Source organism: Lycorma delicatula, chromosome 1 (genome assembly GCF_047948215.1).
Source record: "Lycorma delicatula isolate Av1 chromosome 1, ASM4794821v1, whole genome shotgun sequence".
Taxonomy (NCBI): domain Eukaryota; kingdom Metazoa; phylum Arthropoda; class Insecta; order Hemiptera; family Fulgoridae; genus Lycorma; species Lycorma delicatula.
The window spans coordinates 249157752-249301930 of NC_134455.1; the positions used below are offsets into that span (position 1 = coordinate 249157752).

The window sequence follows — 144179 nt, forward strand, 5'->3', positions numbered from 1 at the left end:
GTATCTAAACTTTTCAGCATTTTCTTTGATATACAGAACTGATCAATACAATTCAACTCTCATAATCTTCATTCTTTTAAAATACTGTTTTGGCTGTTCAAAACCAAGCTTCCCTGAGTAAAAATTATGAAAAAAATATGACCTACTTTTTTGCAGGAAAATGATTTAAAGTACTTACTTTTTATGTAAGTCTATCTGGTCAATTTTTCCCCAAAATGAGGTTGGTGTAGTAATGGGTCAAAAATAAGTTTTTTGCAAGTTGAAGAATATCGGTTTAAAAAAAATTAACAAACTTTTTAAAATTTATTAAATTACCTTTCACCCTGCTTTTTATCTCTCTGTGATAAAACCTGACAAACAATTTTTCAGCTTTGGTAATTATCACACTTTCATAATGGCTTACTTTTACAACTTGTTAGAAAACAATAAATTTGTAAAGGAATACCTTTTATATAGTGTATTCTTTCCCTTTAAATTTATCAAAATAATTTTCAGATTTCCCTAAATTTTTATACTTTTTAGAATGAGCTATTATTATGCAAGTTTTCAGTGATATAAACTTGGTCAAAAAGATTTTTTCCTACGTAAAAAATTGTTAATTATATTGAAGTAAAGGAAAGGTACATTAAACAACTTTTTTTTTGACTGAAATAGCACAATAATAAAAAAAAGAATACCAAAGAGTTTACTGTAACAAAGTGCATGAAAAAATATCAACAATTTAACAAAAACCAGAAAAGATAAATAATTTTTAATAACAAATTTCTTTGCAAATGAATGTTAGTTTAATTATAATTCTGATATTTTATTAAAAAATTAAAATACAAACATTTTATTCATTCTATTAACACAATTGCTGATGCTTTACTATGTTTCTTTGTGTCGCCTTAAGAATCAGTGAGTACGTTAATCGTAATGTCAACTTCATCTTCACATTGTCAGTTATAGGTTCCTTTTTTATTTAGTCTAAATTCCACCAAGTCTGAAATACTATACTTTATTTCATGACAATTTTACAAATAATACTGCATTTTAAGCTGGGTTTATAAAAATTACACTTTGAATACAGTCACCAATGCAATTATATTTTAGGTTGACTGTCGGGCTGCTTGCAAGAGTACAGATTGTAAAATTCAACAGATATGCCAACTTCATACATCAACAGTTTTATAATTCCCAAGGCATTTTTGAAATTGAAAATAAATTCAATAAGAGAGTTTTACTGCTGATGTCAGTATAATAATTCCTGCTGAATAGGACTAATAATTTTATTTTGTTTTTTAAAGATTTTTCTTTCCCAGTCATGAAGTTATTTTGTACAGTTGTACAGTGAACTACATACGGGAAAGTATACAAACTGGATCAAATTTTACAGATCTTGACAATTTAGAATCCCCTCTAACTAAAAATACACAATTTAGCACTGAAGGATTTCAGAAGCGTGGTATTATATTGGCTTGTGTTTTTTATTAATATTTCTAGGCTGGATAAACTGATTTGCATGAAATGTGGCAAAGTTTTTTCTGTAAAAGGGATATTGATACCACTTAATTTTGACCACAATTGATCTGAGAACAGGAAGACCTTGTGAGTCCCATATGTACAATATTTAATATACTTCAAATAATTTAAATCCTCTTTAGGTAGCTGTAATACTTTCTGATTGCATTTGACCTTATTCAAACCCCCATAAAGGGATAGAGGCAAAAAACTTTTTTTTGTCACTTCTGTACTCAGTCAGATTCTTGTATTAATTAGATGATTCCATTACTTTAGTATGTCATAGTGTTGTAAAATAAATTAAATTTGAGATCACAGTGAATATGTCAATCACTTACGTCTGATGGTTTGTAAGAAATTAATTGAAAGAGTCGGACTTTGAATAACTGCTGCCCTAACTCTTTCAACACTCTGGAGTACTGTATGGCACTGAACTCAAACTATATCATTAGGTAATCTATCAATTAACACCCCCTGCAATCTTCAGGGAGTGTTCCTGCTGTTAGTTGAAAATTGTCACATTCCATTGCCATACCCATTAATAAACATTTCAGTAGGTTTTTCTTTCTAACACATTCCAACCATTTCAAACATTACTGAATTTCCTTTATGAAAGGTGGTGATTGTATAATAATGTTGTGTTGCATTTTCACATACTGCCTATAAATCAAATAAATATATAAATTCATTTAGACTAAATATTTTTTTATCTGAAGTTAACGTAACAAATTTTACATTCAAATCTAAAAATGGTGGATGTATGTACACATTTAATGAAATATTACTATTTTTAAAAATACTGTTGTCTTTTGAAAATAATGTCTAATAAAAATGCTGCTGTCAACAAAAACTGGAAACATGAGTTAAGTTGAATGAATGTTCAATAAAAATGATTACTACAAAACATAATTTTGTTATATATGCACCACTGTTATTGGGAAATGATATATTTATTATGTTTTTAAATTTTATTATTATTATTATTTTTTGTTTGTACATTTTCTATTGTAAAACTACCACGCACAGGTTACTTGTTAACATGGTGGATTACATATAATAATATTTACATTTACAAACACAAATTTGGTTGAATGAATAAATAACAAAGTTAATAAAAAAAAAAGTTTATAAAGAAATTATTAACATAATATCATATTTTTTTTTACCATGATCAATTTGTGAGTCAGTATTAAAAAGAAAATCGAATTTGAAGAATAATATCATTAAAACTTTTGTTTTGTGTACATAACGGTTTTTTAAATTAATTGTGAAAAAAAATCGGTCTTAGGATTAAAAAAAATTCAAAACTTAAAAACTTCATAACTCAACTATCTATCACACTGAGTAAAAATTCAAAAATTTCAGAAAACATTGAAGTGTTTTAAAAGTCTTACAGCTTTTTTCCTGAAATCAACAGCTGTTGAAACTTTTACAAGAAGAAATTTTTCTCCCTTCTACTAACAGAATCTTAACAAGAGAGTAAAACTTTGCAAGATAAATAAAAAAGTAAATGGATCTTATTTTCTTATCAATGTCTACTTTTACTTTAGCCTTTAATATTAAAGAAATTGTTGCATAACTACACACTCTTGCAACCCAACCAACCAAAAGTCATGATATGCCCTGAATTGCAGGTCCTAACTGCTTTTAGAGGGTTAAGGAACTATTGTATTTGGCAAATATAGACTGTCGATAGTAGAAAAACATAGCAATTCCACAATATCATTTATATTTTATATTTAATTAAAATTCTTGTTTTTATACTAACATATTTTATAAATATGAATAAATATTACAAAAAAAACTTTCTTTTACTAAAATAACTAACTTAAATGCACTTAACTGCTTAATTCTTGTCAATGTTTATTTTTTCATTCAAATTAACTCAGATAATCACGTGAATTCTGCATGCTGCAATGGACCCACTCTAATCCCTAGAATGATTATTACATTAATCCCTAGTAATGTACCATTATTCTTAATGTCTCAGTACAAACTATTTCTGATATAAAGTTTAAAAAATTTCTTTAAACTGATATATTCATCAGAACAGTTAAAAAATTATCAATATAGTTGAAATCAATTTCAGTTTAAACCACCCTTTAACAATTACATAACTAAACAATGAAATAGGCAGCACTTTAATCTACTTATGAGCTCAAATATAAAGGCAAATACTAACACAAAAATATTCATATTTACAAATAACAATTTTATTTTAATAGTGTTATAAAAGTGAAGATCTTTAAACAATGATAATGAATGATTATTTCAATAAAGTGACCTTCACTTTAATATATTTTCTTGTAACAGAATATCTATTTGCAAATAAATTTAAAACAATTGTACTTTTAGAAATTTACTTCGAAGGATACATCACAAAATTTAAGTCTATTCTCTTCAAATTAACCTACAAATATCACTAGTTAACAACATTGCAATAATATTTGAACATTCTTCTTATATTGTGTGTCAGCTGCAGTTTTTACCTGAAAAGAAAAAAATTGGATCAAATCAAGTAAACGATAAATTTGATTAAATATTAAGCAGAATGTTTATGACAAAAACTGCAGTCAAGATTTATAATGTTTCTCATTTAAAAACATGCAAATAACTGTTGAGTAGTGCAAGACTTGAATGAGTACATTAACTTAATTAAAAAGCAGTAACAAAATAATTTGTTGTTTTTAGCTAACATACTATAACATGAAATTAAATAACATGAAAGTTATAAGATTAGGTTTGCAAAATTAATAAAAGAATTAGGATTTATTTTAAGAACACAGTCTTTGTTCTCAAAGGCTATAATTATAAAACATGAGGTTATGATTATATTAAATGCTGTTTGTAAAAGTGTTTGTCCCAGCTTGGAATACGTTACACTTGATTAGATGCTTATTTCCAAAGATGAATTCATGAAAATGTACAAAACAAATGTTTATTTTGTAAATGCAAAGTCTGGGTGTTCTTGCCCATATATTTTGTAACTTATGAATTGAAGCAATTGTCTGGAGTCCTGTCCTTGAAGATTTATTGATCCTGCTAATAACTTCTAATAAATGAACAGATCATTTAAATCCATTGTTGAACCTGCTAATTTACTCTTATATATGAAGAGGTCATTCGTGTTTCTATATATAAGACTTTTTATCTCCTTCTATTGCCCCAGTTGAGAATCACACACCTTCTCAATGTTTACTCTTGGGATATTTATTTTTTTGGCCATTCAATGAATTATCTTAAATCTAAGTTTTTACCTTCTGGACAGTTAGTGATGTGGCTTTGGAGCATGGACTTAAGGTTTTAAACATATGACTTATTTTACTTTTAAATATTAATTTATTAAATTAATTACTTTACATTAATATATAGGTAACATCATATTTCTTCAACTGGCACAGCTCAACTAGAATTAAACATTTAATATATTTAAAGCAATTCTTATTGATTGCTTTAAATATTTTTTAGGTTTAAGACTTCAATAAGTTGTTAACTTTGCTAAAGAGAGTGCAATATGAATGTTTAAGTGTGTTGCCTAAACATCTTTCATTAAGTTTCTTTGAGTGAGAATTGCTGTAAAATATAAATGGTTGAACATATGTCATAGATTTCATGTTTACTTTATGAAACCCATTTGGAGCCAATTCTTTTTGACAACTTAAAAATAACATCAGTTTGATAGATGATTTCATCTAAACTACATGCTCTTGATGCTTGACCTCTTCAAGTAATAATATTGCCTAACTGAATCCTACAATAATATAAAGTTTAAAAAGAATGGGGTATATTATAAATATGCAAAAAAAAATAATCTAAATTTACAATACAATTAGACCCAAAAAAAAAAAAATTTAAGATAGATCCAAAGAACAGTATGAACAACTTATTCTACCAACAAAGGAATGCAATATAAGGAATTTTTTTAAATACATCATTCGTCATAGATTATAACTGAGGTAATATGTTACTAGCACTTTCTATGGATATAAAACTCCTAATCATAATCAGCAGAATGCAGGTAATACATTTATATTTTTATTATCTACAGGTGTTTCATATTCTCATTTTAAAAACGCTTAACATGATTTGAAAGATATGCTTCACTAATAACAAACTAAATCCTAGTGTCAAGAATATATTTTTAAAAACTTATATAAAACAACCTAAAATGAATGAACCAACAAAAAAAAGATTAACAAAAAACAAATTTAATTTAAATGACTAATCAGTGTAAAACATATAAAACAAACTTAAAGGGCTGATTTGTTTTAAACTGTTTAGAAATCAGAGATATTAAATCTTGTTAGAAGTATATCCCAGGCTTTTGTTTAGTAAATCTTATTAATAATATCCAATTAGATACATGCAATATTGTAGATTTTATTTTCATTGTGTTCTAGTACATGCAATGTATTATTTTATAATTATTTCTAATAAACTGGATAAAGAAAACCTTGGTGAAAATGTTTGTTATAGATAAGTTATTAGTTCACAAATATAGTTTTTCTCACAAAGTATAAGATTCTTTATTTTTCTCTGAATAATTTTATGTAAAATATGTGAGGTATTTAAAAATTTTGTTATCATTTTTATATAGTTTTTGAATTAGAACTATGTAATTAACATTCTAGCCAGTTAAATTAAAAATAGAATTAATTATAAATTATCAAGTATATCAAAATACTTTCTGAATAACACAATTAAACTAAGAATAATGCTTGTAAATATATACATAAAATCCAACATAATTGTCAGTATATTTACACAATAGTGTTTTTTAATTCTGTAATTATTTATAAAATTGCCACATGTTCCTTCATTATTTAGAACACAATACTCAACAGCAGCTTAATCATCCAAATTCCCTGAAAAATAAGAGAAGCCATTTTAGGAACAGCTGAAATGATACTTTAATTGAAGTAATAAAACCTTATGATATAGAATATCAAAATCTTTAAAAAATAATTTGTTTATATTATGTTACAACTGTCTGGCACACAAACATTCACGGAAAGTGTGTATAAATATTTTTAAGTTTTTTTTTACATGATTTATAATGAATTTTTTCATGAAATTGTAGAGTACCAGATATGCAAATTAAGATAACCACATGTCAAATTTATTTCTTGAAAATTACATTTCGCAGGCAAGCACCATTTCTGAGGAGGTATTCCTAGAACTTCTTAATGACACTTAGTGTGACATAACATTTAGACAAGAATTTTTGTGATTTCTTCTCAGCTCTTGGCTTTCAATTCTCCTTTTGTAATAGAATGACTGCAACACACCTTACTTTTAAGGCGACTACAAAAGAAATTACATGTGACAGCTCAAAGAAACAGTTCCCACATGATTAGTGTACTGCAGGCTATATAATGATACATGATTGTATATCCATACTTTTGTTTTTTGCACTTATCTGCCTTGTTGAAACTAGCCATTTTCAATTGTCTGTTGAAATGTCTGTAGTTTTTGGGCAACAAATGTTTCCAACATGGTGTTGTACTGAGTTGTGAAGTAGTCACAAGATCATTCTCATTCTTAAAAAAATTGTGGACCTATGCCATACAATGACACAGGTCACCACACTGTATAATCTTGTTACTGTATAATAAATGAAGATGTAGTTAAACAGAAATTTGCTGGGCCCAATAATGAAAGTTTTGTTTTATTGACAATCCATTTAGATGTAAATGGGGTTCAACTGACAGCCAAAGGTTATTAATGAACTCATTGTCCTCAATTATGTTTGGAAGCATTTATTCTCAGAATAGTCATTGAATTAAGTGATCGTTATGTTTGAGTTCCAGGATAATCTATAATTTGCATGGATGATAATGAACATCTTGGAACAATATTCTTTTTCAACTCAAGCAATGCAACTGTGGACACACTGCACAATGTCAAATTAAACAGTATGGATTTCTTATGACAGCAACTTTAACAATTTCAATATTTTCTGGTGTACAAACCTTTTCATTTAAGAATATTCAAAGAGATTCAAATGATGAATATATATATATATATATATAGTATTAGTATATATATACTTTTTTCTAAATAAATAACAGTTTTTATGATACCTGACAAGAAGGCAAGGAAGAGGAGTTAAGTGGTTTTAACAAATTTGTAGGTGACCAAATGTTTATTAGATGAAGCCAAACTAAATCTCTAGATACAGTTGTTACAGTTCTGAATAACTCAATACATGCACTCTGAAACAATAAGTAAACACAAAAGACTTCATAAAACAAAAACAATACATAATAAACACCAAGCATATATCTAAATGAATGAAATAGTCTAAATGACTTCTCACTAAAAAAAAACAACAAAACTAGATGGCAGAGAATATTAAGAATTGAACCTCTATGAGATCAATCTCTTCACTGATAATAGCGCTACAAATGTCCAATTTTATAAATGCATTTAAAAAAATATTTTGAATTAAATTGTCTCACAACAGACTCTAAGCCTAATTACAGTTTCAAAGTTGGAATTGTCCAGTACTGAGTAGGCTATTCCCTTGTCAAATTGAACTTCAATAACCTTCCTAGAAAGGTTATCACCTTATAGATAAAAATCAGTAGTAGTCCTTCTGAGTATATTGATCATCTCCTTTCTCTTCCCTCCTTCATTACTCAAACATTTTTGATTTCTTGGACATTTACCAAGAATTAGATCAGCCTACCATCCTTCTTTTAAGTATGGTACAATGCTGGCACCTTTAAGTAGCTGGCATGACAACAGATTCCTCATGTGTGTTCAGTGGAGAGGTAGCTCCATTTCTAGGACTGTCCAGGGATTGAGTTTCCTAAGCTGCATAAAAAATAAAAATAGTAGCTGATGTAAATTGGAAAACAATTGAGATATTGTGTTTTTTTTATAAAGTAGTTTAGGAGCTATCTGGTAAAATTAAGCCCCATACTTCTACAAATCTAATACAACAAAAAGGGGTTGTGTTCAGTTCTAGTTAATAGTGATAATCTTAAACAAGACTTGAATCAGTTCTTTTCAGCATCACAGAATAATTAATGATGCTAATCATACATCCAACCAATACATAAGTGATAAGTTTAATTTTCTTGTAATCCAAGTTATTAAACAATGTTTTATCTATAAAATTTAACAAGTAATCATGAACTGTACAGAAGTACTTGCATAAAATTAATATAACTGATAATACTGGTTTCAAAATATTTAATATATGTGGGTTATTTTATATTTTTAGTTATTTTCAATAAATAAATATTGTTTCATTCTGCAAGATCCAAAAACGTTATGAATACAGTTTTGCAAACATTGAGGAAATTGGGCCCTACCTTGAGCAGACCTTAAATTTACAAAGCTTGGCTGCATGATTAGGTTTATTCATATGCAAACGGTGACCATTGTTTCTAATGATTAATAGTCCTCAATGACATAGCAATAATGTAAAAGCATTCATAGACTGATTTAATGCCTAAATTTAAGGGGATAGAAGCAGCTCTTATTTCGCCGGGATAAGATCTCCTATGCCTCCTTTGACTCATATCTCAATTTAACTTGTAAAAGGAGGCCTTCACAATTGAGACCTGTGACTCTCATGCTTCCAGCAAGTAGTCCCAGCTTTGGACAGGTCTCTATGTTCAGTTGGCAGTCATTAAAGCCTTTGCCACATATGGTGAGTCAGTAAAAGATGGGTGTTGTGCCTAGGTAGGACTGACTATGGTTGAAAAGCTGTGGTGGATTATTAGGATCAGCTTTTTTCCTAAAAAAATATGTTGTACTCAGCAAGGTCCATAGATTGAGGTAAAAGGTTTATTTACAAATTCCTTGTCAGGCCAGCTAAGTACATGATTGACCTTAATTTAAGAGTGGAAAGTCAACAAGTGAACAACACTTAACCTTCTTCAGAAACTCACAGCTATATGAGAATAACCTGTTATCTAACTTGATGACAATTGATAATGCAATATAAAAAATTCAGAACTGCTGGAACATGTCAGTGATAATCAACAATATGCTGGTGACTTGGACTGTAACAATCAGGATTTTGTTTGCTAATTCAGTGCTTACATAGCATATAACCTGAAGGATAGGTATGGGCTGGTTGCTTATCACTCACATGCTACACTGTCACTTTGCTAGGAAATTCATTAATAGATGAGTCTAATGAATTTATCAATAACCATTTTGTATAGATACATTTATGAGGATGCAGGTAAATGAGGATAAGCAAATGGGGTTTATTTTGTATTCTAAGCTCATACTGAAGCAATCTGAAATACACCTTATGCCTTAACTATGAATATTAAAATAAATTTTGAAGATGGCTATTATTTTAAGGAGGTGACTCATGTCTCAATTCTGGTTGTCTATAATAATCATTTTGTTATGTAACCTAACAGATAATATTTCAAAACTGTCTTATCATTATTATGAAGATCATTCAATAATAATTAAAGAAATAAATGACAACTGGAAAAACTATTTAGAATAATTGAAACTGTCTGTCATTCAAGTTGGCATTTGTAGATAGAAAATATTAGCTTTTTGAAAAGAATTTCTATTTACCTCTTTTGTTCATTTGAAAATGGGCTGCTCTGCTTAAAATATGTAGGTGGAGGAAATTATACTGTGCTAAGATATTGTTCTCTGAAGATGTGAAACCTTCTGAGATTAAGTAGCAGATGTTAAAACAGTATGACCAAAAATTATATTAACCTCGCATATTTTTATAAGTGGATTGAACAATTTAAATTGAGTAAAAAAGTGTCCCCATTTTTTGTTTTAGTGGAAGACTATTCAAGGTTTCAACTGATGCTTTGAAAAATAATATTATCTTATTTGCAAGGGTAGTGTGGTGTGTTGATTGTTGAAATTAATATAAAGTGGACTGTAGAACAAAAACACTTGAATTAAACATACTATGATACTAATAACTTTACTAATAAAAGAATATTGATACATTAGTTGGCGACTCGGCCGTATAGTATGGTTGCAAGTAGCACACTAACTTATTACTATATGATACAAGAATAGTTCACTCTTCTGCCGCAAGGAAGCGACGCAACAGGTAGAAGCATACAAATTTAGGAAATTTCTGAAATCTTTAGTGCGAGTATTGGTACTGTCCATTCAATTATTCATGATAAGCTCCATTACTACAAAATTTATTCAAAGTGGGCTCTCAAGACAGTTGAATCACAAATCACAGACACTTGAATTTACGTTTGTACAAACTTAAATAACAGTTTTTAGATTGCATAGTAACTTGTGATGAAACTTGGAGTCATCATTTTGAGCCAGAATCCAAACATAAGAGTATGGATTCACTTGCCAGTAAAAAATTCAACAACCTATATGTTAGCCAGTAAAGTGATGCTAATGTTTTGGGATATTAAAGGCCCACTTTATTAAGATTATGTGAAAGAACAATATATAATCAATTAGTACTATTATGACATGTTATAAAATAAAGAGAGATCTGCAATACGGAGGAAACATCCTGGTTTTCACTGCAAAGGTGTATCTTCAGCATGATAATGCACATCACCACTCTGTTCAAAAGGTACAACAAGCTATTCAAGCTATTTTTGAGTGGGTCGAGAGATAACGCCACATCCAGTTTACAAGTTCCGATCCTGCACCACCAGATTGGGATCCAGCAGGTGGCACAATTGCTGATGGCAACAATGAACAGATCAAGAATGTGGTACAAAAATGGCTAGTCACCAAGTGAACAATTCTTTACTACTGGAATAAGAAAACTTGCAGAAAGATGGGACAAGTGCCTAAATGAGCCAGGTATAATCTTAAAAAGTAGCATTGTTTCATTGTCATTGAATAAATAATAATTTTTTTTACAGTCATTTGTCTCTTTAATTATTGAACAACCCTCATATTATTCACTCTTAAAGTTGTATCAAGAAAAGCATTATGAACCATTGTGTACCTGACGATTGACAAAACCAACAGGTTTTACATACCCTTTAACTGGGAAATGACATAGAATACAAACAAAGATAAAAAAAGTACTTCAATTTAAGGCCTATAATATTCTGGATAGTTTTTACTGATGTAGACGTAATTTACAATATAGATTTTAAATTTAATACAGATTTTTTATTTACTAATGAACCCTCCTTTGTCATGACTCAAGAACTACCACTATTTGCATCAACAATGCTTAATTCATTAAAAATTGATTTTCACACTTTTCTTTAAATATTACCCGTCTTATAAACTCACTTCCTTAACAATGAAAAAAAAAGGCTATTGTGAAATCCCCAATCAACAAGCAATCCTAACAATTCACACATTTAAATTAAATGATACGGTTACACTTTAGTACAATCCTTTTCACAGCATGAATTGCATAATCCTCTGACTAGTTTCTTCTGATCATTCGATATCAAGCACTGCATTATAATAGAATAAAAAATGGATAATAAAAAATCAGTAAATTTTATTTACCTGAAGTGGCTGAGGCTGTAATGAATTAAGATATGGTGTTGCTGCATCCATTATTTCATTTATATTATATTCTGTAAGTTCTATGTCAACAGCAAGCTGACCAAGACCTTCCAACAAACACTTCTGCAATTTATATTGCTGAGTTAATCGATAAGCTGATTTAGTATCTTTAAGTATACTTTCAGCAGCTTTATTCTTCAGAACATTACAAACAGGGGGCAGCACTTCCCTTATTAAAAAAAAAATAAAGAAAACAAACACAGTTACATCACTCAAAACTACATACATTATTTCAGAATATATAAAAAAGTAAAAAGTCAAGAAAAAGCTTATAACTTTCACAATTTACCTACCTATATTTTTCAATACAGGTAGTAAAAACAGCAACTAAAAATTAAAAAAAAAAAAACCCTAAAAGTTCAATATCACCTTAAGCATAAATAGAGAATAAGTTAGATACAACTTTTCACGAGAAAAGCATTTGCTATCAGATTATTTTGAAATCAAGTACTGCAAATATTTAATAAAAAAAAGGAAGTTGAATTGTATTCACACAAAGAAAACTATCATGATGAAATTTCTATTACAAATCATTTGGATTGATCTACAGACTAACATAAATCTCAGAGAAATCAATCAATCTCTGGTAATTACTAATTTTAATAAAAAATAAAATAAGATGTAACAAATTAAATAAGTATATGAATTCAAAACATATAAATAATATAAAATTGCTTTCAATTACAAAAATCTTGTTTATTAAATTACATTATTAAAGCTTGTTTATTAACTTTAGGATAAAAATTTTAAGAACTTTATTAATCCATAAAAATAATTTTAAAATGAAAAATTCATAAAAATAATTTAAAAATGAAAAACTCATAAAAACAGTAAAAATTTAATAATTTATCACGTCTGGGACTCAATATATATAAGAACCAAAACTAATAAATGATCAATAATGTACAACTAATTCTATTTCATTACAATTGTTTTGTTAAGTAGCATGAATGTTTGGCATTAAACTGTTATCGTAATACATACTGATACTGAGAGAATTATACGTTTGCACCTTTACATATTGTAGTGCTAATGAAACACAATTCTATAGTCCGGAGGTAAAGAGCACCATCTCCATCTTTACAATTTTTGCAGTATAGCAGTTTGAAGTTTAGAAATTTGCTTTTTCTAATTTCTTTTGCTCATCACCATCCTTCCATCATGATGGATAGATAGTCTACCTTGGCGAAAGCCTCATTGTTCAAGGGAAATTAGGGCATTTCTATCAATGTACCGCATGAGAAGCCAGTTTACCATTCATTGTACTACCTTGCAAAGGACACTGTTCAAGAATACAGGTCAATAACTTGAAGGGCACAATTTATCATTATCAGGTTTCAGTAAGGGAATTACCAATGTTTCTGACCAAGTATCTGGAAAAATCTGATCAGAGAATATTTTATTATAAATAGACAAAAGATGTCGTAATGCAGTTTCAGAAGGTGATATAACATACTGAGCCTGATATTATCATTTCCAGGGAAAGTGTCACAGGAATTACTCAAAGCATATATTAGCTCATTAAATGAAATGGAAATGTTTGATTCATTTTGTGAATCTCTGATAATTGTGTTTCAGTCCAATTGGGCCATGGAGATTGTCCTGATCCACACAACTGATGATGGAGTTGTTTGAGAAATGGTATAACATAATTAAGCAAAGATTTGCATTTAGCATACCAAAACACTCGACAAAAAACAGCCCTTGCACTGTGGAAGGCGCAGAGCAATTCATAAGTAGGCCTTTGATTGAAATTATGTAAAGACTGCAACAATCCCTTAGTGTAAACCTGCAGTCCTCATCCCACCAAGGAACAGCAGGCAGCCCATATGTTAAAAGAATAAATTTATTTACACAATCGAGTATCAGGTGTGTAAACTTGCCAAGCTGGTGGATCACGCTACCACTCTTGTCATATTGGGCAAATGAATCCTTGTATCCCATCCAATCTGCTTCCAAACCATCCATCTGCATGGCTGACTCTGAGGCAAATCACTATCATTGACTGAGCTAACTACCAGTCTGTCATTTTAAAAGGCGCCAATATCTTCTATGAGAATGCAAGGATGTTTTTCACTAGTGAAATGTGCACAGCTAATATGATTTCCTTCATGAAAACAGTCACACCTTCTGCCCTCAGTTCGATGGTCACATCTTTCACAGATGTAACCGCAAAAGGACACATCTTCCTAGGGGCAAAGATAAGTCTCCTGCAGACAAAGTATTAAATAGTTTTCTTCCTTTAGTAGGATTTCAATATCATCACAGTGAGAACAGACACTGCAAACATTCCATTGAATAATATTTGTACCTGTAAAAATATTCTTTTTCTGTTATATACAAATTCTGTGTGTAGATTATTTTTCAAATGTTATCTGGTTGTTCTTTTTGATTTTGATTACTTTTAAGAAGTGCTCTGCTTCTTTGGCCTCCATATGCTTGAAGAGACCTTGAGATTGTGGTGGGGAAACCTGCGAGGCTGGAAATACCTTACCTGATTTTTTTTAATAGATCCCTTCATATGATAGTTTGCTGCATTGTTGGTGCAGTGGGAATTTTATATGGGGGTGTATTAACTGAAGTAGTTTTCAGTAAATTACTGTCAGTAGTTCCAGGAAAAATAGCTTTCTTCTTGTCTGAACTCTTAGTGAGCTTGGAAATAGTGGCTAAGAGTGAAACAACCTAATCAGAACACATCTGAACAAGCTGTTTTAACTCACTGCAGGATCTGTAATGTTGATCCAAGTTTGCAAGGCCTTGCCTTGATGTAGTGGCAGCAAAAGTGACGTCTGGTTTAACCAGGTTCCAGGAGTTCAGTCTTTTTATATTCTCTTCGTACAGCCAGAAAGGATAGCTTCTGCATGGTAAATTTTGAGAATTAACTTCTCTTCTTTAAATGTTGGGCAATCTCAAGAGCGAGCTGAATGTGATCCACCACACTTAGCAAATTTTTCTTTCTCCTGACAGTCAGTATCGCTGTGACCCTCTTTACTAAATGAAGCGCATACTGTATTTTTTGTAACGTGGTCATACCCTTGACATTGGGAACACTGCCGTGAGTTGGGGATGAATGATCCTATTGAACCGACACTAACAGTCTTCAGTGGTACGAGAAGGTTGAACATTAGTATGAGAGTGGAAGTAGGTTCTTCCATTCTACTCTGAGGTTTTATTATACGTTTCACTTTTACAACATCTTGTGGATGAAGCTCATTGGCAATCTCAGTAACACTGATCTTCAAATGGTCCGGACAAAAGCTTACTCCTCGGCTAGTATTCAAGGATTTGTGGCATACTGCCTTTATGTTGATACCACCCATACTGATGAGACGCAAAAGTGATCAACTCTCTTCATCACTAAACATCTTGATCACTATCGATCCGTCTCTTAACTTACTGACATTTTTGATGAAGCACTTGAACCTGCTGTATCACTTTATTTATCAGAAAACTGAGATCTTTTGAAGGAAGCCTCCTTCCTGATTGTTTTAGAGAACTAAAAATCGTATATATTTAAAATGTGGATTATTGATGGTTCTAGTGTGTGTTCCACTGGATGATGTTCGTAAAGAAGACTACAAATATATTTGCCATGAGTGCATTTGTACGAAAACTATTTTAACAATGGGAAAATTAGTTGCAGGTAATTCGGTTTTTCTTAGAATTTTTCATTTTAATAAAATCAGACACACTGGGGTCAGGTGGTTCCTCAACCATATCCTTAAGCATATAAGGTGATGAAGGGGGTATTTGTGTGGGCTCCCTAACAGGAAGCTTTATTAGATGGCATACTACCAGCTGTATTTACACCTACCATAAAGGCAAAATTTGTGAATTGCCTTCTCTTCTTTAAAAGTTGGGCAATCTTGTAAGCAAGCTGAATATCCACCACAGTCAATACATTTTTCTTTCTCGTAGCAGCTTGTGTCATTGTAACCTTCTCAACATTGGAAACATCGCCATGGGTTGGGAATGAATGGTCATATTGAACTGACAGGTAACAGATGTTTATTTTCTCCAGTAGTACAGAAGGGTTGAATGTTAATATGCGGGAAGAAGTAGGTTTCTCTATCCCGCTCTGATGTTTCATTATTCGCTTCACCTCTACAACACCTTGGAGATGAAAGTCACAGGCAATTTCAGTAATGTCAATCTCCAGAAGAACCCAAAAAATTACTCCTCAGCTGGTGCTTAAGATTTTGTGGCATACTGCAATTAAGTTTATACTGCCCATATTAGTGAGATGTAAGAGAGATCTATTCTGCTTATCACTAAACATGTCTTTCAGTATCAATCTGACTCTTAATTTCCTGACGTTCTTTGGGGAACCACTTGAACCTACTTTTTATTGATCAGGAAAGGTGAGACCTTATGAAAGGAGCCACCTTCCTGATTATTTTGAAACTACAAATCTAATGTTTTTTATGCTGTAGATGGGATGTGTCACTATTTAAATTATTTTCTTCGGAATTGTTATCCTTGTCAGATAATGCTGAGCAAGGCATTTTCACAAGACAAGTGGCAGTTTTTTCATATGAACCACCAACCATCATGAATATTGTTTCAGGATGGTAGTTCTAGTTCCACAAGTACTGTGAAAAGAAAGGACAAACCCTGTAGAGCCCACAGACACAGGGGATTAGAGCTAAATACAACTGAGTTCACCCAGGTCCAAAGGATATCTCACTATGTAGAGCCATCGGCATGATAATTTCCATCCTGGGTTACGGTAGCAGTTTGTAATATGTCGCAATGGCCATGACAGGAGAGCAATAAGAAGGGATAAGAAGAAGAAATAGGATAAGGATAGGAGGGAAGGAAGACGGTGAAGGAAAGAAAGGAAAAAAGTAAGGTCAAGGTCAACAGACAGTTGGCCTTCAGTTGCCTTTTACGACTGCCAGTATACACTGTAGGCCAAGATTCTTTCCACCAATCATTTGAGTGGACTTCTGAACTCACAGGAGGTAATAGAGTAGAACTATTACACACATTATTTCAGTGATCTGCAAATTCAGATTTTATTTTTAAAAATCTATTAAAAAAGTATTACAAACTACTGTGATTGCATTTTAGTTATAATAATAAAATAGGATCAACATTCAGATGGTAAACTCCAGCTCTCATAACTTGATAATTCTACAACCACCTGGAGAATTTTATAGAGTACATAAATAATAAAAATGTCAAAAAATAAAGGATGTGAATTACAGATTAATACTAATGCTCCCAGTTCAAGACACATTTAACAAACCGATTTCCTTACATGCAAAGCTTAAAAATACAGGCTGTAATTTTACTGTATGCTGTTTTCATTTTTAGCTGTTAATGAAAAAGCACTAATGTCACTTATAAATAAACAGATAACCAAAAGAACCCACCGGGTTGGTCTAGTGGTGAACTCGTCATTGCAAATCAGCTTATTTTGAAGTTGAAAGTTTTAAGGTTCAAATCCTAGTAAAGGCAGTTACTTTTATATGGATTTGAATTCTAGACTGTACTGTTCTGTGGTGTTCTTTGGTGGTTGGGTTTCAATTAACTACACATTTCAGGAATGGTCGAACTGAGACTGTGCAAGACTACACTGCATTTACATTCATACATATCATCATCTGAAATAATACCGTATAGTAGTTCTGGAGGTTAAACAAAAAAAAAAGATAACCCGAAGAGCTACAATTCAACTAACCTTAAAACTCGGAACCTTATAAAATCTTTTGAGGTCGAAGCAAGAGTCTGTAGAAGTTTGAAAGCTCTATTCATGACTAGAGGCTCATTTGATTCCAACTGAAATCTGTTAACAAGTGGACTCCAGACCGCATGAACTACAGGGAGAAGCTGATTTGGATACATACTCAGAAGCAAGACACCTTCATCTAACACCTAATAATAAGTACAAAAATTTAATTAAGCAAGTGCATTACAGTTTTTGAAAAAAATCTATATACTAAGATTAACTTCAAGCAGAGAATTGCAATATCAGAAGTACACAAACTTGTTAATTTACTTGATTGCGAACATGTACTTTATTAAAATATTACTTTACTTACCTTAACCTCTAACTCTGACATATCTGAATTATTTTTCAAAGCATATGTGTTCTTAGTTATAAGAACACATAATTATCAACAAAAATTATATTTATTTTGTCATTAGATAAACAAAGATCAGAAATAAGATATTAGCATTATAATTTTAAATAAGATGCTTTACTACTTTACTATATCACAGAATGGTATAAATAAGAGGTAGTAGGTATGATGGAAAAGACACTCTTTTCAAGTAACTGTTAACAGTTCTTCATAACAGATCAGGAATAATAAACTTGCTAATGAGTAATGCAATAATGGATTATTGAAAAAATACATTGTACAATCTGTATATACAGTACAGATTGAAAAAAAATCATTTACTCTCTAAATTTCCTTAAGGTCTATAGACTTTTTCAAGCCATAGAAGAAAAATTCCCTCTCAATGCAATTAGTGTTGGAAATAATTTATTCACCGTTAATTTGGTTTCCTTAATGCTAAAAACCTTCCTCCCCCTGAGATTTTTGGGTTAGAAAAGATGTAGCAGTCCAAAGGACCTCCATTCAAGTGAACGAGACAGATGCTCCAGAAGCTTAAAGTCTGGAAATTTCTGCTATATAATGTTCAATTTGTAGAGAGCTCAGAAAAAATCCACTGAATTTTGAAAATGAGTTACTGCTTCAGTGTATAGAGAAAAGCATATCAGCAGTACGCTGCTGAATGGTGGCAACAGGTAACCTTGAAGAAAACTTTCAACTTTATTCACAATACAGTTGACAAAAGCTTGCTGCTGAAGGTATCTATATTTCATACTCTGAGCATAGGAAACCAATTTGTCACCATTCTTTTTTTTTCTGATTGGACCTTAAATATAAAATGGTTCTAAGTAATAGTTATTAATAACATTGAAAGTAAAATATTATGACCCAATCAACATTTATATTTAAATTGCTTTATGATTTAAAAATGAAGTAATAGGTACTCATAAACACAATTATACAAAATATTCATGCTGCTTCTTACTTCCTTGTACAAAATAAAGGAAGTATTGTGATTGCGAAAAATTTTGGTTCTTAGATTTCAACAGAAATACCTGTTTTGACCATCCTTGAGACCATTTTGACTAGTTTGGGCGTGTTGTCTGTATGTACGTATCTTGCATAACTCAAAAACGATTAGCCATAGGATGTCGAAATTTTGGATTTAGGACTGTTGTAAGATCGAGTTAGTTGTGCACCTCCCCTTTTGATTGCATTCGACTGAACCAAAAGTATCCAAAAAAGCCCAAAAAATTTGGATTTTGGACTTTTTCTTAACTGCAGTAATAAGCCCTCATTGAGAGCTTTTCAGCAATATATCATAAGTGGTACTTATTTTCGTTGATTCCAGAGTTATAGCCAAATAAAATTTTAATTAATAAAATATTTGGATCATACAAGGGAAGGCACATTGGTTCAAATCAGACTTCATCTCCTTGTTTTTTTAACTTTCTTTTTTAATTTATTTTTTTAACTTTTATTTTAATTTAAATATATTGATTTATTAATAATTATTAACTCGTGATTGTAAAAAATTGTTTACAATAAATGATAATTCAATAATAACAATAAAAAAAATAATATGAAAAAATTACAAGTAATTAGTGAAATAAAATTTTATGTACTTTTAAAAATGTGTATATGTAATTTAATAGGCATTATTACATATGCGTATAAGTAATAGATTTGGTGAAACATCTGATTATTTAATATTAATTGAAAATTATAATTTAGAATTGTATTATTTTTGGATTTTCTAGTTTAATTTTATTTAATTATTCAGGAATTTCTGTTTAATTTTATCTACATTAAAGTTAACTACAGAGTAACTGAAAAATAGTGCCTCACAAGAACAACATAAACACTGAGGCATACATGTCTGATCTTTAATAAACTGCAAAAGATTCTTATATTTTAGTTCATTACTTCTCCGATACTGTCGGACAATACTCTCCCTAAGTCTGAGTTGATCATCATTTTGTTTATTTGATTTATGTTGCTAATTATTTAACCGCTCTTTGGTTTGATATAATTCTTCTGATCTTAATTTGTGTACATGTTCTTTAGTTTTCAAATTTTCTCTCTCTTTATAATAATCATCATCCTTTCTTAATCTTTTATTCTTTCCTTGGTCTTAACGCTTTCTTCCTCTTTATATTTATCATCTTCTCTTAATCTTTTTATTATTTTTTTGGTTTTAACATTTTCTTCCTCTTTATATTTATCATCTTCTCTTAATCTTTTTATTCTTTCTTTGGTTTTAACATTTTCTTCCTCTTTATAATTATCATCTTCTCTCAATTTTTTTATTCTTCCCTTGTTCTTAACATCTTCTTCCTCTTCATATTCATCATCTTGTCATTTTTGAGATCTATTTCTTCATGTTATCTTTCTTTTTTCTGTAAGATTGTTTCTTTTTCATTTTAGATTATTCACCAGATAATCAAATAATAAAAACTGAATATTTTACACCGTCAGGTTGAAATTAACATTTATAACCAATATACAGGAATTCACTAAACAGAATAGTTTAATTATTATTAACTTTTATACGATACATCAGAAATTTGAAACTTTTGTTAATCAGCAACTCACGAAGATACAAATAATACTGATCTATACTAGATTAGATCAGTAGAGTAGATCTAGATTAGGTCAGTATTATCAGTATTATTAAATGGACTTTTAGTCTATCCTAATATTTCATGTAAGATTGTTGAATTAGTAATTGTTTAAATATTTGATATTAATAAAAACTAATATTTCAGCATTAATAAAAACTAATATTTCAGCAATTGTGTAACTGTCCACTATATTAAAGAATTGGAGGATAATATTTCACTTTCATATGAAATAAGTTTAAATGAAATGCAGGAAAAAATGTATACTGTAATTTAATAGGTGTAAAAGGAAGTTATGAGGTGTCCACATCAGATTTTTTCAGTTACTGAAATAATTGGTATTATTTACTCTACATACCTGAAGCACCAAAATTCTTAACATAGGATCCTTAGATGGCAAAAAATGCAGACTCCGCTGTACTATGTCAATAACCAACTGCATACATATAGGAATGTCATCTTTCTTTTCATTTTCTATTATTTCTTCCTCATTTTTCTCAGAACTTCCATCAAGATTATTCTTTATTCTTTCCTCAATGAATGGATAAAAATGTTTAAAACAAATATATAGTAGAAAATATACAAATACTTACTAATGAATAATTAATTTATTATAATACATATATATTTTCTTCTAGAGAAGAAAGTAATCATCACTATCTGACACAGTAAATTTGTTGCATTTTTTATTCACAGCAACCAAACAGAAATATTCTATATATAAAAAAAAAATCTATTTAAGGGTCAAATAGAATTTGGCAGCTGACCTACTGATGATTGGTTGGCATCTATTTTATGCGTTGATACATCCATCTCTCTTTTGTTACAATTTTAAATAAATGATCAAGTTAAAAATGTGTGTGTATATTCTTGATTTAACCCAATATATCTATTACACTGGCTTTTGTTTTCTGACAGGTAACCATCCGTTTGGATGTTTGTTGTCAATGGCAGACAAAGAGTTGGTAATTTTTCTTGGGTTCAATAAATGGAATAAAACTGCATGTGTAAATGCAGTAATGGATGCTATTTACCCACAAAGAATAATTCTCTAATAAATCCCCTCAACAACCATGAAAACTAACAACTTTAGACCAGACAAATCCTCATTCTATCTAGTGTCCTTTATCTGGTAATGGTTTAATAGTTCAAAATCCATATCTCAGTATGGAAGAAAAGTTGCAAGACTTCAGTGTTTCTGGGAACCACAAAGAGTGTACAAGAATGAGTCTTCAAGATATCAAGATAACTTTATCTTCCAGTACCCAGATGTTTTCTAACTTGACTAGAAAACTTTGTCCCCCCTTATCTGTACACAGGAATTTTAGAGTGGATGAATTCTAACTTCAGAGCAATGCAGCTGAGACTGTTTGTGCAGTATTGATGTTGGGACAGAGAAGCTGGTTGATAGTATGGTAAGGATGACCATTCAGAAGGCCACTCCTACTCCATGTGTCTTTCAACCCCCGGCAAACGATGAGCTACAACAAACTGCATATGCTATGGTATACAGCCAGCAATGGCAGAATGAATTTCTGAGTACTGTGATCTGATTGCTAACCACAATTAACACTACACATAACAGAGCAAAAATACAAAGTGAAGCTGTTTCTTAAAGTGTACTGGAGATAGTATGCAGCACTGTTAGGTGTTTACTAGTTAACTTGCCACACCAAGTAGTCCAGTCAGGCTGAACAATAACCATCTTCGCAGTCTGCCTTGTTCAAGAATAAAATGTAATATTTTAAGGTTTTTAAGAAGTTTTTTGGTATTTCCATATTACCTTAATCAATCACTTTTTTGATTAAATTATACATATGTTTAATGTAACTGACTATGGTGCCATTGCTTGGCAACAATGGCACCATAGTCTTGAATGTTAAAGAAACCATTTTAGAAAGGTTTGAGCAATATATCTGATCTGTATTATGTTTGTTCATCAATTATACTGCTTAATTAAATATTGTGTGTTTATAATTTCATTCTGCTTCACTTTACTAAAATCATGGCTAGTACTTGCAATGTAAAATATTTTTATAGCGTGATTAATGTCTGAACAAATATCCTGTTTCCAAGAGTTACGTTGCAAAGATTTATTTTAGATGTATATATATGTTCTATGTATGAAAGTATAACAGGACTGACCAATATTACATCTAGTGGAGTTATGGCTGTTTCATTTATATACTCCCGGGTTATTTTGCTCACTGGGTAAGTTTTTGACTTTGTTTAAATTTATTTAATGTTCTGAGTGTAAATGTATTTGGGTAGATGTTAATCAGTGTTGAATATTTTAATGCAATTCTTGAGTAATTTTTGGATGATAGGGGTGAATATTATGTGATGCAACATGCATGAAAAAACTGCAATTTATTCTGTGTGGAGTGATTATATATGTTGGGAATTAGTTTATCAGTTGCTGTGGGTTTTCTATAGTTATTACAAGTGTGGTAATCGTCTGTTTATTTTAGATATGGTGTAGCCAAGAAAGAAAGTTAATTGATCTATTGAGTCCGCATTCTGAAGTTAACAATACATCAAGTTAAAATTTTGCTGATGAGAGTAATAAATATATGATACTCTCATATATTGCCTAAATACAGGAGTAAGGTATCATGACAATGTCTTTTATTATGTTCCCTTTGATAATGATTAAAGCAGTGTAATTTTGTATTTATTCCAGTTAATGTGAAATTTCACATCAGTTAATTTGAAATCTTTTGGCAGTCTGAACACAAACTGAAACCACATTTTATCAAAATTTGTGCAATTCTCTTAAATTAATTTGCAAAATCATAAATTTGTTTTTTATCAAAGCAAGTTGTTTAACTGAATACTGCTTGAAAATTAAAAATAAATTCTTAAAATTATAACAGGACACAGTTTTAATGAAACATTCAACTGAATTCTGTACATACCATCCATTCATAGCACTTTGGTGAAACAAAGTTACATCTTTGACTTTCATCTAGAAGGTTCCAGATTTTAATCTAGGTCAGGCATGGCATTTTTCAAATTCAATTCGTAATATATTTTTACACAAGTGTTTTGACAAGTTTGTAATGAAATCATTAAAAACAAAGATAGCATGGCAGGTATATTGTACATACCCCACTTTTGAATTCATCTATTGTGATAGAAACTAATGTAGTACATATATTTAATGCTATGAAGTTAATTACATTTTTAATGTTATTAATCTGAAGATGATTGTCAATTTAGACCTCTATTTCACTATTGTTTAAAATTCCTGTTAGTCAGTGTGGTATAAATTATTTAATATTACTTTACATCTAGCAACATTTAGATAATAAACTATACTGGCAACACCTAAATATGTATAGTTGAAAAGCTATACAGCTTGAATAGGCTATAAACAAATTTTTCATTTAACACCAGTAAATTAAACAATTTTCATGAAATTATTTATTAGCAGAGAGACGCAAGCAGAAAACAATTGCAGGTAAATAAAAATTAATATAAAAAGCATATTATAAATAATGAAAAATTATCAGTAAAAAAAGTTAAACAAATTTACCGAGATGATTTATAGTGCTGAGAAAATTTTTCTTCTAAATTTCTTTCATCATCACTATCCGAATCACTACTTAAATTTTCAACAATGGCTTTTGATTTTTTATAATCCAGGAACTGTTCAAAAGGAGTCTTCTTTTGTAACACTTCACCTGAATTTTTAAATAATTTTCTATTATCCTCCACTTGCCATCTTCTTACACTTGCAATAAAAGTAAGAAATGTTCGAATATATGCATACATGTTGTTCATTTGAAATCTGTCATAACTCTGTTGTAGTACCTAGAAATAGATAACTGCATCATTTGATCATTTAATATTGAAGTTAATAATCAATATAATAAAAACATTCAAGAGAAGAAATTTCTAAATTAATTTTTTCAGCTTTGTCTCTTACTTCTAATTTAATTCAATATACACTAAATATTTGGTTATACAAGAAAAACAAAAGAAGAAAACTGTTTACAAACTTACATAAGTACAAATGGATAATTTTTAGAGCCTTTATTATATAATTAAACATATTTTTTAGTGTTGAGTAAACAGAGCTCATAGTTATCATATTTAACAATACAAAAATTTCACACTAAGTATCTTTACGGTGTCAAACAGACTTCTACTGTCTGATAGCAAATTTTCTTCACAGTAAAAACAAATCTAATACAACCTTTATTCTTTGTATTTATTCACATTACTGAGATTTATCTACAAATTAAAAAAAAGTGTTTCTACATTCATTATATAATGCAAAATTATATCTCATGTACAAAAAAAGTTAATACTTTTTAATAGTACATTTTTTGTAAATTCTCGTCTTTTTGCAATTTTTAAATTGAATAAAATAGTGGTTTTCTAAAAGGTTTAATCTTTTCTTCATAAAAATGTAAAATTAAACAATATGACAATTATAAACCGAAGACAAGAATCTAGCTATCAAAACTTTTAACTTTTTGAAACTATAATGTATATTATCTAATATATTCTTTTAAATTAGATAGAAAAAAAAAGTAAATTTCCATTTAATATTTACCACAAAAATATGCTCAAATAAACATTACATACATATACATAAATTTATTATTTTTAATAATAATTTTTAGTAAATCTAGATTAAAAGAATAAGATTCAGTTTATAACTACAAATTTAAAATTTTATTTCAATTAATTACATTATCATCCTACAAAAAAAAAACTTTAACAACTAGATGTCTCTAAATTTATAGTAAGGAACACCTGAACTGATAAGTTGAGGTAAATAGTACATTCTAATCAGTAGTTTTGTTTTAAGAAAATGCCAAAAACTACAAAAAAATTTTTTATCAGTAACGTTGCAGAAGTTTGTAAATTAAAAATAAAATAAAATCATAACTAAATATTACATAGAAAATGTAAGAAAACATTTGCTTATGCTATACTTCTAAATTTTTTCAAAGACCCACTAGCAAAATGGGTAGTAGAAGGTAAAAATGTATAATATGAGTTACCAGGAAGACATAACTACTAACACAAATCTATACAATAGGAATAAATAATTTATTTATAGCAGTATAACACAAACCACAAAATGATTCTGACTTTAACTTTTGAGAAATCGGAATAAATTTATCAGATGTTTAAAAACATGCCATTTTTTAATTACTTTTTAATGCCTAATGTATATTTTTCATTTATTAGTTCCTGAGGAAGTTTTTCATAAAGCTTTCAATAAATTTGGTCGAGATTTTCTAAAATGTTGATGTATAATAATTCACAGAACCATTAACTCTTGTAAACAAATCAAATATTCTATGTATATTATTGTCTCTTGCCTCATGTATCTTGTTATATGAGGGGGTTGGTTGGTTGTTAGGTTTTTACTACAGGTAAATGTGATAAATCATAAATATTCATTGAAAGAATGTTTTTTTTTTATATAAGTATTGACAACAGGATTCGAAGGATATATAGTATTCCTCTTTTTACAAGTACAAAGTGCTCTTTTTTGTAATTTAAACATCTGTGTGACTTTTGGACTAAGGACGGGGCTCCAAAACACGCTTAACAAATTAATAGAATGTATTAAATCATATTAACGTGAGACTGATACTGTTTTAATTTGAGGCAAAAACTATCTAAAGAATTAAAGATTTTCTGGCAGTTAGCTGCCAAATTTTCTGTGTGGTAGTTCCAATTAAAATTCCTATCAATTGGAACAAGGAATTTAGTATGGTCTATGCATTTCAGTTTCTAAGTGGATAAACAACTGATTAATATCTATCAGTATAGTACCATCAGAACATCATACAAGTTTCTCCTCTGATATATCTGTAATGACATAATTAGTTTAAATCACATAAAGGAAAGATTCAATGTTAAACCCCAAAACTGAATAAAACACTGATTAACACTGGCTTAATTATTTGAGAAAATAACTTTCTTCAATAACAGAGTTTGTATCACTTTAGTGTAGGTAACCAGGACATATTCATGACCTGTCAATTAGATGTAACAGACAGTATCTTCAAACTCGTAGTTATTAAGATTGAATAAAGGTTAATCGGTTGAAAGTAGACAACAGAATAAACGATTATATTGCATTTTGATACAATTAAGGCCTTTTATATAGGTCAGAACAAGCATGCAATTGTGTTTACGAAGACGTAAATTAGTTGGGATCAACTAATTTAATTAGTTGGGATATTATGGTAAATGTAACTGGGATGAGTTCTCATCCCAGTTACATCTTCCATAATATAAATTGTTGTGTGCATTAGTTATTGATATAAGAGTCTGATTTGATAACATATTTATAAATGATTATTTGAGAGAAATATGAATAAAATAAATAAGTAAAATTTAATTCTTAAAAGCCAGTGTTAGTTGTTTTATAAATACATTTCAGTGAAATCTTAAGTAGCAGTCTTAACTAAAACAGTTTATTCTTCAACTTTTAATTTTCAATTAAATTGATATTGGATGAGAACTGACTTGATCCAGAAAAGAGGGAAAGATTATACATATTTTATTTTAGTACTAAGTTAATGATAGTGCTTTACTTCAAATATTTTAAATTATACTTTAATTATAAATTGAACATTTTATTTTAAGTTTATTTACCACAAACCTTTTTAAAAAGAGATTATGTACTCATGTACATTGAACTCAACACATTAATATAACTATGCATAAAATTAAGTAGTTTTTATTTTTAGATAATTTAATAATGCCCTTGAGAATAATAAAACTTAAAAAAATTATTAATGAAAAAAATAATAACACACTTCAGAAATGATTTCATGTAGTGAAGGAAGAACTTGCACAGAACTATATTGCATTATCACAGAAAGAACAGCTAACAAGCCAGGATGCCGGTGATAGTGACGCAATCTTTTAGTAATATGATGCGTTAAATAATCTGTATTATTACAGATCAGAGCTGTTAAATCACCATCTGCACATGCATTAGCTATGCTATGAACTGCATCAAGGCCTGCATAAAATATAGAAAATAAAAATCAAAACAGTGACATAAATAAAAAAACTATGTAAAACAGAGTATAATATTAAACAATAATTTATATAAAGCCGACATAAGGAAAATTATTTGTATGAAAATATTTTTCATACTTGAGAACCGTGTATTATAGGAAAATTGGTGCATAATGTAAGGTCTCATGCAATCTGAAATAACATCTTGTTTAGGTAATGCTCAATCTCATACATTGAATAGAGTTTCACATGCAGGGAATTTACCTTCTATTACTTCCAACAAACTTAAACCAAGTGATTATATTATCTACTTTATATCTTGAACAACTGCTCCTATTACAGGATTTTGTGTAGGGTAAACTCTTCTTAAACTTTGTTTAGACGATACTCTTAAATTATCCCTATTTAAAAAAAAAAGTAATACGAGGGCTGTACAGAAAGTAACTTACGTTTTGAAATACACCAACCAAATAAAAAAAAATAAATTTTATTATATACATTTGAAAGGGTCAATCTTTAACTATTTTTCTACATAGTCGTCATTTAAACTGAGGCACTTACCAACACGATGCACAAGCGTTTCAATTCCTTCTCTGCAGAAATCTGCCGCCTTAGATTTTTGGCACCCATCTTGTACACAGCTTGTGACAACCAACCTTCCCTGATACAATTTCATACTTAGAGAAATTTTGGGAAAATGAAGAAAGAGTTCCGTAATTGTAATGTGGCGATTTTCACGAATTTTATCATTTATTTTCATCGTCAGTTCATCAGTCATCCTAGGCACAAATGTAAGTTACTTTCTGAACCGCCCTCGTATTTAAAATCAAATTAAAATTACAACTAATAACGTAACTACATCAATAAAGTGGCTTTCAAAATTTATATTTTCATAACAAAGAATACTATCGATTAATACAGTTACTTGTGAGTGAGCAAAGTTAAAGATTGTAGTATTAAAGAATGAACTATTTCTAAATACGCACAAAAAATAAAAATCATTAAGGATGAAAAAAATCAGTTTAAAAATTGGAAATAAAATAGAATATTTATTTCTATCACTCAAAACTAAAAAAATGATTCAGACATTAAAAATCTGAGTAAAATAATAAATACACAACTACTTAATGTAATTAATGCAAGAAATCCTATTAATTTGGTTATTTAGTAACCGTGATTAGAATTTCTTTATTATGAATGGTTCAAAAATAAGACTATAAATAATGCATGTACCTACATAAGTGGTTTGACAAAAAATATGTGAATTTTTGTATTTTCTGTGCTGTAAAAGTCCAATTGTCCCAATTTATTTTTTCTGTATTTGTACACTTGTCTCAACATAACATATATTTTCACTTGCAGCCATACTGGATGCTTTTCAATATTGTAAAAGTACGGTGAATGATTATTAACTTGTGAAAAAAATGGAACAAAGAATTTGCATTAAATTTTGCTTTAAAAATGGAATAAAGTGCAGCACCAAATTGGAAATGTTGAATGTTGCTTTTGGAAATTCTTCTATGAATGAAGCAAGCAATTACAAGTGGTACAAATATTTCCAAGAGGGCTGTAAAGATGAGCGTCCTGGTCATGCCAGCACATCAACAACTAATGACATTGAAGTAGCGAAAAAATGATTACGGACAATCGCCAAATCACTATCATAGAGGATGCTGATGTTGTTGGCATATCATTTGCCTCAATTATTTTGAATGTTTTGGTCATGAAATGTGTGGAAGCAAACATTTCTCAATTTCAAACAAAAACAGTGTCGAATGAACATTGCTTAAGAGTTGATGAATGAAGATCTAGAACTGTTCAAACAGTCAAAACCGGCAATGAAACATAGGTGTATAGGTATGATGTTGAAATTAAGGCCCAGTAATTCCAATGGAAGCTTCCTAAGAGCGAAGACTGAAAAAAGCTTGTAAAGTTCGATTGAATGTGAAGTTTCTGATCACTGTGTTCTTCAATTTCAACAGCTTACTGTATTATGAGTTCTTACCATTAGATTGTATGGTCAATAAGGAGTTCTACCTGGAAGTTCTATTCCACTTGCATGAATCAATCTGAAGAAAACACCTGGGGGTTGTGGTGAAATAATTCTTGGCAATTGCACCACGATAATGCACCTGCTCACACTTCACAGCTTGTTCATGAATTTTTGGCCAAAAACAACTGTTATGATGTCTCAGCATCTGCATTCACCGGACATGCCCCCTGTGACTTCTTCCTATTCCCCAAACTGAAAAGAACCATGAAAGGATGATGTTTTGTCAACATTGCAGAGATAAAGACAAAATTGCTCCCATCCCTTGGTCACTGCAATTTTTTGGTTTGGGCGACAATTGATTTCTTCTTTTAAGGCTATGTAAAAGACATTGTATACCAAGAAAAATCCAGTCACTTGACTGCCAGCGCCAAAGAACAACAGCCGCTGTGGAAATGAATTCCGCAGACGTACTCACCAAAATGTGTAATAAGGTGGATTATCAGTTTGACATCTACAAGACTATAAACGAAGCTCATAATGAGTCACATTAGGAGGTAAAAAAACCGTTAGACTTTGTACTTTCATGTAATAATAAAACACATAGCTTTGTAATTCTAAATGAAATAAAAGTAAATTTAATTGAACTGTGGAGTTCTTTTAAAGACACCAGGAATAGTAAATATATATATACATATATATATATATATATATATATAAATTCTATTAAACAAATCACCTAGAATGGAATATTATAATAATTAAGATAAGATATGTCATCCCAATAGAATTCAACAGTATTTAAATATAATTTAACAGTACAGAGGAATAATATGAATCTTAAAAAGATTAATTTCAGTAATATATATATATATTAATTTATATTTAATAGATCAACCCTAAGTATAGAATAACTGAAATAGGATGACTTACCTTATTTCATTACACAAACAGAAGTGCTTTCGTAAACTTGATTCGCATCATCTGCTGCATATATTTATATATTACAGAAAACATCTTAAACTTGCAATCCACGAAACATCCCACTTATTCACTTATAATTTTATGTTAAAAATATTTTTAAACCAATTAAATTTTATTAAAAGTGTTTGAATTAAATTTAACTTATCATACTAAAATCTTTATATAGAAAATTTCAATACTTTTATTTAAATTAATTTTTTTTTAATATTATAATCAAAACAAGAGATAAAAAACTTAAAATAAAAAAAAAATGTTTAAAATTATAAAGATTAATCAATTAAGTTAAAATTAAAATGTAAAAATATAATTAAAATAAAGATAAAATTTAAAACTTTTAAAATGAAAACAAAAACTTAAGCAAAGCAAAATCATGTGCTAGCCATTTCACTGAATTAATTAATTAATTATTCGATTTTATCTTTGGTTTAATTATATTTTTATATTTTAATTTTAACTTAATTGATTAATCTTCATAATTTTAATTTTTTTTAATATTTTATCTCTTGTTTTGATTATGATTTAAAAAAAAAAGATTAAATAAAAGTTTTTAAAAATATTTTATATAAGATTTTAAAGTATGAAAATATAAATTTAATTTAAATATTTTTTAATAAAATTTAATTGATTTACAAATACTTTTAACATAAAATTATAAGTGAATAAGTGGTTGTTATCATGGATTGTAAGTTTATGATGTTTTTTGTAATATATATATATATATAAATGTAGCAGCTGATGATGCCAATCAACTTCACAAAAGCGCTTCTGTTTGTGTAATGAAATAAGGTAAGTCATCCTATTTCAATTATACTTTATGTACTTAGGGTTGATCTATTAAATATAAATTAATTTGTATTGGTACAGAGGAGTATAGTTATTAAAAGAATTGCTTTTAAAAAAGTAATTATAAATGCCAACCAGGCAAGATTATTGTAATGGTTAGTGGCAGGCAGATATTTCTAGTATATTAGTGAGTTCAATGAAAAATACTAATTTTATTTTTATAGTGATGGTTGTTAATTTTATTTTAAGATATCCTATAGCTCAATTCTCCCTCTATGAATCATGAGACCTTGGCAATGGTGAGGGGGCTTGAGTGCTCAGTGATTAGCTGGACCAAAGGTGCAACCATATCGAAGAGGTATCTATTGAGAGCCAGACTAAGGAATGATTCCTGAAAGTGGCCAGCAGCTCTTTCAATAGTTGTTAAGGGTATAGATCAAGAGGACTTAAACGGCCATATCAACATCACTCAATTTGCTGAGTACTACGGAGCTGAAAGTAATGGAAAACTACAGCTACTACAGAAGTAGAAATACTAAAGATGGACAAAGCAAGAGCAATATAAAATGTTGAATAGCACAGGCGAAATGAGCTTTCAGTCAGAAATATAATTTGCTTACATCAAAAATTAATTTAAACATCAGGAAAGCATTTTTGAAAGTATATATTTAGAGCATAGCTTTATATGGAAGTGAAACTCGGACGATCAGAGTACCTGAAAAGAAAAGATTAGAAGCTTTTAAAATGTGCTCCTATAGGAGAATGTTAAAAGTCAGATGGGTGGATAAAGTGACAAATGAAGAGGTGTTGTGGCAAATTGATGAAGAAAGAAGCATTTGGAAAACTACAATTATAGACAGACTTATAGGCCACATATTAAGGCACCCTGGAATAGTTGCTTTGATATTGGAGGGACAGGTAGATGGGAAAAATTGTGCAGGCAGGCAAAATTTGGAATATGCAAAACAAATTGTTAGGGATGTAGGATGTAGGTGGTATACCGAAATGAAACGACTGACACTAGATGGGGAATCTTGGAGAGCTCATCAAACCACTGAAGACAAAAAAAAAATAGCTCATCTAGAATAATGAAGAATATGTATACTTCTACAGATGAGTTTTTAAAGATTTAATAGTTTTTAAATGCACTACTTTTATTCTATTTAATACAATTCTAATTACGTGGATCCAGGTTGTTTCTGCTTCACGTAGTCTCTCCCTTAAAATTATCAATGTCAATACAAATCATATAATATTTGATTATTTGATTTAAAAGAGTATTTGAGTATTTGATTAGTATTGTGCCCGAATACTGTATAATAAAAGAGTAGAATTTATTCAAAAAATTTACTTCACTATTTCAAATCATAGCTTAATAATTGTAATAAATTTAAAAATATTTAACCCTTAAAAACATGTTAACAAACTACTTCTTAGTTTAACAAAATAATTGGCATAATAAATAAACAGATACACAAGAATGAATATAAAACATAACTACCCAAAACTTCCAGTTGGTGAATGAATTTTTTAACCAAAAACACAAAGTAACTGTTTATGCAAATGAATAAACATTACTTTCCAAATTATTTCATACAAATAAAAATTAAAATTAATTCATATAAATTAATTCTAAGATTAAAATAATAATATACCTGCACATGAGATTACTTCCAGAGGACTTCCAGCGGCTTCTAAGACTGCGTACAAACACTGCAACAGCCACGGAGTAAAAACATCTTTCCCAACAACAGAAGCCATCTTACCTATTCCATCAATAGCCAGACATAACTAAACAAAACACGAACAGAAAATTATGAATGTAAATTTAATATAAAAAACTAACAATAAACTATTAGAAATTAAATCACACAGAAAAGTAAGCAGTTAATTTCATTTAATAAATTTTATTGTGGTCATTTTAGTCTTGTATAATCCTTCCAATCTAATCTTTGTTAGTACAATAAGATTTCTTTTATACTATTAATTGGTATTTGTAGGTTGCAATTAATTTCACAGCTATTTTGATATAGCTTTTCATATTAATTTCTTAGTAGACGTCACCTTCAATATATCCATGATAACATTAACGACTCATTAATCCATGGTTACACATAACCTAAATACATTTAAAACCTAAATAAACCTAAAAACCTAAACTGATCATTGATAATTAAATCTGATTTATTAATAACAACATATAAAAGTACTAAAAATAATAATAAATAACCAATGTTAGATGTTAAACTTCTTGTTTCAAACATACCTGAAAATGTAAATAAGTAATTTAAATTCAAATTCAGTTTACCAATATGAAAGGATAAGTATTTTAGCAATGAATCGCAATAAATTTATTTTTAAGTTTTTAAATAAAGAAAATTAAATGTTTTATTTACAGCTGAAATAAAAAAAAATATCTATATAAAAATAAATAAAAACATATTCAAAATTAGTCTCAGATACATTAAAAATGAGAACATTTATTTTATTATTTACTAAGAAAGAAAAAAAAAATTGCATGTTAGCTGCACAAGTTGTTGATATAAGCATACTGTGCACAATCCATGTGTTGCACACTTAAGTAACCATTCCCTTTGTGGTACAAGGTATGAGTCATGGACTCATTTTATTGTAGCGCGATGGCAACACTGTGAATTTGGCAGCAGTGGCACAGCAATTGCTAACACTTCACACTATCATGCAACTGTTTTCAGTTCTCTTAACAACATCATGTTGTGTAGTTCTGTTTTGTACATGTGTTTTGCTCTTATAATGATGGAAATCAATTGTGAGCAGCGAGTTGTGATAAAATGTCTTGTGAAAGTGGGAAAAAAGAACTTGGAAATTCTTGATGATGAACCCTGTTTACGGAGACTGTCTTGTGAAAAAAAGTTCAGATGGTGAGGTTCAGAAAGGAGAGAATCTAAACAGAGGATAATGAATGTTTAGGAAATTCACTGTTCGAAATTATGTTTTTGTGAAGAAAACTGAACAAATCATCAACTCAAACCTTCATCCCAAGGTCAGAGATGTCACTAAAATCACCAGAAAAAATGTGCACTTTGTCCTCACACAAGAGTTGGAATGTTAAAGCATTGTGCAAAGATCATTCCAAAAGACTTCTCAGATGAACAAAACTTGTCAGAAGGAAAATCATTTGCATTTGTCAAGAGAATTGGTTGGAGAATGCAGACATCTTTCAAAATGTGACTGTGGGAGACAAAACTTCGATTTATGAGTATGATCCTGAGACAAAAAAGCAGAACATGGAATGGGAAAAACCAGATGAGCCAGATAAGAAAAGCCTGGGTGTCAAAATAAAAAATTAAGGGACTATTGATGGTTTTTTGACTCACATGAAATTGTGCTTCAAGAATGGGTTCCCCAAGAATGAGGATGTCACATAGTTGATTCTGCTTACTACCTGGAATTAATGAAACATCTGAGTGAAATAGTTCACAGAGATTCAATTTGTGGCAGACCACTCATGGGTGCTTCACCATGACAACTCACCTTCTAATACTGCCATCATTACCAAGCAAAAAAGCCACCATGGTCATTGAACAACCACCTCTATTCATTGGATTTGGCAGTCTGTTATTTTTTTATTTCAAAAAATTTGAAGACTGAAAAGGCTAATGGAAAAGTGCATTACAGTTCAGGGAGAATACTTTGAAGGGTGCAATATGTGATTATATTATTTTTTTCAATAAATGATTTTTACAGCAGTAGTCTGTGAACTTTATTGTCATACCTTGTACATGAGCAATTTTCTGAGGATGAGCAACATTTATTTATTTCAAAATAACTCTTTAAAAGTGTGAAAGATGAGATTCTTATTTACAATTTCCCTATCAAGTTAACAGTAATAAAATTGATACAAAATTTTATGAACAGAATCAAAAAAATTTATGATGATAACATCTGCTATCATCATAACAGATGTTCTTGAAAACATGAGATAGTTTTTAATTCTATGTAGAAGATCTAAGAAAGCTATCCTCACAGACTGCTTTATCAATAGCTTCTGTTTTTAGGGCTAGAAAAAGTAAAAAATTACATGCTTACTACATCAGTGGTGTTTATGAATGAAAGCAGAATGACAACATACAAATACAGCATTGTTATTGATTTTGATACTTGTCAAAAATGGGATTTAGGTGATGTATTTCATTAATTTTAGTGAAGAGGTTTTGCTTCATTTGAATGGCTGTGTTAATAGTAAAAATAACTAAACATGGAATGATGAAAATTAATAAGATTGTAATAAATCATCAGTGATCTCTCCTCTCATGCCTGAGAGCTGGTGACTTGATTCATATCCTGTTGACAATTTCCCACCAAAGTTCATGGTCCTCTGCCAATCAAATCAACATACCTAATGTTTCTCCTGTTACCTCTTCAGTTTGGTCCAGCAATCTTTTCTGCATTCTTCCAATGACCTGCTGCCCTTGATTTTACCTGTGTGACTAGCTTCTCAAGATTTTATCAAGGCCTACGGATTAAATGGTCAAAAAAGCAAAGGAAGCATATTGTGAACAACCTCCACTGTATATCCAGTACCCAGCTCGTTTATAAACAAGTTGTTCTCTTTTTCATCCATGTGATGTGGATCATTCTTCTGTAGGCCCACATTTTGAATACATCAATTTTCCACTTTGATGGTTCAGGTCTCAACGCCATATATTACTGGGAAAACTGGTACCTGAAGCAGACTCAGTTTTATATTCTTCATGATGCCTTATCCTTCCAAATAACAGCCAACTTTGGGATATAATTTGCCAATATAATTCTCTTTGTATTTCAGCCGACGAGCCCCCATCTTTATCTATTATGGACCCTAAATAAACATAACGGTTCAGCTTTTCAAAATCACACGGCGCTCACTGACTAGGTTGTTCGCTCTGCCTACAATAATAATTTTTGTTTTTCCGATGTAAATTTCATCTCTAGTGTCTGACTTTCTTAGTGAATGTGGTTGACGATCTTCATTTCAACTTGAGCCTGTAAACAGGGTCGGTATAGTCAGCAAACTTTAAATTGGTTATATGTCAACCTCCTATTCATATACCACCATGCCAGTTTTTCAGGCTCTTCTGCAAGATATATATTCACTGTAATCATTGAAAAGATCACAGAACGAATACATTCCTGCCTTACTCCTCTCGACAGGTAAAATGGCTTTGTTGTGCTATTTTCCAGTCTAACCACTGTGCTGTTCTTTATATATAGGTTCAACGAAGCAACAAGATTAGGAACACCCATCTCCTTCAATACTCGCCACAGATCTTCCCACCTGAGAGAGTGGAAAGCCTTGGTGTAATCTAGGCACCTAGATTAAACATTAAGCATAATAAAAGAGGAGTGTTGAAATCTCTGGCTTTCTGTACCAGCTGCCTAATATTTAGAATTTGCTGTGTACTGCTTTCTTTGAAGAATCTGGCTTGCTTTGTACGAATTTCTCTGTCCAGATAGTATTGTAGACATTCATGGAGTACATACAACAAAATTTTACTCGCATGTGAAATCAGAGAAATAGTTCTATAATTTTTTACAGTGCTGTGTACGGGCTTTTTACGTAGGGATTATGAACACTGAAGTTACCAACTCATCAGACCATTTGCTAGTTAACCACATTGTTTACAGATTTGGTGCATAGTCGTGATACCCATTCATTGGTTGCTTTGATCATTTCTGCTGTGATGCTAACTGGCCTGGTGAATTGCTGTCTCTCAATTTCTTTATTGTTTTCCGCAACTCCTCTTTGAGAATTTCTGGTTCTCTCTCAGACACTAAATTTACCTGTTTGGTTGTCATGATATAGGTTGCTACAGTATTCTTCCCATCTTCCTTCAATCTCCTGATAGTTAGTAAGAAATAGTACTAGACATATTGCTAATAATACAATGTCATGTTTCAAATATTTTCTAGGCATCACTTGATCTCTAATGCTGCCAAGATATCAGATCTTACACAAATAGATTTTTTCCTTCAAGGATATTTACAATGAGTAGTTTCTCATTACAATCCTTGCAAACTTGAAAAACTAAAAATTAATTAGAAAGTAAAATTTCAAACATTAATGAATTAATATTATACGAGGGACGATCAGAAGTAAGTTACACCCCCTCTATGAAACAAACACATTTATAAGAGAATTATTTTTTTTATTGAACAAAAACTACATATTTTTATCTATTTTTGACATAACTAAGTTTTTCTTAACTCTTTTCAAACCTTGTGACAATTTTTTCAATTTCAATTCCACTCACATAAAAATTTCATCCAATTTCCTTCAACCATTTAAGAACCCCCCTTCCTTCAGTTCATAATCATTAGCAAAATGCTCCCCTCCTAGATCTCGCTTGAGATCATCAAACAGGTGGTATTTGCAAGGTGCTAGGGCAGGACTGTAAGGCAGATGAGACCACACTTCCCATTTGAATTTTTGCAGCAACTCCTTTGTTACATGAGCTGAATGAGGAGTAGTGTTGATTTGAAGTAAAATGATCCCATCGCTCAATCTTCCGGGTCTTTGAACTTTAAAGGCTTTACGCAATTTTTTTAGTCTCATGGTAAGATTTGGGGTCCATTGTTGTTCCTTGGGGCACAAATTAACTGTAAATAAACCTCAGAAATGAAAAAGAGTGTAGCATAACCTTTCAAACATGTGGGGAATGTTTTTACTTTTTAGCCTGCGGCAAATTTTTGTATCTCCATTCATGTGATGCTCATTTATTAGTCTCAGGAGTGTAACGAAGCACCCAGCTCTCATCCTCTGTGATGATTTGTTTCAAAAACTGTGAACCAGTCCTGGAATAATGTTGAAGAAAAGAAAGAGCAGATGCAAAACATTGATGTTTGTGGTTGTCAGTCAACAGATGTGGCACCCATCATGCACACATCTTACAGTAACCAAGCTGTTCATGAATAATCGTAAACACACTACCATAACTGATGTAAAGTTCATTTGCAATCTCTCTAATTTTAATCTGCCAGTTACTCAAAATCACTTCATTCACACAATCCATGTTACTTGTGTTTGCAGTTGAAAGATGCCCAGCATGCAGTTTGTCACTCACATTTGTTCTTCTGTTTCTGAACATTTGGCTCATTGTGATCATGAGGTGTGAAATTACAGTCTCACCAACAACAATTTGGCAATGAATTTCACAACAATTATAATTTTTTGCCTTCAAAAATCAGACTACTCAACGTACGTCTATGCTGGATGAAACCTCTATAGGCAACACCATATTGATGACACTACACACGTACTGAATGTCATACAGAATTGTTGCTGGGGGAGTGTGAAGACAACAGAACAACCAGTATTGCCACCAGAAGACATCCCTTTCAGTTTAAGAACACGGCAAGGGTACAATTTATTTTCTGACCCACTTCTCGTAAAAGGCCAATTACAAATGTCACTTAACAAGAAGTTCAAACAGGTCAGAGAAAAATTACTTTCCAAATCTGTTGTGAAAAGTTAATGCAAAGTGTGATTTGAATATGTTATTCAATTTGTCCTATTTGTGAAAAAAAAAAAAACAATTCAAATACACATTATCAAAATTTGGGTTGCATCCTATTTGAAACATTCTGTATATGTAGATACTTGTAATCCTGAAAATCTATAATATAATCGTAAATTTAATAACAAATAAATTTAACCTTACGTTTCATATAAATTACATGTACTTTACCAATTAATTATTTATGTTTATGTGTATATTTAAAATTAACAATAATTATTAATACACCAAAATATTGTAACAAGACCAGTATAATGGGCCTGAGTAACGGATTCCTACCAATTAAGAATAAAGTAGTAGAAAATGTAATAATGGGAGGAATCCAAGTGTAATCCACTGTAATAATACAGTATATAATTTATTAAAATAATTGAATTTGTATGCTTACTGGATATTTATTACACAATTAACATTAAACTAATTAACAACAATTTAACAAAAAAAAAACCAGTATGTATGACTAAGTTACATTTTTATCACGGCTATTTGTGCGACTTCCACATGTCATCCAATGTTACTGCTTTGTCTTTTCTTTAACAGCATGCTGTTCTAAAGAAATATGCACTTTACACAAATACTTCAAACCACATATCACAAGAAAAAGTATAGTTTTTTCTTGCAGCAAACTTCTGGGTCATTTAAGCTTTGGAGTTGCATCGAAGTACAAATTTATTTTGATGGGATCTTCATGTAGGTGGTTCGCTGTCATTATCTTCCTGTGGAACTGACAAAACTACCTACTTCAGTTGCATTGTTAGCCATAATACTGGTAGCCAAATCACTCAGAGTTTACACATGTATAAGTGTCTATTTAAAATTCATTAGTACTGCATAGATCTTTTACAATTTTTAGTTTTCTCTATTTCATCTAGGACTACAGTTGTTGCATCAGAAAGTGAGGATTTTATATTTTTTAAAACACTTTGTTACGGTTTCCTCTTTTACATTCTTTACTACCATATGAATCCAGTAGACAGTATCATGTACTAAAATTGATTTCGCAAGTCATGGTTGTGTGGTGCTTGTAGTGTTAGGTGGAAATCAGACACCAGACTTTAACACCAGACAAATTGATATGAGGATGACAAGTTACATTATCAAGGAATAACAGAACATGGTGGTTTTGAATTTTCATTTTATAATTAAAATTGTTCATCCACGCTTCCATTATAGAAGTCATCCAAGCTTTTTTGTTATCGCCAAGTCAAAGGGAATTTATTAACATTACTTGTAATGTGAGAAAAACACTGTGGTCTTGCCGATTTACTAATGAGGAGCGGTTTTAGAAGTTTCCCCAGCCATATTTGTACAAAGGACAGTAAGGTATTTTTTTGATATCTTTCCACCAACACATTTTTCTCCTTTTAATGCTAGTGTTTTAGTCAGCAAAGATCTAAAAGATATTCCTGTTTCATTACAGTTAAAAATGTCTTTTTGATCATAGCCAACCAGAATTATACAAAGTTATGCCTCCTATTTCTTAACTGCAGATTCATCAACATCACTTGCTTCTCCACAAACTTCATTCCAAATGATGTTATGTCTATTTTTAAAACTTTCAAGCCATCCATTAGAAACTTTAAAATCAGATTTCTTTAATTTTTTAGCTCACATTAAAGCTTGGCTTTGTAAAATGGGGGCAGAAATTGGCAAATATTTAGATTTACTGCTAACAAACCATTTCCACAAAACTTTATTTTATTTCTTCAAATCAAGTAGTTTTCTGCTTCTTTTCATATTCTCATTTCCTTTTAACCATTCATCCATAATTTTTTCTTCATTTTTTAAAGTGTTGTAGATCTGAGTCTTTCTGCACTTAAACTTGTCCATTAACTAACGTTCAGTCAATTTATCTTTGTTATTTAGTTCAATAACTTTAACTTTTTCATTTAATGTTAAAGCAGTGTTTTTTCAAGACGTTTTGGTGAATTTTAAAACAAACACAATTTATAAAATTACAATAAACCGATATATATACACAATAAAATACAGTAGAGTAATAAGATACAGACACAATACACAACAATACAATAAAGCACAAACACATTAATTGCTACACAGAAAAAATAGGCATGAACGTTGGGTAACTCGACATACAGGACTAGTTTACAAGTAAGTTTACAGAAAAGAAGCAGAGAAACGACACATAGTAAACAATGACATCATTTTTATGGAATGTATATGGCTCAACTATAGTTGTTCTCTGCTTGCATGTTCAACCGCCAATTCACTATCTGGCACAGCTTCCTTATAGGCTACTGTAACTTTTTAATCATCATCTAAATATTCTGATAAAATAATCAATTTTTTTCTTAATATCCATAGAGTATACAATATCTTTTCTGTATTATTCAGGATGCCTAACTTTCTGTTTCTGCATTGTCGAGTTTCTGTATTATACAGGATGATTTACACTGATTTTCCACTTTATTAATAGGAACAATATTATTTTCCCAAAATCTAAAGGTTTCTCTCTCGTTCAGGATCCATTTTGAACAGGTTTTACTGAACATTTTTTTATAACCAAAAATTTTTAAATAATGATATATGAAAAAATATTTACAAATTTGCAAACTTTAGTGCTGAGATAGTATAGAGTTAAATGCTTCCTTTCCTATGGAACACTGACAAACTGAATTCTAATCTGGTTGATACCCCAATTAATTTTTCATGCAATTTTTTCCTAGGCCAGTATTTCCTTGTTTTGGACTTTATTTTTTAAGAAGAGATTTTTCATCTGTCAAAAAATAAAAAGTAAAGTTCAGTATACCTGGATGGCATGAATCTGATCATCATGAATGCTGGATTCTGTTTTGTTCAGTATGCTTGAAGCAGGCCAAACTGGAAGATTCAAATAAAAATTAAGAATCTCTTTCATAAAATTTGCATGTTTTGCCATAGATCCATCAGATCCTGAAAATAAGAAAAGGACAACAAGATTTAAATTTAATTAATTAAACAGTAAAGAAAGATAAAGTAAGAAATTAAATAGCATGATCCATGAGGTATGGATTTAAATGTCTTTCTATTTTATTGTATCGGACTATTCTATGATAATTCCTTTCTATTATATTGGACTTAAATGGTTTTCTATTCAAGTATACTGATTTAGTGACGCAAACATTTTCTGAAAAGTTTCCAAGTACTACTGTCCTTACCATAATGCAGTTTGAAATCTTATCAAGAAATTTCTCTGATTGAAGTGGAAAACCATCTAAACTAAATGAATATAAGATGCTTGATATTTCAGATGCTATGGTCGAAAGTCCATCAAAATCAATGAGTAAGTTAGCACAGCAGCAAGATATTGGATTTGCTACTGCACATAAAGCTGTAAGAAAAGAACTGAAACTTTTCCCCAACAAAGTAATGAGCGAGTGTTCAAGAACTGGAACCTACACTCTTTCTTGAAAATACAGTTAACAGTGATTGTTATTGTGCTGTTTTAACAAACTTCATTAGTCATTTAACAGAAGTGGTAATCAATCATGGTTGGTTCCAACAAGATGGCGCCACAGCATACACAGCTAACAGGTCAACATTTTTACAAAATGTCTTTAGTGAACAAATCATTTTGAGGGGTTTTGTAGCCTGCAAAATTGCCTGATCTGACCCCTCCAATAAGTTTCTATGAGGACAGCAAAACAAGCAGTGTATCACAACAGACTATGCATGACTGATAAACTAAAAACTCCAATAATGGCATATGTACAAGACATTCCAGAAATCTGCTGGTTAAAGTGTTTGAAAACAAACTGAAATGTGTGCAGCATTGTACTGATGATGGAGAAGGTCATTTTCAACACATTTTATAAACTATTCTAGTTATTGTAATATCAGTTTCAATAAAATAATGAAATAAGAGTACAAAGTAATAATTAAGAAAGTTTTGTCATAACACTTCCATAATTCCAGTGCATAGCAACTTTCCAAATGCTATGAATATGCAAAAAATACATTTTAATAAGAAGATTAATGTTAATAAGATACTGGTATTAATGATAACAATTCAAACAAAGAAGAAATCCATTAAGACATAAAGTTTTGGTTTTCTTTTTCATCCGTTTAAAAATTAAATTTGCTGATGAGCATGTGTACATACTCATGTATATGCATAATATAAGCTGATCAGGACGAAATGATTCCGGAACCGATTTAAACTTTCTCCATACTTAAAATCTCAATTAAAAAAAATCGGTTTGCGCCTCCACGTTGGTTCGTCTGGATAACCAGTTAGAAACGTGGAGATTTCTACTGGTGAACTAAATCGGAATCACCTCTCTGGATCACATCCAGAGTTGTAACTCGGGAATTTATTCCCACCCAAGGCTGACTTGCCTTTGAAAGTCAAATATGGAAGGTCTTTTAAGAAAAAATCCACCGTCTGGTAAATACCAGAGAAGGCTGCACTCGGATCCGGTGGGCAGCTGCTTAAAAGATAACAATGAATCGGAGCATTTGGAAACACCCAAAAACAACACAACTTCAAAATTGAGGATAAGACACAAGCAAATAAACTACATTGCCACTCACAACATTAATTCTCTAACTCAACCCGGCAAACTAAAAACTCTAACAGACATAATGGACAAACAAAATATCCTAATCGCAGGACTTCAAGAAATGAGAAACACCGATCGAGAGCCATTTGAATCTCAGGGTTACAGAATTTACAAAGGAATCCCCGGGAAACGTGTGATGAAGAATTGCCCACAGTTCGGAACAGGATTTGCAATCAATCTTAAAATAATTGACTCAGTCGTAGAATTTAAGTCTTACTCCCCCAGGATTTCAACCTTAACCCTAAAATCAGCCAATAAATTCTACACCATAATAAATGTCCATGCTCCCACCAATGACAAAAACAATCTTAAAAAAGATAGAGAAGAGATGGACAAATTCTGGGAACTTCTTGACCAAACTGCAAACAACATAAATAAGACCCACATGAAGATTTTAATAGGGGACTTTAATGCCCAACTTGGTAAAGAACGAAGATATCGTGATATTATCGGAAAATGGCCTGCCCAAAAGAAAACTAACAAGAACGGCCAAAGACTTGTCAAATTTTGCAGAAACCATAATATGATCTCAAAATTCACCTATTTTATGAGAAAACCAAACAAACTGAAGACTTGGAAACACCCAGATTGGAAAAAAGGAGAATGGCAACTGGATCATGTTTGCATGGACCGGAATTATCACAAGGAGATTTATAATGTAAAAGTCTTGAGAGGAACAGATACTGGATCGGACCATTACTTAATTAAAGTTAAAATAAAATTCACCCCGCATAAAAAGAAAAAATCCCAACCTAAAAACAAAAGAGCTTATGATCCACATAAATTAATAAACAATGCCATCTTTGAAGAAACAACAAAAAAAATCAAATTAACTAATAATTTAAAAGAACTGACATCCCAACTGAAAGAAATAGCTGAAGAACTAGCCCCTATAAACCCAAGAAAAAAACACCAATGGTGGAATGAAGAATGTGACAAAGCAGTCAAAGACCGACACCGGGCTTGGATCAACCACCAAACCCAGAAAACTGAAGAATCTAACCATGAATTCACCAAACAAAGGAAAATAACTCAGAAAATTATAAGAGGAACCAAACGACAAGCCCAAAAAAACTTGATTCAGCAAATAGAAGAAAGTTCCAAGAAAACTAATTTCCGAGACTATTATAAAATTTTTGGTCAGGCTCTTCAAAGATATGAACCACCCACCCTTATGATGAAAGGAAAAAAAGGAAATATGGCCCACACCAATAAAGAAAATGCTGAAATTTTGGCAGAAACCTTCAATAGACTCCTCAACTGTGACGACCCCCCAGAGCTTTTTGAGATTGACACTGAAACTCCAGTTAAAATTTCACCAGTAAATATCAACCCGCCAACAATTCAAGAAGCTCTCGCAGCCTTAAATGAAATAAAAAACTACAAAGCAAGCGGAGAAGACCAGCTTTTCGCAGAACTCTGGAAACACTCATCAGTTTATTCAGTCAAAACTTCCCTACATCTATGCCTCGTGAAAATATGGAACGAAGAAAAACTTCCAGAACACTGGACCACAGCCCTCATCCATCCATTACATAAAAAAGGGGATAAAACTAATCCTGAAAACTACAGAGGCATATCTCTCCTGGATTGCACATACAAAATCCTGTCGAGAATCATATACAACCGATGCAAAGACCAACTTGAACTGGAACTTGGGGAATACCAAGGGGGATTTAGGCCATGGAGAGGTTGCCCGGAGCAAATAATATCCCTAAAATTTATGATGGACTTATATAAAAGACGGAAAAAACAACTAATAATCACCTTCGTCGACTTTAAAAGGGCCTATGATTGTATACACCGACCATCCATGCTGAATATTCTGAGAAACCTGGGCCTTCACCCTAAACTCGTAAACATGATAAAATTAACTTTAACCAATACCCAGTCCAGAGTGAAATTCAGAGGTGAACTCTCTCAACCCTTCTACATAAAAACTGGATTGAGGCAAGGAGACGGCCTCTCACCACTCCTTTTTAACTGCGCCCTTGAATTTGTCATGAGAAAATGGTATGAAATAAATCCCAAAAATATAAAAATGGGTACTAAGAAAAACTCCATCACACTAAATTGCCTAGGATTTGCAGATGACCTCGCTCTTTTAGCAAATAATATTCAAGAAGCCAAAACACAAATCATGAGCCTTCAAAACCTAGCACAAAAGATAGGGCTTCATATCTCTTTCGAAAAAACTGAACTAATGGCCATAGATCCTCTGGTAATAGAGCACATTACGGTAAACAATCAGAAAATTAAAATAGTAAAACAATTTAAATATCTAGGGGAAATAATAACTTATAATTTAAATGAAAAAGTGGCATGGCAAAACAGGACAAATAAAATGATTAAATCCCAAAAATTAACTTGGTCAACATATAACAAAAAATGCCTTTCTGCTAAAACAAAACTTAAACATTATAAAACTGTAGTACAGCCAGAAGTCACCTACGGAAGCGAGACCCTTTTCAAAATCACTCAGAAAAACCGAATTGAAAAAATTCTGAAAATAGAGAGGAGAATTGTCAGAACGTGTATCAATAAAAAACACCAAAAAGAAGGCCAATGGTGGATTGTGCCAAATGAGGTGGTGTATCGAGAAATAGAGCCTGTTACTGATACTATGCGGAAAAAAAGAATCTCTTTCTTCGGTCATCTCATAAGGACACCGCAAACAAGACTGTCAAGAAATATCATTGGAAAGCTCTGGTTCCAAAAGCTAGAAGTAGGATGGATCAAAGAAATTAGAGAAGATATGAAAGAATTGGGAATTTCCCTGACTGACCTACAGAATAAAACTGGAAAAATTACAAAGCTAAAAGATAAAAGCATTAGATTTAAACAAAAGACAGACAAACGACAAAATACAACGAAGAGGGTGTTTACGGATGAAGAAAAGAAAGCAAGATCTGAACGGATGAAGAAATACTGGGCAGCTCGAAAGAGTAAAATAACACGCTTTTCTCAGAAAAGATCCAACTAAAATTGACTTAAGTGGTCCCATGTTGGCCGTAAAAGCATAATAATAATAATAATAATAAGCTGATCAAACTATTATTGCAACTCACGTTACTATAAATCTATATCCTTGGCGAAGTGATAGTGTCTTGGTCTTTTACACAGGGTTCCCTGGTTTGAATTTCAGTCAGCAGGGCATTTTTCATATGTTAAAAAATTCCATTTCCATATTCCCACGCGTTTAGCATGGGAATATGCACGCTAAGAATATAACTTCAAAGCTTTTATAGTGAATTCGTCAAGCAAAAAAAAACCTCATAATAATCAAAAGATTGACAGATGAAACTCAGACTATCTTCTCTAGTAACATAATTAAATTCATGTAACAAAGATAATCTTTATTAATTAGACTGTTTTTGTAAAAAATTAATTTATACAGAAAATATCAGTAAAAGGTATCATTATGCAACATCTTTTAGGCAAGTCCAATGTAAATATCATGTTTACATAAGATATTGTACTTTAAATCAGCAATGTTTTTTTTTTTTTTTTTAAGAAAATCCTATAATAAATATTTTATAATGAATAACAATAAATTTGTACAACATATAAATACAAACATGTATATATAGTCCCGCAATACTGATTTCACAAAGGATATTGAGGGATTACACAAATTAAAAATCCTACAAATATAATTTATTTACTTTTTAGTATCTAACTATTTAAAAAATAAGTAAATTATACATCACAAACTATAATTCTGATTCTATAAATGAAATTTCCAATAACTAATGAAAATTAAGAAGTGATTATGATATTGAGATCTCAGTTACAAAATCAATAATAAACTTTATACAATGATTATTTATTTCTACTATTATACAGCTTATATTTTTCTTTTAAATGAAACATTATAATGACACATTACTGTTCTTCAAGTGAACTCACCAAAATGTTTCTCATATTTAACCCCAAAACTGAACAATATATTTATGACTTGTACTTTGCTTGTACACTTGTGACTATTATCGTACACTGATTTCAAATGTTATGGGCCTATAACCCTGAGTCTAGGGCTTATCCTGACATAATAGCAGCTAATCCATATCCTTCTTCATTCAAGCATAATGGTTTCAATCATCTATTATCCAACTTTCTAAAGATTCTTTTCATTAATCCACTCTGTTGATGATTCTGGATTTTTCTACTTTTAAATTTATTTATTTGTATACACATTCTTCATTTTCTCTCTCTTTCTTGTTCTCAGACTTGCCATCATTAGAATTCTTTACAACTCACTTTATATATAAAATCAAAATGTATCCTAGTAAGTTATCAAATAACAGTAACACATATTTAAGAATATTTAATACCTGATAATTATCTTACAGATTATTGTGCATTATTAGATATTTGCAGTAACACAGTAAAATAATAAAAAAAGGAAACAAATTAGAAAATCCCTCTAAAAAGTAAAAAATAAGCATTAAATAAAATTGAGAATTTTAAACAAAAAAATATAATATATTAACAAACATAAAAATGCACTGAAAAGTAAAAAATAAATTATATAAATATCTAATAAATAACCAATAAATAAATGTAATATTTATTAAATTTTAAAATTAAAAGTAATGAAAATATTTAGTTATAGTGCTTATATCAGTAGTCACATGTCGGCAATAATAATCCCAGATATATTCAGATTAATTGCATAACCTAATTAAAATGAATGACACAACAAATAGTCCAATAAAACATAAGGTTTGAGCAGTAGTTTGTCAATGGTGAAACACAAATCCGTTGTTGAAATCCAAAAAGAAATTTGTGATGTTTGAAGGTGAAGTTAAAAAATGGTGTTTATTTCGAGAAACGTTTGTATCAAAAAACAAAATAGGCACCCATATGTGATCATAAATGATTTATTGAAAAATGAAAATGAATAAAACCAGAACGAGATAAATGTGGGAAGCTAGCCAATGGTATTTTGTTATTACACAATGTTTAACTGCATACTGCAATAAAAATGGTTCAAGAATTAAAATTAATTTGCTGGGAAATCTTTGAACATCCACTATACAGTCCTGATTTTGTGCTAAGAGGTTATTAACTTTTACTCCATTTAAAACAATGGTTTGTATTATAGAAGTTTGAAAATGATGATGAAACTAAAAAGACAAAGTAATCATTGGTTTAAATCACGGCAGGAAAAGTTTTTAAAGACGGAATAATAAAAGTAAAACGGTATGAAAAATGTGTTGCAGTGAACAGTGAATATGTAGAAAAACAATACATAATGTAAGATCCTTCTAATATAAGAAGTTTTTTCTACATCACTCTTTTTTATTTTTATATTAAAATAGTCTATTATTAGCTAATATATAGGGAGTTCCTTTAAAGGTGAGGCCACACTCTACAAAGTGATTCTACTTGACAAGCTGAAGAAAAAATTCCCACTGAACACAGGTCCAAAAACGCATATTTTTCTGTCTGTCTGCCACTTTGTGTTTTTAAGAAAAAAAGAACAATATTCTTCATTGACAAATTTCAAAATGGCGGTTGTTTCAATTTTCCAATCTTAAATATCTTAGTAATTATTAATTTATCAAATTGTGATGTACTATAAAAATTATGAAGCATTTTTTTGTGAACAAAATGACATCTTATTCGTAAAGAACCGATGACAAACAAGATTTAATGTAAAAAGTACGCCTAAACAGATACGGTGGCCATCTTGTTTTTTTATTATCATGGTTTCTGATACTCTGATTGTCCAAGTTTCACTTCCATATAAAGCTACGCTCTAAATATATACTTTCAAAAATGCTTTCCTGATGTTTAAATTAATTTTTGATGTAAGAAAATTATATTTCTTACTGAAAGCCCGTTTTGCCTGTGCTATTTGACATTTTATATTTCTATTGCTTTGTCCATCTTTAGTATTTCTACTTCTGTAGTAGCTGTAGTTTTCCATTACTTTCAGCTCCGCAGTACCCAGAAAATTGAGTGATGTTGATCCTCCTCGTTTAAGTCCTCCTGACCTACCCCCTTAACAACTTTTGAAAGAGCTGCTGGCCACTTTCAGGAAACATTCCTTAGTTAGTTTGGCTCTCAATAGATACCTCTTCGAAATGGTTGCACCTTTGGTCCAGCTACTCTGTATCACTGAGCACTCAAGCCCCCTCCCAATGGTAAGATCTCATGATTCACAGAGGAAGCAAAAAAGTTTAAGCTTTTAAAAAAACTCAATTTGCACTTCAATTTGCAGGTACCTTTGCCTGCAAAGGTCCTTACAATTATTTTCAAAAAATTATACTAATAGTAGATTTTGAAGGCTTTGGTTTTATTTCAAAATAAATTATTAATTACAAGTACACAATGGTTCATAAAATAGATTATGAATCGCTTATGTCAGTAAACAAACAAAATAATATTCATGTGAAAACTTGGAGTCAGCAATATTTAGTGCAAAATTTACATTTGATGAATTTTTAAAATTATGTTCATACTTTTTTTTTTATCTTTAGAAAATGGACTGAAATAAATAAATAATAAAAGTATCTGAAATGGCTTCAAACAAAAATTTAACTGTAAATTTTGACAAAGGCTAGTTTATGTAAAACAACAAAGTAAAATACGTAATATTGTTCAGAAAAGAAAAGAAATATTATTACCAGTCATCAACATGGTGTTAAGAATTAGAAGTAGTTCATTAGCAAATTCCTGATGTTCATTTATTAAATCAAGTAATGTATGAGAAATAATGGATATGTTACTGTGATCTCTCACAACTGAGCAAGTCTTTTTCAACTGGATTAGCAGCTCATTCCCGTGGAACAAAATCATTCTTTTCCACTGTGAACAACTGTGTTGGTTCTCATTTTCTACTTCTACAAAAAATACAGATATTTAAAAAATAAATTTAAAAGATAAAAATCATATAATTTAATCTCTTAATAATCTAAATTTCAGAAAAAGTTATGACATTGAAAAGAATATTACAAGAATTCTGATAAGTAAAAACATTTTAGTCAATAAATGTCAAAATATTGGTAACAACTATAACAGTGAATTATTTGCAGTTACCACAACAATTTAAAAATTAACTGAAAATATTGTTACTAATACATTCTGCTACTTTCATAAGGTAAGCAACCTTATGAATCCCTAGTTATACATCAGCAATTCCCATTTTCCTAATAGTGTTCTAAGTATACTTGAAAAAATACATAAACACTGTAATCATATAAAACTAACAAGTTTAATAAAATATTTAGGCAGAATGGCATAATATTTGGAAACTTTTTTGCTTTGAATGGTTAAATAATAATGAAATTGATCAATCTCCCGTAACTGAAAATACAATGAAAATTTAAAACCATTAACATTATCAAAATATCCTAAATCAATGTAAAAAGAACATTTATGGTCTTTAGAGGAATCTCTTTTAACTGAGAAGCAATTATAAAATTCAACAGTTCACAGATCGTTATTCAGATAAAACTACTGTAAAGTATTCACTACCAGGTGATTCAAAAAGAACTTCACAATTTTAAAAGCATATAAAAATTTGATGAGATAACTTACAGATGCAGTTGAGGTCTTATTTCATAAAAAAACACATCAAATTTGCCACCCAATATTGACTTTGGTTCAACATGGCTTCCAATTATAATGTGACAAACATCTTCTTCCTCCTGGAAGAAGAATGGACCATTCTGCCACATGTCTCAATGAAGTTCCCATTAAAGCCCATCAGGGCTAAGAACAGAGGAGGGTGGCGACCGGAAGCATCACAAGGCGGGTGTCTTCCCCTACGGGATTGGGATGTCACAACGAAGTTGCCCCCAGATATCATGGTATCACAGTGGAGCTCCTTGTTCGCACGTTGCCAATAATTCTTGGTCCCTTGACTACGGTTTTTAATAGGATGCTTTTTGCTGGACATCTGCCAGTGTGTTGGAAATGTGGTGAGTTGAAATTGCTCTTCAAAGCTCGTAACAAGGACCCCATGTAAGTTCTTCTTACCACCCTCTGACACTCTTGCCTGTAGTAGGTAAGGTTTTCGAAAAGATCTTGTACCTCTGCATTAATAGTAGGTTGACTTCTAACCATATGCTGATGGACAACCAGTACGGTTTTTACCCTGGCAAGAGCACAGAGGATGCAATTCTTAGGATAATGGATCTGGCTTTGTCCAGCGAACAAGTATGTACTCAGCGTCTTTTTGGACATATCTGAGGCCTTCAATAACTTGTGGTGGCCCTCTGCCTTGTTTCAACTTCAGCAGTGTGGGTGCACACTAAATGAGATTAGAACTCCCCCAAGCTATTTCAGCGACAGAACCGTCGTCCTTTGCGATGGCAGCTCAGAAGTAGAAAAGACCTGTTAAAAGATTGTCCACAAGGCAGTGTTTTAGGTCTACTCATCTGGGTCGTTGAGTTTGACTCTCTCATGCAGTTGTGGATGCCTAGTGGCTGCCGCATCATGGCACATACCAACAATGGGTTGCTGCTAGTCGAGGGCAACTCGCGTTGCCGAGATAGAGCTCAGGGTGACACAGGCAAGCAAGGTTCTAATGTTGTGGAGTCTTCAACATAAGATGGTTTTTAGTGTGGAGAAAACCATTATGATGTTTCTTAAAGGACCGCAAGTTGTCACCTGCATGTCGTGATGGACGGCCTTCCAATTAGGTATGTCACCATTCAGAAATATCTGGGTGTCATACTTGATGAGAGGCTTCAATTCAAGGACCACCTTCAGTTTGTTGCAAGGAAGGCCATTGATGCCTTCTTTGGTGTTCGTAGAGTCATCCATCCTGACTGGGGCTTGAATTACCATACCATGCATATTCATTACAAAGGTGTCTGTGAGGCCATAATGTATACATACTGCGCCTGTCTGGGCTCATTGTTTACAATTCCAATGTTATAGGAACATTCTATTGCGAGCCCAGTGTCTTCTGTTGTTAGCTGTTGTTGGTGGCTACAGAACTGTCTTAAGAGAGGCAGTTTCTGTGATCACCAGCATTAAACCCATTGATATTCTAGCTACGGAACATAGCAAGCAGTATGTTTTTAAGAAGGGAAGCCTTCCTTCTGGGCATTTGCGAGAACTGAAGACCAAGGTTTTGACTCTTGGCAAGCTAAGTGAAATGATTCTTCTACTGGTCGATACATGCATGGTATTTTTCCAAATGTTAGGGAGCTGTGAGCAATTAGGTGGATCTCCCCAATTGGTACACAACTCAATTCCTTTCAGGACATGGTGCTTTTAGGAATAGTTAGGCTAGGTTTGGTTTGGCTGATTCAGGCTTGTGACCGAAATGTAGGGTTGACGACAGACACTGTGGACCATGTCCTTTATGTTTGTCCCTGGTATGAACTGAACTTACCAGAGTTGTTAGGGAACTGGAAAGAGTGGATTTCTTCTTTGATCTGCGAGTCAACTGGAAGACTCACAGAGAATGGACTGTTGTGACTGGCTTCCTCTGTTTCTTCACCCTGAGCAGGACAGCGGAAGGGGTATAGTAGAGTAGCAGGGGTGCTACTCTACCCCGGGTGGCTAGGAACCGCCTGGGCAGTTGATTGGTCGGAGGTATGTGTGCTGGCACTGAGCCATGGTTAGATAGAAATTGTGGTGATTATTATTAAATGTTAGCTGTCGGTGGAACGGCAACTGCACTGCCAAGGGTATGACTTACCATGCAGTCGTGAGGTGCAGCGCTGTTTTGACATAGACAGTTTTCAATGAGTAAACATCACTGTTGGTGGGATGGTGACTGCACTGCCGAGGACATGGATTCCCATACAGCTATGAGGTGTAGCGGCATCTCGATGATGGTAATAAAGCACGTAAAGGTCACGCGGGACTCTACAATGGAGCTGAGTGGGAGTAGGAGGTTTGTCCACTTCTCCTTTGTAGACCAGACCAGAGTCCGTAAATTTAAGTTAGGTGTATGAACTGAAAGTTGAGTTCACTAAGGGAATTAGGACTAAATTTTCATTGTTGTTCATGACGGCAGCTAGAAGATCAAGCACAGGCGGCTTTGTCAACTGCAGAGGGCTGGATGGACATGCAAATTTAAGGATTTCTATGTCTAAAAAGAAGTGCATGCTTCTCAAGAGTGCACACAAATTATTGTACAGTCGTAACCACCACATTAAGTATAAAGGCTGTGTAATCAGCTGAGTTAGAGTTCATAAGTACCTAGGCGTTTTGTTTGATGAGAAGGTGCTTTTTAGCAACCACATTAAGCGAGTAGCAGTGGATGCCATCTCAGTGATGCACAAACTTAGGAGGATTGCTCAGAAAGACTATGGGTTGTTGGACCATCAAATGTACACGGTATACTGAGGTGTCTTTGAAAGCATGACTACTTACGCGGCACCCGTTTGGGCGCATAGGTTGGATATGAATAGAGTAGAGCACTTCTTCAAAATTTAAGGCCAGCGCAGAGCCTTAATTATATGCACTGATGTTTTAAAACAACCCCTTATGAGGCTTCGATTTGGTGGTGAAAGTTCGGGCAGCCATGTGGAAATCGCGAAGAGGTTGGGAAGCTGAGATATTTGGGATGCGGTTTCGAGCTGAGCCAGTACTGGAGTGGAACGGCGATCACAATGCACTGAATCTAAATTTTGCTCAGTTGCCCATCTCCCGTCTGTGGAAGAGGCTGCAGAGCCTCGCGATGGATGCATGGCACACCAAAACTAAGGGAAGATTCCCTTAGTAAATTTATACAGGACCTGGGGGGATGGTGTTCCTCACACTTGTTTTTAAGGGCAACAGGTGCCCAGGTGCTCACCAACTATGTTAATTTAAACCAATATCTGTTTCGGTTCCGCCTGGCAGCTGATGAGCTGTGCGTCTGTGGGGAGGTCCAGTCAAATGAGCACCTGATGTTTGACTGCCCTGCTCTTCGGGGGGGCCAGAGACCAGGCCACTCTGGAACTTAAGAGGTCAAGGGGAAAATGGGCCACTCACAAGCGGCGAGTCAATATGGCGACAGCTGCATTGTTGGACTGTGCAGGAGTTCCTTGATGCAGTTGCTTTGTTCAGCTGACATCAGTAGTTTACCTAAGGAGAAAAGACTCCTACTGCACTACTGTAGGAAGCTAATCTAGAGATATATGTGGCTGACTACCAGCCAATTAAGGCTCCAAGCGCTTTAGTATGGCGGACAGGTTCTTGCTGGCATTCAGCGACCTAGGCATGGCAGCAAATTGATGTCCAAACAAAATGAATTTTAATTTATGGATGTCATAAATATTTTTAGTAGTTGACAGGGTGCGCCTACCCATTTTAGCAAATATATGACAAATGAGCAGTTGGGACATGTAAGCCGATGGTATATAGCACCGCGCTTAGTCTGCTCACGCTGTTAGGTAAGCTCTAGGAGCTATTTAGGATACTGGTCGCTAAACTGTTTCGAGGCTCAGTAGCCGTTTGTGGCACAGACATTTGGTCGTATGCTTTAGGGCGACCAAATGGGGTGGTGGCAGGAGAAATGCCAAGCAAACAAAAAAAGAACATATCCAAGTGTTCAGTCAGATATGAGACCAGTACTTCATTGTGTTGGCTTATGGATTCCAATCACTCCAACTTCTTGGAAAGAAATTTCTGATTCTCCAGAAGGCTCAACTGATGAATCCTCAACTTCAATAGATAATAATTACATTCCAGAAGAATCATACACTGAACCTCACCTCAACACACAAGCAGAACTGAGAGACCTAAGGATACTAAAATTTCAGTATATAGAAATCGAAACAAAAATACTTTATAACAGATATACTGAAATACTTTAGAACAGATCATTTAATTTGTTCCTGCCATGATGTTAGGGGGCTAATGTCTGAACTGGACATGATTGGTGTTTATTTATAGACTCATCAAAAAGATGCTTGTAGGCAGTGTTGTTGCATAACTCGAATAAGTTTTCTTCTATACCAGTAGTGCATGCAGTAGGAATAAAAGAAACATATGAAAGTATTTAAAAAATTTTTAAAGCTATTAAGTATGATGAACACTCAGGGTGAATCATTGCTGACCTGAAAGTGATAGGGCTTCTTCTTGGACCCCAGAGTGACTTTACTTTGTAAAACCACTCTGGCACAAGAAGCGCATAGTTTCTTGTGTTTGTGTGATAGTTGGGCTACAGATAAACACTACAAAGTTAAAGACTGGAGAAAAAGAAATCAGTTTATCCCAGAAAAGGAAAATATTGTCAATATTCCCCTTGTCAAAGTAGATTGTATCATTTTACCACCACTAAACACAAAACTAGGCCTAATAAAGAATTTTGTAAAAGGACTAGTTAAAAGATGGAAACAGCTATATAGTTGAGGTTTTTTCACAATTAAGTGAAGCCAAAAGAATATTTATTGAGTCACAAATAAGAAAATTAATTTGTGAAAATATATTTAACAGCAAACTGAATCCTAAAGAACTAGAAGCATGAAAGTCATTCAAAGTTATCTTTACTGTTTTTCTTGATAACATAAAAACTGAAAACAATGTTCAACTTATAAATGAACTCTTAGTGAACTACAAAGTTTAGGCTGCAATATGTCATCAAAAATTTATTTTTTACATTCTGATTTGGACTTTTTCTTTCAAACCTGGGTAAAATCGGCAATGAACAATGAGAAAGGTTCCACCAACATATATTGCAGATGGGTCAACTTTATCAAAGCAGATGGGATAAATCTATGATGAGTGATTACTGCAAAGAGAAGACTTCACTGAACACAAAAGGAAAATAAGAAAAACAAAATTAAGATAAACGTAAATGTTTGCAAAATAAAAGTAGGTATTTTAATTATAATTATTATTTTTGTATTCTATTATTTAAGAAGTTTCTCAATATTTTAAAGGGTCATAACTAAAAATCTGAGGGTGATGAAAAAACTGATTTCATTTTAAGATTCAGCATAAAAATACATTCTAATTCACCTACTTTTGTTTCACTTCCAAATTGTTATTTTTTTTTCTGTTGACCTGTGTAATCAATCAAATATATTTATCAAAAGCACTATTTTGAAACTCTAAACCTCTTATTACATTACATCTGGTATTGTACTTTTTATAATATATTAAGGTTAAATAGTATTCATCTTAATTAAAAAATTAATTATTATCTCTTTTTATTGAAAGAAGAATTAATTTTAAAAAATACTACAAATCATCTTGCAAAAATGATTTGTAGTATTTATTTTAATTAATATCTATTAATATCTATTTTATTTAATATGTGAAAGTTTTGCTCTTGATTCTGGTTACTTGTAGCCCTTTTATATTGATACACCATATATATTCAACTACCGTTATCATACATAAACCACCTTGTATCTAACAGATTGAGTTTGTGTTGTCTGACGATGTGTTTATTTCATTACAGAGTATATCTTGTTTTGAATCTTTATTTTCTGTGCCTGGAATAGAGTGATAGAATAGAACAATACATTGAGCTAAATTTAAACAAATTGTTTTAACAACTATTAAACAACCTGGAGACTGTAAGAAGAGTTCCAATGTAGCAACATGGTTTTACGAAAGAAAAATATCATGCCAGCACTAGTATCTCTTGTAGAAAAAGTTGTTTGGACAATGGAGAAAGAATAATTAATTTTTTTTTTTAATTTTAGATGGTCTTTTAAAAACAATTGATTGTTACATTTTGATATTATGAGTAAAAATTAAGATCTGTTGAAACTTCGTTGAGGCTTATTTAAGAAAACAATGTGTTGAAATGAAAATGATAGATGGTACAGATAAAATTAGAAAAGTAAATTCAAAAGATCATTAAAGATATGTTTAATTACGTTAATACATTCTATTAAATCAATGAACTCTTCCTCATAAAACTAGATTTCCTACATTATATTTTATTTAATATAATATAAATCATATTACTTTGGAAATGGTAGTAGTGATAGTAATCATTATATTTTATTCTGGTAGTTTTACTGTTTTAGTTTATTTCACTCTTCCTTCTTTGAAATTCTAGGATTTGCTTTTAAAAAAACCCACACACAATGAAACATTACCATTAAAGTAATGTTTTGTTCTATGGCAAGTTCGTGAATATATCTATAATTACATTTCCATTAAATTGCTTTGTGTCTCAGAAGGTTGAATTTGTATTTTCTGTTCCCATACATTCCATTACAGATGTTTTATCTCAGTAACAGTACCTAACAAAAGGACTTCAATATGGTACTAATCTCCAAGAGAAAATAATATCGTAGAGATTTTCTACTGATGTAAAAATCACCCATTTCCAAAATTTGATCAACCATTTTTGGAAAACTGTTCCAAATTTCAACACCAAAATTGTGGCTACATTCAATATGAAAGATTTAAATATTAGCTTCAGTATTACATTATAAGTCAGAGTGATAATCAAGATTACCTCTAAGAGTAGCTTCATGAAGTAGAGGAACTCCAGAGACATCAATTTTTACAGCGTGAATAAGACAGAACAACAGGCGATTCAGGTGAGTTTTAGATGATAAAACCTGTGGTAAGCGAGTACCCAGCAGAAGAAGATAACCATTTAAAAGGTTCATTTGTGAAGTCACACCTTGATAACAAGAAAAAATTATTAACACTATTAAATAACAAATTGGAAACATTACCTCCATTACATTACATTACCACCTTACATTACCTCAATAATGAATTAAAATGCTCAATGTATTAAATATTCATTTTAATAATTCAAAATATTTATTAAAAATATTGTTTTCATAACTTTAGTCCCATTTTTCTTCAATCAATTAGCAAAGTAAACTTAATTCATTTTTATAAGATAAGGAGACAGGCTACTTGTGTGAAGGTTGACAGAATGTGCTCCCTAGACTTACAAAGTTTTACTTTCATTATTCCTCCCATTGTAGCATGAAGTATGGATCTTAAATTGTGTAGCCAACTTCTGTTTCATTAGTTTATAATATTAATTAATTCAATAATGACGACTGAATTAAAGATTCATTATAAGAAAACAAGAAGTAGCTTAAAAGTCCAGCCAATCCTTCCTGCCTTTTGTCTAAATATAAAATAAACTGGAAAAAGTAGGAAAATAACAAAAAAAGGTTCACAGATCAGCAAGACATAATGCTAATCTTTGAAATACATTTTACAAGATTCATGAGTTTTATTTTTTATAATAATAAAAATGTTACAATAGAAAATTTTTTTTCTATTTCCAACATTTTTTTAGAATATTACAAGTTTATGCTGTTTGACAAATGAGAACAGAGCTAGATGAAGACACTACATAAAACAAAAATTTATGTGGTCTCTGTTATAAATTCATAATCATCACTCTTACTCTAAATCCAACACCAAAGTATCAACACTTTCAAGGTGATATATTTACATCACAAAGAAATTACGGATATATTCCTTTTTAATAATCATTTTGCATATATTTTCTGTTTTCTGCTGTACCTTTTTGCACTATTCAGAATAGAATACCTATTAGAATCATAATCAAAGTAGAAATTTTCTGTTTTCAGCAGGTAGTTAAAAACTGAACTGAATGATTTAATGTGATTAAATAAGCCCCGCAATGAAGAGTACTACTTCGACAAAATATTGGAGGATTATGAACACAGAATGTATTAAAACTTCCATCATACCACCCTGAATTCAATTTATATGAGCTGCTTTTAGGGAAAATAAAAATTCACATTGTGAAAGAAAATATGTTACAACTAGCATAGATGAAGCTGTCAAAAGATACTAGTGATACATATGACATGGATAGGATAGTCAGTAAATTAAAAAAACCTTATCCTTCCTTTTTGTTAAAATAAAGAAATGAAAATGTTAAAAATCTAAAAATAATAAATAAAATTAAAAAAAATTGAAGTTAATCAAATAAAAATATATATAAAAAAGTGCATATATAACATAAATAAAAACATTATTAAGCCAGACAACAAATAGAAACAGACACAAACAGCACACTCATGTAATTGCGTGCAAGTAATTGTGTAGCATCTGTTATGCCTCCCTGCAGGTCCAACAAACTATTTTTGTCCTATGTGTTAATTGAACTAATCACTAATAAGCAATAATTTACTACAACTTCCTCGATCTTATAAAGACATCTATTTTTACTACTACTTCCACTGCTCAGTGAAATGTGATCTTCAGTTGTATAACCAATTTCTGTTACTTAAGAGAAATAGAGACACTTTAATCTACCTTAATTCTGCTAGATGAACTGATAAAATAATTTTACAGAAAGAAATTCTTACTTGAAATTATTTATCGTCACTATAAACAAATCTAATTTGTTAATTATTTGTCCAGTTATAAAATTTCAGAACATTTAGAAAGTTATAACAAACAGTTTCTGAATCTTTTACAAGAAATTAATAAGTACTTTTCTAGATAATGTAAGTTTAACTGAGTAACATTAAAGACATAAATGAAAGAAACTAGCAATCTATAATAATGTAATTATTTATTAAATTTTGTACTTTAACATTTAGTTTAGCATTATTTCATGTCTTTGTATTTAAACAACTAATATGGACTTTAATCGCATCTATTTTTCTATCTTATCTGAAATTCTATCAGAATATCTGATCAAGACACATTATGATCTATTCTGATCAGAATAAAATATTTATTTATCTAATTTTTAGTCTGTCACTGGAAATCCTTGTACCAGGCTGTTCAAAAAATATATGCACACTTTAAAATAGAATAGCTATTATATTATTGTGAGTATTACAATATAAAGGGAAAAATTACAAGATAGACACAGTGTTTTCACGTTATTTCAATAAGTACTCAAACTGTAAACCACCAGTTGCAAAAACTTTTGAGCACAATGTTGTACATTCCTGGTGACATCTTCCAAAAAAGCCACAGGGATTGCTTCAAAATTTCATGGCGCAGTTCCACTTGTAACTGTGGCATCTTACTCTACATTATGTTGTTGATGGTCCCTTCAAGTAAAAATCTAGGGGAGATAAATGAGGCAAAGAGGGAAGTACTCAATCGGACCCCTTTGTCCTAATCAATGTCCCAGGATAGTGTTATCCAAGTAGGCATCCAAATCTACATGAAGGAATGGGATTGCCAACGAAGCCATAATGGATAATAAAATTAATGTGTCCAACAGCTCTAAGAAAACTTGGCCAGTAAAAGAACGGTCAAACTAGTTTTCTTGATGATAGCCCACACCAGACAGTGAACAATGCTTAATGTGTTGACAGTTCAGTTCCATATCCCTGCCTCCACTGTTTTTACATTTCACAGATATTCTCGAACGTCCAATGTTTTCCACTTCAGAATGTTTTTTTTCTCCTTGAATGACAGCTGAGTTTGGGCCAATGCTGCACTTTCTCAACTGACTGCATCACATTGCATCAATTAACACTAATGCCATCTGTTGTTGTAGAGTGATAATACTACACATTAAATATATAGCCAATGTGAATTAAAGTGTATCACATGTATGACATGCTTTTAAAGTATTTATAAATTTTTTTGAAAATGTATAAATACTTATATTTTATTCAGTAACTTATAGTCAGCAATTAAACTTAGAAGATAATGAGTCAAATTCATGTTTATTATTACTATTGAGTATAATATTAAAATGTAGAAAAGTAGTTAATTCTTATTCCACTTCCTGTAACATAACAGACCATAGTAGAGTGAATGCCATATGAACAATGAAAATGAACTTACAGTTCATGATAATTATTGAAAATGAAGACTATGAACATAAAAAATTACATAGGCAGTGGCTGTTTTACCATACAACTTGGTGTGTATTAAAGATAAGAAGAATATAATTGATAATTATTAGTTATAAATTTACAAAATATCTTTACAAAATGGACAGTCTGAAATTTTCTTGTAGCTCAACTAAGGGTTGCTTTTTTTGAGACACTTAAGAAAACAATTTTAAGAAACAATGTAGTTATTTGGGAGGCTAAAATAATAAAAAGATAAGACCTGAAACACTTAAAACAAGATAAATTTTGCTTTCTATATCACATGACAAAAACATACTGTTATAAATAGAACTTTAATAATTTGAAATTATTGATGAATTGCTCATGTCACCACTATATCAATCAGTCTGTATTTTCTTTTCCTTTTACATTTCATAATCTGTTCATCTTAAGTGGTACTCTTCACTTTTTAACTTGTAATATTCTTTTTACCAGCCTCTTTTGGGTAACTTATATTATCAAATAGAAAGTCAAGTCCTTGTTAAAAGTAAAAAAAAAAAAAAATGGTTATTTCACTGATTACTTCACTTTAGACCTTAATAAGCCATAAAATTATTTTGGGGTTGGCATCTGCATTACATCTGAAACCTATAATTAATTTCAAAAATGGATGGAGCTCCAAGAATAAGGCATATCCAACAAGTGTTGTAAAGTGTCTGGTTAATCAGGCTACTATAGAATGGGAAAAAGAAAAGAAACAACAATGGGTCAAATGGGAAAAGAAAGTAACAACAGAAGAGGAGAACTAGATAACAAAAAAGAGAGAAATGGAGATATATTAAATGGATTTTAAAGATGCTACCATAAATAGTTTGTCACTGAAAAGGCTACGGAAATTATTAATTTTATGGAGGAGAAAGAAATATTAAAATGTTAATCCTACGTTAAAAAAGTAGAAAGGAAAGTATTTACAAATGGATATAAACTGCATTATATAGAATAAAAATAAGGAGAAAATGAAGAATTAATGTATCAAGGATTTATATGATGCAACACAAATATCAAACTACTACTTGCAAGATAAGTCACCATTGTGCAAAATTTTACAACTGAATTTCTCAAAAACAGTTCTTATGACTGATAAAATTTTAACATAAACACCATTTTTGTGCTACTGGTAATTTTTTTTTAAACAATTGAAAACAAGAGAGAAATTTTTGTAAGGTAAACTAAATAATAAATAATACTAATTTATGCCAATAAGGCATAAGAAGTATTATTAATTTATATTATTTTGGAGATGAAACTATGTATTATTAATTTATATTATTATGGAGATGAAACTATGTATTTATGATAATACTGATCAAAGGACTAATTTGTAACAAACATTGGTATAGGTAAGCATAGAACTACGCATAAAAAAATCATCTCTTTCTCATCTTCTCAATTTTGAATACATTCTATAAAATCAAGATTTTTTTAAAAATCAAATTTTCAAATTAATTAATTTCTTTGATTTGATCAAAAATTAAATATTTTGAATCAAATTTTTCTGTTTTCTGGGTATGAAAATAGACTGGTAAAAACCTTACCTGAACTAAGAACAACTCTAGGAAATCTTGTAAGAAAAGAATAGAATGATTCCTCTATGTTCTCAAAAAATGACTTTTCTGAATCTGATTCATATCTACTTGAAAACTTTTTCAGAGCCATACAGCTATATCTTTCTATCTCCTCCATTTCATCCTGGGAGAGGATTATTAAAGATTCCATCAATGTACTTAAAGATGGCTTCATGTTCCTGTTTGATCATGTAATTTAAAAATCAATATCTTACTGAGTTAATTAATCTAATACATAATAAAATAATAATCCCATAGATTAACAATAACTGCATTAAAACAAGTAGGTTTAAAATAAAATAAATAAATTCATTAAGATGTATGCAATACTAAATAAATAATCACAGGAAAATAAAATAAACTAATAATAAGTATCACTGCATCATTAGAACTATATACATATATATGTACACGCACAAACAAGTACGTATATTTACATTGTTCATTAAGATGATTATCATATATTTAACTATTCATGGTTTATGAATAACTTACCACATAAATTTTATTAAAATAAGCCACAACTGTTATGTGAAAAGAAAAAATTAATTGACAAAATAGTAAAAAAAAACAAACAGTAAAAAAGGTACAGCAAGGGCTTGTAAACATACACAATAAGACTTGAAAACACCTTATATACTGATGGAAACGTATACAAAGATGAATTTTATAAATTTTGCTTTCATTAATTATTAATTGTTTCAGCCTATCAAATTAGGCTTTTTCCCTCCACCTAGAAGACTACTTGGAAGGAAGAAGGAGGGCCCATATATGATTAACATGATTGACTTTTTTACTTGATCCAAAAATAGTTTTTTTTGAAAAAGAATAATTAGAACATCAAAATACTTTTTATTTTCATAATTTGAAGGTGAAAATAATTTCAATGTTAATTAAATAAAAGCTTGGGTTGCAAGAAATTCCAAACTTTTTGAATAACTGAGGATTTTATGTTCCTTTTACATTGCTATTACGTTGAAAATAATGTTTGTTTATCACAAAATTTATCTACTTTTTAGGTAGGTTTCATAAAAAAGCTACCTATTGTAATGAGTACCAAGATTCAATTTTTGAAAAATTTCAATATATCTTCACACGTTTCTCATCCTCCAGACTCCAAAATCACCATCAGTTCAAAAATGTATATATACATTTATATATATATATTTCACTTTCTTGTGGATGTGATAACTGCCGTAATTTTATGCCAATCACTTTCAAACTGATACATAAAATATAACGATCCAAAATCTCGTTCAGGTTTGTTAATGGGAAAAATCGGACCATGGAGGTGGAAATGGGGGGGCTTTTTAAAAAAAAACAAAATATTGCTATAACTTTCTTATTAAGTAAAATATCAAATTCGTTTAAAATATAGTATAATAGGTTTGGTGAGACGAGTTCTTACCTTATGCAAATGTTATCTGGTCACGGTAATTTTGAAGTGTATTTTTATGGAATTGGGAGGAGAGAGTCGCCTGACTGTATATATTGTGCTGAACGGGACTCAGTTGAGCACAGCCTCTTAAAGTGTGAGGAATAGATTGAACAACATATTCGGGCTAGTATTGCAAATCTGGAGCCGGAGATTTTTATATGGTCCCGTATATGCTGATGTTGCAGAGTAACTGGAGGAAAGTGGAGGAATACTTGAGGGAGGTGCTTCGATGCAAAGATACGGAAGGTAGAAGAAGAGGGTTTTAGTGTAGGGTTGGGTGGACAGCCCCAATCAGGAGAGCCGGCATGCCGTGGTGTCCTGGTTCCGATGATCGACTGAGGACTCCAAGGGAGACTAGGTTAGGGGATACAAACAAAAAGACCCGATACCGGTGGGGGAATCCAGTAATGGAGTACCCCCATTAGAGTGGGCAATTAAGAATTAAAAGATCCAACCGAAGGGGGGGGCGTAGACCTACAATGGCAGTAGGTGGGGAGGCCTCTTAGGAAAGCTTTATTAATTAAAAAAAATTCTTTACTATGAATTCAATAATAATCTCAAATTTAAAAAATAACAGCTAAATTCATCATAGTATGTTTATGAAATTGTTGTGTATTACAATTCAATAACTTGTTATTGTTAACCTACTCTACTTAGGGACAGACAGGTCTATTTTCTGCAAAGATTAGGAGGATTCTGTAATATACAGCAATATAAAAGGATGTTAAGACTGCTATTAAATAATTACATTTTTTAATCATTTGATGTTACACAATTAGCAAGTAAGCCTTCCAATATTTGGAAGAAATTGTAATAAAAATTAGTCAGGTTTGAAAAGACTGCCAATTTAGTCTCAAATGATAGTTTTTTAAAAATCTGGAAACACCGACAACGCCTCTGGATGGTAAATTTTATATGACAATCTCAACATGAAAAAGGTTTGAGTCAAAATGGTTCCCAGGGCTCTAACAACAGAGCAAAAGAAACACTGCAAGGAAATTTGCACTGATATTCTGCAGCAACTTGATCAAGATCCCAACCTCTTACAAAAAAGAAAAAACATCATTGTGAGGAATCCTGAATCATCCAGTATTATGATCTACAGACAAAATGACAACTGGTGCACATTATAAAAAATGAAAAAAGCTTGTCAAAATAAGTCCAAATTCAAAGCTATGTTCAGTGTGTTTTTTGATGTCAAGGGTGTAATTTTGGAAAAATGGGTTCCAGAAGTCACAAAAAAGAATCAACATTATAATATGGAAGTTTTTCAAATCTAAGGGAAAGTTAGAACAAAACAACCAGAACTGAGTAAAGATGGTTTCATTCTTCATCAGGACAATGTGCCTGATCACACACCACTTTCTGAGAAGAAAGTTTGACTGACAAACAGATTACTACATTAGAACATCCTTCACAATTTTCAGATTTGGTACCATGTGATATTTTTCTTTTCCCTAAAGTGAAATCTCTTCTTAAAAGGAACACATTTTGAGTCAATTGTTGCAGTAAAAATGAAAATGGCAGATGAGTTAAAACAGCTGTCAGAACCTGATCTGTTACATCTCTTTGATTAATAAATAAAATTGCATTGATGTATAAAGGTAAACAGGCACCATCTTGAAGGGGACAAGCATTAGAATAGTAATAAATAAAATAAACGTAACTTATTTTATTAGTCTCATTATTTAATACACATCTCATGAGTGTCTATATATATATTTTTATATATACTCATGGTTTTAGTTATTACTACTTTTGCATAATAAATATATTTTTTTTAAGGTATAATTTTATTATACCTTAAAAACTCATCATTATGGTATTATTTGCTTTATTTAAGTTTCGTAAATTTACACAGGGTAGACTGCATTATTTTCACGATGTAATGATAAAATCACGCAGTTTTACATACTGCGATATTTTAATCCTACACCATCAAAACTCTTAAATTCACTGATCTTAAGAGTTCTGCATGTATAATTAATTTAACTCTAATCCTGTTAACATACAAGATATCATTAGGTCTCACATCATGTCTACAAGAACATAAAAAAAAGTTGTTTCATCAATGAAAGAAAAGTAGAATTCTTAGAAAAATTGAAAATTGTTGTAACGTGTAAAGCAGATGAATATGGAATAGGAACATCAACTATATCAGAAGACTAGTATTAAAAATGAAAACACTATTATGAATTATTTGTCTTGAAAAAGAAGAACAAAAGTTTTTCCAGGAAGACAATCAAGAACGCATCAAACAATCTGTGTGCTGCTGAAATACTCTTGTCATGTATTGTGTATTGACGCCACACTTCAAGTATCCATTTTTCTTGGTGCAATTCAATTCAATTACATTTACATTCTAAAATAATTCTCCGAAAAAAAACTTTTAGAAGTATTCACACACGTGGCCACAATAAAAATCCAAAAGCTTTTCCAAGTCAATCACCTAGCTAAATTTTTTATTTATAAATATGGAAAATATTGGGTCCTTTTTAAATATGTAAATTCAATCATGTTTTTATCAATCAAAAGAGAAAAAATTTTACTATAGAAATAATATATAATTTTTATATCTGAACATTATTTTATGAGTAATAGTTTTATGTGAGCCCAATAACAAGCTATTCAAACATGCTGAAATGGCAGATATGTCAATTTTGTAAAGTGCTACAGCTCTTACTTGATAAATCCAAATTAAAAAATTCAGAATGTATATTTTGTTAATGTTACACACATTTGAAATTTGTCAACTATTTTAGTTAATCAACAATCAGTCAAATAATTATGTTTGATTACTACCACTATGATTCAGGATAACATTCTGAAATACAGACACTGCATTATATGCAAAAATTAAAAAAAAAATTATATAAATTGCAAGCTTCAAAGAAGCAATCATTTTGATATTTTGAATTTATTCTTTACATATAAATTTAAACAGAGATAATAATATTTATAAATAAAATATTATTTAACAAATGAAAATTTTGAAGCATGAAACGTATACTACTTTCAGACAGTCATAAAAGTACTTTTGTTTTTAAATTTATCTATTGTTTTAAGAAAAATCAAATATACTGGTAGTTTCAAGCAGTATACTGCAAAGTTATCAATAGATGTATCTTACAGCAGAAATTTCCCTTTATTCAAAGCCTACAACTGACTTTTTCTTGCATTTATTACATCAAGACTCCTGTTTGGGAGTCAAGTGAAATTTCCACCAAAAAAAAAAGAGTGAAAAAATACAAAACAATAAACAAACAAGTGTTTATTCACAGTAATGGCAAAGTTTCTTATGAAAAATATTTTTTTGTTCACCAAACAACCCAAACACTAACATGATAACTGGGTAATTATCACTTTTTTATGGTTTTTTTTATACATAAAAGCTATTTTCACTATTAAATATTCATTAATTGACACGCTTTATAAACGTTCAGTTTCATAAACTGAACTTTGTTTCATGTAACATAAATTAATTTCTTTCTTCTAAATTTGTGTTAATAAAAATCAAAATTTTGTAACTAACTCTTATGTGCATTACTTGGGTCTGCTTTAGTTGTAAATCAAAGAAAAGAAACTTTACATGCACTCAATGCATTCACTGAATTAAATTTAGTACCAGCACTTGTGTAGTGAATGCAAACATTTTTGCAGAAACGTTCTGTTATTGGGTCCATGGACTGTTTAACACAAGTTAGTTCTTTAACAATTAATATTTTGTACAAAAAGGGTGTGATCCAGAAAAACTGGTCGGCATTTAGTTCAGCTTGTAAGCTGCAATGGACAGAAATGTTTAAACTGTCCAACATCTGAAGCTGTAACAGTAGAAACAGATTTAATAAATGATGATGTAAATAAATTTGTATAATAAGCGATAATATAATTAAATAAATCCTCAAAATGTTTTTATTACTTAAAATGTAATATATCACACATTTATTTTGTTAAAATACTGCAACACATAATTTCTTAATTGCTAACTGTGTAATTTTTAAGTTTATCTTAAATCATTTTAAATGTTATCAATATGGATGCAATCTTGCACAATTTTTATATTTTTGTCCACCATTTTGACATTATGATTGAAAAGGGATTAGGTGTTAATAAGAAAACAATGATTATGTGAAGTATAAATGAGATAAAGAAAAATATTATAATTGGTAAATGTACAACAAAGCATGGAAAACTGACATAATAACAAACCAATGAGAAAACAGTATTTTAATATCAATCTTTAAAAACAGAAGACCAGAAGACCGAGGTAATTAAATACGAAGGCTGTCCAGAAATAAATTACATTTTGAAATAAAAAAAAGAAATTTTATTATATATATTTGAAAGGGACAACCTATAACTATTTTTCTATATAGTTGCCATTTAAATTGAGGCACTTATCATAACGACAAGCTTTTCAATTCCTTCTCTGTAAAAATCTGCAGTCTTAGATTTTTGGCATCCATCTTGCACAAAACTTGTGATAACCGATACAATTTCATGCAGTAAACTTCGTGAAATGAAGCAAGAGTTTTGTAATCATAATGCGGCAATTTTATCGTTGATTTTCATCATCAATTCATCAGTCACAAGGCTAGGCCGACCAGTGCAGTACCCATCATGAACACTGGTGCGGCTATTTTTAAACAGAATGCACCACTGCCTCACTCCACCTTCACTCATTATTCCACCTCCATACACCTCACAAAGTTGCCAATGAATTTAAATTGGTTTGAGGTTTTTTTCTAGTAAAAACCTAATCACTGAATGCACCTCACAACCCGCGGGATTTTCTATCAAAGCGTACATTTCAATAATTCACAATGAACAAAGTAGAAAAATCACAGTCCACATGCTAGGACAGCTTGATGCATACTGAGTGTAGAAACGTTTTGACGCAAGATGGCAACTCTATCACCACCCATCTCCACGCTAGGCACAAACGTAAGTTACTTTCTGGACTGCCCTCGTATTATGAAATGTCAATATGAAAATAATAAATAGAATCTACCTGGAACAATGCCACATGATTTCATAAATTCCAATAGCTAACTCTTTACGAACACTATAATGACTATGATGCTGCAATTGAACCATAATACTAGAAATTTCAGCAAGATTAGTAGAGGCTTTATTCAACCATTCATTTGTCCTTCCATTCTTTTTTTCTTCCAATGTTTTCTTCTGATGACCTCCACTTTTGTGACTAGTTTTGTTGCTACTGAGTTCAGTATACTGATGAGTATTCACATTTAACAATGCCTGTTGTTCACTTTGGAATTTAGAAAATTCATCATCTTCATTATCAACCATGACTAGAACAATAATTCTATACCAGACACGAATTGCACTCTAAAACAAAAAAAAAAATCTAATAGCTTTTTTCTGATTCTTATACATTGAAATGGTTAGTTAAACCAATCTTTTTATTTAATTGAGCTGTTCAACAAATTTTAAAATCTATAAAAAAATAAGACAATTTCCTTTTTATATTATAGGTAATTGCATACAAAAGCCACAATATCACAACCACTTACATAATCAAGAATCACATTAAGAATCATTATTTTGCTTCATCAAACTTCTTTGATGAATCAAATTTTTACTATATAATAAAATATTACTTTAATAACATACACAAATAATCTGTACCTATAATACAATATCTCCTGTCCAACTCATAATCAACGCCTAGCAAACGCTAATGAACATAACAAAATTTCACTAAATTGATGAAAATTTCTTTATACATTTTTCTTGTAGTGTAAGTGCATACTAAGAAAGGATTTTTTGAAATTCTGAGTTTAAAGGGTTAAAAATGGGGAAATATTAAATTTTACTCTATTTTTAATTTCTTAGTAACAAATGAGGATATCAACTTGATTTTTGTTGTGTGTAATCTTCAGGTGAATTTCTAAATACCGGTTTCTAGATTTTTAAAATCTGACCTTGAAAGGAATGAGGAAAGGTAAAAATGTTGAAGAATGAGTGCAAATTTTCCCACTTCTGAGTACACTAAATGAGATATTCACTTGATTTGAGCTTGTAAATACTCTTCAGATAAATACCTAAAAACCATTTTAGGGTTTTTTTAATTTCAATTAAGAGGTGTGACAAAATACAGCCTGGTGGCTCAACCAGCATAGCTACTGCCATTGTAACTGTACATGCAACACAAATGACTGCACCTGTCTCCAGTTACTTGACCAAAAAAGATAAAATAAAAAATTTTAAATGAGAAACATTGTACGGTTACCTGCTAGTAGTGTTTATCTAGTAATACTAAAAATTGGGCAAAATAAATTTTTACCAGTAAGATGGATCGGTTGCCAGCTACAACTACTATTTTTAAGATGGAGGCTTACTATTTTGAAACCTACATTCTTCAGATCACTTAAAGTTTCGAGTCTTTTACTGACCACACTGTTTCTCTGAAGAAATTACAATACACCAATAGTTTTTGCAAATTGTACAGGCTTTAATTTTTATTTATCATTATTATTCTCAAAAGAACGAGTTAATGAACACAGGGGGTGCAGGGGGCAGAGCCCCATGGCTCTGATGGGAAGGGCAAGCAAAGCGAGCCCTGACCATTTGGTTATAAACTAATGCTCAAGAGCCATCAACTACTATTGTTATTAGCCACTAATAAACACAAACATGGAGTAAAAATACACTCAATTTCATTTAGCTTTAATAATCAAGAACCAATTTACTTAACATGATTTTGGCTAATGGCACCTTACAATACTTGACCACTATCAATTCCCAAGGTGCTTTTCCCACAGATATTTCAATTGTCATGAAATCATCAGATTGAAAGAGGAATAATTAATTCATTGTCTTCCTGAAGCGCCAAAGAAATTGAAAAAGAGTTTAAAAATCAAGATAATAAAAATAATAGAAAACACCAGTACTTTCTTGATTTTATAATATTTTATAATAAATAAATTAACCAAAAAGAAGAAAAATGGATTTTTACAAAAATACAAATAGTGATTAAAAGAAATAGTAAATTATAATAAAATACACTTGAATACCTGTGTAATATGGTGATTATCCAAAACGTTACGACAAGCTAGTGAAGCAGTAGATATTATACCTGGCATTATACGCATAACAGCATTTCTAGCTTTATCTCGTAATACAATATCAGATAAATCTGCTTCATCATGACACAGACAATGATGTAATATACACTGTAATGATTCCACCCTATAAAACAGAAAATAACAATATGAAATCCATTACATCTCTGTATTTACATTTACTAAAACCAATTTAACAGCATAAATTTATAATTTAGTTTCCCATTCTTCAATATAAATTACTACCATTTTATAGAATAGTTATATCCTAAAGAGAAATCCCAAATATGACCAAAGTTTGAAACTAAACCTTTTGAATGAAAGACAAAGATCTACCTTTTACTCAAAACTACTAGAAGGCCAAAAGTGTTTCTTTGATACTTGTTCATATAAGGTAATACTGAAAATATAGTCTAGAAGAAATTTATCAGTCTTTCTTCATAATCGCCCAAACCATCCCTTAATCCTTACCCACCTTTACTGGTCGATACAGCACCAGTATTTTTAATAGAATTTTGAAGAAACACCTGCTTTAAGAATATATTAAGAATAGCCCGCATAAAAAATCTAATTTTAAAGATATATGCATCAATCATTCCAATTTACCTGTTACTCTTTATTACCATACATACTCTTATTATTGATAAACATTTATTTTGAATACTCTGGTTTTGAACAAAAGAGCGACCAAGCCACATAATACTCCAGGATATTTGAAGCAGCTTTATTTAGTTGTTTACTTTATAGGTAGCTGTATCTTTTTCAAAGTAGTGACAATGCAGTTATAGCTAATTACTCATGTTCACTAGGCCAGAATGTGTTGTCCATTAGATTAACAACGAACAAAGCAGAATTAAACAACATTCAATATTGAAATTTAAATTACTGCTAAAAGCCATTCTGTCAAACTTTGACAGAGAAAGTAAATTCACCTATTTTATATTGAATTTATTTTTGGTTTAAGTTTATATCAACCTCAAAATTAAGTTCTACAATAAAACTTCAGGTATGCATTTGTGATGAAGTCTTCGACTTTTGCACTTGATCTCCTCCATCAAGAATAATAGTTAATGTTTTTTTCTTTTTCAATTTCCTTGACATCAGATTACAAAACACTACTTCTTGTAAGCCTAGATATTTTCACCCATATAGAATACACAAATTGAGTGAAAATATCTATCATTATTAAATGATTTCAAGATTTATAAAATGCAAAATAGGTACAGACTGAACCGGAACAGAAATCCAAAATAGGACAGTATACATACAGCATAATATATTGTGCAAAAACAAACCTACAAGTGCACAACAGTTCTGTTTTTGACAAAGAATCTGCCAAAAAAAAATCAGATAAATATTTCATTCAGATAATTATATACTGAACGGAACACATCAAGAACGTATAGGCGAACTACAAACGGAGAGTAAAAGATCCCACTTTTGGTTGCTGTTTTTTCCTAAAAATGTTATAATAAAACATAACATGCAAGATCTATATAAAAATTTGTTAAGACAATATATCTCAATTTTTTATTTTATAACAGTATTTATTTTCTGAAATCTAAAATTTTCAGTTGTCTGATAACTATATTATTCAATTACAATCAGTCAAATGATCTTTAAATATAAATTTTAATTACCTTAAACTAATCATTTTCTCCTGCTGAACAATTTTTGTGCACAGTAAAATACCCCAGGCAATAACTGGATAATAATTAAATTCATACAATTTATCAAGCACATCAGAAAATGCGGCAACAAACAATTCTTTAACACAACAAACAACACTTAATTTTAATTCTTCAGATACAGCTGCCACTACAAAACAAAACAAAAAAACAAATTTAGTTAATTAATTTTCAGACAAAGTTGCTTTTTGTAATTAATAAAAACATTCAATCCAATCAACTACCAGTAAAGATCTACCAGATTGTTTACCTGTTAAGATAAGCAATCTCTGTTGTTACTGCTTTTTAAACTGTTTAAAAACATTAGATCAAATATGCAGCAGATTTACTTAATCCTATTAATGTGAAAATAGAGGAATTGGAAAAGGAGGAGGGAAAATAATTTTATAAGATTCACAAAAATGATACAACATGTTTAAAAAATAACACAGGATATTCAAAGGTTGAATTCAAAGTTAGATGACATTAAGGCAGAATAAGGAATGAAAATTAAGAAAACAAAAGCAATAAGGATGAGATAATAAACCACTGATTTATCCAACCAAAAGAAGCAAGGATCAAACAAGATGGAACAGGAACTTAGGTACCATGTTAACAGAAAATTGAAAAAGCAAAAATGAAATAAAAAGTGGTATAGCAATGGCTAAAGTAGTGCTAAATAGGAAGAATCAGTTATATATTAAGATGAGGTTAAGATATGAAGAAAGATTTTGTGAAGAGTTAACTTTGGATTATACTTCTGTATGGATTAAAACAAGTGACCAAGAAAAAGTAAAAAGAGTGATCAAGAGCTAAACCTAAATTGGAACAGGAAAGCTAATTTGCCTCTCTCTATCCAGATCCCTAAATGATGTGCACATTTAGATCAACAGACTTCTAGTAATGACAGTGCTAATGGAAAAACCTGTTTAAGACGTGATTACCATTAACCAATTCTAACAATTTGAATCAAATTTAATTTATGCAGATAATTTCTTAATAAAAATAATTTAACTCTGGAGAAACAAAAACTTTGGTTCAATTTCAAATCTGCTTCGATCCAACTTGATAAAAATTTTTTTCACTCAGATTATGATGAACATAAAATCTAATAAATATTTAACACTTACACTTTGTAACTGGCTGTATATCTGCTCTTTTCTCATAAGTATTCGAAGAAATTTCATAATGAGTTATCTGAAGGAAAAGTAGTCTGTACAGTCTTATAAATGAATCCAACACTGTTATTCTAGTCAACGTCAGTAGTTCCTTCAAGCAATCAACTAAACATGTTTTAACTCCATCACTAAAAAAAAAAAAATAAATAAATAAAACAAAATATTTATTCATATAAACAAGAATCTGAATTATGTAATGTATGAAATGTTACCAACTGGTAGCAATCTTACACATAAATTATATAACATTCAATAGTGATGCTTAATAATTAGCAAACGAAAATCAGAATTAAATATTTATTTTAAATGAACAATCTCCCACTTTTTAACCCAAATCTTGATTTGAAATTATTTATTTCACTGTAATTAATTTTTCACAGAAAACTCAATCAAATGTAATCCACTAAGATCCATTACTTTTCTTAGTTGTATTATCTAAAAATTATTTAACTGGAGAAAAAACTTTGGGTTCAATTTCAAATCTGGTTTGGCTGACTTGAAGGTAAGCCACTTTTAATCACTTTTACAAATGACCATGATATGTTTGTTACATTACGGTACAATTCATTTTTCACCATTAATGTATTCTTCAAATAATGTCAAGGTGAAAATATCATCTGCTAACTGAAAAAGCAAGTCACCAGGTGGTACTTTTAAACCTCAACCATTGGTACGGTTATACATGAATTTTAAGAATTCAGAAATTTCCTGCTGTACTGATCATTTACACTGTAAATTTAACACACTCAGAAATTTAAATGTACTGATCACAACTGTTCAGTACATTTAAATAATGATTATTAGACATGCAATCAGTTCTTCAATGAATATATTCTTTGTAACAATTATTGAAGACAAATGTCTTCTTTTTTTTCAATTATTACGTCTATCATGTTAATCTCATGTTTTCATAATTTATTCTTACTGTTCAATAATAACACAAATATTCAATATAATAATATACAAGAGAAACTTTCAAAAATAAAAACTTATTTTTGAAAGTTTGCATTCATTCAACAGAATGAAAGCATACTTTTATTTTTTTCTAAAAATAATTTTCTCAAAAATATATTGTTTTTGCATTCTTTTTTATTTTATTAATTTATAAGTTACATTCGACTGTTAAATGAGATTTATTTCAAATAAAAACATTAACATTACAATATCTAGTTTTTTTTTGACTATTTAATTTGCTTTCTGATAAAAAAAAAGGAATACAAAAGTAATATTCTTCAGATATCATATTAAAAAACTATTCTACAGAAATATCAAGCAAATAGTCCCACAATAAAATGAAGCGGCTCTGTCAATACAATATAAAAATAGTAATGGTTACAGAATATAACAGAGTAATAATATTATGAATACTATACTACTACTAATATTATGAATATATTAACGAATTACTAATTAAACCTCTTTTTACGGAGATTTACAGTAATAGATTACAAAATGTTGCTAAATTGCTTTTTAGGGAAATACATCAGAAAATATTGCTTCATATGGCATCTAAATACTCTTAGAAAATTTCTCATTAAGGTTGTTAAAATTTTTCATAAGCAATTTAAATTATTTTATTTTTTGTTTATGTAAAGATCCTTAGTTATTAAATGTGGAGTATTAATTTTAACTTCAAATGAGTCTAGACCCTGCTCATGACTATTGATTAAATAGAATGAACTTTTGTACTCACTTGAATCATGAATAGCCCTAAAAGGAACTTCTGGATTTAACCCCAATTTTTAATCTTAAATTGTCCTTAAATCAGTCTTAATGTAGGGAAAATAGTTTTTGAGTAAACATATCACATTCAATTTATTACAGCAAATTTCTGATTATTATTATTTTATAAATATTCTGGAAGTCCCCAGATATCCCATGCAGTTTTCTGGAATTGGGGCTCATAGGCAGCTGATCCCTTGTTCATACATAAGAGTGAGATCTAGTCTTGCACAGACTCAGTCTGACCATAACTGAGATGTGTAGTTAATTAAAAACCAAACAGCCATAGATCACCAGTATCCAAGATACAGTATTCTAATTAAAAAAAAAAAACAACTCCCTTTATTAGGATTTGAACCTGGGGACTCTTGACTTCAAAATCAGCTGATTTACAATGATGAGTTTTACTACTAGACCAACCCGGCAGGTTTCAGATAACTACTGCACTTTTTGTACTGTCTATAATTGTTTATAATTCCAGATGTGAAAAAAAGAATATTGGGGTTTTAATTTGTTGTATATCTTTGAAGTGTACAGTTATGATTTAAGACTAGACTCAACAGCAAAAAGGACAGTTTTAGTTCTGTGCATGGCATACATTGATTCCTTGTTTTTCTACTTGATGGCATTTTGATCATACTGTGTTCTGTGACGAGTTATCATTTCAACATGTCAACACACATAATGTGTATGTAGAGATAAAAAAATGCCCATCAAATATTACAATGTGAAAAGGACTCCCAAAAATTAAATGTTTTCTTTGCAATATCCAAATGACAAGTTTATGGGTTGTTTTTTTTTTTACTGAAGGAAGCAAAACAGGAGTTGCTTACTGTATAAGCTGCAAACAAGGGTCTTTTCTCAACTGCAAGATGGACAAGAGAATTTTATTTGGCAAGAAAATGCTGAGCCTTCAAACTGGCTTAACTATGTATGGGATTTTTTGAATGACAGTTTTTCCAACTGCTGAACTGGTCGGCATGGACCGATGACAGAGCTTATTAGTGGTGGCTCCAAGGTCACCTGATCTGATTTTTAAGTATAACTGCTCAAACATAAACTATACTTGAAAACAGAAGGATCATCTCAAGATTGGCGATAAAATACCTCAATCTTTGCAAGATTGAGGTTTGGAGCCCAGGCCATAGAGGCTGCAAGTAAGGTGGAGAGGACTATGAGGCTGATAGCTGGTCTCCTTCCTAATTGTGGAGGTCCATCACAATTGCGAAGGAGGTTGCTGACCAGGATGACATACTCTACGATGCTACATGGGGCCAAGATATGGGTCAGTGTGATTAGATATGCCAAATACTTAGGCAAATTAGAGGCAGTACATAGAAGAAGCTGTTTAAGGACAGTATATGCATATCGTACAGTCTCCAAGGAAGTGGCCGAAACCCTGGTGGGCTTATGCCTATAGATTTGATAATCATGCTAAAGAAAAGACTACGAAAACAGGGACCTTTGCTCCCTACGGATAAAAGGCGAATAACAGCTGAGATCACAGAGGAGTTAATGGAAATCTGGCAAGAACGTTAGGACAGAGGTACAAAGGGACAATGGACGTACAACTTAATCAGAGACATCAGGAGCTGGTGTAGGAGAACCCATGGCTTGTTGGGATAAAGTTCAACACAGTTCCTGACAGGCCATGGAGGCTATATATCGTATTTGTTCAGATTCTGTCAAGATTTTTCAGATCTATGTCCTGAATGCGCAGAGGTGCCACTCTGCCACTCCTCATCTAATAAGTAATTAAGTATTTAATAAGTATGGTCCAGTGACCCAATTTGATGAAACTGCACGCACACCATGCCATTACCGTACTGCTATGTAAAAGGTGTTCATGTAACCTGTGAGATGGAAATGGACCTCATCTGACATCCACAGCTTGTCCAGAGATTCATTGTCCTCATTAATGTTTGCCACAATTTTCTGACAGAAATCAATGCAAAACTGGTGATTATTCTCCTTCAGTTCTTGCATGATCTGTAACCTGTAAGGATGAAATTTTAAGTTGAAATAAAGAATTCAAGTGAACACTCTCCTGGGACAACCTGACCAAAGCTGCTTGTTTATGAACTGAACACAATGGGCTCTATACAAGTGAAACACATGCCGCTTCAATACCGTCTGGAGTAAGAGCACTTCTTGGTTGTCCTGTTGGTCTACCCAGGTGGCTAGGATCCGTTTGGGCAGTTTGATTGGCTGAAGGTAGGTGTGCTTGGCACCATGCCCTGGTTAGAGTAGTTTCAAGTATCAATGGGGTTATGCTTGGGAGCGTGTTTTCACTCTCCCAGATATCTTTTAACTTTAGCATGGTGATTTGTTGAATTGGAGTGCACACTTATTAAGGGACAAATAAGTAATGTTAGTTGCGATCAACCTAGCTGTAAATCCAAGCGGTCCTCAAAGTTGGAGCTGAAGTGGGAGACTAGAGGTTATACTCAGCTCCCAAGTGAACCAGACCTGAGGTCCTCTGGGACATTTTATTCTTGTTGGTAGCACTCCAATCACTAATTTAATCACGATATGCTGTTGTGACAAAAACGTTTGGCTGAAATTGGTATGCTGTTGTGGCATGAAATTTACTCATTTGTAATGTGGGTACATACGGTTTAGGTGGTGAACAGTGTAGAGTTAGTTCTTTTATCTTTCGCAAGTAGGCTGTTAGTTTAGCAGTTCTTGAGGGCTATGTGGTAGAGATAGGCGTCTGATGTCTTCTTAGAAGGCAAACTTGACTAGAGTGAAATTTACTGATGTGGATGTCTTTCAAGACATCTGCACTGATGGCATCTCATAAGGCCAGACTGATGACTGTGGAATATTTTCAGTTTGAGGGCTAGAAGATGTCCTCCAATTAAGCCGCTCATGGCTAGAAATGGAGGGGGTGGTGTAGCAACCAGACACGCTACGAGGCAGGTGTTTTTCTCCCTCGTGGGGGGGGATGTCCTGTTGGGTCTCTTTTTCACAACTAATCTAGTCTCTTCAAAGTTTTTAATCCACATTTTTTTCATGTGTTTTGATAGAACACTCCTAAATTGTAATGCTATAGGAACTCCCTCTGTATACATTCCAAACTATCATTGGTTTTGTAAAACATTTTTATGATGAAAGCACGCTGTTGACCAATCCACTGGTTCATGATGACTGAATGGTAAGGTTGCTTCTGCATATAGCAGTGCTGTCAACTGTACATGGGTACCACTAAAAAATTCAAAAGTTCCCATTTTTCTGTCACCTTGTATTAAGAGAGCCAAATTGTGGTCTCTTATAAAGAATAATAAATAGTTTTTAGCAAGATGCAGATGAATTTCCCAACCACTAGAAAGTTATGTCGCCTGAAAAAAAAAAACATATGTTTTAATAGACTAAAAAATTCTTTAAAAGATCTTCAGAAAATATATTCCGTAACTTAAGTAACTGATTCATTCAATTTAAATAAGTTTCCTCAATATGTATAAATGCTATATCTTGGATGTGAGAGCTACGTACAAGTGGGAAATGGCTAACTTCTTATTACACCATACTTGAATAATAAGATTAAGTTCTATTTTAAAGAAGACAAGATAAGACATTAGAATGAATATATCAGAAAATAAAAAAGGCACACATGATGCAATAAACTAAGCATATAGAGGCTGAAATGTTTTGGTCACAAAAAAATGTAAGAAATTATAAAACATCACCATGATATTGACAAGAAAATTACAAACAAGAAACATTTGGATGTCTTAAAGAAGATGGTTGGACAACATAAACGATTTAGTGTGTAGAACGGTTTAGAAAGCTGAGGTTGGAAGGGAGATGAACCAGAGAAAACCTGTATGGAGACATACTGTGCCAATATTATTGAAAGTGTTAATGATAAGAAAGAGTACAAAAGTAAATTAACACATATACTTTACAATCAAAACGGTAACAGTAAGACATAATTTATAATTATAAATTTTCATTTTTAAATTTGTTTCTATAGCAACTTGATATATTATTTTCAAAGTTTTGTTTCATGTACTCAAATGTAAAGAAAGATTATTGCATACAAATCAAAAAAGTAATTTCCAAAAGCAAAACGGGTAGTTACTGGAGTAATAATAGTTCACAGAACACACCAAATGCACAGGAATCAATACACCAAGATGAAGAAGAAGAAGAATCTATAACAGCAACTCTTTTGGATCATAAATCTTTATATATTTATGTTACCACAGAGTCTGATTCGAACAGTAGTTACTTCTGCTGTTGCAGAAAATCAAGGATTAATTCTACTCCAAATAAAGATTGTCAAAAAATAAAAATTAACTATAGTAATGGTATGAAACAAGCTAAAATTAGGAAAAGAATAGAAGAAAAGATTCTAAATAGTAATATTGGTAAGATGCTAGCATCTGATCATGATGATGATGATTTACAAAATCAACTGAATCGAATGGTTAAACTTCTTAAAGCAATAGAATCCTATGCATGCTATCTTAATTTAATTGACAAGGCAATTATTCACCTTCAAAAGCAAATAAATAATTTAGGAGCTGATAATCTGGAAGCAAAACAATCATTTGAGATCAATCGAACACCTTTCACAGAGTTTGATATTGCTGAAAAATTGAAAAACATAAAAAAAGCAGTCTCCACAGCACTTCATACGTCATATGAATTAGCAGCTAAGATAGACACACATAAACAAAAAAGGAAGGATTTCATAACTCATTCCAATTACTTATGTGACTTCCTGCAAAGCAGGAAAAAAACAACGACAATTCATTTAAAAAATCTAGAAAACGAGTATGACTTATTACGTTATGAATATGAAAGCAGTCAAGAATATCTAAACAAGGAAGTACCAAAAATAATACAAGAAAGAATAGATGCATTTTCAAAGTGTATATCAGAAGTTATTCCACTCTTTGATAAGATTTACGTACATAAAATATTATTTAATTGTTTTCTAAAAGAAATTACAAGCAACCTCGTCAATATGTAAAAATAAATAATTAAAACTGAATGAAAAAAGGGTAATAAAAGAAAATTTCTGTAGGAAGGATAACCTGATAGATTAACTTTGCTCATTGTGAATTGAATGCTACTAAATTAGTATGGGCTATTATAAAACTGTCAACTGTCTTATCCAGAAGGGTGGTGGCACTACACTTACGGACAAAATTTAAAAATTATGCTATTTTCAAATTTTAACGATGCTATTACACTTTAATCCTCCACCGATTTTATTTTTTTAAATTCATTGTTCTCAAGATATAAGAAAAAATGTACTCAGCAAAAGGAATCAGGAATGCTCCATGCCTAGTGCCTGCTTGTATGCAATATGTTGCCAATATGATTGGATTGCATTGCCCATCTGCCCTGCTCACCCTCTTGATGAACTACAGCACAGAGTGAGTGAAGGAATCTGAACTGTTTAAAAACATTTAATAGATGAATAATAACAATAATTTTAATCAACTGATAATTATATTTGTTATACGCACATACTTATTCAAATTTCTATTTTAGTAGCACAATGTTTCTTAAACAAAAAAAAACTTATATGATATATAGATGACTAGTATATTGAATGGCAAAGTAAAAAACAAAAAAAAGCACTAACTTTGAGTTTCAGTGCATGATTATAATGCCTCACGACCTAAATTTTCTGAACAAGAGAGTTGGATGATTCTGAATACATTAGGGGAAGTGAAGAGGTTATCATTAACTGTCGTAAAAATACATAGCTCAGTATCTACATGACAGCCACATGTACAAAACATAAGTATAGAAAATGCAAAATCCAATATAAAGAATTCTAATACTTTACACAGATTAAACAGGCAGTATTATATTCCTACCTGAGAATTTTCTTATATAATTTAAAGCATATAGTAATATGCCAGATATTATATGACTTTCAGATATAAAAAAATTGTTCTCAACTGCTAAGACATTTTGAAACTGGTAATCAAGGGTACAGGAGTTGAAGAACTCTAAAATGTACAAATCAGAAAATTGATCAAGAAGCCCATTCACATAGAGTTTACAAATGTAGGTTTCTATGAGAAAATTAAGAACTTCGGAAACAAGATTTTCTATTCCAATGGTTTACTGTACCAAAGGTTTACCGTACTAGTGTCAAATCCTTCCAAATAGGCTTCAACAGCTTTAAGAGTTATTAAGTTCATATTCATGAAACTGATAGATGGAGATGTGGTTTTAAAACATCATCAGAACCCAGATAGTCATGTTTGTAACAAAGATAGATTTTTAGATGGACCAGGGTTGTACTTTGATGATCATATGGGGTACTTCAAATTATCAAATATAGATGAACAAAAAACACTACGATGGTTTGGAAGTTTTACTTTTGTCTCCTGAAAAGTATGTGATAGTGATAAACTATGTACTTTATCATACTTTTGGATTCAAGAAATCTGACAGTGTTATGGGAAAAATTAGAAACAATACAATGGCTTCAAGAAGATTGAAAATGTATTCAGTTTTGACAATTTAGCAAAGGCTTCACAAACAAAGGCTGACAAACACAATTTTAAAATAAAATTAAAAAAGTGGACATTTTAGTGAGATTTTTGTTTGATCACAAATGGAATTAAGCTGAATGCAAAAAGCTCATTGTGAATTGAATGCTACTAAATTAGTATGGGCTATTATAAAACTGTCAACTGTCTTATCCAGAAGGGTGGTGGCACTACACTTACGGACAAAATTAAAAAATTATGCTATTTTCAAATTTTAACGATGCTATTACACTTTAATCCTCCACCGATTTTATTTTTTTTAAATTCATTGTTCTCAAGATATAAGAAAAAATGTACTCAGCAAAAGGAATCAGGAATGCTCCATGCCTAGTGCCTGCTTGTATGCAATATGTTGCCAATATGATTGGATTGCATTGCCCATCTGCCCTGCTCACCCTCTTGATGAACTACAGCACAGAGTGAGTGAAGGAATCTGAACTGTTTAAAAACATTTAATAGATGAATAATAATAATAATTTTAATCAACTGATAATTATATTTGTTATACGCACATACTTATTCAAATTTCTATTTTAGTAGCACAATGTTTCTTAAACAAAAAAAAACTTATATGATATATAGATGACTAGTATATTGAATGGCAAAGTAAAAAACAAAAAAAAGCACTAACTTTGAGTTTCAGTGCATGATTATAATGCCTCACGACCTAAATTTTCTGAACAAGAGAGTTGGATGATTCTGAATACATTAGGGGAAGTGAAGAGGTTATCATTAACTGTCGTAAAAATACATAGCTCAGTATCTACATGACAGCCACGTGTACAAAACATAAGTATAGAAAATGCAAAATCCAATATAAAGAATTCTAATACTTTACACAGATTAAACAGGCAGTATTATATTCCTACCTGAGAATTTTCTTATATAATTTAAAGCATATAGTAATATGCCAGATATTATATGACTTTCAGATATAAAAAAATTGTTCTCAACTGCTAAGACATTTTGAAACTGGTAATCAAGGGTACAGGACTTGAAGAACTCTAAAATGTACAAATCAGAAAATTGATCAAGAAGCCCATTCACATAGAGTTTACAAATGTAGGTTTCTATGAGAAAATTAAGAACTTCGGAAACAAGATTTTCTATTCCAATGGTTTACTGTACCAAAGGTTTACCGTACTAGTGTCAAATCCTTCCAAATAGGCTTCAACAGCTTTGACAGTTATTGAGTTCATATTCATGATTGAACTTGATCATAACAAAAATTGGACTATAATGAATTTTGAACCATTCACAATTTGTTAGCTATCAAACTTTTAATGTTTTCTTATTATTGATGATGGTATTTTTTAATAAATCTTTAATATTTTGTACTAATTTGTTTTATTTGTAACTAGCAGAAGTAGCTAGTTGCAAAATCAACCATTTCAAAATTTAAAACCATTTAATTAAGCGAAACTGCTGCAAAAGTAACTATTACTATTTTCAATCATTATTTAAAATTATTGGTATGTAGTATACTTATTATTTCCTTATTTCGTAGTGAATGATTTTTCTAAAAATTTTTAAATAAAGACAATATCAAAATCACTATTATTACAAACAAAATAACAGTCTTCGAATTTCCTGAACATTTTAGGTTGCTTTAATTAGATGATTTTACATTGACTCAAAATGAAAATAATATAGATATATACCTTTCATGCTAAAAAGGTTTCTAATATCCATTTTAGAGTGCTACTGTTATGGGACTGCAGTTTGAATTGGCTCAAATGTGTCTGCTCACTCGAACTGATTGCAGTGCTTTGATAGAGAACAGAAGGTACTAGAACTTTCCCACTAAATCCAACCTCGAACATTCTATAATCTTTGAGTATTACCACAGACTATCCAGACCTTGAACTGCCAGTTCCCTGCTCATTCACCAGAGAGTGCTTCTGTCATTATTCAAACATGCGTTCTTGCCGCACAATACTATTACAACCTATTGATACTGACCTATAATTTTCTGTTTGACTAAATGATCCAGGAAGGGCAAGCACCCCACCCTGTCCCACCATGGTTACACCCACGAGCTAGTACATGTTTATTTTTATGATAAATAAAATCAGAATATTTATAAACTGTTTATTTATATAGGGCGTTTCATTTTAATTGCCCCAGGCAATTATCTTATAAACTACAGCAATATAAAAAAAATGACCTAAATGAAAGTTACTCAGATTGGAAGGGTGACACCTCATGGTGACCTATTTTCAATAGAATTCGTTATTTCAAGGTTCACATTTTTTCAAATGGAATGACCTATATTTGACCCCACCAACCAAAAGAGCAAAAATTTTACATTGTAATATGTAGTAAAACATATGACCTTGGAACCTTTTTGAAGGTCATATGGCTAACCATCAGAAATAGTGTTACACGGAGATATTATCTTCGTATGAATGTTGTACAATATTCCTGGAATATTAAAATTCCAAGCCATTTATTTATCTCGCAAACTATGGGAAAGAGAATAAAAATGACTTTACACTATTGTATAACACTATCTCTGATGGTTAACCATATGAACTAATATTGACCTATAATTTTTCGTTTGACTAAAAGGACCAGGGTGGCAAGACCCACCCTGTCTCACTGTGGTTACGCCTATGTATCAAGGTAAACTGTAATTGACACACAAATGAATGTTGCACAAATATGTAATATGTCAACCAACTGTAATTAAATATAATCGACACACCAAATCTACAAGTGTAATCCAGTAAATAAAAACCATTTATTCATTGTTACTATATAGAAAAATCCCTGTCACATTTTAAAGTTATTTCATATTCCTTACCTGTTTTCTTAATAGGCTTCCTCATACACCTTAACTTATATTTTTGTTGTGTGATTAAAATAAATCTTACTATACAAAATTTTATTAAGAAAATACCAAGCATTATCCAATTTTTGATTCTCATTAGTAAGACATCCCAATATTTATTGTCAACAATCAACCGAGATATGACGATAGTGTTAACAATGAAATATAATAAAATGGTGGGAAGATTTTAATAATAAACAAAAAAAAAGTTAATCATGAAAATTAACCAGAACACTTATCCCTTGTTACATAGGATAAACGATATATATTATAAATAAAAATTGAAATTTAAGGTTTACTAAGCGAAAAAATTTAGATATAATAAATAAAAATTGATATAAATAAAAATATGATAGGTATGTTTCTTGTTTCCCATCAACTAAAATGGAAGGGAATATTCACAAATTTAGAGTATTACCTCTCAATCATGATATATTTTTGTTGTGCTGAAGAAAGCACGGAAATAAAATGTAGCAAGGAACCTTTATGTTTCACTCATCTTGAAATTCACAGATCTATAAACCAAAACCAAATTGAAGGCTATCCTCCACAACTTTTTTCACAGAAGTGAATGCAAAAGGCAATTGCAGGAATCCATTTCTTATGGCATTGAATAAAATGAATAAATAACAGTAAATGTACTAGTGAGGGTCAACAGTCCAAAAACGTTTTTGAAATGCTAGCATGTAAAATAAAAAAAAATTTTAAAGATTTGCAATGAAAAAATTGTTGAGTCCCTGTTTTGTCAATACCAACAGAAATTGAAGGGAAAAATTAGAAGTAACACTTTTCAGGAAACACAGTTATCAGAGAAATTTGTAGAGTTTAGTACACTAAAGTTGAAATACTAAGAGAGTTCCATAGCTCTGACATTCTCAAAACTGATCAAAAAATTGGGCCGTGTCCCTCCTGCCTATGAAAAACTAATTTGTCATGTAAGGGACAAACCTAGAAAAAGTATGTTACAACATTAACTTTTACTTCTGTGGATGAAAAAGAGAGATAAAACTGCACACAATCAGAATAATCATACAACTTGAACCTTTAAATTTTTTACAATTTACAAAGATGGGTACAATAAGATATAAAATTTGTCACACGCAGATAACATATTCTATTACATATGAATGGCTCAAAAATAAAAAAATAAAATATTTTCATTTCATATAATACAATTGTATAATTCAGGGTAACAGCCGTATATATTGCCTAATCCCATCAAACAGGATCTGTACACATAAATAAATTTCAAAGAGAAAGACTTAAATCATTTGAAAATCATATTTACTACAAATAAACTTGAATATAAAATGTTATGCATACAGCATTATTTGTATCCAGGTGCAGGCATGTGTTGCCTCTGAAATATTTTTTTTCTTCTTAAAAATGAATGTCTATTGAAGGCTTATCAAAAGTAGAATATCCATAAAAAAACCTTTCAAAATCGGAATATACATACAAAGTACTGTTCATCAGAAAATTTGTTAATAATTTACATATAAACTTATGAACACTTTAGCTAACAGGCAAGGAAAATCACATGCTAAATGTAGAGATGGTTACACTGATAGACAAAAAAATTTTTTTCATGTTTCTTTAAGTGTGATAACATTTCTTGAATTGCTTTTTTGCATACATTACAGATCTGTAAATACAATTTTTCTATCAAACCTTAGTGTTAAATAAATTACACTTCAAAACAAATTAAGGGAAAATGCAGTTAAAATCTGAAAAATTTATAATTTTGCATAGCCATACCTGTGTTAAAATGATTTTGCTGATGCTTTTCTTTTATAAATAGCCTCAGGTACATCCTGACCAACACAGTAATTGACTAGCAAGTTAGTATTCCATTTCCCTTCATAGCGGCTTTCCATCACTAAAATGTCTTGGTGGAAATATTCACCATGTTCATCACTTATATCTCTGAGGTTGTTCAGAAAAAATTCCAGATGTGAATGGAGGAAATGTATTTTCAAAAATATACAATATCCCATAGCTCTGTATTAAGTAAGAAATTGATTAACAATAACGTGGTAATTGTCGGATATTTGTTTGCCAAGAAACATTTTGCAAACATGTTTAAATGAAGCCCAAGCTGCACGTTCTACATTACTTAACACAGGGCTAAATAAATCATCTTTGACCAACAAATATTCCTTCTTTAATTTTTCCTTCACGTACATTTGGAAATTTCTGCCTGATGTAAAAAAATCCGGGACTGTCCTTCATTGCTTTTACAAAATTTTTCTTTAGTCCTAGCTTGATATGAGAGGGGGGTAAAAATATTTTTTTGTGTTCAATTAAGGGCTCATGATTAATATTTTTTTTCATTTGGAATTAAGTTGTCTTGTTTCTTCCACTCTTTGGAAACATAATGTTTATCCCTAGCTCAGCTGTCCCACTCGCAAAGAAAACACATGTACTTAGTATAGCCTAACTGCATGTCTACCAAAACAGCTATAACTTTCAAATCCCCACATATGTTCCAGCTATGTTTTTTATAATTTATTTTTTAAGAATGTCTTTCATCACATCGTACATCTTTCAAATTAATACCATAAGGGATTGGTATTGAAGAATATTTGTTACTGTTGTGTAGTAGAACCACTTTAAAACTATACTTGGACAAATCTAACAAAAGGCGCCAGTCCTCAGGTTTATGAACTTGTCCTAAGTGGAAGATAAGTTCATCAATATTTGTGCAATAAACCAAATTATTTTTATTAATAAAGTACTTGGAAAGTTCTTTTTGTTGGCTTCAAAAGCCCAAAATTTTTGTATTTTTTTTGAAGTGAATTCCAACCTTGCAGTCTAACAGTTCAGCTTGATTTTTTGATAAATTTAAATCCCTAACCAAGTCATTTAAATCACCTTATGAGATAAGATGTGGCTTATTTGAAAATAATTCAAAATCAAAATCATTGTTGACTTCTTCAGTACTGCCTGATTCTTCATTGCTGCTTTCGAAACATACAGTCACAGGTGGCTCAGGAACTGGAATAATTTCACTGTGAGGTACAGGCCTCACTGCAGATTGCACTAAATGGCAAAGCCTTCCATGTACCTTTCAACCATCCTCTTCAATATACAGAACATTTAGTGCATACTATGAGGTGCGACGGTACTGAGACTGATTTTTCTTTGCAAGATGTGGCAACCCTGCAGCTTGCGTAGGCACACCATCTTTGGCCTTGGTCTATAAGCTACTTCTAATCCAAGCGGCACATTGATGCAACTGCTCAGTTGTGAGTTGTGCTGTAATAAGTGAACACGTGTTTGTGTCTCTCGTCCCAGAAATGAAACCGCAAAATATTGCGCAACAGTATGCCATTTCTTTTTGCGTTAAATTGAGTGAAAACGCAACGACAACTTATGGTAAGCTTCAGAAGGCTTTTGGAGAGGAGGTTACGTCAAGAGCTCTAGTTTTTCGGTGGCATAAAATTTTTAGTGAAGGCAGAACGAATGTTGAAGATGAAGACTGCAGTGGACGACCATCAACCTCACAGACAGATGTCAACTTGACCAGGGTGCGTGAAATCGTACGATCTGATCGAAGATTATCCGTGAAAATGATTACAGAAGAACTCACCATCAATCGAGAAACGGTTCGTCTAATATTAACTGAAGATCTTGGTATGAGAAAGATTTGTGCAAAAATGGTCCCCAAAAATCTCACACAACAACAGCGAGAAACAAGGAAAAATGTGGCAGCCGATCTGTTAGAGCAAACGGAAATCAATCCAGATTTGTTGAGCCGTGTTATCACTGGTGATGAAGATTGGTTTTTTCAATACGATCTAGAGACAAAATGCCAAAGTTCGCAATGGTGCTCAAAGGGATCACCCAGACCAAAAAAAGCTCGCATGTCAAAGTCAAAAGTGAAATGCATGCTTGTGTGCTTCTTCGATTCCAAGGGAATTGATCATAAAGAGTGGGTGCCTCCTGGGCAAACAGTTAACCAATATTTTTACAAAGAAATTTTAGAAAGACTTTGTAAACGAGTTCTTCGTGTCCGTGCCAAGATTGCTGATAATTGGATTCTGCATCATGATAATGCGCCATCCCATACTGCTCTGTCAGTACAGCAATTTTTAACCTCAAAATAAATTTCAGTACTACCACAGCCACCTTATTCACCAGATAACGCTCTGTGCGACTTTTTTCTATTTCCAAGAGTCAAAATGGCGATCAAGGGACATTTTCAAACAACACAAGATGTCCAAAAAGCTGTGACGTGGGTCTTGGAGGATATTACAGAAGATGAGTTCCAGAAATGTTACCATCAATGGCAGAAGCGCTGGAATAAGTGTGTGCAATCAGAGGGGAACTACTTTGAAGGAGACAACACTAACTAACTTTATTGTCACACCTCGTATATGAGGAGCCCACGTCTTATCCTGATCACCAATTTTACATCCTTTTTTAATTAAAGCTATAATGTTTTTTCTAATTGGTTTTACAGTAAACTCACCACATATATAACAAAAGGCATCCACATCATTTACACAATTTAGAGGCATTATGACACAGCACTGTTAACAAACTTAAGACAGCAATAAAATTAATTCACTCCTAAATCCAGTGCTTAATACAAACAACACAGCTGTGTTTTCAGCTGCATGTTTTGACCTGCACAGACATAATTAATCTGGTCCGTGAAAGCTCACTCTTCAATATTAGATATGATGTCATAATATGTGACGATGATATGATTTAATTCTTTGTCTAGTATTGCTTATTTATGCCTTACAAATTATGTTAACAAAGTTAACAATAAAAAATGAGCGAACAAAATAAATTGCAGGAGCTTAAAATGCTAATTATACACTGAAATATAAATAATATCCTTAATTAAAATTTAAAATTTTTTCAAAAATGGTGGGTGATAAAAAGATTCTGAATTCATATTCGTTTCAGCATTAATAAACAGATTAAAATCATGTATCGCATGTTAGGAAACAAAAATTATGTTTATCAGTGTTATCAGCATGAATTCTAGTTGAGTTATTACACTAATATGACAACCAATGATATCATTTTATCAGCTTCTAAACAAAATTAAGATGTCACAAGAAATATGGTGTTGGCCAAGAGTTACTGAATGTGGCCAGTTCCTTTCTTTTAAAAAGTTTATATTACCAGGTAAAAGTTAGTGTCATTACAAAAAAAAAATGTACTCAAAAGAAGTTATAGAACATGTATTAACTAGCAATAGTCAAGCATATTTATGAACATAAGGAATCATACTCTACAGGTAATGAAAAACTGAATTTTAATTAATAACCTTTATAATTTTAATCATAAACTTTGAATATTATCATCCACATACACAAAAGTAATGTCATTTTCAGCAGTTCTTGCTCATCTAAGCAAAATTACCACCAAACAAATCATTTATAAAATAATATTCATAACATTTTATAATTTTCTCTGGTTTTCCATGAAATAATGGCTTTATCAGTTTTTTGAATTTAAGAAGTTGCTGAACAATAAGAGATGTTTATGTAAGACATTTATGTTAGCAACAGAGGAACAAGAAAAGATTGATTAGAAGACAGAGGAAAAATAAGCAAAGAATTGAGCATAGATCAAGGAAAACTGGAGCAGAGGTCACTAGAAAAGATTTAAAAAATTCTAACAATAACTGATAACGACTTTCAGATTTTCTTGTAATAATATATTACTAACAAATAACTTAATATAAATATTTTATAAATTATTTATTGAAAGTGAAAAATTATAATTTTAAAACTGTTCTCTTTTAGATTAAAAGAAAGAAAATAATTACCAACAAAAGAAAATAAGAGCAATAATTACCTTAAACCCTCCACAACTGACAAATTCCCTTCAATAGGAAAGATCACATAACTCTGAAATCTTTGAAGGGCTGGTTTTGGAATGCTTTTTAAATTATTCTGCAATCTTTGTACATTTTCCTTAGTTGGTTTTTTCACTAATCCATCACAAACTGGTTTAAGAGCACCAAATGCTCTACACAGTGCTTCACAATCTTCCATAATATTAAATGATGTAAGCCTTTATTTTCCTGCAGAGCAAAAAAAAAATTAATTTATCGTAAAAATAAGCATATAAACTCATACAAACCAATATCTAAAAAAAATTACTTTTTGTAACGCAGTCTTGGGGATATCTTACATTAAAAAAAAATTACAAGAATAAGTTATTTTGAGATAAGTGTTATTTTCATAATTATTAATTTATTTTGACATAATTAGTTATTTTCTGGCATAAGTGTTTTTAGTAACAAATTAAAAATATTTCCCTGAAAATAAACAAATATCTGACAGTATTATAATGGCAGTTTAAACAAATATTCAAAAATTTAAGTTATAAAAAGAAAAAGCATAGAACTACAAGTTTTATTTAACAAAACTACTACTTATTGGTTTTAGTGGTGTCATGTTTTAAAAAACAATATTTGCTATACCTAATTTTGAGTAAGAAACTTCAATCTTTGTTAAGGAGGGGATCATAAATCGTTAAAATTTACTGAGCATTTCACCTTTCGCACATGGTTTTTGTTTCTTCATGAAAAAGAATAGTTCAAATAATGGAATATTTCAACATTTTTTAACTGAAGTTGGCTGGATTTGGGTGCCAGAGTGTGCTTGGTATACCTCACAACCAATTTCAATTTTTCCCCCATGTAATTGAGAGGGTTCTAAAGGTGTAGGGGGTAATCTACAGCCTTATTAAAAAAAGTAATGATCTTTATCCCAGATTCTATGAACAAAGCATACATAGATGGTTTTCTCATAATAGGGTATATTATTCTTACAGATATACACAGAAACAGACAAAATGTAAATTAGTACAGTGACTGATGAACCACATCTCATTAATCAGCTTCAGCTACACATAAGTTTTTACAAATTACACCACGCCTAACTGATTGATTACTTTAATAACAGTATGCCAGTAACAGGTACAAAGAATAAGTAAGAATAAATGTTTACGTTTAGTTATGAAGTAACAAAGATAATTTATAGCTTTTTTTTCACCCTGTTTAGCCTCCAGTAACTACCGTTCAGATAATACTTCATTGGATGAATGAGGATGATATGTATGAGTATGTAAGAAGTGTAGTCTTGTACATTCTCAGTTCGACCATTTCTGAGATGTGTGGTTAATTGAAACCCAACCACCAAAGAACACGGGTATCCACGATCCAGTATTCAATTCCGTGTAAAAATAACTGGCTTTACTAGGACTTGAACGCTGGAACTCTCGACTTCCAAATCAGCTGATTTGGGAAGACGCGTTCACCACTAGACCAACCCGGTGGGTTAGAGAATTTATAGCTTAATTCACATGAAATAAACCTTAATCAAACTTACCAGTCTTTTTTTATAAATTTTTCTTTTTTTGTGATAATACTGTGTGCATTTTTTTAATAAGTGTTCTGATTCAATCTTAATCCTACATTAGTTGTAATAATTTCCCACCTGACGCTTCATTGTTTTCTATTACTAATGAAAATAAATAAATAAAAATATTTTAAAGGTTATATAACTAAATAATTACATATACCTTACTTTTGAAGAATATAAAAGTAGTGAAAGTATTTTCTTGATTTTATAAAAATAAGAGAATATATACTTAAACTTAAAATGATGAAAAGATTTACAAATCCAATTGTTCCAGTTGAAACAACTGACCACAATAACTGTTTTAAAATATCCTCTCCAGACAATTTTATAATATAAAAATTAATTACTACGATGAGGTAGTATGATGATGATGAGATAAGATGATTGTATTGTGTTGTTCTTATCTATTATTTTACTTTCTACTTTGTTACTGTGTTTTCCTATTTAAAGTATGTTTTTGGTCCAACAATGTAATTCTTAGACAATAGGTAGGTACGTAAATGGGATTTTACCTGAAGCATAGCTGTTATACAGTCAGTTGAAATAGACAGTGTGCATGTGTTTATACACGACGTAGTGTCAATAGGTTGAGTGTAATTGTCATTTTATCATTGAGGATGAAAGATATACATAGTGTATAGGTACTGTTTATCTAATGAAGTGTTGAGCTATATAACTGCATAAAGTGCATCATAAATAACGATTTTTTAAAGACTATATAAAGTGTATTCTGTTGCCATTTATCTAATTTATTTTGTGATCTATTGACGTGAACTACGACTGTAACGTATAACTACCGAGTTATAAGACTTATAAAGTTCATTATAAATAACCCTACACATCACGGTAGATGAAAGAAAAAACGTGTGGATTTATCTCTTCAAGAAAAGAGGACAATTTTGGAGCGCTTTGATAAATTGCCTAAACAGAATGCAACTACACAGTTAAAAATTTTGCAACCTCTCTTATACTAAATCTTAAAAAAATAGAGCAAGTATTAAAATTTCTCAAATTTCTGATCAAAACATGTATCGGAAAAGAGATTGATCAGGAAAAGACATTAAAGTTGAGTCAACATTAAAAATTTGGCTCAGTAATGTTCATGAGAAGAATACTTTGGTTAATGGACCTGCGTTAAAACGCAAAATTATCAAAAACAATGGGCAAACAATATTTAACTGCAACTGACGGATGGTTCAACAGATGGAAGAGGCATGAAAATATTGGTCTATAAACAACTCTATAGTGAAGAAAAAAGTTCCAATTTCATAGCAGCTAGTGACTGGATAAAAACTCATCCCAGGATATTTATAATACAGATGAAACTGGGCGTAATTTACTTGCAATGCCTGAGTATACCTGTTTATTCAAAAATAAAACTTGCAAGAGATTTCAAACCTCAAAAGAGCGAATGACTGTTCTTTGTTGTGTTAATATAATAGGAGAAAAGTGAGAGATATTAGCAAAAGTAAAAACTACTTTTCTAGTGCTAATGCTTGAATCACAATTTTTATTTTTAAAAATTGGTTAATTAAGTGGGATCAAGAATTATGGCAAAAGATTGCTTCATTAGTAGACAACTGCACAGCCACTACAACAAATTGTCTTTACAAAACAAAAAAATTATTTCTTTACCTTCTAACACTACTTTGATAATCCAACCATGCAACCAAGGTGTAATACGAACATTAAAAGCCTATTACTATAGGAAAATTCAAGAAAAGATTATAGCTGAGCTTGATGGAATTCAAGATAAATCAGATGCAAATGCAATTGCAAAAAATGATTTCTTCTTTAAATGCACTGCATTTGCTAGCAATGTCGTAGAAGCATGTCTCAAAGACCACAGTTGAAAACTGCTTCCATAAAGGTGGATTTTCAAAGATCCATGATGAAGCTTCTGTTGTTGTAGATCTCGATTCAGGTGAAATGCAATTCAAAACTTCAGGTGATATGTCTAGAGTTGAGTTCAAAAATTAGATCAATATTGATAAGGTTATTGAAGCGATAGCTACAATGACCTTGACAGAATTATGTATGGAAGTCACTGATCAATCCACATCAGCAAAAGATAATATATGCCACAAACAAACGGAGAATGAAGAAGTTGAAGCTCCAACAACTAACGCAGAAATGCAAGGTGCCTTGAGAATTCTTCATTGTGTTGTCCAATATAGGGCATCAAATTTTACCAAACATTATGAATACGAAGACTACAATCAGTAGTTAATTAACTCCAATAAAAGGCAAATAACTATCAAATGAATCTCTTTAATAAATTCTAAGTTTATTTTAAAACTGTTAATAACATATGTTGTTTTGTGTAAAAATAAAGGTTTGTACTATTGTGTAATAATTTTTTTCATCCTTTGCTTAATGTTATCAATCTGTTACTGTTATCAAAAATTACAGGTCTCATAATGATCACAATAAGCAAACTCCACTGTACAAACATTTGCATATACGAAAAAATAAATGATTAATCACAATTGGTCTAGATCCCATACAAAAATTTAAGATGTTCAAGAAGAAAATTTAGGTACTGTAGATACTATTTGGCCTTTTGGCTTCTAAAATATTACAATTAAATAAGATACAGCATCTGTCTGCCTTAAAAAGTACAGAGAAAAGGTTGTACTGCAATAAAAAGAAAATTAGAATCATCCATTAATAAAAAATGTACAACTGGATGAAAATGAGAAAGATGAAATCACTTCAAAAATATTGTCACCTGGATAAGAAAATCTAATTGAAAATTATATTTAATGTTTAAATTCAATAAAATAAGCAAATTAAAAAATTCCAGAACATGCAGGTTAATTTTGTTTGCATATGCTCAGTCATATTACTACATGGTGTAAGGGCATGAGGTGGTGCTGTAAATGTACACTTTAATAGTCTTCATAGTACAAAAGTATATACTAAAAGCAGCCTTAAGAAAACCCAGGCTTTACTAAACAATTGTTTCAAGAATTCCATTTTCTAATAATCAGGTAACTATACATTAAGAATTTACTATTATGAATCAATAAAAATAGATGTTCATTTCTCCATCATATTACAGTCTACAAGATATCTAATATTTTTGTAAATACTAGTACTGACTTAAATATATGTAGATGGTAATTCCAGTACAACAGAAAAATTATTAAACCAATTATGTTACACGTTATTTTATAAATGGAAATCTCATCAATATTAATTAAGATATGGATGAATAGATTACTGACATTTTTAATCTCCTAATTAACTAAAAAATTTAGGTAGTCTTTGGTTCTGAATCTATTGATGTATTTACAATCTATTTTGATGTAACTTAGTTATCAGATATGTTCTCAGTAATTATATATATATATATAAACGTATTTATAAATACTTATAAGCTAAAATGATAATTTTGTTTATCTTGGCAATACTAATGCTGTAGTTTTTTTTTTTGAAAGGTTTTAATGCTATTTCCTATTGTCTACACGTAATATGTAATAATATTATTTCTAAGATATCTATAATTTCATCTCTGCTTAAAATATAATGGCTCATACCTGTGCAGAGGATTTTCCTTTGCAGTTATTAGTTTTCTATACATATATATATATAAATTGTAGCTATTCTATCTGCTGTACACAGATAGAACAGTGACTGGCTTACACGGTAGAGGGGGCTACAGTTGGAAAATGCCACGAGTGAATTTAATGTAATCATATGAGATATAAATGAACTAATTTACAAAGATTGTTTCTGATTGTTAAAAAGGCAGAATACATTAAACAAACAACTTTACATGTCGTTTATTTGTTTTACAAGTAATAAAATGTGCAAATAGAAAAATAAAACTTGAGTTACAAAGCAATGAATTATTGTTTATTTGTTTAAGTCAATACAAAAATTTAAAGATTAATCTTATAAAACTACATTTTTAGTCATAAAAAATCCAATCTACATAATGGAGAAACTCCGTTTTGAATTCACATTATTACCAGAAAGTGATGAGAAATCAAATGTTTATTCCATAACCTCAATTACCACACCGGATAATAAGATTTAAGCAATACCAGAGCTACAGGCAGCTAGCCATCACAAGGAACTAATGAGAACAGCAAAATATAGTAAGGTAAGAAATAGTTTAAAGAAAAGGTACCAGGTTAGGAGAGTTTGGGTACAGATGACACAAGAGCTTGTAAGTACATACATTGATGATGAAGGAAATTTACAATTAGGTGATCAATTTTTGCAAGAGAAAGATCAAAATCAACAAACTTCTGCTGCTGCATTAAAGGAAACAAGTACGTGGGAGAAACTTCTGCAAAAGTTGGTGGAAAACATGCGAGAAAATAGTCAGCACAGGTTAAGGCACGTGGCAGAAAAATTTATGAATGAAAAATTCACAAGCAAAAATTCTAATGTAAACCAATGGATGGATATATTCGAAAGAGAATGTGTGCGCTTAGATATAACAGCAGACGAAAGGAAAATTTAAATACTTAGGTTGTTTTCACGGATAAGTCTTGTGCAGACTGATACACCTCAATGATTATAAAACTGACAATGAACACAGAATGTATGGCATGGAAAAGCGCAAGTTTTGTGAGGCATTTGCAAACTAGGGTTGGAACTGAGTTACCTATGCACTATCGTATAGATACAAGGAGGGCTCATTGTTAGATTATGCAATAACAAAAGAAACTTTTATTAGATATGAGGGGATCAATTGACAAGACTACCTTGGTGGACCTGGTTGCGGCTGACTTACTAGAGTTTATACTTAATAAGGTAGATAGGTACAATAAAAAATACGGTGGATTTATTTAATGAGGTTAGCAGATATGTACACATGGTAAATAATATGAAATTTATAGATAAGAGAAGGAATGAAAGTCTGAGAAATGAAGGAAGAAGTGAATAGAAAACCCCATGTAAGATTTGTGAAGGGTTGAATAAAAGTACTCGCTATCATCCTGAAGCTGCTTGCTGGTTTAGAACAAAAGGGAATAAGGTTAAGAAAAATTTTATAAAACATGTCAACAATTCAGTGATAGAAGCTGCATTAAATGAGAATGAACAAAAAAAAGTAACTACACCATTAACCTACGTCAAGCTGCTTATGGAAAATGAATTGGACATAGTTGGAGTGAATGATTTGGGATCAAATATTTTTTTAATAAACTCTAAATTATTAAATCTGAGAGGAAAAAAACACTTCCAATAAAGCAGACCTAGTGATGATTAATGGTGTTAAAAAGACGAATGGTTTAATAAACCTGAGAATAAAAATTTTTGGGATGGAAGCACATGCTGATGTATAGATAATAGACGAAAGTAACTTCAAGTATGACTTCTTGATTGGACTTGACATGATATGAAAGTTTAAACTTTGCCAAGATGAGTATCTGAAGGTAATTAATAAAAGTCTAAAATTAGATAGAAATTGGGTAGAGGAGATTTCTACACATCAAAAAGCGATTCTTGATTTGCTGATTGAAAAATAGTAATGCCGGAATATGCAAAGTAAATTTTAATGAACATGTAGGAGAAAGAGACTTCAAAATAAACATAATTCATTTAGATCAGTATCAAAAGTCAGAGATAGATAAACTAATTGGTAAATACAAATCAGTTTTTCAAAAGATAAATATGATATTGGGTCTGTGGATAAATATGAAGTGCGACTTAATGGTCGAAAGTATTGCACTAAAAGGCCATCAGGTGTACTATAGACGATAAAAGGAGATGGAGAAATAAATTTCAAAATTACAAAACAGACTGATAGAAGAGTCCTTCAGCCCATTTGCCGCACCAATAACTTTGGCATTCAAAAAAGAGGACGGAAGGAAAACTAGGCTGTGTATAGATTTTAGAGAGCTAAATAAGATTGTAGTACCTCAAGCTCAACTATTTCTGCTGATTGAGTACTTTGTTATAAAGACAAGACATCGCAAATTTTTCTCATCACTGGATATAAACTCTGCTTTTTGGTCAATTCCTTTGTGGATTGAGGATAGACAAAAGGCAGTGTTCGTAACGCAAGAGGGGACACTTCCAGTGGACTTGTTTACTTTTTGGACTTAAAACTGCACCTGCAATTTTTCAAAGAATACTAAGGAACATACTGAGGAAGTATAAATTAAATGATTTTTCTGTTAACTATATAGATGATATCCTTGTTTTTTATAAAACCATCACTGAACACGTTGACCATCTAACACAATTGTTTGAGACGATAAGGAAAGAGGGTTTCAGAGTGAAGATTACATAATGCACATTTGCATCACATTCAGTTAAATATCTGGATCACATAATACAATATATTTATCTTGTAAAAAGACGGTCTCACTGAGGTCTTTTAACGGTCTCACTGAATTCAGTGTGACCGTTAAAAGATAATCTAGTTTCGATAAAGGGATTATTCCAAAGACTCGAAAAAATATCAGACAATTTTTAGTGAAGATCAACTTCTACCATGACTACATACCGAAGAGAGCTATGATCCTGAATCCACTGCCTAATCTGCTAAGAAAGAATCAGAAATTTTTTTGGTCTGGGCAATATCACAGAGCATTTGATATGATAAAATACCTACTGTATTCAAAACCAATTCTAAGATACAGATGCAGCTTTGGAAGGTATTGGGGCAATTTGGAAACAGACACAACCAGACAACACAGAAAAACCATTGGCATATTTCTCAAATAATTAAACGAGACCCAGAAAAACAAAAAAGCAACATACTTAGAATGTTTAGCAATTAAAGAAGCAATAAGATACTGGCAGCAATACTGGTTAATGGGTAAATCATTTATGGTTTATTCAGACCACAAACCACTGGAAAATTTGAATATAAAATCTAGAACCAATAAAGAGATGGGTGACTTAACATACTACGTACCGCAATATGACTTACAAATAAAATATGCTCCTGGAAAAACAAATTTGGAAGCAGACTGTCTTAGCAGAAACTCACTATTGGGATCGGATGAGAATTCAGAGGAACAACTACAGATCGTAAACTGGATTAAACTAGAAGATATCCAGGCTGATCAAATCAAATAATGAGCACGTACAGGTGGAGTGAAACAAGTTACTTAAGAAACATGATGTCTATTTTAAGAGGGTCAGAAAAAAATGTTTATCCTCAGATTTGTTAAACCATTCGCCTTTTAACACCATCAATCATCACTAGGTCTGCTTTATTGGAAGTGTTTCCATTTCCTCTCAAATGTAATAATTTAGAGTTTATTAAAAAAATATTTGATCCCAAATCATATACTCCAACTATGTCCAATTCATTTTCCACAAGCAGCTTGACGTAGGTTAATGATGTAGTTACTTTTTTTTGTTCATTCTCATCTAATTCAGCTTCTATCACTGAATTGTTAACATGTTCTATAAAATTTTTCTTAACCTTACCCCCTTTTGTTCTAAACCAGCAAGCAGCTTCAGGATGATAGCTGGGGTTAGCTAAAGACAGTTCAAACAAAAATCCATACCAACCGGCATAAATAAACTGTATTTTATGTCCAGAACTTATTTTGCCTATAATGAAAGAAATAACTAATTGAAGATATAAGTTATAAAAACAAAGATTTGAAACTATAAATTTTCTGTAAAAAATAGGATTCATTTTATTTTTGGTATAGAGTCCTTGAAAGACTGAGAATTTGAGCCCGGGAGTTTGTTCTTACTTTTTTTAGAAACCTGTAGAAATTGTAATTTGCATAATACAAACCATAACAGAGATATTCAGGCTCAAAAGGTGGAATAATAATAAAAGATAGAAAGATATTCAATAGTTCAAAAGGCACACATTATGAAAATCTCAAATTTTCATAAATCCAACTTTATATAAGTTGATCTTTAAGACTTAGTTAATATATCGGCAGCAAAAGTTTGAAGTATGATGAAATTGACAAATTTCATTTTAGATTACATCAAACAAATTAAAATCTCACAATTAGCAATAATATATATTTTTTTACTTGAAGTGAGTTATATTCAAAATTGAAACCATTATAATAATTTTTTTATTGTGGTTTAAGATGTCACAGAAGTAGGCTAATTAACAGTTATTTCTGTACATAATTCGTCACTGAGGTCAAAGTTGCAGCTGGTAGTGCAACTTCTGTTAATGAAACACACTTTATTAGCCATTTTTTATACTAGTGCAACAAAGTAACTAAAGAGGAAACCATGTAACTAAACAAGATAAGGGAAAACCAATCATAAAATATACTGCTTAAATATACTGCACAGTATATTACGGGTACAGTGACCGTTTTAATCAGCACATTAGTTTTAGGGGGGGGGGGGGGGTTAACATTAACAATTACACTTAGAGCATTAACCAAACAGATAAAAAGAAAAAAAAAGAATATTAAAACATTACAACATTATATTTAACAATTTTTACATACATATTAATTGTAGATAAAATGTCCTGTAAAAAACTTTATGACTGTATAACATAAAAGACATAGTTTCATATTACTGTCACAAACAAAATCTAAGTCTGAATGTTCTAAAAAAAAAAGTTAACCTAACTTTTCACTTCAGCACTTAGCAGTGTTCACTATGGCATCATTACCAACTAATGAATTACCAAAAAAATGAATGCTAAACCCAACCACATCAAACAAAATATAACACCTCAAATAATTAAAAATAACCAATTCCATTAGAATTAAAAACCGATCATTTTTAATGAAATATTAACAATTTCAATAATGCACAATTCCAAACTAAATTTACTACACTACAGATCAAACTCCTGAAGCAACAATAGCAACGCGCCGAAACTCTTCTTCAGCTTCGATTAGTTGCCCAGATTCGACCAAAACATTATTGTGATATATGTCGATCACGTTTACTTTATCGAATTTAACAATCGAAACGATTGCATTAGACGTAAGTTTTTGTGAACTATATTTTTTTCAAATATTTGACAACAAAAGAGTGAACTGAATAAAAAGCGGTAATTCGGTTAAGTACTTATTGTTCAGTAAAACAAATACACGTTATATTAAGATGAACAAAATTTTATTAAACTAAAGTCAATAATTTTCCAGTTTAGTTTTTTGGCCATATTTTATTTCCATTTTCCGGAAAATAAGTATTTTCGTGTAGTATTTCAGTACCTGTATGTAGTTTTCTGTATTAACAAGTGGCGGGTCGCGTATTAGCACAAAGGACGTGCAGCACTCCTATTTCCACTTGATAGTATTGATAACATTTAATATAATGAATCCTTTTTTCTTTAATTCATTCTTTATACTTGTACAATATATAATCCTTAAGCTTAATGTAAGCAGCCAGCCCCTAGTTTATTAAAAAGATTCAAAAATCTTTGTATGGAACTATGCGCTTCACAGTTCCAACGGCTTGGTGTTTGGTTATTGTGCACGTGCATACATAGGAAGCTGCATGCGTGGGAGAGAAAGAACTGTAGCTCTCGCAGTGCTGACCCTGGCGTGCTGGTGGAAGATAGTTTTTTTTTACTCCACATGTGTATAAAATGTTCCTTTTCTAGTTTAGTCGATGTAAGGAATATGAAAGTGGTTTAATTGTTTTTTCAATAGTGATCAGAAGATGGCTCTTTGATTGCCAAATCTGTCCAAAAACACGCTGGAAGGGCGAAAGAGAAGGTAATTAGTAAAAACTAATTATGTATTTGTTTCTGTGTACAAAAAAATTTTAATTAAGCATCATTTTCAGTTCTTTTATTTTACAGAAAACTTTAACCATGGCCTTGAAAAGGCCCAGAAAAAATTTTCTGGAGCAACAGCACCCCTAATAATTTTAGCTATGAGCTGCCACTAGTATTTACTAATGTTTATTACAATAACTACTTCTTGCAGTATCATGGTGATCACAGACCTAGTGAACTTGAAGTTTACTTTAGACAGTCACTAATTTTGAAATAACCCTTAAATGCATGAATTACTTACGGTAGTAGAACTAAAATCTTTTTCCTAATTTGTACATTGCATTCTGTTCAACTAGTGAACAATAAGCAACCCCCTCCCCCTGAATTGTAGATGGAGATGATGTGTCTGATATATAAATGAGGTGTAGTTCATGTACAGACTCTGGCCACATTCCCGAGATGTGTGGTTAATACAACCCCTACTACCAAAGTATACAGTTATCCACTGTCTAGCATTCTAATCCAAAAAAAGCAACTTTTACTAGGATTTGAATCCCAGAACTTCAACTTCAGAAATGATTCTTAAAATTACTGATTTGCAATGACATGTTAACCACTAGACCATTGTGATGGGCTAGGTGTAGAAATAAATTAAATATAAGATTTCATTTACAGGAACACATTTTTGTTTCAGGATAATGATTATTTTACATTCTTGTTTATGAGCACTGTTTTCTCCATTCAATATTTTTTCAATTATTTTGATGAATCATTTATCACACCGCAATCACCTGTAGCTACCTAAACAATAGTTCCAGGAATGTACAAAGTTAATATGCGACATCTTTACAAATCATTATCGAATCTTCCGTGCGGAAAACATTAAATAAAATTTACTTTTATTTGTGCAAACATTCTTCCGATAACTGTTTGCTCTTAGGGTGTACTTATTGAATAATTCTACTTTCTTGAAAGATGTTATTAACCACAGTTTTACAAGACTGCTACCTCATAAAAAACAAACTATTAAACGTTTTCATTATCTCCAAAACATTACTTCACCTCCAAATTTTAATATCATGGGTGCCACTCTTCTCCTTCTTTTTCTGTTTAGGCTCCAGAATTACTGTATGATATTACTTCACTTCAGAGGATGACAATGCATGAATATAAATGAAGTGTACTGTCTCAAGTCGACCATTCCTAGATGTGTGGTTAATTGAAACCCAACCGCCAAAGAACACCAGTGTCCATGATCTAGTATGCAAATCCATATAAAAATAACTGGCTTTACTAGGACTTGAACGCTGGAACTCTCGACTTCCAAATCAGCTGATTTGGGAAGACGCGTTCACCACTAGTACTTTTTAAACGGTATAAAATAAATATTGTTTAATTTAATAATTAAATTTAAATAATTTGTTTTATTTAAGTGTTATTTATTCAATCTTTTATTCGTGGTATTTAATTCATGGTATTTGTTGACTATCGATCGTTTGATTCGCTTCAAATTTGTTTGAATGCGTAAAAAATTATTTTTTATTCACGCCAAAGAAGTATAACTTACGTGCGTACGTAAGTATACACGAACTTTTTATTATGAATTATTTTTAATAATAATTATTATATTATTATTTATTTCATTTACATTCAAACATATCATTCTCTGAACTGATACTTTACGGCACTTGCGGGTGCTAAACAGAAAAATAGAGAGGCTGAATGATTCTGTTACTCCTATATGCAAGTACAATGATTGTTTTATACGAATAATAATGTAATGTAAGCTATCACTTTTCAGTCGCCGTGGCATGCCGATAATAAGCAATTAAATTTTTTTTTGACTCTGATATTGATGTTTAATAACGGTAACGTTTTTTGTAATGCTTCACAACATTATTCATTTCAGTGAAAGAAAGTATTCCAGTCTACATTATCGTGTTACTCCCAGTGGTTACTCCATACGGTACGATACAGTTTTATAGTTCATTTTATAACTGTTATTTTCATTAACTTTAATTTACCTCTGTTTTTTGCCTATCGGGTTTTAACACCGAGTGATGGTGTTATAAAATATAAACCGGGAAAACCCTTGATTAGCTCCGAAAAAAATAATCAGTAACGTATATATAACCTTAATAAAATATCAAGCTGCAGTGAGTGACACTAGAAAGTGTGTAAAAAAATTGAAAAGTTGGAAGATTTTACTACAACTTCTATCATAAAAAACGTTCATTCGTTTTATTTCAATAAAGAGTTTCGTTACTTGAACAAAATATTAAATGTAGATGCAATGAATACCGATTCTGCGCTGCCGCATTTTTCAATAAGGACATTATACAGAGTTTTAAAATCAGTGAATTTTCGTTTCATTTCCAGAAAAAAATAATTCTTTATTGGTTGAACGCGAAGATATTATCTCATGGCATAGAGAATACTTAAGAGAAATTAAGCGATTTCGTAAGAGGGTAAGAAAATTTATTTAAGTGAAAGTGGGTTTTTGAAGGGCGGTTTACGGATATTGAATACAGATCTTCCCAAGAGTATCACGATGAATGAATGGTGACAATTTTATGCAGTGGTTTAAAAAAATTGTCGAAACAGTTGCTGAAGGATCCATCATAATAACGAATAAGCGCCGTACCAATGGCTGAAAACTGAAAAAAAAATTCAAAATGCTTCTACCCAAAAACCGTGAATTGTCGAAGGGTTAAAATCGAGGAAAACTGCGTACACCGAAGATATGTTGAAAGTAGGACTTATAAGATTAGTAAATTTAGTTAAACGGAAATGTATTTATTAGAAAATAGATTTAATAGCAAAATTAAAAAGTTGTGTGGTTTTAACGTCTTCCTCCGTATTATTGCAATTTTAACCTGATAGAATTGAAATTTGGGCAAAGTCAAAAGCCACATTGGTTGTAATAACACAACAATTAAGTTAAGTGATGTACAAAATCTATACATATGTTAATAGAGTAGATTCAAATGCTTGGAAAAATTGTGCTCAACATGTATTTAAAGAAAAAAAAGCACAGGAAGCGGAGAGTTTGTGTGAAAATATTTTGGGAATTTTGACAATAGTTCAACAGACAGCAGTATATGGGGTATTGAAATATATTGAGGTAATAAATACTTTTTTCTGTTTTTCTTGATGAAATTTTAATATAGCAGTAACATACTTTCATACGTTACTTTTTATTTTTAAGATAATTATTTTCATTTTATCACAATTTTCTAATCTTTGTATTACAAATCATTTTTTGTTCATTTTTATGTTAAAAGTAGTTTTTTCTCAGATGGAATGCATTAAATTAAATTAGAATCATCATACTGTTATGTTTTGGTTTACTGCATGCTTTCATAAAACAAATTATAGGATTCAACGAAAATGTCTGATAATATATTGCTTTAGTTTTAAATATGTGATTGAAATTAACAGGAACTCAACAGAAATCCATAAATACTCTGATTAGTCAAATATCAGGAAATTATATTTATGTGTTATTCCTTTAGTTATATATTCACAGTGAAGTAAAAAGAGTATGAATTATGTTTAAACAATTTTAATTTTATTTAAAAATCTTGTTGATACTGCTTGAAAAATGTTAATTAAGATCATTTTAAAAATAATAATCAAACATTTTCAAAATTACTTTCCCATTTTAAAGAAAATTATCTAAATAACATTAGTCAACCCAAAATTTTATATAACACATTACACACTTCTCTCACTGTTATTTGGGTAATTATTTCAAATATGCTATTGAAATTGTGTTACCATAAAGGTTTTACATAAATAGTAAATTTGTGAAATGTTTTTATAATAAACTCATTTTGATCAACTACTGGTTACAATTAAGAATAGTTTAAGTATTTTTACTTTTAAACAATATGCATACATGATTAATAAACAAAAAATATATATACACTGTATTATGAGAAGTAGACACATACAAACATGTCTGTATGATGACAACATACAGACATCTGTTGTTGCCTAGTACAGAGCTTAAAATCTTATTCAATGTAGCTTCTCGTGACTATACTGTGCATTATGTTTCATAGTTATTAGTGTTCTGCTATATTTTCATCAATTCTTTATAATACAAAAGTGATTTTTCTTGTTTTTATTTTCCACAATGTGGCTTCTGCAAAAGTTCATGAATGTTCAAATCATCAAGATAATTTTTGTTATGTGTCGTAAATTTACTCCTAAATCTCAAAGAAAGACTATTCCTGAATTGATAAAAACAGTTTACAAATTTTATTTTGATTATGCACTTGGGAATCAAGATAAAATCTGGGCACCTCATGTTATTTGCATATCGTGCTCAGTTACTCTAAATGAATGGTTGAAGGGGAAAATACAAGCCATGCCATTTGTTGTATTGATGGTTTGGCGCGATCCTAAGGAATTTTCATTCAAAACTAGAAAGTTCATAAAATATGCAGATGTATCCTCAGCTCTAAAGCCAGTACCACACAGAAAGGAGTTATCTGATCTTGTACTGCCATCTAATCCAACATTGCTAGAAGAATAATATCAAAATGAAACAGATGATATAGAGAATTTTGAAGAATTTCTTCCTGTGTCCGAGGAGAAATCTCGTTATTTAATTCGGGATTTAATGATTTAGTTCGGGATTTAAAGTTACCGAAGCAGCAAGCTGAACTTCCGAGGTCTTGACTGCAACAATGGAATCTTTTAGTAGAAAAAACAAACGTTACTATATTTAGAACACGAAATAAAACTCTTTTAACTTATACTCTGAAAAATTCATTGTGCGTTTGTACTGATGAAAGGGCTTGAAATTCAGCATGCTCCTGAAGAATGGCGTCTTTTTATTGATTATTCTAAAGTTAACATGAAAGCAGTTTTATTGCATAATGGTAACAAGCAGCCATCCATTTCATTAGCTCATACAGTTGACATGAAAGAAATGTATGAAATTATGGCATCAATATTACAAGCAATAAAATATAAAGAACATGTGTGACAAGTTTGTAGTGATCTGAAAGTTGTGTAACTTTTTGGTTTACAAGGTGAGTTGAAAATGTTGTTTTCTTTGTCTTTGTGATAGTCATGATACAAAAAGTCATTACCAAGTAAAGAACTGGCCATTGTAGTAGAACTTTGAGGCTGATGGAAAAAATGAAAAGCATTTATCATTAATTGAGCATGGTAAAATCATATTACTGCCACTTCACATAAAACTCGGACTCATGAAAAATTTTGTAAAGACCCTAGACAAAGATGGACTAGGATTTAATAATTTAAAAATAAGTTTTCCTAAACTGAATGATGGTGAGCTAATTTATTGGTTTGCAAATTAAATTGTTTAAGAACTCAACTTTTGATGATAAACTTAGTGAATGTGAATTAGCTGCATGGAAGTCCTTCAAAGACATTGTCTGTGGATTTTTAGGCAACAGAAATGATGAGAACTATGTTTTTTTTTTATTATTAAGCTGTTCAAAAACTACAAATGTTTAGGATGTAGAATTTTATTACAGTGATTAGCAAGGAGACCGTTTCCATCAGGATATTCTGACCATGGAGCATCAGTACCAAGGAAGATAGGATCCTGGTATATTGGCTGATTATTGTTTGTTTTTGTTTAGAGAAACTGATCAAACATCGTACAGATAAAAACATTTGTCAAAATATTTTAAAAATTAAAGTTAAGATAATTCCAATGATTTAAACTTTAAAAAAATGTTATTTTAAATAAATTTCCAGTGATTTAGACTTTAAGAAACAGTTATTTTAAAATTGTATTAATGTATTTCAATTTATCTGTGTTTGATTAAATAAAAATTTAGTTGATTTAAACAAATCTTAAATGAATACACATAAATAATATATTTTTTAAATATTGATTTCACAATGATTTTGCATTTATTGGTAAATAAATCATATGTATCTACAAAATGTGACATATTACACAAATTCTGATAACAATTTTGAATTCAGCACCCCAAAATTAGCTAAAATCACCATGAAACTCATGATGATATTTTAGACTCCAGATAAACAAAAAACTTTTTTTTTTGTTGACCAGTGTAATTAGTTTGTTACTGGAGATATAAAGGTGGAAACTACATTAAAATTAATTATAACCCTTTCAAATTATAATGAAATATTTTGTAACCTTTAGACTAAAATCATTTGAAAAATTTGTAAATGACTAAAAATTATTTGAAGAATTTTGAATAACTTTAAACTCATTTCAAAATTCAATCATTTAAATCGTATTTAAACATTCTAAACAAAAAAATTATTTTGGAATGACTTCATTATATGTTAGTTCTATTCATATTGAAATCATTAACATCTGTTTATTATGTGGCTTTAATTTTATCCATTAAATTTTTGAAATTCATGTTTTAATACCTTGAAATATTTTTAATACAATTTAAAATCATTGCTTACTGTTCAGAATGAGTAAACAGGTATATGAAAATAAATAAAAAAAAAGGATTCATGGTAGTCTCATTTTGTTCATTGGGACATTTGAGATTCCCATACGGACATAAATGTACAAACAGAACATGCCCCAGTAGATTAGGGAACAATATATCAGCCCTGTCAAAGAAGCAAATCACAAATTCACTAATAATAACAGCTTTCATATTCTACACATACGTGCAAAAGAGCCACTTCTTATCACACTTTAACATTGTGAAACTGTAAAATGCACAACAATGCTAAGTTTAGAATTTGTTGAACCCACACTACAAATGCATGAGTTAGTAAGCAACTAACAATAATTTGAACTGCTGTCAAAGTAGAAAACACCTCATCTCCAGTCACAGAAAATAAAACTAAATCCTTGATTAATGCCAAAAATAATATTTACATTGAAAATATGACAACAAAATACTTACTGGTATCTTAGTAGAGACCAAATGTAAAGTACAAAAGGCAGTATTAGAAAAAAATAAAAAAAAAGGTAACTCCTCACTAAAGTAATATTATCTACTTTTAATCTGGAAAGTTTGACGTTAGGTTTGGCATTTTTCAAACAATACAAAATTCATCTATCAAGAGACTAACTTGATGAATTCCTGTTGTTGCTAAGAGGATGGATAGAACACTAAATAAAATAAATTCATTATTTTAAAAGCACAAACGTTTGTAAAAGCATATAAAAGGAAAAACACTTAATCATTGACATAGAAGAACCCCTACTTCAAAGTACAAGATTCATGAGCAAGAACATCACTGAATATTTAAAACAAGATCTTAGATAAATAACTCTACAGCAAATTCAGATACAGTTTAAGTACTACCCAAAATCCATAAAAAATGTATATATAACAATTTGTCTTGTAATAAATTACAATGCATGACAGATTAAATCATTTTAAAATATAAGCACTATAAAAAACATCTCAACCTAATATAAAAGTAGTTAAAAATGTTAATTTTCCTTCAATATACATATCTAAACAAGCATTCCCATTTCTAAAAAAATCACAATCTTACACAGCTAGTTCAAACAAAATAACATATCTATCTAATGAATTACTGTAATCATTGTAATAACAAGCACCCTTAAAATAATCAAATCAAAATTATTTCACTCAACAATAAACTCTGCATAATCAATAATGGATTACTTTGGACTAAACTTATCACAGGAATTTTTGGAGAAATGTTTTTAAAACATATTGAAGAAATATAAGCCCTCATAATAACAGAATCTTGCACAAAATAATGTAGATAACTTAATTTTTCAATACAGTGGGAATGCTAAATAATGTAAACAACTACTCACATAGTCAAAAAAAATCCATAAATATTACCTTCACCATCAAATGTAAAAATAAAACACAAAAAACAAAAACATACACTTCTTTGACCTCATAATTACAAAATGAAAGGAAGATAAACATTCAATTTACAAATAATCTTATGAGATATTCATTTATATTACCTTCTAATCATTCAATATAACAAAAACTATCAGAATTCAGAACCATGCTGCACAGTCTAGGTTTTTTTATTATTAAATCCCTTGCAACTGTTCCTCCTTCTCTTTTTCTGTTTAGCCTCCAGAATCAACAAAAGATATTACTTCAGAGGGTGATATGTATAAATGTAAATGAAATGTAATCTTGTACAGTCTCAAGTTTACCATTCCTGAGATGTGTGGTTAATTGAAACCCAACCACCAAAGAACACAGGTACCCACGATCAAGTATTCAACTCCATATAAAAGTAACTGCCTTTACTAGGATTTGAACCTAGAACTCTCAACTTAGTGAGAGTTCCCCCCAATTTCATTATTATTAAACCTTTTTTTAATGAAATTGTTGGATGTCAAAACCGTAACCATCTGCACACAAGTAAATCCTCCAGCCATGTATCTTCTACAAGCCTACTTCATAATTACATTGCCTCCTGCAGTATTTTCATCTCCTATAGTTGTGCTTACACCACCATTTCCTGCCCATTAAATATGATGAAAAATCCCCATTTCCTTCTCTTTTCTACTAATAGTATAAGCTAACTACAATTGATATCACACCATGCAATATGAGTAACTATAAAACTTCAAATGAAAAAGACAATGGAAAGAAATCATTAACATTCTTTCTTACATTAACTAACGAAAACAGATAAGAATGAGAACAGGAACATTACATAGCAGTAAATGAGACCTATATATCGTATAGACCTATATTATCTGTTTATGGCATTTATAAAATAAAAATAATTGAGGCTGAATACAATTAATATTATTTACCAGTTATTCAATTAATGAATATTTCAGTTACTGAAAAAAATTAATAATAAACATGAAATTATAAAAAAAGGATCTCGGGAACTTAGAAACAACCTGATAAACTGTACAATATTGTACTATTAAAAAAGATTAACATAATGAATTATGCACAATAAGATATTTAGCTGAAGCCAATATATACCACACAAAAAAACAGAATGAAAACCAATAATGAATTGATAAAGCGCACGCGTGCACACACACACAACATACACACACACACACACACACTACTTTAACCATTTTATTAATGGTCTTATAATAACACAATAAGATTCACATTATATTAATATTTTTTTTGTTTTCAGTCATTTGACTGGTTTTCTGCAGCTCTCCAAAATTCCCTATCTAGTGCTAGTTGTTTCATTTTGGTATATCCCCCACATACTACATCTCTAACAATTTGTTTTATGTATTACAAATGTTGCCTGCCTACACAGTTTTTCCCATCTATCTGTCTCTCAAATATCAAAGCGACTATTCCAGGATGCCTTAAGATGTGGCCTATATAAGTCTATCTTCTTTTAGCTATATTTTTCCAAATGCTTCTTTATCGATTTGCAGCAACGCCCCTTCATTTGTCACTTTATACACCCTTCTGATTTTTAACATTCTCCTGTAGCACTGCATTTCAAAAGCTTCTAATCTTTTATTCTCAGTACTTCGATTGCCCAAGTTTCACTTCCATATTAGCTATGCTCCAAACAATGTACTGAAAAAATTGGCCCAAAATGTAAAAAGAACAGGCTCATTGCATTCATCTCCTTAATTTCAGGAGTTATCCAGTCAATCTGGATTCTCAATATAGCCAGCATATGTCTGACAAATTACAAAGATTTTAATAAACATTTTCTGGTAATGAATCACATTCTTTTCTTTGTACTGCAGTAGTTGTTTGTGTCGTGTAACACAATTTTCTTTACATATTTTATAATAAATTAATGTGTTTTGTGTGGGTTATCTACAATGACTTCAGCAAACACTGTTTAAACTAACTTTCATAAGTAGGCTATCTCAAACTGTGCAAGTGCCTTATATTGATAATTTATAAATAAAGGACCACCTGGTTATAATACTTACATAATTATATTTGTTACAAATTATATTGTTGATAATAGTAAATAAATTGTTAAAAATTAATCAAAATGTTATGAGAACAGTAAGTCTTTTGAAATTTTTTTGGAATTATTACAATAATGCGCCCTGCAGTATTTAACAAAACTACAGGCAAGAGCACTTTGATTGTTGTTACGTTGAAAAAACATTTTTACTTCTTAAAATTTATATAAATAAAATAGTTACTGTATAGTTACAATATTTCATTTTTATTTTCTTATATTTATAAAATAGAAACCTTTTCTTTTTTTAGTGATTATTTTCACATCTTATTTTTTCTGGAATTTTCAGATTAACTAGCCATGGCTATAGGCCTCCATGACCATGTTAAGTACACTATTTATTTAATTGCAAAAGAATCAACAGCTAGTAACACCACTGCAAAAAAGGAAAAAGAGGTTAGGGAATTATGAAGAAAAGACAATAAAAATAACTTCTAAAATTTTACTTTATTTTTTAAAGAAATTAACTGACAGAGTAACAAAGCAGATATGAAAAATTAAAATACTAAAATGATTGTTATATAAAAATGTGTTTTAGATATATTGTATATTAATAAAAATTAAAAAAATAGGCTTACTTAATCAGATAATTAGCTACATCAGATTCTTAAAAGCAACAGAATTTCAGATCAGCTTGTATTTAATACATATCTTAATTTTTTTTTGGTATAGTTACTTTTCTTTATGATTGTTGATTAAAGGTAAAGATTATACTGCCCCTCTGTAATAGGCATCCCGTGTTAGATCTCTTGGAAAACTTCCACTCTCAATTTGTTCACCCCATTTTTCTACCCATTCATTTGGGCAAAGTGATTGATAACAGCGTTCAAAATAGGTACAATCTGGTTTGTTACCAAGAAGAAACCTACAACGATGATAGTCCAGGAACATTTGATAGCACCATTTAGTAATATTTTGTTGCTGAAATCGAGGATCTTTAGGACATGTATATAATTTGTCATCAGGTTCTTGAGGTGGCTTTTCCTCTGGTACTTCTGATTTTGGTATGCATATCATACCATCGATTTCTACTGCTTCATCTGAGTTATAATCGGCCATTTTATCTGCTAAATTTTACTCTTTACAGAAAATTTTTCTCTTGAATTATGAAATTAATTTTAGAATTTTTAAATGAAGAATGCCATATATCAAATAAATTACTGTCACTATGGAAAATTATTACAATTAAAAAAAGGAATAATTTTATATATTGTTGCCCAAATAAATAGAAAACAATATATATATATATATATATATATATATTTATTATTTATATAAATTACAAATTATAATGTAACTGAGGTTAATACAACACTTATTAGTTTAAAATAATGTAAAGTTAAATCAGGAGAACATGAAACCTAACTATAACTAGATTAATGTTATTGTTTGTTAAACCCACCATGAATTAATAATTTAAGAACCATTAATTTCAGGCTAACTGAAATTTCCAGTCACTTTTATTATACTTCATACAATTTAATTTTTTTAAACAAATGAAAATTCTGCAATATAGATTTAACAAAAAAACATTGGTTATGAGAGTTACAAATTAAGTATATACATCACATTTATACTTTTTTCTTTTCTTTTTTTTTATAAAAAGAAAAACACAGGTAGGTATCTTCACCTCTCCTTAGCCATTCACAGTTCACCCACATTTGGAACTATTTTTTGATGTTTCTTGCTGCTGCGGTACATCCAGGTGTCTTTACCCAGGTCCATAGTTACCCCCTCCTGTGACTGCCTCTTCTTCCAATGTATGGGCCTTTTCCTTAATATTGCCTACTTGTTTCCATACCCAATAACAATAAGTAATTGACTTAATCTAATACTATAAATAAACATAAACATAGACATGAACATAAATAAAATACAATGTTGAGTGATTTTTTAACACTTACGTAGTTTGGTGACACTTTTTATGATACAATGGATTAAAGTAATTTTCAATTCTGCATTCAACCAGCAGTGGAACAATGCTGTTCTGTTCCCCTTACCTGCATTCCTGTTTATCTGGGTGCCTTCACTCTAGATCACTTCTCCCATTGTTGTGTGCAGAACATTGGCTGCACCTTAGCTATGCTTACCTTCTCGTCTTGATTCGTGGCTATAATATGATTAGTCTAAACCTAACATAGTGACATAAACGTAATACAGCTTAATTCTAATAATAAATTATACAACATTATCCTATACTAACAGGACCTTTAATTCCACATTGTTACATTTGTCTGGTTGTGGCCACATATTTTTATTTCCCATTCGTATTACACCACGATATATCAAAACTAGCGAAAAAGATTATATAAATAAAATGGTTTAATTCTAACGATGATGCCACAATGTAATTTATGACCGGGACTTCTAAGTCCCTCACTGTTGCATCTCTTAACAGCTTATCCAGAAGTTCATGACGCATACGCATTTTAAATCCGTCCCCAGAGTTGGGGTTAATCTTAACTTTCCAGCTCAACCAGGCATCTCTGCCCTGTACCAGACCATCTACAGCCTGTTCTTTGTTTTATGAATCTTAAGCTCAACAATGATATATGTAACAATTACATGATAATTAAAAGTTTATCCTAACTCTACCATGACTATGCAACGAGAATCGTACACTGATCTACTTTCCCCTTGTTCTACCGGAGAAGTTGTGTTATTGATCCTTGATACCCTGTTAGATAGTCCTAAACCTAATTCTTAGCCTAATACATTTTACATACTAATCCTATCTTAAAGATACATGTGATGGTGGACACAGGATTCCGTACCATCATATTTTTGTTGCTTTGAAAAAATCACTCACTCTCCACTCTTGCCCTGGTCCATGCTCAATACTGCTTCCCATTCATGCTGTCCTTTTAAGATGTATGATATAGTATCTTTCGGCGTGAGGTCACATTACCTTCTATGCATGTTTCACATCTGGTACACAAGTAGAAGGTATGTTCTGGGCAATACAGGCACATTTTGGGGTCTGTCTCCTTTTAAATTGATGGAGGTATGAACCAAAATCTCCATGTCCAGAGAGAAGCTGGATGAAGTGATAGTCCACCTCTCCATGCGTCCTCTGGACTCAATCCTGGGGCCAAGCCTCCTCATCCATGCCCCTTTGTTTTCGATCTGCCCCCCCAAGATGCCTGCCATTGCTCCATCATTATCCTCTTGGCTTGCGGCTTCGGCATTCCTTCGTAAACTTTTACTATCTGCTCCACCCGAAGATCTATTGGTGGCACCCCAGCAATCACCTCGACTGCCTCACCAGAGATAGTCCTATAGGCCGAGCAGATTCTGATTGTCTCTTGTCTTTGCAAGGATGCCAGCATCTTAATACTCTTTTTTTCCTTCCATGCTGGTATGGCGTACAGCAAGATTGAGGTCATCACCAATAGAATGAACTGTCGTTTGCTCGCTTGAGGTCTGCTTCTGGTGATCATCAACTTTTCTAGAATTTCTAAGTCTCATTCAGCCCATGAGACGACTTCCTTCAAGTGGGTGTTGTAAGAGGCCCACACTCCGACGTACTTGGTGTTCCTCGAAGTGCTTACGCGAACGTACTTAGATTGTGATCTCCCTAAGCCGTTTCCTTCCAGTAATCGGGACTATCGCAGTTTTTGTGGGGCCAGGCTCAGACTTCTGTCGCGGAGCCAGCTGCTCACTCTAGCCACGGCTTCACTGACCACCTCTTCTGTTTCCGCCTCCGTTCGTCCCGACACCAGAAGTGCTAGGTAGTCAGCATACGCTACCGCCTGTGTTTCTTCAGGTAATTCTAACTGCAGGAGGTCATCGTATGCTAATAACATAATAACAGGCTAAGTACCGATCCCTGTGGTACGCCGTCATACATGTTAAACCTTTGCTCTCTGTCGTCCGTCTGTAGTACCGTCAGGGATCTCTCATCCCTGACGTCTCTCATCTCAAGGTAGTTGTTGGGTTCTCTCTTTTCCTCTGACTTCTTCCCAATTGTCCTGCTCAATACTAAATAGGTCCACTACTACCCGTGTTGATTGACCACTGGATAGCGGGGTTAGGCGCCTACCAAACTTCTTAGTGGCAATCTGGTAGGCCCCCTCCATGGGTCTACATACAGTCCCTTGATCAGCCTTTTCCATGTTTTATTGCTGAGCATAAGCGTCTCTTGACTGCTTGGTATATGGTTACTGCGTCCTCCAGCTGCTTGGAGTCCCTCCGTCTTGCTCTTTGGATTCGTGCATTCGACGACGGGCGTTTTTGGCTTCCTGGCTATGTCCTGTGTCCACCAGTATGCATTTTTCCTGCTGATTCTGACCGTCTCCTTTTCCTGTCTCAAAGGTTAATTAAAGCTACTGTGTTAACTCAAACGTAAGCTCCCCATGCTTATGTTTTAGCCAAGGCCTAATAGATGGTATTAATCTTCTCGTCCAACGTCAACCTCTGCCCTGGACCACCTTTCTTGCCACCCCTTCCGTCCTCCTTCTAGATTCCTTTGCTAAATGATCCAGCGGGGGGAGCGACGCAATCACAAGAACAGCCTGGGTGGAGACTGTCAGGTAAGCTCTGACAACACCTATCGCCAGCCGCCTCTGCAGACCCTCCGTCCTCCGAAAAACCACCTTCTTGTCCAACGCTCTCTTCCAGACCGGCACAGCGTACAGGGCGACGGACCGAACCACATCCTTCTCTTCTACGAGCTCGGCCCACCTACTCTACTCGTCAGTCAAGAAACCGCCCGACACGGTCCTACGCGCCTTATCGACCGTCTCCAGAATATGTGGCTGGAACGCTCTTCCGCCACCCAGCCACACGCCTAAATACTTAAACCCAACTGCCAATATCTCTAAACCCCAACTGCTCAGGCAGCACTTCCGGCCCGAAGCATCGCCGAAGTCGTTCGATGAAAACTCTTTCAAACAACTTCGATGTAACAGGTAGTAAAGAGATCGGCCTGTAACTCCGGGGAAAAGTATTTTTCCCGGGTTTGGGCAAATAATACCACCTTCGCCCTTTTCCAACAATCGAAAATCGATGTAAATAGGGTGGTCATAATCGCTACAACAGCAGGAGGAATATTCTGGTATGCTCAGGCCTTAATCATGTCTTTCCCTAGAGCCTTGTCGAGGCTTGAGACTTTAATCGCGGTCACGTCTTCTTTAGTGACGTTGTCTGTTTCACGGGGGGCATCCTTAACCCGAGCGAAGTAGTCCCGAGGAAAGACTCCACTTCGGTTGCGTGGTTGTTGTTCGGGCCGGGAGGGCTTGGAGTGAACTGGTGCTCCAGTGCGTTCGCGAAAAGCTCCGCCCGATTTGATTCGGAGTAGGCCAAAATGTCCCTTTGTCCCGAAGGCTTCTTTCCTTCGCATAACTTTTTCTTCAGCCTGTAAGAGGCGTCGTCCGATACCGAGGCGAGTTAATCATTCCAGAATTCGTGGCGATGCCTTGTCAGGAGCAATTTCACCCTGTCCGTTTGTCTATAAAATGACCACTTATAGTCGGGGCCATGGTGGGGTGAGGCAATCAGTGTCGTTAAGAAGAACCTTTTCCTTTATCCAAATTAGGATATGCGCATGAGGTAAACCGCGCTTCTGCCATTCTATGGGTACATCCATCAAACATCTGAAAAAATTCCATGGCGAACGATAACATCCATCAATTTTGAAAGATTTTGTTTAACCACTTTGGAGACAACATCATGGCGATCGGAAGTTACCTTTCAAAAGAATTTCGAATTCCGGCAATTTTGGGTTGCATGTAAAGGTAATAAATAGATGTGGACGACCGTGTTTTCGAACATAAGTCATGGCATCTTGCGTAAACTCATGCACGTGTCGCGAACTGCCTGTAAATGAAGGCAAACGTTTTTGATTCAATTTGATGTACAATAGTCGTTTACTTACGATTTTTGCGTACATATCTACGACGAATTGATTTAAGAGTTGTCTATATTTCAAAATGTAGTTGTTATGGTTAGCTCTTATCATTAAGCGACAGCAATAAAGTAATTGAGATGATATTTCCTTTGTTGTCAGTATTCCAGTGGTAGGGTTGCTTTGAACATGATTGAAGTAGTATCAGTCAGACACGTTCCAAAAAATCAATGGGTATTGAAGGCAGTTACATGAGTATGATTTGTGCTTTTCTGAAATTCGTTTTAAAGTTCTATCTCGTTGATTAGAACAATATCTCTGGGCGTACATTCATTTACAATTGTTACTACCGCAATTTTATTCGCTGTTGGGACATTGAAGCTTCTTTCGTGTTCCCCAGTAGGTGTCTTATCTGGCCGAATAACTACTTTGAAAGAATCAGACGTTATTTGTTCCAAAGCCAATTTGAAAGAACGAACTGATTGATGATGTTCGTGAAGAAAAGATTACAAGCGGATTTCTATTTCTCTGTTAAGTCCCGGTATGACAACACATCTTCTTGAGGCATGTATTCAGGGTCTCCAATAAAGTAAATCTGTAAAAAACTCGAATTTTCACCAATTATAGGTAATAAAGATTCCATCTGATGATAAATTTGTCCTTGAATGCGGAACGTTGATTGGGATTTTGTTGGCGATTAATTTGTTTGCACTGAAAGATGCCATTCGAAAGCATGAATTATATTTTCTGATATTGCTTAAAAATTGATTTCAATGAAGGTCAGTTCCAAATATTAATGATTTAAGTGGTTCTGGAGGCGTCTCAAGAGTAAAGTGACCTTTCCTTTGTTGCAAAAAATCCCTTCAGATTCGTTTGCGTATTGAAGAGCTTGAGGACAGTAATCGCAAACATTATCCATTAATACAATTCTTACTTTCGGGTCATCCTTATAGTTGTACCTGCAATCGTAATTAAATATACCTTTAAAAAGGGTTTTTTCTTGTTTTTTGACTCTATCGCCGGGCCGATATACGATATCAATCTTCTTCCATCCTCTTCTCCCGTTCGTCTGAAGTTTCCCGATCTAAACATAGTTTTTTAGCCAATTGAACTTCTTCCTAAGAAAAGTGTCAAAAGGAATTATATATATTGCCATTTAATTTTAAAGACTGTCATACTTAAGCCGTAATAAAGAGCAAAGGAACTTAATTCGTAACTCATGATGAGAAAAGCTGGTATCCAAAACGTTTGATAAAAAATATTGTTTTGATAGGATCGTCATTTTATTTAATTCTTAACAACCTGTTTAACATAACGCGTTATATAAGACCGCGGAAATAAATGTTAGGAACTTAGTTGATAAATTTTATACAACCTATATGTATATTTAGTTGCGCCGGGCTGCTGCACACGGCTGCCGCTCGATCAAAATAAATAAATTTATTTTAATTTTGAGTAGATCTGTTAAATTCCTTAGGATGATAATTAAAAAAAACCAAACAAAGAAAAATAATTTTGAACTGAAACAGGTAAATTGAAAATTAAAATAAATCTATTTGCTAGTTATTTCATGTTTTATAAAAGAAAATCTGTTAAAAAAAAACTTAAAAATTATTATATTCAAATAAAATATTAAACTTATCACAATTTTTATTTCTTAACATATAATATCGAAACTCTTATGTTATTTAACACTGAAGATGAATCTGAAGTCAGAATTTTCACATCATCCAACATTTTTGACAAATTCAAAATCTAATTTTGAAAATTCTTGATTTTTATGATACATAATTATATATATATATATAATATACATTTTTTATTTTATATGATTACTTTATATATTTTTTTCTCCCTCTATGAATCATGAGACCTTGCTGATGGTGGGGGGCTTGAGTGTTCAGTGATACAGAGTAGCTGGATCGAAGGTGCAACCATATCGGAGAGGTGTCTGTTGAGAGCTAGACTAAGGAATGATTCCTGAAAGAGGGCAGCAACTCTTTCAGTAGTTGTTAAGGGCATAGGCAGGAGGATTTAAATGGCCATATCAACATCACTCAATCTTCTGAGTACTGTGCAGCTGAAAGCAAAGGAAAATTACAACTGCTTTTTTTCCAAGAAAATGTAACTCTGCATTTTCATAACAAAGATGGAGGTGCCTTCCTTGGTAAAATATTTTGGAGGTAAACTAGTCTCCATTTAAATATCCAGAAAGAAGAAAGAAGAAAAGGTGTCAGATGAATCGAAGGAATTTAGAGAAGCTTGAGGAAGAGGAAGTAAAGAAGATTTTTGAGGAGGACATTGCAAGAGGTCTGAGTAAAAAAGATAAGGTAGAAAATGTAGACGAAGAATGGGAGAATGTTAAAAAGGAAATTCTTAAATCAGTAGAAGCAAACTTAGGTGAAACAAAGAAAACTGGTAGAAAACCTTGGATATCAGAGTATATATTGCAGCTGGTTTATGAACATAAAGTAAAAGGAAATATTGACAATTAAGAAATACTATAAATAGGAAGTGCAAACTAGCAAAAGAAGAGTAGATTAAAGAAAAGAGTTCAGAAGTGGAAAGAGAAATGATCATTGGTAAATCAGACATAGCATTAAGGAAAATTTTGTAGTACATAAATTAAAATCTAATAATGTGTTAAACAAAGATGGTACACTGATTTATAACATGAAAGGAAAGGTTGATAGGTGGGTGGAATATATTGAAGAGGTATACAAAGAAAATGAATTAGAAATTAATTAGAGGAAGAAGAGAAGGTCGAAGAGGATGAAAAGGGAAATATAATACTGAGACCTGAATTTAAGAGTGCATTAAAAGATATGAATGGTAGAAAGGCTCCTGGGAAAGACAGATACCTTCAGAATTACTGTGCAGTGCAGGTGAGGAAGCAATAGATAGATTATACAAACTGGTGTGTAATATTTATGAAAAAGGGGAACTTCCGTCAGACTTCAAGTATAGTCATGATATTAAAGTAAGCAGGAGCAGATAAATGTGAATACAAAACAATTAGTTTAACTAGTCATCCATAAAAAATCTTAACTAGAATTCTGTACAGAAAAATTGATAGGAGAATGGAAGGAGACCAATTGGTTTCAGGAAAAGTATAGAGGTAAGTGAAGCAATTTTAGTGATCAGATTAATAGTAGAAGGAAGATTAAAGAAACACAAACCAACATACCTTGGCATTTATAGATCTAGAAAAGGCATTCGATAATGCAGACTGGAATAAAATGTTAGCGTTTTAAAAAAAATTAGGGTTCAAGTACAGAGATAGAAAAACATTTGCTAACATTTACAAGAACCAAACAGCAACAATAATAATTGAACAACATAAGAAAGAAGCCATAATAAAAAAGGGAGTCTGACAAGGATGTTCCCTATCCCTATTTCTTTTTAATCTTTACATAGAATTGGCAATTAATGATGTTAAAGAACAATTTAGATCCAGAATAACAGTGCAATGTGAAAAGATAAAGATGCTATGATTTGCTGATGATATAGTAATTCTAGCTGAGAGTAAAAAAGATTTAGAAGAAACAATGAACGGCATGGATGAAATCCTACACAAGAACTACTGCATGAGAATAAACAAGAACAAAACGAAAGTAATGAAATGTAGTAGAAATGGTGTAGATGGACCATTAAATATAAAAATAGGAAGAGGAAAGGTTACGGAGTTAGAAGAATTTTGTTATTTGGGAAGTAGAATTACTAAAGATGGATATGGCAGGGGCATATAAAATGCTGAGTAGCACTGGTGAAACAAGCCTTTAGTCAAAAATATAATTTGTTTACATCAAAAATTAATTTAAACATCAGGAAAACATTTTTGAAAGTACATGTTTGGAGCATAGCTTTATATGGAAGTGAAACTTGGATGATCAGAGTACCTGAGAAGAAAAGATTAGAAGCTTTTGAAATGTGGTACTATAGAAGAATGTTAAAAATCAGGAGGGGTGGACAAATGAGGAGGTGTTGTGGCAAATTGATGAAGAAAGATGCATTTGGAAAAATATAGTTAAAAGAAGAAACAGTTTTATAGGCTACATTTTAAGGAATCCCTGGAATATTCGCTTTAATATTGGAGGGACAGGTAGAAGGGAAAAATTGTGCAGGCAGGCAATGTTTGGAATACATAAAACAAATTGTTAGGGGTGTAGGATGTAGGGGGTATACTGAAATGAAACGACTGGCACTAAATAGGGAATCTTAGAGAGTTGCATCAAACCATTCAAATGACTGAAGACAAAAAAACTTTATATTTATGTGGTCAGAATATATTTTTAAACTCTATTAATCATCAGTTGTTAGCCTTGAAACAATACCAAGTCACAACACAAATATCCCATATCATGACATCATACCTCTCTATTTCAGTGTAAATGAACAAGATTCATCATATCTGTTCAATTCAAAATACACAAAGCTGGATGACTTGGTTAGCCTTCAGTAGTATAATCTCTTTATTCAGTGTGAACTATTGAGTGAACAGTGAAGTGTCATAATGCCTCATAAATACGACTCAGACAGTTTTTGTTATATGTGTAGTGAATTAAGTATGAAATCACATAAGAAAAACATTACACTTTTAATTAAAAAAGCTTATAAATTGTACTTTTAACTATAATATCGGTGAACAGGATAAGAAATGGGCTTCTCATATAATATATAATAACTGTTGGTCAACTTAACAGAACAGTTAAAAGGAAAGGCTTTGCTATTTGATGTTCCTGTGGTTTGGCGTGAATCTAAATATCACTTTTCTGATTGTTATTTCTGGTAACTAATACATCTGAATTTCTAAGAAGTTTAAACATACTGCACTCCATTGTTCATTGCCATCTGCGCTCGGATCTGTCCCTTACAGTGAATCCATTTCAGTTCCCAAGGTTCCTGAAAAGTTGTTTCATGTAATCAGTGAGAAAGAAGCGGACATTATGGCAATCGTGATTCAGACTTTGAATTATAGTCCTATGAGGCACATAACATATCACAAAGTGCTAAATTACTTTGTAAGAGATTTAAATTTATCAATGAATTAAGCTGAATTTTAAGGCTTAAGCTTGCAAGGTTGGAATTTATTTTTAAAAAATACAAAAATCTTGGGGTATCAAAACCTTGATAAAAATCAAAATCTTGAGGAAAGAATTTTTTCAATCCTGTGCTGAAGAATATTACTTAGTTTATTACTAATAAATATTAATGAGTTTATGTTACAGTTAGGACAAGTTCATGAACCTGAGGAGTGGCGCCTATTCACTGATAGCGTAAAAGCAGTTCTGATTCACATTAATAATAAATATGCTTCTGCACTAGTCTATTACAAAATTAATATGAAAGAAATGTATGATGTTATGAAAACTGTAGTTGAAAAAGTACATTACAGAAAGCATAGTTGAAACATGTGTGAAGATTTAAAATAGCTCTTTGGTTAGGTATGCAGTTAGGGTATACAAAATATTATTATTTTATTTGTGAATGGGACAGCTGAACTAGGGATCAGCATTATTATCTAGTAAAACATTGGAAGAAATGAGAGAACTTAACATCTGGTGAAAAAACATTCATAAACCTCTAGTTAGACCAGGAAAAAATATTTTTACCTCCCATTCATATCAAACTGGGATTGATCAAAAATTTGTAAAAACTATAAGAATAGTCAAGGATTCATGCATATCACAGAAATTGCCAAACGTAAGTAAACAAATTTAAAGAGATTTTTGTTGGCCCACAAATAAGGGAATTAAGTGATCAGAGATGAAATGTTTAACTTTGTGTTGACCAATGTAGAACTCACTGCTTGGACAGCATTTAAAGAGACTTATGAAAATTCTCTTATTTCCATGAATCACAAAATTACCAGGATATTGAAGATAAACTTATAAATTTGTACAGAGCTGTAGGATCTAATATGTCACTAAAAATCCATTTCCTGCTTTCACATCTGGATTTCTTCCTCCAAACCCTGGAGCAGTAAGTGATGGACATTTCCATAGAGATATTTAATTATTGGAAAACTGTTAAAACGGAAAATGGAATGTTAATATGCTAGCTGATTAATGTAGGACTTCAATTTCATACGTACCTGAGGCTATCTACAAAAGAAGAGCATTTGCTAAGAAATTTTTATGTAAGTATATGACATTCTGTAATATTAGTTGTAATAACTTTTTTAAAGCATTACTGAGTCATTTCTATTAAACAGAGGGTAAGAGAAAAATTCTATTAAGAGATCTATTATCTACACATAAAACAATGCAGAGAGGCACTTGAACTACTTGAAAGTCTTTAAATAGAATTTACTCAGAAATTGGTCCAAGTTGGAAGTTAACCATTTAATTTATTAAAGTAGGGATCCCGCCCTCGTATCACCCTTAAAAAAGAAATTTATAAACTCCATTGTAAGCTACCACCTGTCCTTCTAAAAATTATTATTCTTGTTTACTTTTTGATCTGATTAAAACTGTTTTTGTTGTTTTAGCAAGAAAACTTATAAAATCTGTCAACATATGCTTTTGAAAGCGACATCATTGAATACTTAGGTTATGAATATTAGTTTATTTATTTCAAAGTTATTGTGTTTTGAAAGTGAGCAAAATAAAGTAGAAATTGGATATATTTTGAAATCTTATTACAAAAAAGGAAGAGTGCGATTTAGGCTGGTAAAAAATCTGTTGTGGACATGAAGTGGTATCAGCAAATATGGCACAAAAATGGATCAAGGGTTTTCAATTAGTAAATTTTGATGTTAATAACCTTCCTCTGGTCGGTCAGTGACTGAAAAAGTGAAAAAAACATAGTAACAATTGGACAAGACCACAAAATTAAACAGTAACAACCATAAAACAGTTTGAAGAAGACTGGATACAAAAAAACTTTTTCTGTGTGTCACATGATTTAACAACAAAAATTTAATGAATCGAATTTCTATCTGCTAATCGTTCAAATGAAATGAAACAAAACCTCTTTTGAAATAGCTCATTAAGGGTGATGAAAAACACATTTGACAACAATGTACTGTGGTTGAATAGTTCATGGTTGAAACAAGGTGAAGCTTTGCAGACTGGCTAAGTACCAGAAAAACCCTAACTACCCTTAATACTATGAAAAGTGATACTGTATGTGTGTGGTGAAATCAGAAAGGAGTTGTTCATGATGAGCGTTTCAATCAGACTTTTTTTCTAACTCTACTGTCAACAACTGTTAAGATTACACAAAGCAATTGAGATAAAGCGACTGAAATTGACTTTAGACATCTTTCTTATAAGATGTCTAAAGTCACGACAATGCCAGACCCTAGGCATCTTTGGTGACTCGTCGAAAATTGAGAGATCTTGGCCAGGAAGTTTTGATGCATCCACCATCCATGAAGAGTACTACCATCCAGGTTAGAGTACTAAGCTAGCACTGTCAAGTACCATTTATTTCAGTCTCTACAGAACTCTCTTAATGGTAAAAGTGAGTCCCAAAAGAATTCTGTGAAAATCACTCATCACAGTTTTTTGTCCAGAAAACATAGAAGTTCTGAACTGACAGAATTATGATTTTCCCTAAAAAATGGCAAAAGATGAAAAAAATGATGGCAAAAGATGACAAATAATTGTTTCAATAAACTTTATTTGAAATACAAAAACAACTTGTTTTACTTTTGCATTAGAATACAAAGAAACGTTTTCTTCAACTTTTAAATAATAAATTTGGATTTATTATGGAATTCAATATTTTAATGTAATTTTTATTCATTCCTTTTATTTTTTAAACGTGCAAAAGGACTGAAATATTGGCTATTTTACAGAGTGCTGTTCATTTGTTTAAGAAAAGAAAAACATTTTTTGTACACTGATTTATAAAGAAATTTTGCTCGTTTGCATTATAAAGGTTCAGACACATTAAAAAGTTCAGAATGTATAAAATAAAATTTGAAAAATCACAAACCTTTGCAAACAGTTTTTTCCCAACAGGAAAACTAAAAAAAAATGACTTGCCTGAAAAATTGGATTTTTCGAACTGTAGCCTACTTTGAAAGTACAATATTTAATCTATGTTAATAATGTTCTGATTTTTGCTCAAAAATTATTATTATCTTTATGATATTAAGCAACCTGCTTTTAGATGAAACTTCAATCTGCTGCTATTTTAGTGACAGGAATATGTACATGTTTTTTGCCCAAGGACCAAAACCAGGTTTAAAAAAATTTTAAACCTGGTGATTTTCCACCATCAGGTGATGGTGGAGAGTTTAAAACTATTGTAAAAATCATCAAACATTATCTTATAAATAGATTGGATAGTTGTTTTGTAGAATTCATGTTGAAAGCTGCATAATATGATTACAATAAACTGTAAAATGCTTACTTAGTCAAATATATTTAATCTTCAACCTCCAAACACAGGTATTAGGAAATGAAGTAATTTTTTTTATCCAAGCTGCATAATATGAATACAATAAACTATAAAATGCCACTATTTAGTCAAATGTATTTAATTTTTAACCTACAAACACAGGTTTTACGAAATGAAGTAATTTTTTAGAAATTTTTTAAGAAAATAAAATTGATTAAAATATGAAAAATTTTACATTAAGTCCCAAAAGAATTCTGTGAAAATCACTCATCACAGTTTTTTTGTCCAGAAAACATAGAAGTTCTGAACTGACAGAATTATGATTTTCCCTAAAAAACATTACATAATTTTACATTACATAAAAAAAAATTTACATTACATAATTTATTTATTTTAAATAAAAATTAAGTGGTACAGTAACTGTAAAATTGTGACAATAATTTAGTTTAATACCAACAAAATGTGAAATAATAACCAGTTCACATATGACTAACTAAAATAGAAAGAAAATTTAATCAGGTGTATTTACAAAGATGTTTGAGAGTCTGTTGTTCAATGCTATTACATTTTTACAGAAGATTGCATTATTTTGCTCTATGAAATCAGATATGATAACATTCACCCCAGGATTCTCATGTTCCATTCCAGCATGTTGATGGTTGAGCCAAGGTAGAACTCCATGAAGACATGGTTTGGCACATGACTCTCTGAGATTGCCACATAAATGACATATAACAAAGCCTTAAAAAAAAAAAAAATCTAATTAAGTAGTAGCAGTAATAGCTGCAGTCTGCAATCTTTCTTAATTAATGCTATGAAAACATCTTTGATTTAAAGGCTGTTTCAATTTGTTGTTTGTGCTTGTCAAGACAATACATGGGCGTGATAAAATATTGTATAAAAGTAATAGCTAAGTAATGAATAAAATTATAATAATTGTGCTAATAATTGTATAAAATTATGAAAATAATGTATTAATACAACAGTATGAAACAATCATTTATTCCATGTACCAGCCAATAAGATATACAAATACATTATTACCATAGAGAAAAAAACAAAAATAACAGAACTACATTTGTTTTGGTAAAAAAAGCTTCATTTGTTGTTAATGATAATAATTTTTATTACAGAATTTAAATGTGGATAGGATATGGATAGGATAGGATATATTAAGTCTGGAAAATTTAAATGATTGTGATGATTTCCCTAGTGCAGAGGCAAATCAAAAGAACTGACAACTATTTTTTAGATATCATTATAAGCCAGCTGCAGTTTGTTCCAATTTGCAGAATAAAACAAACTAATATCAAATTTAAAAAAAAATTGAAAGTTTGTGTCCCTGTTTTTATAGAGCACATTCATACATTAATGTCCCTGAAGTGATCTGAATGTCTCTAAAGTAAATGAATATTTACTTCAATTAAGATTTTAAAAAGGAATCTTAATGAATATTTTGTATATTTACATATGTAATCCCAACTGATAATATGACAGTATTAGCATAACTAGCATATCTGATACAGAAAGTGGTTTACAAATTATATTTACTTCCAAGTTAATGAACTGTTATTTTGAATTCTATTGATTATAAAAATAAAAGGGTTTCATGGCAGAAAGAAACCTTGATAAAATGGTTTATCAGATGACAGTTTATTTTTATTTTTCAACCTGGAGAGAAAAGTTGTGATATACTAATTTTGATCGATGGGGTATTCCATTTTAATTCAACAAATTTTCAAAAATTTTATTGCATCACTATTTTTGATTTTGATGATATTTGGTATATGATAACTATCCACCTTATAGTAGCCAAAACATTTTTTCTTGTAATAGGCTATTTTCTAACTAGCCAACAGGTAAAAACAGCCAATTTTATCACTTTTCCCATGAACTGTAGCATTCTTATTTTACATCATACAGAAGGTCAAAAAGAGCTTTTTGGAAATAGTAAAGATGGAATTTCATAGTGTACACAAAATTAATTTTGTTACATAAACAAATCTTTTAATGTTTACTAAAGTTACATTTACAAATTGTTGTTTTTTTTTAATTTTGAGCCAAAAATAAATAATGAAGGGCTCAAAATTTGTAAACGTAACTTCAGTAAACATTACAAGATTTGGTTATGTAACAAAATGAATTTTGGGTACACTAAGATGAAGTTCCATCTTTACTATTTCCAAAAAGCTCTTTTTGACCCTTGGTATGATGTAAAATAAAAATGCTACAGTTCATGGAAAAAGTGACGAAAATGGCTGTTTTTACCTGTTGGTGAGTTAGAAAATAACCTATTACTGAAGAAAAATTTTTTTAAAAAGATAAAAAAATATTTTTTGCCTACTACAAGGGGTGGTGGGTGGTAATCATATACCAAATATCATCAAAATCAAAAATAGTGATGCACTGATCACTTGTTGAATTAAAATGGAATAATCCTGATATATAATTTTAGATTTGTATAATTAATTTTTTTTAATAAGAGAGTAAATTTGCATAGAGCCTGTACAGATTTTTTATTGTTAATGCTATTAGTTTTTATTTAAATTTTATTCACATTATTTATCGCATCAAAACATTTATTAATATTCTTTTGCTCGTTACAAACCATATATATAAGCAGAAATACTGTTTATTGAAACATAAACTATCAACATATCATATCATATCAACATATCTCAGTCCTATATCAACATCACTCAGTCCACTGAGTACTGCGCAGCTGAAAGCAATGGAAAACTACAGCTGTTTTTTTTTTTCCAAGAAAATGTGGCTCTGCATTTTCAAAAGCAATAATGGAGGCGCCTTCCTTGGTAAAATATTCCGGAGGTAAAATAGTCCCCCGTTCGGATCTCCGGGTGGGGACTACTAAGGAAGGGGTCACCAGAAAAGTAAAAAATAACATTCTACGAGTCGGAGCGTGGAATGTTAGAAGCTTAAAAAAGGTTGGTAGGCTAGAGAATTTAAAAAGGGAAATGGATAGGGTAAACGTGGATATAGTAGGAATTAGTGAGGTTCGGTGGGAAGAGGAAGGCGACTTTTGGTCGGGTGACTTTAGAGTAATTAACTCAGCGTCAAATAATGGGCAGGCAGGAGTAGGTTTCGTGATGAACAAGAAAATAGGGAGGAGAGTGGAGTATTTCAAGACGCATAGCGATAGAGTCATTGTAATAAGGATAAATTCAAAACCTAAACCGACAACGATTGTTAACGTCTATATGCCTACAAGCGCCCATGATGATGATGAGGTAGAATGTGTATACGAAGAGATTGATGAAGCAATTAAACACGTAAAAGGAGATGAAAATTTAATAATAGTTGGAGATTGGAATGCAAGCATTGGAAAAGGCAAGGAAGGAAATATAGTGGGTGAATACGGGCTGGGCAAAAGGAATGAAAGAGGGGACCGACTTATAGAGTTTTGCACGAAGTATAATTTAGTAATTGCCAACACCCAATTTAAAAATCATAATAGAAGAATATACACTTGGAAAAAGCCAGGCGATACTGCAAGGTATCAGATAGATTATATCATGGTTAAGCAAAGATTTAGAAATAAACTCGTGGACTGCAAAACTTACCCTGGAGCAGACATTGATAGCGACCATAATTTGGTGATAATAAAATGTAGATTGGGGTTTAAAAACCTGAAGAAAAGGTGTCAGATGAATCGGTGGAATTTAGAGAAGCTTGAGGAAGAGGAGGTAAAGAAGATTTTTGAGGAGGACATCGCAAGAGGTCTGAGTAAAAAAGATAAGATAGAAAATGTAGAAGAAGAATGGGAGAATGTTAAAAAGGAAATTCTTAAATCAGCAGAAGCAAACTTAGGCGGAATAAAGAGAACTGGTAGAAAACCTTGGGTTTCAGACGATATATGTAAAACAAATTGTTAGGGATGTAGGATGTAGAGGGTATACTGAAATGAAACGACTAGCACTAGATAGGGAATCTTGGAGAGCTGCATCAAACCAGTCAAAGGACTGAAGACAAAAAAAAAAAAAAAACTATCAAAATATAAATTTAACTACTAATTAATCTATGTGTTTTATACATAGTTAAAACTTCCATTCCTGAAACTTCCATTAAATTATTCCTAAAATATTAATGCTATTATTTTATTCCTAAACTTCTATTTCTATAAGCTATTAGGTTTTTGCAGTTATAAATCATGTATACAGATTCCACTACCAGCTGTTGTATCTTTTTAGTGTCAAGACAAAGTTCATAACATCAGGTTTTATGAAAATCTGCATTGTTAATCATTATAATAAATTTTTGCAATCCAAAATTTTCCAGAAGTTAAATGAATAATTATTTTTATTACATGAGCAATTATTGGGTTTTTGATGTATTGTATTCCATATCATAGCTACATGATGACTTTACATGTTAAATTTGGATAAAGTTTTAGTCAGTTATTTGTACTAAATAAATAAACCTTTTTGAGTTTCTGGCATTTCAAGAAAAACCATTATACGGAAATTTAGAGGCCAATAGTCTAATATTTCATAACTTTGTTACAAACTAATGAAATACTATCACAACTGTTTACAGGTAAAGATTAAAATTGACAACTTTTGTTTAAAAAATCTAGAAGATTACAGCACATATTGGCTGCTCTTATTGTGAATAAATTAAATTATTTTCTGATAAGCCCTTTTCAGAATTCATTTAAGGAATGTTAAATGTTATTATAAAACAGAATTTCTTTATATTCAAAAACAAATGCTGAATAATCTTCATTACTTCCAACATACCAGCATACTTCCAAATGCTAGCAAAAGTTTATTTACTACCTCAGAGCAAATACATATACTTTTAAAAGCAACAAAAATGTCCACAAAACAATACAGACACACTATTGATGCAAACTTATTGTAACATATCTAGGCAAAAAATGTGATTTCTGAACATATATAAACAAAATACAGCATAAATAAAACATTCTATTATCAATACAATAAAGAAATAAATTCTCTCAACCTCACCATAAAAAAAGCAATAACAAAAAAATAACAATAACCAAAAATGATGGTCAGCTCATACACATAAATATCTTGCCAACCAACCTCACATAAACTGTCAGCTGTTAGAATCATGGGCCCCCTAACAAGAACTTAGCCATTTGACTTGAAGATTACACAGAACTCAACAACATAAAACATACTTTGCATACAAACCCAATAACAAGTCACTCTTAACCACTCAGTATTATTGACTATAAATAAATCAAAACTAATTAAATGAAAAATAGTAGTGAAAAAATAGTAGTAAATGAAATAGTAGATGAAAGAGAAACTCTCCAAGTTTATGTATGTGAAAGCTGGCGTATGCACATTGTTTCCAGTACATGCAAGCAACATGTGCGTGTTAATTATCATGTTTGTGGCGCAGAGGAAGGTCAATGTGTGTTGTGGCTTGCTATGTTTGAGTCAGTTACACATGTTACGCATGAATACCATTACATGTACAATGAAGATCCCCTGTATGAAAATAAAATTCAACAATGGGGTAAGAACTCAGCAGCTATTGAAGCAAACACATCCAACACGGTCATCAGTGTCTGATGAAATGACTGAAGCAGTACAAACAAGTTTCTTGGTTGTGTGAAGAAATCTCTATGGAAGTGTTCTAGACAGTTGGGCAATCCTAAAAGAACTGTTCAAAATGTACTAAAAAGATGGTTACATTTCATTGCATACAAAATTCAGATGTTAAAACAACTTTATTTATCCACAGGACAAAGTGAAATGATTTGATTTTGCTGTAGACGTTCTGGATAGGTTAGAACAGGATGATGACTTTTTAGACAAGTTCATTTTCAGTAATGCAGCAAAATTTCATGTTGATTGAGTATATCAGTATAATGTTCGTATATGGGATACTAAACTTCCATATGCCTTAATTGAACATCAGTGTGACAGTGAAAAGTGAATGTGTGGTGCACTATTGGACGAGATGGAGTTATTGGCCCTTTTCTTTTTTGGTAATAAAATAATAATGGGAACATCTTCCTGGATATGTTAGAAGAGTATGCAGCACCCGAAATACAGGAGAATTGCATTTTCCAGTTAGATGGAGCTCCTCCTCATTTTGCCACAATCGTACAGGATTTTCTGAATAAAACATTTCCTCAGCAGTGGGTCAGACAAGAAGGCCTGGTCTCCAGATTTTATCCCCAAGGATAAGAAGTTCAAAATATGGATCATTTAAAAGAAAGAATCACTGAAGCTGTTTCTTCTATCATGCCAGATGTTCTCTGTCATGAATGGCAAGAGGCTGAATATCACCTTGGATGTCTGCAGAACAGCTAAGGGAGCACACATCAAAATCTACTGAACAGGTAACAAACTTGGAGTGTTTCTCTTTTACTTAACGTATAAGTCATCTTTCTACAATGCTTTGTTCTGAAGCTATAACCATTTAAAACCCCATTATTATTTTATGGACACTGTATATTGAACTATTTTCTAATGTAGTGATATAAATGAAAAATAAAACAGGTTCTTTCTCTGAACTGTGGCATGTACAGTTTAACTTTAAGAAACTCAGAGATTTTTATCCTACTTTCTCTCCACATCTAACCATTAATCTGATACATTGTGTTTTTTTTACTCTAAACTGTGTTTCTTTAATTATACATTGTTTTTTACTTTCACAAGATTAAAACTAATTAATTGTAATATCTTTTAAATGTAATTTCTTTCTTATAATACCAAATACAATCAAACACCTAAGTGAAATCCAAAAATGCAGGACTAGTCCTTTCTCTGTTATCTAAACTTTGAACTATATTTTTTTACAATGAAAGAAATGGTATTATTATTTTAGTATACATTAAGTAAAAAAAAAAAATTATGAAAAATAAGTAAATTTATTAGGTTGTTCATTAAATTTTATTTATTTAGAAAAGTTAGTAATAGTTTAAGCATTGTCTTATTAGGCATTAAAAAAATGGTGGATTAAACTGGTAAATAAAATTACACTCTATGCCACTTACAAAAATTTTAGTTAAGGCATTTTGGTTATTAAACAATCATCAGTAGACCATGAGGAAAGATTATATACAAGCACATGAAAATAAGTAAAGGAAAAAAAATAAATGAAAACATAACATGTTGAATTGATATAACTGCTCAAGAGACACATTAATAAAATCTAGTACAAAAAATAAAATAACAGAAAGCAGCAGAGAATTTACGCTGTTGCTACAAAACTAAACATGTTAACTTAAAACTAATAATACTTACCATTGTCAGGAGTTAGAACACACTGTAAAACCAAGCCACAACATTTATCTCTCCTTGCCAACACACTGTCTAAAAAGGGAAGCAGTTGTCTTGTTTCAGTTTTCCTCGGCCACGGTGTAGGAAATGAGTCAGATGGCCAAAATTGACCAATTCCAGCATCGCTTCTGTATATTACTACCACCTATTATGTTAACAAAAGAAAACATTAGGCATAGATTAGTTAATAATAATTAAGAAAATAATTTTATTAGACAGTGAAAAACCATCCGGTGGTTATACAGTGAAATACTTAACCATCATATGGATATCTGCCTGAGACAAACATACATGTAGAAAATCAGGTATTGAAAATGTCTAATGGAAATTAATCTCAGGATTGCTAATGAGTTTTTTTCACATATAACAACTGAGTTGTTTTAAAAATTATGTGACTGCTACACACAATCATCTTCTATAAACATGACATTAGCTGAATATGACAGTGATTTTTGTAAAGAGTAATCAGTATAAAGTAAAAAAAAAAAAATATAATATATATATATATATATATATATATATATATATAAAATATTGGAGAATAGAAGGAAATGAAAATGATTCTGCGTGGTAGTGTAATAAATAGAAAATTTTTTTTAAGTGACTATGCAACAAACATAATTTTATTTTTTGATTACCACCCATTTACATAGTTTGATGCATATAACCTGATCCTTTCTATTCCGCAACAGTTTCTTAATTTCAACATACTTATACAGCTTCAAGTATCTGTTTCATATCTTAGTTTCATTTATTACTTAATACCCTCCATGCTTCCTTCTACAAACAATTTAACCTGAACTACCTTTCATTTACTTTACGGCCACCAACCTATCCAAGATTTTACCAAAAATTATCTTTTGTACAATACCTCTTAAAACTTAATTTTGTACTTTATCTGCCTGACTAATTTTCAACATTTTTCAACATCCTGTACACTAATTTGCAGCAGTAATTTGAGGTAACTTTCTGAGGTAGGTTTTGAAGATACCTACATCAGAAGACAGTAAATAAACACATATCAATTTTAATCATTCAAGATTGTGAGGGGCTTGAATAGAATGTTGGGCTATTATTTTCTTATTTAAAATGGTTAAGTCTTGTGTATTTTACTTTGGTTTTTGTTTGAAATATTGTTTGAAATATATCCTGTGAGATTAAGGATTATATTAGAATGAGTCAGTACTTCCAGTGCTCTGGATTAGGGCATGTGGCCAAAGCATGTAAGGGCAAGGAGCTATGTTCCTACTGCAGCAAGGGGGGACATTACGCAAACGACTGTTCAATTAGGAAAGCAGGTAGTCCTAATTGTGTTAATTGTCCCATGTTGGGAAGCCTGCGTCTCATGACTGTCCCGCATATATGCGTGCGCGGAAGGTGTTGTATAACAAGACACCTAGATGTATGTGATTGTACGGGCAGTTCGAAGTTTTTTTTTACGTTTATTTTCTGTTCATAATTATCTTCATATTTATGTTTAGTTAGGTTTCTATGTTTTTCTTAATGTGTGTTATCGTACTATTCGTGTTGTTTCTGTTTGTGTTGTCTCTGTTGCTGTCCCTGTTTCATGCTTCGCGATTTTCCTAGTTTTGTTATTTTGTTGCAGTTTTAATCAAGAGAACGGATTGCCGAGGGAATTTAGGGTTCCGCTGATCTTTCCTGTGTCTTAGTTTTGTTGTTCTGGTGTTATGAGGTTTTATGTTTTTATAGTGCTTTGCTTAGTTCATTTTTATTTTATTTATGTTATGGTTGCGTGTTGAACACAACTTCTAACCTATCAGGTAGGTAGTTTCGTTTTTAATTTCAGTTTCTTTGTGTCACTCAGTCTTGTTAGAGACTTGACATAGATGTGTTTTGTTTTAACGAGTTCATTTCCTAGCAGTACACCGATGGGAATATCATATGTGGTATTCGCATCGGTGGCATCCTGACTGAGACAAGATCAAGGCTGAGAGATGCCTTTTGCGGGGGTTCTGAAGATGACCTCCGGGAAAGCCCATAAGGGCTGGGCCCGTAGGGGATGGCGTGGCGACCGAAACTGCCACATGGAGGGTGTCTTTCCCTACGGGTCAGTCCTGTGTCCCGTAAAGGGCTACACAGGGGAAAATGCAGGCCTGTTATTTCAGCCATCGCACTATTTCCCTACGTGATTGCAGTTCAGAGGTGTGTAAGATCCTGACTAAAGGATGCCCTCAGGGCAGTGGTTTGATTATAGAATTTGATTCCATGTTGCGCTTGAGGTTACCGAGTGGTTGTCGTGTCGTCGCTTACGCTAATGACGCGCTGCTACTAATTTAAGGGGATTCACGGAACGAGGTAGAATTCCGGACTGCTCATGCTTGTGAGACAGAGTGTCTCACAACCAGAGTGGTTGTGGAGTCTCCAGCATAAAATGATTTTTAGTCCAGAGAAAACCACGATGATGTTGCTGAGGGGCCGATTGGCTGCCTCCCGGCGAGTCCGAGTTCTAATGGCTGGTCTTCCCATTCGGTACGTTACGGCTCAAAAGTACCTGGGTGTTAACCTTGATGAGAATTTTCGGTTCAAGGAACATCTACAATAAGTAGCTAGAAAGGCTGTTGCTGCTTTTTACGCAATCCGTAGTCATTCATCCCGATTGGGGGTTGAATTATCGTACCATGCGTATCCTTTACAAAGGTGCCAGTGAGGCTATTATGCTATATGCTGCGCCGGTCTGGGCTCACCGCTTTGCTTTTAGGAGTTACGCTGACATTTTGCTGCGAGCCCAGCGGCTCCTCTTGTTGGCTATTATAGGCGGTTGTAGAACAGTCTCGCGACAGGCAGTCTGTGCTATAGCCGGTGAAGCAGATGGTGGGCGTCATACGTATGATCTCTTTCCAAATGTTGTTGGTATGCGGGACGCCTCTTGGGTGCACCCTAATAAATATGCGACGCAATTTCTTTCCGGCCATGGTGCTTTTAGGGACAGATTGTAAACATTTGGCCTGGTAGATTCTGGGATGTCTCATTAGTGTGGACAATTGAACGACGCCTACCATGTTCTACATGAGTGCTCGAAGAACGAGTTAATGCATACGGAGACATCTGTCGGCTTGATCTTATCGGGTCAGCGTTGGATCTCTGGATAAACTGGCCGAATGGGCAATAGTGGACAGTTTTATAGTGTACTTAGGAAAGCAATTAATTGCTGAGGGGATCTAGAGCTCTGCTTGGATTTCTCTTGTATTCTGTTTTTGTTGATATTTAGCAGATAACGCTGCACTTCGCGAAAATCGCCTTCGCTGCTTAACTGCAGACGTACGAAGAGCTCGGTACTTTTCGCTACCGGGCGTACCCTTACAATGGCAGAAATGGCTCTCGCCAACGTAAATTTTCCCTTGGGCAGTCCAACATTACAGGCGGGATTTTCTCCCGCTTAATGACCAGAGGTTGTGAAGGAATTCCCTCTCCAACCTTCATGGTGGCGGATGCCGCCCTCGAGTTAGGCTGGCTAGACTCAATGTCCACGACTACCAATGCCCTCGCACTTGACTCTCTTCCGGGCTCCCACGCTAAAACCTCCTCTTCACCAGAAGGTTCCGAGGAGGGCGAACAAGGAGGGGGTGGGCGACAAGTCGTCATAGGTTAACTAGTAAACTTAAATTAGACTTATATGATAAAATAAATTCACTTAATTAATACAAATTAAATAAGAGTTCGCTTTTATTAGCGCACATTGCTACTGTAAGGTGGTGATCATACCTTAAACACCGGAAAATCTTTATCTATGTCAGAAATTAATTATATTAGTTAAAATTAAAATCGATTATTAACTATTACAGCTATTACTACAGAGATTACAGGCTTTTTTTAATTAATTAAAAAAATTTTTAATCACGACCAATATATTGTAACCAGGCATAACATGAAAGCGTTTTTCACCCAGGGAAAAAAAAATTGTGTTCTGAATGAGGTTCTACCCGGCTGTTAATGAAACATTTTTTTAATGATTCATTCATTATTGATACATCCAGTGAAAATTAATAGTGAAAAAAAAAATAAACATAAAATTTTAAGTAATGTGTCTTCAAAAACACAATTTTAAACATGATGTTTATTGGTATCCTTCATTTGCATAAGAAAAGCTTTCAACATTGTATTTTTAACTCATTAGTCATATTATAATTTATAATATGTAACTAAGAATAATCGTTTCTATGAACCAATTTACACAAAAATCTTGCGGGGTCTCTGCTAATGATGTGTTGAAGCCACCAAGCAATGAAGGAGAACTTCTCAGATTTTAGAATGTATAAAATTTATGATAAAATGAAAACTATCAGCTTTTTAAAATTATTTTCTACAAAGTGATCTAATATTATAAAAATACATCTACAAATTTAAAAGTAATTCCTTCTTAGCAATCAAATCAAACAATTTGAGCACTATCTACAGGAAATTACGAAAGAAGAAAAATAAAACTAAGATTCAATAATAGATAATTAATAATAAAAGTCTACAAGTGTTAGAGAGTTAACCAAAAAAAGAAAAAAATAACAACACAAAAAAACAACCGTATACTTGGATTTATACTCATACTTTTTTCTGCTAAATTTCTGTCATTCAAATAGGACAACATTATATAAGCTGCTCTTGCATGGTTTAAACAAATTCTTTTAGAGTTCTCTCAAATCTAATGATTCTTCAGTTAATATAGATATCTGATATTTACATATCATTGTCTCATAAAAAACCTATATAATAACATGCCAATATTACAGTCTCTAATATTTGCATGCATATATTTACACCAAGTTATACTTATATCCAATTATTTATATTAACCAATGAAGGATAGGGCTCAAAAGTGCTTTTAAAAATAATAATGTAATACTCAACTTACATAACATATGTGAGTGATAAAAATGAACCAAATATATTTTATTAACTCAATGCACTATGCTTGAAAAAAAAAAATTATGCCTAAAAATGAATTAAAAACTTAATTTATTAATACAAGCATTCATTAATTAAAGTTAATTGCTTTTATATACAATTCATAATCTCATCCATACCCCTAAGGAGGACTTTATTACATTCAATTAGGAGAACACACACGTGTTCCGTTCCACGTCATGCCGTCCGGTGCTGCGATCTAGTGGGTGCTAGCGCTCACAGGAGAGTTTCGTTCATACTAGCATTCGGCGCTCGAATCTGATCCAAGGCGTTCACGTCATACTCTTAGCCCGGATGGACTCCATTCTTTGTTCGGATGAACATTAACTTTAATGTTTTATTCCTTATTTTTATATGTCAAGTTATACGTTATGTTACAATTAATTTCATTAACTGTCAAGACGACAATTCATTAAACCATTATTCAACAAGCAACAAGGCGTTGTCTTCATCACCTATGAACATACAGTCCAACCTCGCTCTAAAATCTACCATCTCCTCGTGGTCCTCCAGACCGGATCGTTAATGGGCCGGATCTACCACATTTCTTTATGGTTATTCGTCTTCACATTCAAGAACCAGATGGTCAAGTCGCAGCACCTACCGGATCGACTACTGCATCTTTTAACCAACATTTCATCGTCAAGTCGCTGTATTAACGACACGGACTTAGCCGCTCTACAGCATTCATCCATGGGTTTCGATACGGTCAAACCAAGTCAACAACACGGTATGTATAATTTATTTACAAAAAGAGTTTCAAAAAATTAAGATGTATGTTAAAAGTGTAATTAAAAATTAACATTAGTAAAACATAAAGTTCGTGAATATTTCAATGTTTTATAATACGGTTAAAATTGTATCTATGAAGCTAGCCAGGTATAAGAAACCACCCCTCGATTACAGTTTGGACAAGTTTCACTCTATCGCTCCGTACAAAAAACGCGCGTACACATCTCAGGCAATCTTTCTATTGTTCGCTGACCTGCAAACAGCAGATGTTAGCAATATCGTATCATATTTATAAACAAGTCAGTTCATTCAAATTTATGCATAAGCCATACTTTAACAATATTACTGTATATGATATTTATTTTTAACCTTATTTTATAACAACTCTGTGTTTCATTCATATTTAATATTATTTTGTGTATGATTCCAATTAAAATGGAATTCAAGGATTTAATTAAAAAACGAGGAAGAATAGGATAGTCAAATTAAAAATATTCATTGAAAACTTTGATCTTAATTCAGGCGATTAAGATCTATTTACCATTAAATTTGATAAACTGTTAGAATACGAAAAATTATTTTTCTATGTTCAATCTGAAATCGAATCGCACCAAGATGCGACCGATAAGGACCTTGAACTGGAAACACTTATGATAACCTTTTTGATAAACTTAAGTTAAAACAAAAAATTAGGAAATCGTTTGAAAATTTCATAGGTAACTGATGCAACTAAAGTGATTAACAAACCTAAAACAATTTCTTTAAAACCTATACAAATGCCCTTTCATGATGTGAAGGCTTGGCATAAATTCCTTGATGTTTTTAATAGTTTAGTTCATAACCGAGAAGAATTTTCTAATGTTGAAAAATCTTATTACCTTACAAATTTCTTAAGAGGCAATGCTTTTGACGTAATAAAAAATTTCAGTAACGTCGGAAAATTATGAAACTGCAATAGAACTACTAAAAGCTCGTTATGATAACAAAAGGATAATAGCAGTTAAATATGCTTTAGAAATTATTCATTTAAAAACCATTAAAAAGGGAAAATTCTGAAAATTTATCTTAAGTTCATTGACCAAGTTAATTCAAATATTAATGCATTGAAGAATCTAAATATTGACTATTTAGAATTTATTGTAATACAGTTAATTACTCAAAACTTGAATTTAAATACTTTAAGAGGCTAGGAAAAAACATTGGAAAATAATGAATTTCCAAGGTTAGAACAACTCATTTCTTTCTTAGAATGTAAGCGAAACTACTTGAATCCACTGACACGATTCAATGTAATGAAAAAGTACAGCCGTCTAATGTAGGTTTTAGCAGCAAAAAATATGATTATTCAAAACCTAGTTCTAGTAAAAATGTATTTTATGTAAATAATTCTAATAATTTTATGTGTTCATTATGTAAAACTAGCAAACATCCATTGTATTGATGTGACAAGTTTTTAAGTTATAATGTTAATGAAAGGGAAAAATTATGTCTTAATTGTTTAAATAAACAGCATATTGTGAAAAGGTGTCAAAGCAATCGTAAATGTAAAAACGCTCACGAAAGCATCATACTCTAATTCATTTAGATAAAATGCTGCAAGAGCCAACAATTAAATCTACTAAGCCGAATCAAGCTCCTTCAGCTAATAGTTCATATTGTACTTTAAAATCAGAACCTAACAAGTCTGTTTTACTTGCAACAGCTGTAGTTAATGTAAAAGATAAAAAAGGTAACTTCGTCCAAGCCAGGGCCTTACTTGATTCCACTTCGATGATTTCATTTTTTACTTAAAGATTTGCCGCCAAACTTGGGCTTCAAACCAAACCTGTTCTCATGCTGATCAGAGGTATTAGTAATGTTGTTACTAAATCTAAGCTAAGTGTTGATTTAAATATTAATTCTAGGTATGAAAACTCTTGGGATCCTCAAGGTGATGATTTCATTTATCAAATCAAACCAAAGGATAATAATACTTCTTACAGCAAGCACTCCATTTTGTCATTTATTTCTTTATTGTTTTATCCTTTAGGATTACTTGCTCCTGCAGTCGTTCCATTTAAAGTGTTCATACAAGAGTTATGGTGTGCTAACCTTCAATGAGATGAAGTTCTTCCCGCTCCACTAGCTGAAAAATGGAATTCTCTGTGCTATCAGCTCATATCGTCAAGTAATTTTAAGATTCCTAGATTAGTTGCACGGATTTTGTGATGCAAGTAGCAGTGCATATGGTGCGTGTCTTTTCATCAGATCTGTTGATAGCAATAAACACATTGAAACCCACTTATTGTGTTCAAAATCTAGAGTTGCTTCAGTCAAGCAAATTCCTAGGTTAGAGCTGAATGCGACTCTTCTATTATCTCGTTTATTCAATAAGGTTAAGTGTATTTTAGGTATAAGATTTGATTCAATCCATTTTTGGTCGGATTCTAAAGTAGTACTTAACTGGTTGTCATCACTTCCTAATCGATGGAAGGTATTTGTCGCAAATAGTTTGTAAAATTCAAGAGCTAACTAAGGAATGCTTATCGGAGCACATTCCTTCAAGAGATAACCCCGCAGACAACCTGTCACGTGGTTGCATGCCGGATGCATTAACATCGTCACAACTCCGGTGGAATGGTCAGTCTTTTCTGAAGGAAGAGAGAACGCCTGGCCATCCAATTCGCCTATCATTTTTAAGACTCTGCCAGATTCACTCAAGAAAGAGGAGAAATCTAGCAAAACTAATGTGCTTTCAGCTGCTCTTCAAACAACATAAACTTTAGAACTTTCAAAACCATTTTTTTTTATTCGTATGAACATTAAACATATTTTCATATTGTCATCACTTCATTTATAATAATCATATACTGTCAGATCTTTCTTCAGAAGAAATCAATGTCATGTCACTTATCCGTCATGGTGAGAGGCATACATCTGCTCCTATTCCACTTCCTACTGGACATTTTCTAACCTTTGATCCATTAACTTCCTTACCTGATCCTGACGTTACCTGATCATGTTGTCATTAATGTAAATAAGCTTACTAGGTAGCAGCTTATACAAAGAATATTGAAAGACTTTGGAAAGCATGGTCTATAGATTTTTTACATTCCTTGCAGCAGAGGAATTTCAAATAACATTTGTGTTGGCAGTGTAGTTATAATTAAAAAAAGTAATCTTCCTCCACTGATGTGGAAATTAGGAGTAATTGTTGAAGTGTAATCAGGTAATGATGGACTAGTTAGTTAGATTAGTTGATGTGAAAACTAATGACACGGTAGTAAAAAGAACTATTAATAAATTGATTTTTCTTCCAAATTTAAATGCTTGTAATGATGACATATGCCATTCCTAATGTAATAAATGAGATTTATTTAACGTCCTCCTAATGTATTTGTTTATTTCAGTTTAATCTGGTTGTAAGCTTTGCCTGTATCAATATTAGATTTATTGAGTTAACTTTAATTTTACGTAATTATTTTATGAAATACTCTTTGTTTGCATCTTAAGTTTTATTTCATGTAATGCATCACAATTATAATTAAGGTAATCATAATTGGTGGGTGGTGTGTTCCATTCCATGTCTAGCTGTCCGGTACTGCGATCTAGTGGGTGCTAGCGCTCACATGAGAGTTCCGCTCATACTAGCATTCGGCGCTCAAATCTGATCCAAGGCTGTCACATCATATTCCGTCCGGATGGACTCCATTCTTTGTTCGGATGAACGTTAGCTTTAATGTTTTATTTAATTTTTTATTTTTATATGTCAAGTTATACGTTATGTTACAATTCATTTCATTAACTGTCAAGATGACAATTCATTAAACCATTATTCAACAAGCAACAAGATGTTGTCTTCATTCATCACCTATGAACATACAATCCAACCTCGTTCTAAAATCTACCAACATGTAAAAGTTAAATTAATTTTGGTTTATTTGTATACTGTTGTTATATCTATATTTTAATTTACAATTCATTTACATCATAAGAAAATATAATAACTAGAATAATGTTATAATATTTAAAATTGAATTATTGTTCAAGTGGTAAATAAAAGAATGATTCGAGTACATAGCAAACAAATTATACACAATAATCATAATATCAATGTTATCAGTAATACCATAGAAAATTTTCTGTTGAATAATTTTAACAATAAATGAATCTAGTCACAGAAAACTTTATAAATTGGTCTAAGAGAAACTATTCAAATGTCTAAATGCTATCAATTTAAAAGTAATTTGTGCAGGATTATGATTCTTTAAAAATTATCTTTATAGAAGAGTCAAATTGTAATAACTATGGGAATTTTCATATTTATGAATGGGTGTGAAAGATACTTGGGTCTGATAAGATGGTAAAAGAAAAAACTCACGTAACCTCCCCTTTTTTTACTTCCTTGTACAAAGTAAAGGAAGTATTGTGATCATAAAAATTTCAGATTTCAACGGAAATATCCATTTTGACTAGTTTCGGTGTGACATCTATATGTACATATGTTATCACGTTAACTCAAAAACAATTTGCCGTAGGATGTTGAAATTTTGGATTTAGGACTGTTGTAACATCTAGTTGTGCACCTCCCTTTTGATTGTAATTGATTTGACCAAAAATGTCAAAAAAAAGCCCAAAATCCAAAAAATTTGGATGGAGTTTTTCTTCACTGCAGTGATAAGCCATTGAGAGCTTTTCAATGATATATTATAAGTGGTACTTATTTTCATTGGTTCCAGAATTATAACTAAATAAAATTTTAATTAATGAAATATTTCGATCTTACAAAGGGAAGTTGGTTCGAATCTGAGTTCATTTCCT

At 31.5% G+C, this 144179-nt stretch overlaps 3 protein-coding genes across 13 annotated transcripts in view; all 3 read right to left on the bottom strand.

Moving 5' to 3' along the window:
- Nucleotides 1–3222: 3222 nt before the first annotated feature.
- On the bottom strand, nt 3223–101510 carry Tti1 (Telo2 interacting protein 1). Of its 4 annotated transcripts, XR_012757724.1 has the most exons (19): nt 101107–101510; nt 91125–91353; nt 74178–74353; nt 73021–73198; nt 71333–71507; nt 69304–69644; nt 62825–63033; nt 57938–58108; nt 50196–50411; nt 41769–41911; nt 33119–33254; nt 27499–27707; nt 24243–24520; nt 21063–21231; nt 17705–17898; nt 11959–12187; nt 7584–7715; nt 6265–6365; nt 3223–3989 (listed from the first exon to the last, which is right to left on the bottom strand). XR_012757724.1 is itself a non-coding variant. In XM_075375293.1 (18 exons), exons 2-18 carry the CDS (start codon nt 91322–91324, stop codon nt 3927–3929), a joined length of 3219 nt encoding a protein of 1072 aa, XP_075231408.1. In that variant the 5' UTR covers nt 91325–91353; nt 101107–101509; the 3' UTR covers nt 3223–3926. The 4 variants fall into 4 exon arrangements, 3 of the variants coding, with proteins under 3 accessions (XP_075231408.1, XP_075231414.1, XP_075231427.1); XM_075375293.1 differs by lacking the exon at nt 6265–6365 and having other exon boundaries at nt 101107–101509; XM_075375299.1 differs by lacking the exons at nt 6265–6365; nt 101107–101510 and adding an exon at nt 96241–96342.
- Nucleotides 101511–112836: 11326 nt separating this feature from the next.
- On the bottom strand, nt 112837–113326 carry LOC142318275 (uncharacterized). The gene has a single exon (XM_075354841.1). It carries the CDS (start codon nt 113304–113306, stop codon nt 112956–112958), a length of 351 nt encoding a protein of 116 aa, XP_075210956.1. The 5' UTR covers nt 113307–113326; the 3' UTR covers nt 112837–112955.
- A 13239-nt stretch (nt 113327–126565) lies between these two features.
- LOC142330196 (PI-PLC X domain-containing protein 3) overlaps nt 126566–144179 on the bottom strand; it is a 53634-nt gene continuing 36020 nt past the window's right edge. For all 8 annotated transcript variants that reach the window (XM_075375382.1, XM_075375373.1, XM_075375348.1 and 5 more), the window contains 2 exons: nt 133695–133875; nt 126566–127185 (listed from right to left, as the gene is read on the bottom strand). In XM_075375382.1, the coding sequence (XP_075231497.1) occupies nt 126956–127185; nt 133695–133875 (411 nt within the window). In that variant the 3' untranslated portion in view covers nt 126566–126955. The remainder of the gene's footprint in view (nt 127186–133694; nt 133876–144179) is intronic.

Bases quoted from the DNA above. Each gene is read 5' to 3' on its own strand.
- Tti1 (XM_075375293.1), bottom strand. From the start codon at position 91,324: ATGGAAGATTGTGAAGCACTGTGTAGAGCATTTGGTGCTCTTAAACCA. The intron at 24,521-27,498 runs GTGTGTTATTAT...ATCTATTTCTAG, and splicing joins TACATGAAATCATTTCTGAA to GTACTACAACAGAGTTATGA. The intron at 12,188-17,704 runs GTTAGTTGAATT...TTTTTTAATAAG, and splicing joins ATAAGGTTCCGAGTTTTAAG to GGAAGTGCTGCCCCCTGTTT.
- LOC142318275 (XM_075354841.1), bottom strand. From the start codon at position 113,306: ATGGCCGATTATAACTCAGATGAAGCAGTAGAAATCGATGGTATGATA.